Source organism: Pezoporus occidentalis, unplaced genomic scaffold, assembly GCF_034315485.1.
Source record: "Pezoporus occidentalis ecotype Australia unplaced genomic scaffold, CSIRO_AGI_Poc_V1 ctg76, whole genome shotgun sequence".
In the NCBI taxonomy this organism is placed as follows: Eukaryota; Metazoa; Chordata; class Aves; order Psittaciformes; family Psittacidae; genus Pezoporus; species Pezoporus occidentalis.
In genome coordinates, this window is record NW_026916115.1 from 2,045,779 (window position 1) to 2,167,160 (window position 121,382).

Consider the following 121,382-nt stretch of genomic DNA (forward strand, 5'->3'; position numbering starts at 1 on the left):
CCCCGGGGTCCTGCTCCTCAGGCCGTACTTGTCCCCGTCACAGCCACACTGCTCGTGCGACCGTGCCGGATCGACCGCGCGAGACTGCCGCTGCTGGGGAGGGGTGAGCGACCTCCCTCGGAGGACCGGAGGCGGCTGCAGGAGCCGCTCTGTCCCCGCTCTCCCGGCGCTCTGTGGTTTAAGATGGCGACGGGGGCTGAGGGGGCGAGTCCGTGAGTCCCAGGCCGGAGCGCCGCGGGGGCCGGCGGGGGCGGCAAGGCGGGCGGGAGCTGCCGGGCCGGGCCGCGGTGCCCTGCGCCGCGCCGGGGGGAGGAGCGGGAGGCCGCCTGCCGGGCCGGGGAGCAGCGGCGGCATGTGAGCGCGGGCCGCGGCCGGGAGCGCGGCGATGGGGCAGCAGGTGGGCCGCGTCGGGGAGCCGGGCGCCGGGCTCCAGCACCAGCCGCCGCCTCAGCAGCAGCAGCCGCGGGGACTGCGGGGTAGCAGCGCGGCCAAGCCGGCGGGCCGCCGGCGGGATGCGGCCGGGCGCACCGCCGAGGGAGGCTTCAATATCTTCACCCAGCACGGTGAGGGGCCGGGGCTGGGGCCGCGCCGCCGGGTGGGTGGAGGGCCGCGGCTCGGGGGGCGCCCGCTTGCCCTCGGCTTCGGCCAGAGGGTCGATCGCGGGGCTCGGGGGAAAGGGGCGAGATCGCCCTTCCTCCCCTGCCTCCTTTGTTGTTGTGGGTTTAACTGGGGGAGGGGAGAGGTGCGGGGCGAAGAGACGCGCCTCTCCCGGCAGGGGGGAGCGGGGTAGCCCCGCCACCGTGCCACGTCCCGGGGGACGCTTGCCTCGGCCCAGCACGGAGCCTGGCAGCGGGGCCGGAGGAACTTCCCCCGGAGCTGGGACTCCCCGGCATCTGCGGCAGCGAGGTGGCACCACCGGGAATCAAAGCTCGCAGTTCTTGGCGGCTGTCAGTGCGACGTTTCCTAGCTCTGGTTTTATTTACAAAGGTAAACGGTACATGTGCTTATTTACTGGGGCGCTTGTAACTTGCCCATCTACATCTGTAAGTCTCTGTTGTTGTATAGCTCCTGACAGAGCAAACGATTTTGTTTTGACTGGGGTGTTACAGCTGAAATCTCATTCTCTGTTTAAGTTTTTCCCTGTCCACATCTATTCTTATTCCTGTAAACTGATACCGGAAATGTTTAATGCAACACGATTAGTTTCAGTAATCTCTCTTAGGAGGACCCCACAACTTCAAATTCCCCTTTGTAATTATGTGGAATTTTGTTGTTGTTGTTTGTTTTATCTGTCTGGCAACACCTTTATATAATGCACAAGTTTTGGAAGGTATGATCAACTGAAACCTGTCTGCTCTGACAAGCATGTTGAGAATAGATGCGTGGATGCATCTCTAATCCTAAGGAGCTGAATCTGCTATGGAGAGTGTGACTGGTTTGGCTTTAGGTGGAGAGATATGTCAGTGTTTATAGAGCAAACTTTTTCTGACAATACATGTTTTCTTCTGCTCAATAGAATGAGCATAGGCAAAAAGATTAAGGAGCATGCAACCAGCAGTCTAAATGTAAATATCATCAGCTGTGACTGCTGACACATGAGTATGAATCAAAACAAGAGTGCAGCAATAAATTTGGTTTTTAAAATCTCAGTCTTACAGCTTTTGAGTTCAGGGAGTGGTATCAACTTTGAAATCAAAACAGAACTCTGAGCTTGCTGAAATGCCTGACCTTCTATAACTACAATTAAAACTAAGCATTTTATTGCATCCTTCAGCCATAGTATCATCAACTTCATGTTTTACTCTGTTGTTTTTGTACTTTAAAAGGCTCTTTGGCAAAACCATTACTATAATAGACTGAAATACTGAAATGCACAATGTTAGGAGCAGAATTCAGAAGTTATGCATGTACCCCACTTCTTTCAGGATGCTGAAGTCTACATCTTTAGACTTTAGAGCAAAACTGCTATTTAGACAAAATGCTAAGTATGACTGAGCAGGCAGGAGCACTCCTGCTAATGACAGATAGTCTCCTTTTGTGTTTTGGTACCAAGATGGCTATTTAGTTCTTGCTCTTATAAGGCAAGGACAGAAAGGGTGTTTGTGGGAAGTACAGTGCAGCATCTGGGGAACGTGCAGTTACTTCAGAATAACACAGTTGAGACCGACTCAAGCACATCTTTTCATTTATTGCTGCGTGTTTTAGTAGTAATTTAGTTTAGCATCCTAAATAAATTCTTCTAGCTCCTCCCTCTGCCCTACTAAATTTTAAAGGTAGATGGTAGAATTATTAACATGGAGTGGCAGGGAAATAGAGAGGAAAAGCTTTCTTAAGCATGCATGCACACCAAGACAAGAAATTATGTGCTTTACCAGCCCTCTGCTTTGTCTTCCATAGAACTCAAAACAAGAATGAGTCAGGGAAGTCAACACACTCTGAATAAAACTGTTCAGGGGCATATAAAAAGAACATTTCTCTGTGATAACAATGACTGTATCTTTAAAAATATTTTCTCTACTATTTATATTGCTTAGTTTATCTGCTTCAGTGGTAAGGTAATTGATATAATTTTCATTAGGTTTTTGTTGGCTCTGTTATTTTCTTTGCAGACTGTAAAGGAAGATACGTCTATTGAAAATACGATACAGCTTTTTATTCTGTTAGGTTGTGTAAAAGGGGTGTGTGTTTTTGGCAATCCAGTTTTTGAGTTTTAGAGCAGGCTTCAAACTGCTGTCTTGTCTTGGTGAGTACCTCAGCCGTGTTAAGTTGTTCCCTGATTCCATGCACATTTTACTAGAAATGAGTGAACAACTTGCTATTGATTATCTGTACCAAGTGCTAATCAAAGTTGAGCACCTATTTAAATACTTGTCTTGGGCAATAATAAATCATTTTTGTAATATTTCTGAATCTGGAGTTCACTTCCTTTCTCAGTTCTTTTCTTGTGATCCTCACTTCCCTTTCTGAGGGGATTTCTCAACTTCTATTCTTATTTTTCGTTTACTAACCTTGTTGTCCTGTTTTACTTAACCTAGCTTTTTGCTAGCCTTAAGTGCTACTCTTATTTTGCTGAGATGCTGTGCTTGCTGGTGATATTCCTTGATCTAGATTCCTGTTTTGTAGTAGTTTGTTTCTGAACCTGACCTTCCATTCTGTCTCTAGGATGTCTATTCACAGTATTTGAAAAGTGATGGTAGAAGCACAGGATTATGAGTTAGCCCTCTTGGACCAGCGACTAAACCAGCCAGTCAAAGGATGAGCCTGGGTTATCTACCTTCCTTGGCTTTTTTTGATAGTCATTTATTTAAGGAAGACAACCTATTGACCTACAGGTGTAAATCTCTGCCTCAGCTCACATTGGCAGATTTCGTACTATACTATGAACCTTACTAAGCACTCTTGCCAAAGTTAATTTTAAGTGGTTGCTTCTTCGGGATTGTTTATGAAAAGGGTGGAAATAAACAATATTTTCATCCTCAGACCCATATTACTACAGGATTTTGATTGTGTCAAATCAATAAAATGTAAAATCCCTTATGCTAGGCTGAGGCTCTTATGAAAACCTGAGATGAGCGTTTTCATGCAACTAACTTGAAATATAGTCATCCTTGAAAAATTGATAGATTGAGTTGAACCAGTTTGTCTCAAGCGTGTTTGCTGTGTTACAGCTGTGTAGGGAAAGCACTACAGCTATACAGGCACTACTTACTTCAGGATGTATTTTGGAAGAGGCAAGGAATTTGAAGATGTTTTCTGCTTTATGGAAAGAACAAGGAAATCTGTGTTGTGGAACCCCACTATTCTTTCATGAGAACAGACACCTAGACTGCTGGAGGCTTCCGTTTACCATAGTATTGAATTTTGTGAGCACTGCTGCAAAGTTCAGCAGAAAAGTCCTAAGCAAGCTGATGGGACTGGTCTTGTTCAACATCTTTGTCGGTGACATGGACAGTGTGTTTGAGTGCGCCCTCAGCAAGTTTGCCAATGACACCAAGCTGTGTGGTTCGGTTGATACGCTGGAGGGAAGGAATGCCATCCAGAGGGACCTGGACACGCTTGTGAGGTGGGCTGATGCCAACCTCATGAAGTTTAACCATGCCAACTGCAAGGTCCTACACCTGGCTTGGAGCAATCCCAGGCACAGCTACAGGTTGAGCAGAGAAGAGATTCAGAGCAGCCCTGAGGAGAAGGACTTGGGGGTGTTGGTTGATGAGAAACTGAACATGAGCTGGCGGCAGTGTGCGCTTGCAGCCCAGAAACCAACCATATCCTGGGCTGGATCAAAAGGAGCATGACCAGCAGGTCGAAGGAGGTGATCCTGCCCCTCTACTCTGCTCTCGTGAGACCTCACCTGGAGTATTGTGTGCAGTTCTGGTGTCCTCAACATAAAAAGGACATGGAACTGTTGGAACAAGTCCAGAGAAGGGCCACAAGGATGATCAGGGGACTGAAGCACCTCCCCTTTGAAGACAGGCTGAGAAAGTTGGGGCTGTTCAGCCTGGAGAAGAGAAGGCTGCATGGAGACCTCATAGGAGCCTTCCAGTATCTGAAGGGGGCCTATAGGGATGCTGGAGAGGGACTCTTCATTAGGGACTGTAGTGACAGGACAAGGGGTAACGGGTTCAGACTTTAACAGGGGAAGTTTAGATTGGATATAAGGAGGAAATTCTTTCCTGTTAGGGTGGTGAGGCACTGGAATGGGTTGCCCATGGAGGTTGTGAGTGCTTCATCCCTGGCAGTGTTCATGACCAGGTTGGACGAGGCCTTGGGTGATATGGTCTAGTGTAAGGTGTCCCTGCCCATTAGAGGGGGGTTGGAACTAGATCATCTTAAGGTACTTTCCAACCTTAACTATTCTATGATTCTGTGACTTTTAGGGAGGTACTCCTCCCCCTCTATTTGATCCTGGTGTGGCCACATCTGGAGTACTTTGTCCGGTTCTGGGCTCCTCAGTACATGAAAGACAAGAAGCTACTGGAAAGGGTGCAGTGAAGAGCCATGAGAATGATCAGGGTTTTGGAGCATCCTTCTGATGAGGAGAAACTGTGGGAGTTTTCCTATTTAGAGAAGACTGAGAGGGGATCTTGTGAATGCATGTAAGTATCTCAAAGGTGGGTACCAGAGGATGGTGCCAGACTTTTTTTCATTGGTGCCCAGTGACAGGACAAGGAGCAATGGCCATAAACTAAAGCACAAGAAGTTTCACCTCAGTGTGAGGAAGAACTTTATGTTGAGGGTGGCAGAGCACTGCAACAGGGTGCCTAAGAACATTGTGAAGTCTCCCACCTGAACATGATCCTGTGGCCCTGCCTTGGCAGGGGGGTTGGACTGGATGATCTCTAGACATCCCTTCCAACCCTACTTATTCTGTGATTTGTTAGCCATGGAGCAGATCTCTCCAAAATGCAAAAAGATAGGCATGGATTTTGCAGCCTTTTGTAGTTAGCCCTTTGAAGCGCTCTTTTGTGAGCATTCCTAGCATGTAATCTGTGACTTACAAAAGCAAGCAATGGATCATCAAGCATGTTTGTTGCTAGTAATGTAATAGAAAGGAAGAGTGTAAACAGAAGGATTATTCAAACACTAGTGTTCCCATGTGCACTGCATCAGAATTACTAGTACCACAGGGACAGTAACTCAGCATGGAGAAGCTGTAGAGAACACTAATTACGATCAAATATTTACATTTCAGTACAACCAGAAAATAAGTACTTGATGCCATTACAGGATGAGCTCGTTTTCCTCTTTCAGAGAAGGAATAGAGGAGAGAACAAGAACTAGGTTATCTCCTTATCCTTTCAGTAGTTTGTTTGAAGGAAGGGGTACAACTGATGACAACCAACAACTTCCAAGTTGTATGGAAGCTCCTTGTATGAACTCTGAACAGTGACATGCTCTAATTTTCTTTCTGAAGAGTAGATAACTGCCTGCTATACCAGGATATTCTTTGGAATGTTGTTAGCATGCTTTTCATCTCCAAAAAGACTTGCTGAGTGTTGTAGAAAAAATGCTGCAGGAAAATCAGATTATTTAAATCCTGGCTGGAAAGCCTTTGCAATACCCGTTTGCAGTACTGGTACAGTTGCCCTGGTGATATATTTTGGAGTAGTGGAAGACTCTGCCACACTTGAGCTTTTGATCCAGCAGGCGCAGGACATTTGTTCCCTGTTTTGTTTTCTAGAGGAGGAGTTTAGCAACCTTTTACTATGTGTATCAAGGTCAGGCAAGATAAGCCTATACTTTTAAAAATAAAATTATCATTAAAGCTCCCCTAAGGCAGTTGGAGTGCTAAGCCACATGATAAAAATATTCTAAAGTAGGAAGAAGCATAAATAACACTGTCCCTTTGAAATTCGGTGAAATTGAAGGGCTGGATGCAGGAAAATGGAGAGAAGATAGGGTCAGTTTAACAACTGCACTTTGTGGGTTGCCTAAAATGTTCTTTAGTTTTCATCTCACTGAAATGCAGCAAGCTCAGGCCAGAGCTACTTGCCTGCAGACTTTCCTGTCAGTAAATGCTCTGTGCAGATGGAATATAATCACTGTATTCAGTGTGTGACTCTTTGTACTGTAAATCAGAAATCTTGTGGGACCATAACGTATAAATAACTCTTAACTAATTATCTGGGGAATAAAGGATAGTTCAGATAAATGTCTAGGGGAACATCTCCTGCAGAACATAAAATTGCAGGCATGTTCTGTGTTGCGTAATTTTCCATGATATCTAAATTGTTCCTCTAGATTCAGTTGCATTCAATACTCATTTTTATATCTTAAGTTGGGATTTTTGCATACTGCATTTTGCAAATGAGAAGACTCTGCCAACTGGATGGAAGGGACAATACAATACAGACTATTGATTGGTTCTAATTCCCGGCCTATCTGTATTTCCTATGTAATTTTCACATACACAGAGGACTGTTGTCAGAAAAAGGTAAGACTGAAATGAAACTACTTCAAAAGATGTTAGTCAGAACTAACTTAAAAATCAAATTTCAAAGCCCAGACAGCTCTCTGATTTCTCAGTTCTCCACATGTAGCAGATGGTGTGGTACAAGTTGTTCTAGCAATATTTCACAAACTTGCTATTGCTTGCAAGTGCAATGTTTTGCAAAAAAAAAATTGTGGGATTTTTTTTTTTTGTGGAAATAGGGACATGGCCGAGTGAACAAATAGGTGGAAAGTGAACGTGTAAACTATAGGACACGCAAGCAAATTGTCACAAGCAGCCTAAACTTTTTCAATATAGCAGGACTGACAGCTCACATTATTGGGAGTTTGAAGATAGTTGGACTCTCTCCTAGAGAAGCTGTAGGAGGGTTGGCTTCAGGAATACTTTATGGCTGGTACTAATTACAGATTTTTGGGATAGTAGGCTTGAAGTCATGTTGTCATTGGTGTTCAGAAGTGACCTGTTCTGTAACCCACTTATTTCAGCATATGTCATGTTTGATTGTTCTTAAAGCAGACCAGTCTTTGCTGAGCTAAAAGCGTACTTTTTAGGTCTGTATTTTGTAGATAAAACTAGAGGATTGTTAGTGTGGTTTATTCTAGCCCATTTCTCTTAGTTGTCACAACTTAATGTTTCCAGCATACTTATTATCCCTAAACTGTTTTCTAAGTACTGCTGACAGCTGACTAGTTCACACTTGTAAGAAACTATGTTAAAATCCAACTAACATAAAACAAGAAACAACAGTTTATGCTTATTCCAGTAGGGATGTGTGTGAAAGATACTCGAAGTTAAGTTTTGGCTAGTGACTTGCAGTTCATTTTTACCTCTTTGCATTCAAAAAGCCAAGAAATAAAAGACCACAAACTAAAGCTTCATCTACGTTATAACTGTTTGAGAATCTGATATCCTAAATCACTGCTTGCCAAACGGTTAGTAGTTCTTTCAGCAGTATGTAATTATGAATGATGTAAAGCTTCGGAGCTGTAGTGCAAATGACCGGCTTTGCAGGTGAGTCTGCAAAGTAGGCATACAGGTTCCTTCTTAACAGCGTTCAGAAGCGTGTTTACTGGTAAGGAAATACTTTTCACAGTGTTTGGACCACCAGCAGTTTCTCTCTTCACACAGCAGGAAAGAAACAAAAGCTTGTGCTAAGTGCTGTAACACAGTTGAATCGCTGGGTCTGAAGTAATGGCTTTTGGTAACTGCATCATCCCTCACATTTCACTGGTTTTGTGGTTGTGAAATACTTTATTTTAAGGACTGATCTTGGTATTATCAATAGAGGCTATTCTCTCTAGAAGAAGTGACTGTTACAAAACCATTGAGGCTTCCTGTTGGTAACACTCTAAACCACAACAAGCCTTAGTTATATTACCCATATCTGCTTAGGAAGTTTCATGTGCTTTGTGGGCTTTCTATAAAGACATGTGCATCTCCTAATACAACTGCATATACTTCACTAAGAAGTGAACTGGTTTTATTTCAATCTTCTACTGATCTTTGATGGCCATTTAAACATCTTTTAAGACTGAACTTTTTCAAGAAATTCCTTCTCTCCTGTGTCTTCCTACCAAATGTTGTTCTTAGGATCCTAATCTTCCATTAAAAATAATTGCATGTGTTAATAAACTTGGAGCTTCACTTACGTTGATTTGAAAGTATTCTATGACATAGCGATAGAATTGGGACTACAGTTATGTAAGAAAAGTAGCTCTTCAGTGAAGGAAAACTCATTTTTCATAGGACATTCTCACTTTCTATAGGACCTTCATCCATTAATTTGATGTTACTGGTTTGGATTTTGGCTCTTTCCTGGTTTTTTTTTTGTGTGTGTGTGGTTGTTGTTTTTTTTTGGTTGTTTTTGTGTGTGTGTTATTTAAAGCTATCTTTACTAAAGTGAAACTGAAGTGACACTAAAGTAGCTGCTTCTTGTTGCAAGCTATGTAGGCAAAAGCATAGGAACCATCTCCCGCTGCTGTTGGGGTCCAATTAGAAATCAAATTAGAGGATAGGAGGATGAGACCATTAAGGATTTGTCACCCTGTGCACCTTGGTATCTTATTTCTCTTTCCTTTCACTTACGATAATCCCAACAGCAAAACATCAAGTGTGTGTCTGCTGTTCCTATTTGTCATCATCTCAACTAGGAAACATAGGATGAGCAGCTATGGAGAAAAGTATTCCAGAAAGACAAATAATGCTGGAGAGGAAAGAATGGGAATAAGGGAAGACTGGAAGAAGATAAAAGGGTAAAAGATGATCTTGCACCTTCTCCCTAATAGTGCATTTCAGTACACTGGAGACTGTATTTCAACTGTTCAACTTTGCAGATAATGTTTTAAAATACAATCTTGAGTATATTTAATAACTGTTAAATGAGACAGGTGGGCTTTCTAAACTGACCTGTCATAAGTTGAAACTGGGTTACTGACTGATGTCCCTGTAATGGGCAGCACACCTGTTGGGGGAAGTACCCCCATATAGAATAGAATATTTCAATTGCAGAGGACCTTCAACGATCATCTTACTCAACTGTGTGATTGAATCAGGGCTAAAGTAGCTTGATTACTGATACCAGGCACAAAAAGATAAGTTCCAAGCTCCTGGAGCACAACCAGACGTTAATTCGCAGGACTGTTTGTTTTGGGAAGAAAAAACTCACCTAGATCTCCTTCTCCTGTTCCCTTCTTACCAGAGGTAGAATCAAGTGCAGTTGGAGAAAGAATACACATATACCCTCTTTAGAGTTCACACGTGGGATTTATAGTGGTTTGGCATGAGATTCCAGTAATTGCTTTTGTTGCAGGTTAAGTGTGCTCCACACCTTGGCTAATTTTGAAACAGGTTTCAGGCTTGCTTCTGGTTGAAATAAATGGTATTAATCTTATCTATTATGGTGGTAGGATGTAGCGTAGGTCATGAGGTGTTCTGTTTTTCAGATTCCTTGTTCAATTAGACCCATAATTTTTGGAAAAGTTGACTGTACAGTAGTATTCCTGTACAGTAGACACCCCAAAACATATAGGAATTGTATTGTGATGAACCGTCCTTGTCACAAATCTGTGCACACTCCAACAGGGCCTAGCCTAGAAGCTTGTTTAAATATTACCATATTCAAGTAGATTAGTATTGCCTCCTACATTTACCCTAAACATTAGGGGTCTAAAGTTGTTTACAGAGCACAGATCTGTTTTCTAGGGAAAAACAAAATATTTGTACATTCATACTTTGTAGTCCAATTGTGAAGATAACCCTTGAAATCCAAGCTGGAGTGTAAATTAATATAATGAGGCCTTCCTTAGCTTACACGGTCAGCTCAGTTTCTCAACATTATTTCAAAGCCTTTGCTGCCAAGGGTTCATTTTGCTAACCAGCAGTGTCAGAGAGTTAACAAGACTGTTCAGTTTTGCTGCTGCTATTCAGGAACCTGTGGGAGGCTGTGCAACTGATGAGAATATCAATTCTGTGTTGCCACTTAGAAAAGCCAAGAGCAGAGGTAGAGACAAGATACAGCTATACTGCTATCTCTGAAAATTACTTAATAGAAGAAAACTGGAAAAAAATATTTAGAGCTCACCTATTTATGAAACTACAGTGACTACTTATTCAAACTTTTAAAAAGTTGATACAAATTATATTATCTGGGCAGGGTGAAATGGACCCTTCTCAAGACTGTGAATAACCTTGAAGATCTTTTGAAACAGTGGCATAGCTTCCTTCCTCCATTATGTCACTAAATGCAGCAGAGCTTGAGTTTATACTGCTCTGAGCTGTATTGCATAAACAGAGACTTATTGCTTGTATTTAACACATTTTTTTCTTAGAGCACAGGTTTGTAATTTTAAAGCTTTCTTCATGTCTACTGTTCACTTCCCTACAAGTGAAAAAGAAACTGTCCTTTCAGAGCTGATCTGTGGTTGCTTTTCTTCTACGAATTTTTTTCATCTGTAATCTACTCTTAAAATGGGCAGCTCTCTCACTCAGAATTAAGATACTGAAATTAAAATAGCAAATTCTTAAAACTTGAACTTTAAACTGCTGAATGTCCTACATGCGCTTTTTAAAATGTTGTTAATAGAGTCAAGCCTTGGTAAGGTTACTCTTTGACACTTTTATCAAAACATAAAGGCTGTGGTACAGGCATTGGGGATGCTCTGAAAGTTGTTTCTTTGATCGCTTCATGGTGATATCAGGCAATTCTGGTTTGTCTGCAAACCTGCTTTTTTACTGACTGGATTGGCATCAAGTAAGCCATGATGAGATTTGTCATTTGTGGTAGTAACATATATAAACAGTGAAAGCCCCAGAGAATTCTTGTGCTTTCTCCTGACTAGGAAGATGAGTGGGGTTTTGGTAGGTTTTGTCATCTTTTTTCAAGGCAGGGAGATGCATACATTTTACAGAGGAAGAAGGGATGAGCAGTGCTTTTGCAATTGGTATCGCTGTAAAACCTGTGCTCTGGCCCAGTTACCCAGGGAAGCACAGTGAAATACCTTTTTCACTAATCATAAGTTGTATGCTTGTTATTCAGGATAATCATTGGCCTTAATTTTGATTTATGGCTCTTTTTAAAAAAAATCCCAAGAGTAAACAGAGAAAGGAGAGCTGCTTTATCAGATTAAAAAGTCCTTGTCTGGAGATCCTTAGAAAATGGTATGTAGTGTCTTGCAGTGCTAGTATTTCAAGTTATATTTAGGGTTTTTTTCTTCAGGATCTTAAAAAAGCCTGTGGATGTTAAGGTTTGCGCATAGCTGTGAGGGAGGAGCTGATTGTTCATGTTACAAGAAACTGAGATCTTATTTTTGAGAGATAGAATACATGAGTCTGATATAAACTACAGAAAAACCAACTAGCCCACTTTTTGTAACTTTTTCTTCCAGAGGTTCATTGATGGCTTAGGACTGATGTACAAAATAAGTAGACACTCAGATGATTTGAGTAGCCTGTGGAACAGAAGTCTGGGGGGTTTAATTCTTGCTTTTGTCATAACAACACTAAATCTGTTTTTGTTAGAAAACATTCATTTTCTGGGTTTAGATCATCATAATTATATTTAATTGCTTTAGGGGTAAAATATTTGAAAGAGGGCACTACCCTCTAAATCAGGTCATTTAATTGTGTGGTAATTTCTGTACTTTAGCACTTAGTTGGGACTACAGATACGCTTTGAGAAGTTGAAATAGGACACACCTTAACTCTGTCAAAGCTAAATTTGTGTGTGGTCTTGTATCATAACTCTTTCTTTTGTTGATATGAATAAGTCTATAGCTTCCACCCCTATCTTGTCAAATGGTTAAGCTGAATTTGATTAAGACAGTTTGAGATGTGTCTCTTCATCAGGGCACAAATTTACACCATAAGGTGCAATGACTTTTTTTGCATGCTGTGTTAGAGTTTCTGCCACACATTTTTCTCATTTTAGGGGCTGGTGGCAAACCGTGTAACTGCTCCTAGGTGCAGCCTAGCTCTAGAATAGTGCTCAGCTGGCCTCTCAGTACCTGCTCACCACAGGTGGATGGGTTAGCCCTAGTATTATGCTTGTTGGCTTGTGGGCTGTGGAAGTTGGCATGCCTTAAGGCAACATAGACTGTGTAGACTCAGGTAAGCCAATTATTAGCATGAATTCTGTTGTGCATCAGCTGTTACAGAACTACACTGCAGCTGCTATGCATGAGGTATTGCTAGTAAGTATTTTGTTCCTGAGCAAGACCAGCACTTTACTACAAGGAACCTTTTAGACAGCCTTTCCACTTTCTCTAGCCTTCCTCTCTCCACACAAAGCTTATCACCTTCTTTTCGAGCCAGGAAGTAGGCTTTGAAACACGCACTGTATTGACAGCAGGGAGCAGGTGAGAATGAGAGAGAGCAGCCTCACGCTGGGCAGAACTACCACGTTAGCTGAGGAGCCTGGGCAGCACGCAGGAGGCTCTGTCAATTTAAAGTAGGAGGAGAAAGATCGATCGCTGCTTCTTACGGAGAACACGATTTTCCAGCCTACCACGAGAGGGTGATACAAACCTTTGGCTTAATTTAACCACTGCTAAAGGGTTTTTCTGTTAGGAAAAGTGGAGTGTGTTATTCAACATTCCTGGGTTACAGGGAAGAGTGTTTTAAGTAACTGTTGGTTTATGAAAGCAGTCGAGATCCACATATCAAAAGGCAGATGTAGCTATCTTAAAATACATATTTATTTTGCTTTTGACTTTAAGAACTGAACTGCTTCCTTTTTAGTTGTTTTGTGTGTGTTGGGCTTCGTCCTAACTTCATCTGCCAGCAAGAGAAATTTTCCAACTTGTTTATGTCCTAGTATGCAAGCAACTTTTCATGCATGCGAAGATGTTAAATCTGATACTTCTGCTAGGCAATCTGAGCCCTCAAATTAAGAGTCTTATTGCTTCTGTGCACTTCTCATCTGTAAAATGGCAGTAATGCTGTCTTTGTTTATGGAGATGTTTAGACTTTTGCATAAACAAACACAGAAAAGTTGTCTGCAGGCTAAATGTTCAGTCATGCACTCTTGTCTCATCCTTTAGGCTGTTAGGGAAATGTGTTTGTTGTGTTTCTAGCTTGTATTTCAAAACACTTGCTGCATGGTAATAGGTCTGAAAGAAGGTCAGTGCTTGTGTTAATTGTTTGTCTTGCCTTGAAATGGAAGCTGAAAACAGTGTACTTTGCTCAATGTTATATATCAAGCATCCATAAAGAGGCTGATGCTACAGAGAATTAGCAACACATAGCTTTAGTTTACTGTCTTTGGTTGTTTAGCAGTAGAGCAATACAAACGGAGTGAATTGCAGTAAGCATTCATGCACTTAGGTTGTTGGATGGGAGACAGGGTCTCTGCAAAGAGATCCCAGATCTGGTGTACAGAGTTTAGACATGTAATTACAAGAAAAATGAGATCACCTGACACTACCATGGTGTTCATCATTGACTGCTCAGCTGTGGGGTAGTTGTTAGACTGAACTGGGATGCATTTATGTTTCTCTAGAAGTCAGTTATTTCTTTTAAGATTAATCAGTGACAGGCTGCATTGAAAGAAACAGGTTAACCAGTCCTAAAACACAGACTGCTACAAAGGAGATAGGAATTTTTTTTTAAATACTACCAAGGTAGACTTTGTCTTGGATGCTATCATGTAAAAAGCAAAGGCATGAGGACTTCTGGTATGCTGTAGTTGTCCTTCTTCCCTCCTCTTCCTCCTCCCCTCCCCCCCCCCAAGTCTGCTCAGGCATAGTGGTGCTTCATATTCCTAAACCGAAGGTTACCCTTCCAGGGATCACTCTTGTGCTTTGAGATAATGATCCTGTGTGTTGCAAACAAGTGTGATTCCATGGTGAATACTGTATGAAAGAAGGTTGTCTGAGGCTTAAAGAGAAACAGAAATAACTGTCCAGGAATTGGTGCCAGGTGACAAATTAGGAAAAACTATTTCCTTTCTCATGATCATTTAGCGTTCTTACTCAGCTGCCTTTGTCTTGATTTGGAGCCATCTCTCTTATGAAAATGAAACAGGTGATGCACAGTATTTTTCTATCTGTCTCTCTGCTCTTGGGGAAATATTTTGTTCCCAAATTCCTTGCCTTTGCTGACAGACAAAGGATGTAGGCTCTAAAACGAGGAATACAGACATGCAGGAACTGGAGAAAATGATTTCTCCCCATGAGGGTAGCATTTTTGTTTAAATATAAGAAAATGAGATACTGATGTAAAAAAATCCCTGCAGTTAGAAAACTGTTTTCTGTAGTGGTTAGCTGTTTAATCTATTTTGGTCTAATTTCACACACACTGGTAAGTAGTAAGTTTATAAAAGCAAGACAGTGTTTTATCATACAGGTGAGTGGCATGAGTACACAAGATGGTTTATGCAGCAGGTCTCTAGTGGAACTGCTGATGCAGACCTCTATCCGCAGGACCATGCTTTCTTTTCCAAATTTGACTGCAGGGGCTTTCTGTTATACTTGAATTTATAACAGATTTTCTTCCCCTTTTTGATGCTTGAACTTAAAACTGTTTTAATCCTACTTAATTAGTGTGAGGAAATGTAGGAGTTTTTGTTTAGAGAACATTGGTAGCTGAGACGGTAGTGGTTTTAAAAGTGTTTTGGGTCTTCATATTGGAAGTTTTATTCATTACTTGGAGAGGTACTGTAAGGGGTTTGTAAGGAAAGCCTTAAGTATTGCGCTTTAAGGAGGATGGGTGATCCAACACCAGTTTGAGTCCTGTTCAGCCATAGCTTCCAGTCTGATACTTAGCAAATGACTTTGTTTCTTTACCTTAGACCTTCTTCTGCACAGTACACGTTTTACCCTGCTCTGTATTACTGTCAAAAGAATAAAATATCAAAACTGTGAGGCACTCGATATATCAAGTGCTACGAAAATATCCCATGTAGTATCAAGTCATAATATTAGCCCTGACTGAGAATGTTGTGCAGGCTGTGAATTTAATGCATGTGAGAATAAGCATTTACTGCTGGTGAAAAGTACAGCATGGTTAGTACTAGCGAAGGTAGTCACCCACAAAACAGGTATGGCCTCAGCAGAAGCCTAGGATCCAATACATCATCTTTCTCTTTTGTCCTTAAATTACTAACAAAGTGTTTCAGCAAAAATTGTGGATCTTACTGTTTAGTTGTAGACATCTGAGAAGGCTACATGGTTACCTACTAGAGGATTTGAAAATATATTTTATTAGAATTCATGTCCTCATTGGAAAAAATGTCATTTCATCTCATCACAAATCTGGAGAACAATTATCTACTTAGAAAAGCTTCACTGTTGGGGATGAGATACTCATGCTGCTGAACAGGCACATAACTGCATGACGCATGTGCTCACTCAACTTTGTTAGCACTCTTGTAATTTTAAATCTGAAAAAAACATGACAGCACATCTCAGGTCTGGTCTCTGAGGAGGATTGTGTCGTCCTTTCAGCAGCATGCTTCCAAGGACAGCTGCACAGTTAGCATTCATGCCTGCCAGGGTCTGTGCTCTCTGCAGTGATCCCCACCCCAAATCTCCAGACAAAACCAGGAGATGAATCTCAACAGCTGCAGAAGGCTCAGTTTATGAATCTTAATTAGAGTAAGGAGCTATTTGAAGTGTTTCTTTACATATGTCTCTAACGATGGTCATAAGGGCTACACATTCCCATTCAAGTTGTCAAGATAATGCTAACCTCTTTATAGAGGTGGACATCTAGTGGTCTGAGCCTGTGTGGATGCTGTGTCCCTCTAAACATAAATGATGCTCAATAGTGTTTTGTCCTTTGCTCTGCCAATGTGCTCTCAGTTCTCCTCATTTTCCCCTGCCCAGGTTGCACCTTTTTTGCAGTTGTGTTTTTTCTGTGAGAGTAGCTACCACCCTTATGTGATGTACTGCTTTCATAACATTGGCAAAGCACCCAAAAAAAATGGTTTGAGACCTCCACACCCAGACCTGAATATTTTTCCTCAGTTTAAAGCTGAACTAGGTGTGAATTTGAAGTTGGATAACCAATGACCTGCATTTTATGTATTTGTCTTAGATTACAGCAGCCACATTCATATATTAAGAACAAAGCCAAGGATGTTGGTTTCCCAGTAATTATATTGTACCTGTCATTATGTAGGAAGCCCTGCCCTTTCTTTAGAAGTGAAATCATTAGATTCCATGTATTTTAATTGGGTGAGTCATTTCATTTCAGTCCTGCTGCTAGAGCATGTGCCTGTTGTGTCTAATATAATTTCCCCTTAATGGGGCCAACAGTAGCAGTACCAGTATCATGAAGTCTGTTATAAATAATATGTCTGCAGTATTCACAGTACATTATTTCTGAAGCTTCACCATGAGTTTTCAAAGCCAGAATACTTCCATTATTTATTTTATTTTCCTATGATGGAGAGGGTTATAATTTGAACTAAACTTTTACAAGAGAGAGCCTGTTTGTATCCTGGTAATCTGAATTGCAATGAGTTGATAAAAACTTGTCAAAAGAGAAGCTTGTCACCATCACCACTATGCTGCTTCTTTACTGGTATTTGTTCTCATCTAGCTCTGTGGTGAGGCAGTCCAGGGAGCTAAACTGACAGAAAGCTCTGAAGTGTTCATTTGGTTTCCTGACGCAGAGTAGTAAACACCAGATGAACATGGGTGTGAGCACTGAGCATGTGGGAAGCAGCAAAGGAGGCAGCTGGGAGAAGGGGAAACAACCATGGGTCTGGCAGCAGCTGCCTGCTGGGTTCACTCAGCCACATGCTCAGTCTGCACCCTCAAAACCTCAAAGTAGTTCAGCAGTTTTGTCTCTTGTGCCTGGGGAAGGGCTTTGGTGAATCCAGTTTAGGATTACTTAAAAAAAAAAAAAAGAAGAAAACCACTGAAAACTTAATAGTCTGTACATATATACTTAGCACTGTAGCTCTTTAGCTAGGCTGCTCTCAGAAATGGGCCTCTGAAATTTGTCCTTTCAGAATCTTTGAAATTCAGAAATGAGTTGACTGAGATGCTTAAAGAATTAAAGGCAGTTATCTCTTCATAACAGGTTACTTCCACAAGCTTCTAAGAATAGGGTCACCTCTTACCTGTTTTAAGGGTGGGCTTTTTTAACATGTATTTTACTTCTGTGCTTATTGAGTTCTTGGCTGTCTACAATGCTACACTTGTATGCCTTGAATGAAAATCTGATTATAACCCAGTGCTTGTGAACAGCAGCTCTTCACTGCTGTTGCTGAGTTGGTGAGACTGACAGCTAAAGGAAAAGGCTGTCTGTCCTTCAAGCTGAACTAGGTGTGAACTTAAAGTTGGATAACCAAATGGATTATTTGACAGTATTTCTGCCAGAAGAGTCTTAGTTCTGTGAATAGATCTGTTATTCCAGTTTCTCTAGTAATTAGGAATTAAGTTCTTACACTGGTAATCTGCTGTTGCATTTTAATTAGATACCCAGTTCTCAATACAGAAGTTTTACTGAACAGTCACATTTGACGTTACTGATAAGAGAACATGCCAACCTACATTAGTCAGTCCTTTTGAGGGTTGATTCTGCTTGTTGTATTTGATCATGACAATTTGACTTTTGCTATTACTCAGCTTTTCTAGCTTCAGAACCTGAGGTGTGACCCTGCATGTTTAATCTATTGGTCTTTTTAGTGGGGGTAAGAGTAGGGGAAGAAGGTTCGTACTATGTACAGATCTCTGCTGGATATTCTCCAGGCTCTCATCTTTGTATTTCAGTCACTCACTTGTGTGCTGTTTGTCTTTGTGGGTGCTTCAGAGGTTTTCCTTTTTTTTGGGGGGGGGGGTGCTACAGCCAACCTGCTGTTCATGGTGAAAACATGACTTTAAGGGTGTTTGCCCAAGAATCTCTGCTGATGCTTCATGCTTGAGCTTCAGCATCCTTGGAGGAGCTTAAATGTGCTGGGTGCTTCCAGGTTTCTGTATTTCAGCTCTTGGTTCACTTTTTCAGGGACTGACCATGCAGGCTTTATGAAAATTTAACACTGTTATGCTTGTATGGTTTATTTTAGATTGTAAGAGACTTAAATCTCAAAGCAGTAGTATGTCCATATAAACATCTCCCCTTGCTTCACTTCCCTTACTGGTTTTGACAGTTTTGGTGTACGCTCAGTTCTATAAACTATACAGGAAGCTGTTACTTCTAAGCAGCCTATGCAGCACGTAGTTATATTGGCTTTAAGTGCTTAAAGTAGCTTGAAAGCAATGGGAAGACTGTTTCTGGTAATGATGTAGATGAGCAGGAAACATGTCATTAATTCTTGGGACCCTTCAGATAACTTTCAAATATTAATTAGCTTTTGATTCTATAAAGTCCTTCTAAGCTGAAGGACCTATTTTAAACCTACATGGTACAGCAGTTACTGAAGTTACTCATATCTGCTTGTGGATGCTCCACTGCTTGCCAAATAGCAGTTCTTGAGGTATGTCTTGTGGTTTACCTGAAGGTACTTTTTCAAAGAAATTTCAGAGTTAAGTAACCTGTAACAACAGTGTGGAATTCCAATAAGGAAGTGTCTTAAAAGGCAGAGGTTTAGTGGCATCTTGAGAAGCTGGCAGTGATTGACTGTCTTACAGTAGTGCTAAGTAAGAGGTCTCTGTAAGGAAGATAGAGAAGCCCTTGGCTGGAACAAGTTTCTGCACGGGATGGTAAATGTTCTGCTTTTTAACTACTGCTCTGAGAGCAGCTACAGTTACTTTGGAAACATGTAAATACAGGATTGCCAGAGATAACTGCTGTAAACAGTAGAAATGAAACTGAAAAATCTTATCCCAAGGTTCCAAAAGCTGCTTTAGTTTCGAGTACCTGAACAGAAGGCAGAAGACAGCATTCTGTCCCTTTGTTTCAAGAGGCTAAGTTAGAGCTGAGTACAAGTTCATCATGCTTTTGGTTGCTGAGGTATCCGATTTAGAGTAGATTTGTACTGCAAGAGGCTCAAGAGACAATGATTTTGAGGAGCATTTGCAGGACTGCCTGTTGTCTTGGCATTTGCAACTTTAAGACGGCTCCTAGTATGCTGCTACAGCCTAGTAGTGAGCTCTGGTCCCAGAGGAAGCCCTTAGTGTTGCTGATTCTTGAAGGGATACAATATAGCCTTGTGTAATCCAGCAGTCCGCTGTCCTGACAACCTACATAGGCCAGTAACAACTGGGAATGTTTTTCTGTGGAGAGGGAGGAAGAAGGAGTGAGGGGGAATGCTGTCAGATTAGGGGAGGAAAAAAATAAAATCTTAATTTGACAAGATAAGGAGAACTTTCTTGGCCTTTCAAACCAAAAGTTGTGGGCATGCTGCAAGCAAGTTCCCTTCTGGATGGCACAGTTAGACTTTGGTTCCAGTCTCAGTTCAAAATTTACTTCATAAAACAACACTCCTAAATTAAACAGCAGTTTTATGTATTATGGCACAACTGGCAAAACATCTTGCCATGAAACTGAGTTTAGCTTATTTAGTCATCTTGCACTTCATTAATTTCCCCAATCATTCTTAGAGTGATGGTGATAAGAGTACATGTACCATTCCTCCTATGGGCTGTAAGTACTTCTATAAGCAGTATGAATGGCTTGATTTCTCTGATTTTTGTAACTTAGACATTTTTGCCTTGTTTATGCATGTCATATGTCAGTGATATCTTGTATGAACTTGAATGTCAGTTTATGTGTGTTTCTACTTGTCACTGCTACCATTGCTGCAGGTGTAAAAACTCTATTGGTGCCACAAGAAGCAAGGTAGTATTGAAGCATCCTCCCAGTTCATGGTGTGCTGTACTACTTGCCTCTATGGAAAAGTATGTTACTATCCATGGTAAAAAATCTACAAAACCCGATGTTCTAGATGGATGCAGTTTAGGAACTAATCAGTATTCTACAGATAGAGCTGAGTGAGCTGCAGTGTTAGACTTCCCACTGGGAATTTCCAGACTTTTTCCTCTTCCTTCCTCCCTCAGAATATGTATAGCAAATAGAGCAAATTAAGCTCTGGGGGTGGTGGCACCCAGAGGCAGAAACAGTAAGAGGCCAGAGTAACCTTCAGTTAAAAACAGCTGACAACATACTGACCAATCTTCCGAGCATCCCTGTCGTACCACCACAAATACTGGCAGCAGGAGAGATGTCTCAGACAGCTATGTCAGTATTAAGTGGGAGGAAGGCTCTTTAAATAGCTAGAGTGAGTCTTATTCCCTGACTGTGTCAACACTGAGTTGTTATTTCGTGCTCTGAACAGGAAAAATTAGTCAAGTAATTGTGTGGCAAGCAAATGACAAAATGAAATAATTTTTTGCTTTTTCTAGTTGCTGAATCTGTTTTAGAAAGCAGCAGACACTTTGTCATTTTGCATTTCTAGTCAAAAACCTCCAAGCAATAGATGAATATCAGTACAAGACAAATAATTTTGTTAAAACTGGGGGAGTAGCACTCCATTGAGTCACTGGAGTAGTGCAAAACAACACTTGTCTATGTCTTGGTTTTGGAGTATCTGCATTTTGAGGGGGCTGAGGCAGCATTCATACCTTCCCATCTCATTGTTAATGTTAGCATCCTTTTTGTCTAGTGTGCGTAATCCAGTCCCCAAAAGACTGCCTTACTCTTACACTACATAGTTTACATCATCTGTCTCTTCTTATTCCAGGTCAATAGAAGGTTTTGTGGTACTAATTCAATGGAATAGAATTTCAGTTAGTTAGGATTGCCTCAAAGCCCTTTATGATCCTAGATAAATCCATACAACTATTTTCCACTTCCATATTTCCCCAGCACAAAGAGGGAACATTTGTAGTTTTATAGAAAACCAGACTGTTGCTGTTCAGGTTAGCATTGAAAATTGGCAACAGTTCTTGGCTCTTGTGAGGATTTGCCTTTTGACAAATTATTAGATTAATCTGGAATTGCAGCTATCTCCTTTGAGGTTTCCTTGTCTATAGATCAGATTCTGTCCTTGCTAGCATAATTTGTGGTTAATCTAAGCATTTTCCATGCAGTTTCTGGCTGCAATCTAGTCAAAAGAGCAGTGTGCGCTCGCAGCCCAGAAAGCCAACTGCATCAAAAGAAGCATGACCAGCAGGTCGAAGGAGGCGATCCTACCCCTCTACTCTGCTCTGCTCTCGTGAGACCTCGCTTGGAGTATTGTGTGCAGTTCTGGTGTCCTCAACATAAAAAGGACATGTAACTGTTGGAACAAGTCCAGAGGAGGGCCACAAGGATGATCAGGGGACTGGAGCACCTCCCGTATGAAGATAGGCTGAGAAAGTTGGGTCTGTTCGGCCTGGAGAAGAGAAGGCTGCATGGAGACCTCATAGCAGCCTTCCAGTATCTGAAGGGGGCCTATAAGGATGCTGGCAAGGGACTCTTCATTAGGGACTGTAGTGATAGGACAAGGGCTAATGGGTTCAAACTTAAACAAGGGAGGTTCAGATTGGATATAAGGAAGAAATTCTTTCCTGTTAGGGTGGTGAGGCACTGGAATGGGTTGCCCATGGAGGTTATGAATGCTTCATCCCTGGCAGTGTTCAAGACCAGGTTAGACTAGGCCTTGGGTGATATGGTTTAGTGTGAGGTGTCCCTGCCCATGGCAGGGGGGTTGGAACCACATCATCTTAAGATCCTTTCCAACCCTAACTATTATATGATCCTATGTGACCTTATGTTTCTGGGCAATTCAGTCCCTTTTTTTCCATACTGTTGTACTTTGTTTGCTTTACTGCTCTGAAAACTAATTAGTAGCAAAACTACAATCTACTGGATGCTTCTGCTCTGTCTGCATCCACACACATTCAGGTTTTCATTCTTCAGGAGTGTTTCTCCCCAGAGCCAATTACATGTGCTTTAACTAGTCTTCTAGTTCAGCGGTTTCTGTTGCAAAGTCATTTTTATCTTTTTTTTTTAAGTGTTCTCACCATAGGATAGCAGTATCTGATGACTTAACAAGACCATACACTGAACGAAACACTTAACACGTAGTATACTGCTTGCTGGGATGCATTAATGCTTTTGTTTAGTGAAAAGGTGCTAGAAATGAATCAGCTGTCAAATAAGAATAAAGAAAATGTCTTCTACCCAGCTTCTAAGGTTTTCTTCAATTCACCTGTTTTTTAATTAGAAGCTGCTATTGGTCTACGAAGCATGATGTGAAGAGGAAGAAAGCAAATACAAGATGATAAAGTTGCCAGTAATTCTAATTTAGAGACAGTAGAGATGAAAGTTGACTGAAGAATTGCATGAGGTTGCAGGTTTAAGTAGCAGAAGATTCAATGTAAACGTGTGGAAAGTGGTACACACAGGAATACGCTTCTAGGTTTTGCATGCGAGGCATTTATCTCTGAGCTGGCTACTGTAATAATAGAAATAAGTCTTTGAGCTGTAGTAAGACTATATCTTGTCAACATTGAGAATTAGAGTCTAAAAAGCAGGGTGTTAGGAATAGAAAAATATATATTTCTGCCCCTGTACAAAGCTATGATTTGAATACTGCATATAGTTCTGATCTGGTTATCTGGAAGGGTACAGAGTGGAGCTAGACAAAACAAACAAACAACGTAATCAAAGGAGGACTGTTTAAAGGTGACCAAAGGTGGCAACATCATCAGACTGCCTAAGACAAACTCTTCCAGCTTGGAAAAGAGATGGCTGAGGTAGAATACAGTAAAGGCCTATAAAAATCACAGGTGGCAGGGAAGACACCACCAGGTGGTGATCATTCAGGATTTGTGACCACAGACAGTGAGGATCATCACATGAAACCAGCAGATGTCATGTTCAAAACAAGTAAAAGCCTGTTTTTATTCTCTAATGTGCAATTGAGCCATTGATAACATTGCAGCAAGATACTGTTTGTGGTGAGTTTAGTTTACATTAATTTAGACAGCAACTGGACAAAATAATGGAAGAAGCCCGTTAGAAAGTTTAACTACAACACCACCAGCTCTGGCTCAGAAAAATCTCGAGCTGCAACATGCTGGAGGCTTGGAAAGTATTCTGGAATAATACCATTACCCTTTCCCCATGCAATGGTAACAGCAGGATGCTGGGCTGTAAGTACTGTACCCAGTGCAGTGGTTGTTACCTGCCCAAAGAATCCCAGTTGTCAGCTAGTTGACTTGCTTTTGGCTTTCTTAAGTGTTCTGCAAAATCCAAGAGGCAGAACTTGTTTTTCCTATCATACTTCCTTTAAATGTTCCATAGTTTTGATGTTATCAAAAAGTACTTAAAAAATAGTTGTAATGCCTAACTTTACAGTAGATGCTACTATTGTAGTAGTGGATGTACATAAAATGCATGTTTGTATTTTATCTGCATAAAATTCCTTCAAGTTGTACACATTGGCTAGTCCTTCCTCTCCAATTAATTATTTTTAAAATACTTTATTATTGTGTCCAAAAATATCTGATCTACTGAGTAATATCCATCACAAACCTGGTACATAAGCATTTTCAATCCAGGTCCACTTAACTTATTCATAGTCTTTGTATATTCGTTTACAGTTATCCTCCTTTGTAATAAAACTGATCTTTTTACTACACCAGCAAGTCCAACAGTGACTTTTTTGTAGCTTTGATTACTTTTAGGATAGGAGTATTGAACTTGCTCAGTCTTACTGTGGTTTCTTTTCCTCCAAAGCTGTATTAGTTCTGCTATGACCCAGAAAGAACCTTTCCAAAAAGGTTTCAGTGAGTACATTCTTGTCTTAATATTGGTCTCAGATACACAGGGACTAAGCACCACTGTTAGATTTGAAAAAGCAAATGTAGTGACACAGCCTGATACTGCAGAGCTGTCGATGCTGAGCTGGGAATTCTCCTCCTGCTGAGGCTGGGGTTCATGTTACCATGATTATTTAGCAGCTGTTGGGAATGGCACTGGTGAATGGAGCCCCTTGTCTGGCCAGTGGAGCCAATGACAAGTGTCTGGGTTTCACCGACGGGAAGTGGCACAGCAGCCAGTAGCTAAGTTTAGTGCAGTGGATGTCTCTCTGACTTCATAGTTGCACTATCACACTGCCCCCCCCCCCCCCCAAGTTAATTAGCCCATAGTGCCCAGAAGGAGCAAGACAACTAGAACTCCCTCAGCCAGGGCTCAGCTGAATGTCAGACTTGGATCTCCTGACAAGCATCCACAGAAAGATTTTACCCTGGTTCTGAAGTTAACAAGACAGTATGCAATTTTTGGGCAAGTACTCATGCTAAAGCTCATCTTTTCTTGGAGGAAAGGAAACACTGGTTTATTTTTTAAGATAAACATATTTCAAAGAAGGCAAGATCACAAGAGTATTTTGATCAAACAAAGTAAATATTTTAAAAAGGAAAACCCCTTCTTTGTTCAAGAGAAGAAAATGTCTGTGGACAATGGCTTGAACAGCATATTGGCTGCTGACAAATGAGACTGACAGTTTGTGATGTATTTTTAGCTAGAGAATTTTTTTAAAACCAGAAGTACTGTGTAGCTTTGGCAGTTGCTGCATGTTCAGTGTGGGTGGATGGAACTGAGAAGTTGCATCTGTACTAGCAAGCATTTTGGGATTCCATTAAAAAATTAAACTCATGTACTGGAAACTGAAGCTATATCAGCTCACCTGGGGAGCTCTGCCGTCCGAATATCCTCCAGAAGGTAAGCAGTGCTGCCTTGCCTGTCTAGGGCACTTGCAAAAATAATTACTTGTCCTCAAGATGTGACATCAACTCAAATTTGAGCTGTTAGATTGACATTTTCTTTCACTCCTGACGTTACAAGTTAGTGGGTTAGTCTCTATCCTCTCCTTCCAAGTTTTTCCTCTAACTAGAAAGGCTAAAAATAAATTTCAGAAGGCCAGCTGAAAAACAGTTTAATGTGGTCATTGTTCCAGGTGCTGAGTCTAAGGAGAGTAGATAATACTGTAAGACTTCTAGATGTAATTATGTCACTTGGAAAGCAGTTGGGACATTTATGCCATGCTAACTCAAAATCTGATCAGTTAGTGCTTTACATCTGCAAAATAAACCTCTCACCAGCTAGACTTCATTAGTTAGATATTTCTGGCTTGCTTAGGGGTCATTTGAGCCATGATTTTTCAAGTAGTCCTTTTGCAGAAGAGCTCCTACTTCAAATGTTTGTTTTAATGCTGTGAGTAAATAGCTATTCATTTGATTTGCTTAGAAGTAGATAATATCTTGACTTTGATGTGGCCAGTAGCAACAACTCCTCAGGAATTCTGTTGGAGTGAAGTGTAATCCACATTAGGCAACTTCTCTCCAAAGTGCTGGTTTAAAAAAGTGCTAAGTGACTTGCTGTAAGATGTCAGAATGTTTGGTCATCCCACCTTTCCTGGAGAGGGACTGGCTGACCTAACCCTCCTTACCCTTCAGACCGGAGAGTTTTTACTGGAACTTACAGTGACAAAGGGAGAATGTCAAACAGACTTTTGATCTACATATATGCAGTTTCCCTGAATCTTTGTAATTCAGGTGTCCCTTCATTGCACTCGTTTCCCTAAAACTGTCATTGTGGGGATAGTTACTGTCCGCTGTAGGCAGGATTCTGAGGAGCGAAGATCTGAACTTCATCACTGCAGTACTCAATGGAAAGAGGTATGTAATGCAGAGCATCTGAAGTTGTGGTCTATTTGCTTGTTTCTAGAGTGCACTTGCAAAGCTGACTAGCTTTATTGGAGCTGAACAAATCCTTAGAAATTAAGGTAACAAACACTTTGCTGCAGTATTCACGATTTTACAAAGATGTTACATTTGTAGCTTTTTGTTCTAAAATGTTTTGTGCATATGATTTTAATGGCATTAAGATACATCACTTCAGGAAGGTGTTTTTCTGTTGTGCTGTTGGGTTTTGATTCCTCACCCAGTGGCACATTCAGAGAAGTCAGATTGGTGCTTTGGGTGAATTCTGGTGCTTCTGGCCATCCCCAGTACCTGTGACAGGAAACATCCATTGCATCTTTTAGGTCCAGCGCTCCTGTGCTCACGAGTTCCTCGCCTTAAAGTGTTTTTTAATTGCGCCTAAAAACCTGCATAACTTTGCTGGCTGCATTTATCCCAGAGTAAGTTTCCTGCTGGAGTTCTGCAAGGACAGTAAATCTTAGAGGTCATGAGAGCCAGTCTATTGAGTTAGCAACATTTGTACTGAAGATGATCAATATTTCATCTACTTTGAAATTCTCGCTTAAAACAGCAGTGCTACCAAATGGTTCAGTAGGTTTTGTTCACTTACAGCCTGTACAGTTGTTGATCTATGAAGAGATTTATGCACCTTGCATTCAACAAGGAATGAAGATTTTCAGATGAATAATTTGGAGCTTATACTTGATTTATTTAATACTGATTCTGCACTAAAAAAAGATACTTCTTCACCAGAAATTAGTTGAGGAAAAAATGGGAAGTACTACATTAGGTTGATGTTGGAGGAAATGGTATATATATGTCACTGACATCTGAGCAAAGAATTGGGCTGAGAGATGCCTCTATTTGGTAGCATTAGCAACAAAGCAAGAGGATAACTGGAACCAGTGAAACAAAATAAGTCTGCTCCAAAGAAGGTGAGGTGTATGGAGAGCTTTTAGGTTTCTCCATATATTTCTCTTTGATACCAAAGATTATTTTAATTAATGTTTTCTATGTCAGATATATTTTGATTATTGAGGTAAGATGGTGCTGCCAGCTTGACTTGAAACGTTTCTTTTTATACGATGTGAGCTGTTCATGATGCAGTTTTGTCAGACTCTAAAGTCTCCTTCTATTCTGTCTCTCCCAGCCTGGTGCCATAAATAGAAACCTATTCCTTGCCCATCCCAAGTTCTTGGCTTGGAGCCATATTTCTTGGCTTTAGTCAGTGGGCTGTTTACAGTACTTAAACCTTGCACCACAATGTGGGAGGCCCAAAGACTCGATGGATCTGTGCTTAGTTCAAGCAAACCACCTTATTAAGAGTCTGCTTGCTTGCTGGAGAGGAACACCTAGGAATGGCATTTAGTTAGGCTGCCTGCATTTTACCAAAGCCATATGTGAGCTGTCTAACCCCTTTAAACTGGTGTTTTTCATGGCCACATGTACGTTAGCAGAAAGACTAGGTGGTCCACTTAGGTAAGGGATGGAGTCTGTTACAGGGTAAGGAAAGTTCATAGGTCTGCTTCTATGCTACCACATTATTAGACAGCAGGAACTTGGCCTGTTTAGCATCGGTTTGCTTTTTAGTATGTACTTTGCCATGAGTATTTTTGGTTAGTAGGAAGTGCTGAGACTTGGCTTCAGAAACAAACTACTGTAGAACTTGATACTATTCCGGTCATGTCAGCAAAACAGGGAACCCACTTGCTGCTGCTGTGTTACCAGTTTTGTTTCCTCTTATTCATTAAGGCAGGAATCCTCCCACTAACAAGATTAAAGATCTTGAAGTCTAGTGATGTAAAGTGATGTACATTTTGAAGATGCAGTGGAAAGTAGAAGTTATGCTAATGGTTGTTAGTTACTGGATGGCCTGTTTTCTATGCTCCAAGTTGATCAAAGTGTGTTCTTTGGTAGGTTTAAATGCAAGTATATAAAACGAGTCTGCATGTAAAATAGTGCATTGATATTTATATTGGCATTTAGTTTGAGAACTCAAAGTGAAAAAAGTGAAAGAAGTGGCATATGCAGAGATCTTGGTGGCCTTGTATGCATGTGTCCCTTTGTGAAGGGAGACATGAGAGAAGCCAGAAGATAGAACACCATATGTTGTCTATATAATGTACAAACACATATACATACAGCCTATGGGTTTTGCAGCAAAATGAAAGGTAACAGATTGAGATTGTATGCAATAACTAGTATTTACCCTATAACCCTTTCTTTGTCTCTTCCTTCCATTGACAAACCAGTCACTTTGGCCTGCTGCCAATACCAAGTACATTTCAGGGCAGTATTTTCATTTACATGTTTTAGGGACACTGGCAGTTGGTTCAGAAATTCAAAATATAGCAAGTCTTTTTAGGAGCTTCCTGAGCTATACATCTCAAAGTAGCTTAGTCAGTAAGATTTCCTTTTATTCAACTTTTTCCCATTGCTGGAAGAACTAGAGAAATGCTTCTAAATGGATGACTTAAGTTGTACAGGAAGGGTAGCCACTCTTGGGAAACAGTTTTGAAGAGCACCAAAGGGAATAGTCTAAAAAGCTGGGAAGAGCTGCTGTGCCTGAAAGGTGGATTCTTTCACCGAGAAAGTTGAATATACCAGAATTAAGATTTTATATTGTGCACTTCCTGTGAAGGGAATAGAATAGGATGCAGATGTGGTGGATGGAGATGTCGAACTGATGGACTATAGGGTAGAGTAACTATCTAGGAAAATCAGTTGTAAAAGAAATAATGCTCATCTAGAAGGTAGAAAGATGCCCAAGTTTATTCTGCTTGGGTTTATTTGACAGGACCTTATCAACTGCTTCACACTGTGCAGCAACATTCTGTGTCCTTACCACTGAGAAACACCTTCAGGAGGGTGGCTGGAAGGGTGCAGGCGTAGAATTGCCGTGTAACAGGAAGCTTACAGCCCAAGTGTTACTTATCCATAAGGCCAGTGCTGGCCACTGCTTGACTTCCCATCAGGGGCTCATTAACAGATCAGCCAGCCAATAAGCTTTGGCTAAGGATGCTCTTCTGCCAAAGGCTAAAACTGATAGTCAGTAGATACCTTTGCAAGTTATATTATTAATCCATCCTATCTTTCTACTAGTTCTTGTGTGTTCCAAATACCAATTACTCATCTGTTGTATTTTAACTAACAAGTAAATTTGTTATTTTAACTAAGGTAATTAACTGTAACAGCTAAGAGTAATTTAGCCACAAATCCATACATAGCTTGCCATTTTCTGGTACCATATCGGAAGCGTGTTACAAAACTCATGCACATGTTTCTGAGGCTGTGCTGTCGTTCTCTACAAATCGTGCTTATTCTTTGTGTATTAACGGATGCACTAAGGTTGGTACAAATAACAATGTAATGAAGAATATTTAGAGCAAATAAGAATGGAGAAAACAGTAAAACAAAGAGGCAGAAACACAGAGCAAAAGAAATAAAGCCTAGGAGCTCTTACGTAAAGGCATTGCAACCTCTGGCTGCTAGGTAGCATGCTGCAGGATTTACTGAGCTTGGTTTTGGATAAGGAAGAAAAAAGGTCACTCAGTTGTCAGAACTTCACAAAGACAGCACTACGGAGGTAGTCAGCCTAAGTTATTTTCTTTTTCTGGTTACTTTTTCCACATACATTAGGGGTTGGTGGTAGGGGACATAACTTACGTCACAGGCCATACAGGTGAAAGCAGTTCCCCTTCACCACAGGATACCCATGGTTTTATTATAGTGTTTTTCAACAGCCTTACAAAATACAAGTATTTGGAATAAGTCAGGTTGCTCATTTCTTACCTTCAGCCTGATGAGTCCTCATCACATGGTGCAGCTGCCTTTCTCACAGAGCAGTGGAGTTAATGGATTGTAGAAATGCTGTTTGGTTTTGGTCTTCCCCCTTGGTAAGCTTTGACAGCTCCTCTCTCCTCCCCACAACAACCCAACCATTGGGTTCCCTCTCCCTCCTCCCTTTATATACCACACTGCAGGCCTACCACCATCTCAGGTGTGAGAGTGCCATGGTGATTTCTTGTCTTTAACCCTTCCTTGTCCCACATGTTAGGAGGAGCCTGTCCTGGTATAAGCCATACAGTACAGCCTTTCAAAAGCGCTACAGCTTTTGAAGAATTCATCCAACACATCTTACGGTTTTTGAGAGGTAAATTTGATGGTGCCCTTTTAAAGAGTTCCTGACTCTTAGTAGTCAGCAAATATACAGCTCCCATTGGGTGTACTGTACTGCCCTTGCTTTCTCTTTCTTTCTGAAATCCTGAAATGCTCAAGAGTGTTTACTTGCTCAGTGCTTGTACATCTCTTAGACATATATATTTTCACTAACGCCATTTCCTGTTGATTCATCTAAGTAATGCTCCAGCAACGGTATGTGGGATGGAAAAATGAATCAATCTGGGCAGTCTCCTTAATGGGTGATTTGTTTTGTAATTTGTACAAAGGAATTTCTCCAAGGAAACTGTTTGCTTTCTTCCCAAACACTTTGTTGCCTAACTCTGATCGGAACAAAACTCTGTCTTTATAGCACATCTCAAAATTGTTTCAACTTGCAGTCCAGTCCCCACATCCTCTTGTTTGTTCAGCGTTCCCTGGGAAGCTCCACCCTCACTTCCAGCTGATAACTAGGTTAGCCCACAGCCTGATTTCCCAGTTTCTCCTTTGCCCGCTCGGCAGCGCTTGTTTTTTCATTGGCCACCAGCCTTACAAGCAGGGATTGACTGCACGTGGTGGCATTTGTGCTGGCAGTGGCAGTCCAGGACTTCTTGTGTCAAGCAGCCTCATCTGCTTGCTGTGAAGCACAGCATGATTGTGGGGACAGTCCTCTTCCAGTCTAGCAGCTATGGCAAAGAAGGCAAGCTGCTCTGCTGCCTTAGCAAGGAAGCCTCTGAGCCTGGCGTGAATTTCACAGGTATGATGTTCAGGAATGTAATGCTGTGCTGTCCCTTTCCTGTATTTCTCCAGGTGTTTCAAGGAGGATATGGGTCTTCTCAAATCTACCTTTGTCTTGTAGTATGAGACCAGCCACAGGCAGGACTGAGATTGCCTGGTTTTATATGGGTTTTGGGATTATTGAGATGCTTCATTTTTATGAGCAGTTACACAGTTGGTATTTCAGAAATAGAGACCACTTCAGCCATAATATGACTCTAGAATTAAAGGTTTAGCGTACACTACATCCTGCTCCTGGGCTGAACAGAATAGTAATTGCAGTGTTGGCAGCACAGAGTAGGGGACAAAACACCCCTTACATATTGGCTGAATAGGAAAAGCCTTCATATCCGGATGGAAGCAAATTGTATTGTGGGAACAAAGAAAAGGAAGGAGGTGGATGAAGCATAACCTCCTTGCATGGCCATGTATTACTCGTGCACTAAATGATGATGTAAGTTTTCCATTGTATAGGAAACGAAAGTGTTAGTATATGATTTATGGTTAGCCTTTAAAAGGAGCTGATATAAAACAACTTCCCAGCTCATTTCCGTACTCTTGGTGTGGATAGAGCTTGCAGACTATTCAACTGGAAGAGAATCACTTATGATAGGATTTTGTGATCTAGTTTCCTTAATGAGGTTTATGTGACCATCATGTTTCACTGACTTTCCATAACCTGACATACTGAATGGTATAGATCCACACTGTATTGAGCAGCATAGGTTATTGTGTACTAATAGCCTGCAATAGGTACAGTAAAGTCCTAAAGACTTGGTAAAGTCCCCTTTAGTAGCTGTTGGGTAACCTTTACAGTTACTTAAGCATCCAAGTCACTCTAAGGTGAAAGTGAAGGAAGTTGGTGAGACATGCATTGAACTCTTAAAAGCATTTGCTTTTTAGGTAATGTGATTTTTAGGTAAGTACTGTAGCTAAGTGATTGAAGCTCTTCATCAAACATTAACTTCTGCTGGCTTTTTCTGTGCGTAAAGTGGGTGTTAAGAACGTGTGCCAGCCTCCCAGGCATTCCCGAGGAAGTGGTAGTAGTCCCACACCTGCTTTGAATCTTTGCTAGCAATCCAGCACAGCCCCACAGTGGTTTCATGTGAGCAGAGCTGCTCAGTGCTGAGCAGCAGGTGGCATTCTGCTGGTTTTGCCTTGGCTGGAGTGCCCCCTGGGGGGCTCAGCATGGGCATGCGTAGGTGGTCATGGGATTCACTGCAGCAGCTCTGAAGCTAAGTTGATACTGGGCCTCTTCAGGCTTACCTATCGAGTACATCATTACATGCTCAACTCTGTGCTGTCTGTTGAGTAGGGGTTGGATGCTTAGTTCATGAACTTTTCTGGCTTGAGAAAGATACTTAACATATGTTTTGATTTAGAATAAATACATATATTTCTATTTAAAACCTTTCGCATTTCAGCAGATACATAATTGAAAGTAAGAAGTTATTTAAACATCATTAAGATATTTTGGAGCTGAAAGGTCGGATATTTTTTGGAAACATTGCCTACTTTTGTGTTTGCTCCTTGGCAGAGATGCAGAAGTCAGATTTCTTGTATAGCACATTTGCTATAAAATAAAAATTAAATTTGTATTTTTGTTCCATAAAGAGAGCTGTATTTAGGAACTAGTGTTCTTTCCTGGTGCTTAACAACTGGACATGTATATGCACATACTCAGTCCTAAAAAATTACAGGGGGATGTTGGCAGCTATACTGTAATGTAGGCATTGGATTTCCTCTTTCCTCCATGGTAAAGCGAGTATGAATGGTTTAGTATATTGTAAAATTAATTGCAGTTGATAGTTAGGAATAGGAAACGTATGTCAACATCGCATCTGCAAACAGCGAAATCAAAGAAGTGACATTTTGGTAGTCACTTCTGTGCTTGCTAGGAAAACCCTGATAAGCGGGCTACTTTCTCAGGTTTCAGAAGGTAGGTTATTAAGTAATTGCAAGTTGAGCAGGTTATACGAGCAGTTTAACCCTGAAGAATTACCAGAAATACTGTCAAAAGCCTTAGCTTTTGACACACACTTAGCTATGTGTTTAAAAACAAAACTGAACAAACCTCAACCATATACTTTCTCATGTACCTACAATATGAAAACCCCCTATGTCCTCATTTTCCAGGCTTGAGCTCTGTCCTGTGACACAGATTTGGCATATGTTTGCCTATTACTTGGCACAGGCCTCTTCCTGTTTTGTGTCTCGCTGACTTCCCAGTTTTCCCGTCCTGTATTACATTTGAGTTCTTTGTTCTCTTTTAAAGTGTATTATAGACTCACTCTTGCTCATGAATGTAAATCTCATGGGAGTGTGGGGAAGGGATAGTCATATGCACGCGTTCTTTGGCAGTGGTCTGCTTAAAAACATCCTAAGCCTTACTTCTCAGCCCCTCAGAAATGGGTCATAGCAATGCTTGTAAAGCAAAGAAGGCCTCAGGTTTTTTAAAGACGACTTTTCATGTCTGGTGCTTTTAATGAAATCTCTTTACCGTGTACATTTCCAGAATTAAGTTCAACAAGAGAATTTGGAAATATATATTGGGACAGGAATTTGGTGTCAGTTCTGCCATCAGAGAAAATATTTGTATCTTTATTTTACATCTTCTTATTTTTTGCCCCCTAGAGCAGCCCATATGCATTAAACCTCATCATTGCTCTTTTCTCATATCTTAGTATTGAGAGCAAACCCGCTCTCTGGGTTCGAAAGCCAGTGATGGTCTTGGCATAGTGCTTGCATGAAGAGTTCAGACAGTTTTGCTTTTTACTACTGTTCTTTCCAAAACCTGTGCATTTACATTGTTTTCATCATCACAGGAAATGTGGGGACTTTTGTCTATAAACAAGCCTGATTCCTCCCCCCACTCCCTTGAACTATCAAGTTTGTATCAGTTGTCCTTTGAGTCAGCAAAACAGAGCTGCCTGGAAATTCAGAAACACTACTGCTGCATATCTGGCATCACTTTTACTACTTTCTGTCCTTGTCAGTTTTCCACCTCTTATTTACACAGTCTTGAAATGTATTGCAAATCACCAACATTCTTGTCAATACTGCATCAGTTACTGTCCTAACCTGTAGATCTCATTTGTGTCATCATTCAGTCTGTCTTGGCTGTATTTATGATGTTGGCTTCAGATCGAGGCTATTTCAGCCACAGAAACAATAAAAACATAAACCACAATATTTCAGCATCAGAAGGTTTCTTTCACTGCTTCACATAATAAAAAAAGTACTTTTTATTTATCACCCATTTTTTATCTATAAATGTTTAAATCCTTTCAAATAGAAGTGTATATAAATGGAATATATATAATACAATAAATACTAAATAGAAATTTTATATACACAGCTTGGTACTTGGTATCTAGGCAATTAATCACCTTCTCCAGCCCGTATTAGAAGTAACCTATGGAATGAAGAGTCAGCAAAGTGGGGATTGAAAACCACTGATCAAAAACCATGCATGTGTTTTTCCCTTTCCATAAAGAGCATATTGTGCAGTAGGAGCTTCGCTCTGCTCTGCACTGGGGTTTGTTCTATTTACAGTTGTACACAAAGTAATTTCCTCTTCCGTTCCTTCTTCAGAGGCCCTGCACCGCCCTTATGGTTGCGATGTTGAACCCCAGGCACTGAATGAAGCCATCAGATGGAGCTCCAAGGAGAACCTGCTTGGAGCCACTGAGAGCGATCCCAATCTCTTTGTTGCACTTTACGATTTTGTAGCAAGTGGTGACAACACCCTCAGCATCACCAAAGGTAAGGCTGTGAATCACTGAGCAGCTACTATGTTGAAAACTTAGCAACAGAAAACAGAAAGCAGAATCCTGCTCCAGACAGGAATAGGAATGAGTATAGTTACAGATTTTTCTCTGAACTGGTGAGTGTAAGTCTCTCTCACTTGTGTTGGAGAGACACCTGCTGGGCAGTTCTCACAGTGCAGATACAGGTTTGTGTGACACTGCTCAACAGTCTAATCCAGCTGCAGTTATCCCTGTTCTAGTCTCCCCAGATCACTGGCCCTTCGAGACACTTGGCTTAGGGAGGGGCAGAGAAAAACCGTTACATTCTTGATGGTAACAGAACTCAGCACTTTGAACGGAGGCAAAATCAATAATTAAGAATTGCACAGAGATTTTCTGTTTCTGTTCAGTACATATATGAGACTATGACCTGCTGCAGAACCGTTTTAAATCCCATGCTATTTAAAGCTTCAAGAAGGAGACACTCCTCTTCCCTCCATGAAAAATAGTCTTTCTAGTCTAAAAAACTGGACTACAGGGAGCTCTTATTGTTCATCACTCACACTGCAGTAAATTAGGGAACAGTATCCTGGGTGTTCTGCTTGAAACTTTACTTCATAAATACTTTATATACAGCAGTTTATTTATAAGATAGCTGCTGTGGTTTTTTTATTGCTAACTACAAATCCAGGCTTAGTCAGGTGATGGTGAGTTTCTCCCTTAATGAGACCCAATAGATTACACTGTGCTTATTTTCCTTTTTTCTTTCTGGTCATAGGTGAGAAGTTGCGAGTCCTGGGTTACAACCAGAATGGTGAATGGAGTGAGGTACGTTCGAAGAATGGTCAGGGCTGGGTACCAAGCAACTACATCACACCAGTGAACAGCCTGGAAAAGCATTCATGGTACCATGGGCCGGTGTCACGCAGTGCAGCGGAGTATCTCTTGAGCAGTCTCATCAATGGCAGCTTCCTGGTTCGTGAAAGCGAGAGCAGCCCAGGGCAGCTGTCCATCTCGCTCAGGTACGAAGGACGTGTTTACCACTACAGGATCAATACCACCTCAGATGGAAAGGTAAGGATCTCTGGACAATGCTGTGGGGAGAGGAAATAAAAATATAATTAATAGGTGGTACAGAATCGCAAGTTGCAGACTGTTATGGGAGGGCTGTGTGTGGGATAAAACAGTTCCACTGCTTGGTATACATGTTCTTTTGGTATACATGTTCTTTAGTAACTCATCAAACACCACTTTGGAAGAAGTACAGACATCACTTCTCCTGACTGAAGGTAGCTAGAGAGCAGAACAGCTGTGGTTTGATGTTGTGGTATCTTTCCATTGGTTCACTTAGAACAAGAAAAGCTTTGGTAACTCAGTATTTTTAACCTTGATCAAATAGCAGTATGTTGTTTTGGAAGATGCAGAAACAAGCCTTATGCTTCGCTACAGGAATTCCACTTTCTAGTCCTATAGAGCACAAAGCAGGAGACATCACTGCTCTCAGGTGATAGCTTATATCTAGCTGCCTTCTGTAGGTAAAAATCTCACAGATTAATAATTCATTTGCCCAACAAGATGAGAACAAATATTTTAAAATCTGTTTCTCTGAGTTTTATTTTTATTTTAAACATGTTAGAATTTTTTTACTATACTGGTTTTCCAGTGTTACTGAGAACTTTCATTTAAATAGATTCCTGGTTCTTAACAGGTATATGTGACAGCAGAGAGCCGTTTCAGCACTCTAGCAGAGCTGGTGCACCATCACTCAACAGTAGCAGATGGACTGGTGACAACTTTGCATTACCCAGCACCCAAGTGCAATAAGCCCACTGTCTATGGAGTATCCCCCATCCATGACAAGTGGGAGATGGAGCGAACTGATATCACCATGAAGCACAAACTTGGGGGAGGGCAGTATGGTGAGGTGTATGTGGGTGTCTGGAAGAAATACAATCTCACAGTTGCTGTGAAAACATTAAAGGTGAGTTTTCAGATTGTTATGTTCTGTTCATTTATGATAAGGGTAAGGAAATTGTAATGTTCTCAGATTTTACCACTTAATTGTACGAATATCAGAAAATGTTATGTGCTGATCTGCAGAAGCCCCATGCTTGAGAGTAGCTTTGCAGAATAAGGTTAGCTCATCAAACTTGCACCAGTGCATGTGTCTTAGAAACAATTTTGAATTTTGGCCAAGCAAGCACCTGCAGGAACTGCATGTCTGTACAGCTGGTTTCCATGTCCACTTCCCTTGCCTCAGAACAGCTGTGGAAGCTTTAAGAAATCAGAAGTGTTGGAAATATGTTCTACAACTTTTCCTCTACTCCTGGAAAAATTCATCTTCTTCATTTATCTATCTTGTCAAACTCTTCTGTTTGTTTCAATATGAACAGCTACAGTTCTGTGTACTCCCTAAGTAAAGGAGCTTTCAAGCTTAATTTTTGTATCTAGGCAGGGGAACTAAGTGATCCTGAGAGTGTTTCTCTTACCAGCCATAACTGGTTTGGTAGCCACAATAGCTACCAAACAAGAAAGCCTAGCACTTTTTGGGTATTGCAGATCTATCACTTGGCCATGCTGCAGGACAGCCAGGCAGCTTTTCAGGGCTATTAGATTTTATTTTTTTTCTTTAGTTAAAAGCCAAAGCAGCAGAATGGAGACAGGGATGCCATCACTTATATTCAGCTAGGATACATGGTATTAAGCAGACCTTGTTCACGAAGATAATTTTTTCCTTCTTTTGCCTGTCTGTTCGTCTAGGAAGATACCATGGAAGTGGAAGAGTTCTTGAAAGAAGCTGCTGTGATGAAGGAGATCAAGCATCCAAATCTAGTGCAGTTGTTAGGTTAGTGAAAGGCCTTGCTCTTTCTGTTCTTACTTGAGTTTCCACCAGAATGAAATCTGTCTTGTTTAAAAGCAGGGGCAGATTTTCTGTAATTATATAACTTTAAATCAGGTCATGTTATGGGTGGTGGTTTGACAGCTTACTCCTTTAGATGGTATTGAAGCTGAGAGATGCCAATTTTAAATAAAACATCAAATATAGTCGCTTACATTAGTAGACATAAAGGTTTGCAAATTCAGCCTCCTGTTAGTTTGTATTCTTGGCCTTAGACATGTTCCAGGGGTTAAATCAGCTTTACAGAATTATTTTATGATTTATTTTTCTGATAGAACAGAACAAAATTATAAGAAAATTAAAAGTGAAAGAAACAATTTTACTGGAAGCACAACAAATACTGTTCTTCATGCTTTTCAAATTGGAGACATTTCTAGTAAAAGCTGCACTAAACAGAGCAAATTTGTCCACAGTTAAGCCAGAAACAACCAGACTGCTACTGCTGTAAGGGTCCCTGTGTATCACCAAATAAGTACATGAGATTGGGGCACTGGAGATGCAATGCAAGTGAGATCAAACAGTACATGACTAGAAGAAATCTGCAGGCTTTACAGCTTGGTTGAGCCCTGTTTGTTTCAGTGGCAGATGCGTGATATGATGATCACTATTAAATAGTCTGCATAGATGTTAATTCTACATGTACAAAAATTCTTAAGGAGACACCCTAAAATTTTTTATTTGGGTTTAATTGCCTCTGGACTTTCACTACTTTCAGGAGCAAAGTTGTCAAGCCTAGCCGAGGATGAAAGGAGAAATGTGAAGACTGTGAAGGCTTTTAATAATGGCAACTATTCTGTACCCATTTAAAAAATGGGCACAGATGAGGTTTTTGCCCAGCCCTGTCTGGTTCCAGGAGTGGAGACAGAAAACCTTCTCAGCAGAGATGCATTTTTCCTCTTTCAGATGCACAGCATAGTTGTCTTTCACTCCTGTATGTGTGTAATGGTAGGAAGAGGCACACAGCAGTGCTGCAGTGTGAGTTCACAGAGATTTGACATGAGTATCCTGTTGCCCTCCTCCTCCATTAATACATACTTCATACATAATTGCAATAACTGTAGCAAGTAGTCATCTGAAGAATGCTGCTTTAGAAGCAGGTCCCACCATGCTGATCCCAGCTAGCACACATAGGACTGCTTCCCATTACTCTGTAGTGACACTTCAGTCTCAAAATCTTGTCAGTTGATGGGTATTTACTTCCAGTTGGCCATGCTTTAGCTTCATGGAGGGAGAGAGGGGAAGGAAAGCAAATCACACATGTTTAAAATAATTCCTATTTCATTCAGGAGCCCTCCAGAAACAGAACTACTCCTTCATGTATATTGTATAGAAATAGCAGTGCTTTGATAGACATGTTTCTCTATGTCTGTAAGGTGGAGAGACATATAAATAGGCAGAAGCACTAAATTTTAAGTTGGACTGCATTGATTTGGGTCTTGTAGATGGAAGTCTTCACTTTTCAGAGAAACATCAGCACAAAATGTGACAAATGAATATTAAATCAGGAACAGTGGTAAGCTAGGGAAGAAAGGGAAGCTTTATTCACATGCTCTTTCCTCCTCACCGCTAGGTGTATGTACCCTGGAGCCACCTTTTTACATTGTGACAGAATACATGCCATATGGGAACCTGCTAGACTACTTACGGGAGTGCAACCGGGAGGAAGTGAGTGCTGTCGTGCTACTCTACATGGCCACTCAGATCTCTTCTGCTATGGAGTACCTGGAGAAGAAGAATTTCATTCACAGGTGGGTAAAGTCACATTGAGCTGGTACAGTTTCAGATTGCAGTGATGAACAGGCCACCAGCATGGTGGCCCAGAAATTTGTCTTTGGGGGAAAGATTCTTGCAAAGTTAGGTTTCACACTGGCTTACCTATTGGCTGTTTTGGTTTCAGTATAGTCTTTCAGTACTTTCTCCCCATGACTTTCATAGCAGACTGAAAATCTTATGCCTGACAGCTATGAAAGTTGGTGTTGTCCTATTCTGATGTACCCCCTATATGCAAGACATTGTCAACCCCAAGTCTTGTTTTAATCCAGACAGGTAAAGCCACACCATAAAGTTGTTACTGGTGTGGGATGAGCTGCTGATCTCATCCTGTTCTCAGGAAACATAAACTTCTCATTGTAACAGCTGTCATTACTGGAAAGTAATTATTAGAGTTTAAAGAATGAGCCCCAATCCTGACTTATGGCTTCTAAGAAAAAGTTCACTCAGTTTCTGACACTGTTGAGAGCAAGATTCACATTGCCTTTACCTGCTATATAAAGAGAGTGCTTCCTAATTCAGAAGAGAGGGACAGGCTATGCAGACACAAAACTGTATTCAAAAGCCCTGCTCTTGCTTCAGTAGAGGACTGTGCTTTTTCCCTTTGTACAGGGATCTGGCAGCACGGAACTGTTTAGTTGGAGAAAATCACGTTGTGAAGGTGGCTGACTTTGGCTTAAGTCGACTTATGACTGGAGATACCTACACAGCTCACGCTGGAGCCAAGTTCCCAATCAAATGGACGGCTCCTGAGAGTCTGGCCTATAACACCTTTTCAATCAAATCAGATGTGTGGGGTAAGAAAACTCCAGTCTTCTTTTCTCTTTCATTTTGTTTCTCTTTACCAGCGTAGACAGTAACTTGCTTTCTGGCCTAACAGAAGTGTGGGGAGGAGACAGTCACACACCAGGCCACAATAACATTTTTAGCATATAATGTCTTCACCTAGACTGGCCTGAAATAATGTGCAAGAATAATGTTGCCTCAAGCTGCAGTAAAGGCCACAATGTAATGAGCAGCACAAGAGAAGGACAGACTTATGACCAGGAATTCTGTTTTCCTCCTTTTGCAGCTTTTGGGGTGCTGTTATGGGAGATTGCTACCTATGGGATGTCACCATACCCAGGCATTGACCTCTCTCAGGTGTACGATCTGCTGGAAAAGGGCTATCGGATGGAACAACCAGAGGGGTGCCCTCCAAAGGTCTACGAACTGATGAGGGCATGTGAGTAGCTTCTTCCAGTTTGGAGGACAAAACTTGGGAGAGGTGGGAGAAATCTGTAGGTGACTCTGAAGTCCTTTCTTCTTTTGTGCCATTTTGTTGGCTAATGCGGAAAAGGGCCCATCACCTGAGACATACCTGGTTACTGACACAAAATGAGTGTGGTCTTTAGCGAACAAGAATTCATTCCCAGAAACTGTCATTTCTGAATACAGCCAAATACCATTTTGTGGCACATTGTACTGGTATTTTGTCAGTAGGACTTTTACTATGGAATCACTAAATTGGAAGGAAATTTAGTTCTCTGCAAACACAGCACCTGTGCAGGAGACACGTAGTTGACAGAGTTGCTCAAAATACATCCTGCAAGCATGCCATGAAGAGCTCCCTAATGCACCATAACAGATGGAAAAGGTACTAACTAATAGAAGACAAAAAAAATACAGTTTGGTACAGGAAGAGAGCAACAGAGTTTAACAGCATTGCCAATCTCCTTCAGTCCTGCAAGAGCGGGACTCCTTGAGTCCCACAAGAGACTATATTGGGCAAAAGGCTGAAGATCTTAGGGAGCATACCAGGCCATACTGTTGAATCAGGTAAGCAGCTCTGAACAGAGAGACCCTGTCAGTGTGACCTGGGAAAAGACTCCTTGGTGCTAACTCAGGCAATGTCTGTGACCCTCAGTGTTCAGGACAGGCAAAACAGGGTAGAAGAGGCCATTCTACAGCCTGTCTCCAGGGATGCCTGAAGACCTCCCCCCAGCATGTCAGAGAAAGTCAGGGTGAACTTTAGTTATAAAAGGAGGAAGTTGGGTAATGATGAAAGATATTGCTTTAAAAAACTTTCGGGAAGCTGACAAAACCCCCAAAGCAGGTAATTCTTACGATATCAATGCAACTGAAAATGAGCAGAATGACAGTAACTTCCCAGACCCTATAGTGGTATGAACAGATAGTCAGCTGCTTCCAGAATATATTCCCCTTGTGCAGATTTCTAACTACAGAAATTACACTTTTCATCATGATACACTTGTATAATTTTCCAAGATCCATCTCAGATCAATGCACTCTCTTCCTCTTCCACCCACAGGATATATATATTCTCCTTCTGGAAGGCTCTGCCTGAATTTCAGTATTAAGAGCATGTGAGCAGAATGTGCCTGGAGCTTTGCATACACAGTTATCTGTAACTGGGGTAGATGTGCATTCAGTCCAGACAGCCAGGGTAGCAGATGCAGAATTCACTTTTTCCCCAAAAATTTAGAAAAGAGGGATATGGAGACCCCCAAAATTAGTGGAGTTGGCAGAGAGCTGGGATTTTTAATACTGGTTCCTTCCTCTCGAGATTTGGTTAGTTAGGATATGGTAGGGTGACTGACTACTGCTGTGAATTAATTTCTGTGAATGACTCTAAAGCCTATTTAATTGTAGGAGATCAGTCTGACTACAGTTGACAAAGCTTGTGTCTTTTCTTTCTCCTTGCACAGAATAAAATATCTCCTACCTGTTTCAAACACTGAGACTTACTCTGCTTTCTCACAGGCTGGAAGTGGAACCCACCAGACAGACCTTCCTTTGCTGAGACCCACCAGGCTTTTGAAACCATGTTCCACGACTCGAGCATCTCAGAGGGTGAGAGCCCCTGTTGCTTTATTTCTGCAACAGTACTGGAAGTTTCCTTCCAGAGTGCTATGCTTATGGATAGGCCCTTAAGGCTCATCTGCTAGCAGTGGAGGTTGTGGTGAAGCTTCATCCTTTAGTTAATGTCTTAACCATAAGTAGGTAAATAAGTTCTCTTACTTGCCGGACAAATACTGAACAACCTTTAGATGTACAGCAGTGCAGGGGACAGCATAGTTTCATTTGAACACTAAAATGCTGAAGAGTTAATTCAAAAAATATCATATCCTTTATTAGAGAAAGCTTCTTGTTTCCCAAACTGAAGGGTTGGGAATAGTGAGTGATGTTGAGAGAGAGAGATATATGCCTATCACAGTCCTTTGCTGACTGTGGCAATTAGGTCGTGAAATACTCTTCTACCAGCCTTCATTTTTTAAGTTGGCCTTAATCCCTGGATTTTCTATGTAGCTACTTACAGGAGCGAATCTGTACAATTCAACTCTCAAATACAATCCATAGGAGTTAGTTAAGTACTGGTGAGACATGTGATACTGGGCAGCAAACAAGCAGAAGTGTCTGAGCATCTTCTAGATTTTTAAATTAAATACAAAGCTGATCTATCCACTTCCCTACCACAGAAAAAACACACCAGATTGAATTCTACCAGGGTGGATCTATATTAGGCCCATCAAGTGGCCCACAAATGCCAACTTTGGTATGGCCGGGAGGTTGTGGGGGATTTTTTTGGTGGTTTTTTCAATCACATACCTTGTGTTGATGCTGGGAAGCAAACGTGCAGTCTTCATTTCTAATGGGGAGGTGCAGGGCTTTGCTTCAAGCAGAGCAGCTTAGACCAAGATCCACAGAGGACACATCTTTTGGGGGATCCCAGGAGCATCAACAAGAAGCACCTTAATTGAAAACAGAGGCAGTGCTGACTTTACCTGTTGAGCAACCCTTAACCCAGCAAAAAAGTAGATTCATACTAGGCCTTTTGCACAGATCCTACCATTGTTTTGTTTTCCTGAATTCATAAAGATGTTACTGAGTGTGAAAATACTGTGAAAAACAAACATCTTACCCTGAATACCTCTAGACTTGAGCAAAAACTAAATCCATGAACTAGGTTTTTCTCAGTCATTTATTTCTTCTTGCCAGCCTGGGTTTGCAGTAAAGACACAGATTTTCTTTTGCTCTTCCTCTGCAGTCTCTGTTTCAACTATTCCCTTATTGTTTGGTTTGTTTTTTGTTTTCCCTTTCAGAGGTAGCAGAGGAGCTTGGAAGAACAGCCTCCTCCTCATCCATAGTTCCTTACTTGCCCCGGTTGCCCATGCTTCCCTCCAAGACTAGAACACTGAGGAAACAGGCAGAGAACAAGGAGAACATTGAGGGAACGCAGGATACTGTGGAGCACTCAGCTTCCAGTTCAGCACCAGGTATGGGCACTGGGACAGTGCCAGTGAGGCCATGCGTTCTGGGATAAACTTGCTGCTGGTATCAGTGCCAGAGAAACAGAAGAAAACAACAGAAAAAAGCCCAACACAATAGGGCAAGGTGCTTTGTACTGCTGTGTCATCAGGGCTGTCAGCCATTTTGTCAGTCCAGTTATTCACTAGCAAATAGTAAACACTACAGCTTGTTCAATGTTCTTTTAGTAAATGCCACTGTATTTCTTTAGAATTCAGTTTTGCTTTTTTTTAATACAGCTTCAAAACTAAGGTTGACAATGCAGCAACAGATCTTATTTTATACTTGCGGTATTTGGGGAAGGATAAAAAACAAACAGGAAGGGAATAAGAAACCAGGAGAAAAGAGCAACTCCGTCTTTTCCTGACCTTTTTCTTAAGTGGCCTCCTCGGTTTAGACAGGAGACAATGCATGCATGCAGAAGTGGGATAAAAGCAAAAAAATCACACCACCCTTGCACAAAAATAAAAGTGTTAATTTCCTCTCAACCTGTCTCTAAGCAGAACCTGCAGAATCTGGGCAGCTGAATATGCCAGGCCCATAAAGCGCACTGCAGGATAGGGAAGTGAAAATGGGAATTGATTTTGCAGATTCACACTTGTTTCTTCTGTCTAGGTTTTATCAGAAGCACACAGCCAACAAGTGGGTCTCCTGCACTGCCTCGCAAGCAGAGGGACAAGTCACCCAGCAGCCTATTGGAGGATGCCAAAGAAACCACTTTCACCAGGGACAGAAAAGGTGGCTTCTTCAGCTCCTTTATGAAGAAGAGGAATGCTCCCACACCTCCCAAACGCAGCAGTTCCTTCCGGGAGATGGAGAATCAGCCACATAAGAAATATGAGCTGACGGGTAACTTTTCATCTGTTGCTTCCTTGCAGCATGTGGATGGGTTCTCTTTTGCTCCCACACAGCAGGACGCAAGCCTAGCACCACCTAAGTGCTATGGTGGGGGCTTTGTGCAGAGGACCTTCTACAACGATGATGGCACTGGTACCAGCAGTGGTGGGGGTGTAAGCACTGGTGGTGGGTGGTCGGGCATCACTGGTTTCTTTACACCACGCTTGATTAAAAAGACACTGGGTTTACGAGCAGGAAAACCCACTGGCAATGAAGAACCTTCAAAACCTTTTCCAAGGTCAAACTCTACATCTTCCATGTCCTCAGGGCTTCCAGAGCAGGATAGGATGGCAATGACCCTTCCCAGAAATTCCCAGAGGTCAAAACTCCAGCTGGAACGGACAGTGTCCACCTCCTCTCAGCCTGATGAGAGCACGGGGAGGGGCAATGACCTGCTTCCCAAAAGGTTTGAAGAAGGCCCTGCTTTGACCAGAGAGAGACCAAAAGCAAAACTCTTGCCGAGGGGTGCCACAGCACTCCCTTTCCGAAACCCTTCTGCATCGGAAGACAAGGAGGGTCCAGGGCTAGCCGCAGCTCCCAAGGGCAAGGAAAAAAACAGTGGCCCACGGCAAGGGGCCCTTGAGGATGGCGAGAGACCAGGGTGGTCATCTCCAGTAAAGGCTGCAGCAATACTTCCAACCACTCATAACCACAAAGTGCCAGTCCTAATTTCACCCACTCTAAAACACACTCCAGCAGATGTGCAGCTCATTGGCACAGACTCTCAGGGTAATAAATTCAAGCTCTTATCTGAGCATCAGGTCACTTCTTCTGGCGACAGGGACCGTCCCAGACGGGTAAAACCAAAGTGTGCTCCACCTCCACCACCAGTGATGAGGCTCCTACAACAGCCAGCTGCCTGCTCAGATGCAGCAGAAGAGCTGAGCAACGTGGCGGGAGCGCAGCACGGACTGGAATCAAGTGAAGGGAGTAAGAAGGCAGCAGCAGCAGCAGCACCTGTTGGTGGAAAATCTGGGAGGCCTGTGGTGCCTCCGCCTCAAGTGCCTCTGTCATCGTCTTCCACCTCCCCAGTGAAACTGGCCAATGGCACGGCTGGCGCAAAAGTAGCGCTGAGAAAGACCAAACAGGCAGCTGAGAAAATCTCCGCAGACAAAATCAGCAAGGAAGCACTGCTGGAGTGCGCAGATCTTCTCTCGAGTGCCATCGCCGAGCCAACGCCAAACAGCCAGCTGGTGGACACAGGGCACCAGCTGCTGGATTACTGCTCAGGCTACGTGGACTGCATCCCGCATACGCGCAACAAATTTGCCTTCCGGGAAGCCGTGAGCAAACTGGAACTCAGCCTGCAGGAGCTGCAGGTTTCTTCAGCAGCTGCTAGCGTCCCTGGGGCAAACCCCGTCCTTAATAACTTATTGTCATGTGTCCAAGAAATCAGCGATGTGGTGCAAAGGTAGCTACTGTCAATCTGGGTAAGAGAAATACACATGGGGAGGGGGGGACTTTTTTTCTGTACTGATGCTTTCAAAAGGAAAGACTGATACTTGAGTATGTGAAGTACCTCAGATCACTGAGTTCTCCTCACGTTTACAGGTTCATCTCAAAGAATGGGGATGGAGAGGGTAGATTAAAGCTGTAAGGGGCAAAACATCCTGTATTTGTCCCTACCTAGTCAGGCTGATCTGCTTGATATGGCAAGGGAAGGAAGCTCCTTGCTTCTCCCTTGGAGAGGCAGGAGTATTGATGGCAGGTTCTAGCTCTGGAAAGGATGAATTGATGTGTGGTAGCTGGAGTACTGGAGTGGCTGCAGGCCACTTGGCTGTACAGATCCTCCCCTGTCTGTGCCAAAGTATGCTTTGGTCTCCTGACATGGCAAAGTAAAGGAACTGGGGCTCTGTTGGTACCAAGTGCCGAGCAGTCTGAGCTGGAGTAGCCATCAAGAGGGAGGTTACGTGCAGTTGGGAGAAAGGTCTAATGCACTGACAGTATTCAGAGCTGCTGGAGGTGGATGCACTAGCCCAGATGGCTTACTTCCACAGCACTGTTGCTGCTGTAATGAGAACTGCAAAATTAGTTAATATATTAAACTATCTCTTTTCCTTCCTGTCCACCTCATCCACCACATGTTCTCATCTGCGTTGTATCGGAAGCATCAGGGATACTGGGCAGACTTACCACTGGAATACCCCCTTCCCCACCACACAGCCTTGTCTCAGTTGATACTTCTTTCTAGTGGTCTCGCACCAGTGCTGCTTGATGGTCATTTGTGAGTAGTTTGGGGCTCTTGCACAACTTGCCAGTTATTGGGGTGGGTGGTTTTTGTTTGGTTTGCTTTTTTTAAGCTCTAGGTTGTTTCTATCTTGTTACCAGGTTTACTCCCCAATTTAGTTTCATCACCTTGAGGACCCATAGTAGGTAAGGCAGAGCTTCTGCCACCCCTAGCTGTTCTCCACATTCCTCTAGTGGTCACAGTGCTGCGGAGCCAGCTGGAGAGCCAGGAAGTACAGCCTGGCCTGCCCGTTACACACCCTCAGTGCTGTAGGGTTCTCTGGATCTGTCCCTTATCTTGGCCTAATGCTTCATACTGAGGGCTTCCTGAGATTTGTTGTAGTGCTTCCTGGTCTTGCAGGCTTCCAGCTTCCTGGAATGTGAAGGTGACTGTGTATGGCAGTGCAGAGGAGAATCACAGCCATCTTTTTTATTTCTTCCTGTATTTTAAAGGCTAGATCACAATCTTATGCTGTGGCAAAGGGAACACACACATAAACTGCACACTCCCCAGCTTGAGATGCGACAACAAATGTTATAGCTTTGCCTCGGAGCGCTCCCACTGGGTTATGGTTTCTGATGTCTGATGCCTACTAGCAATGAATGCAGTTGTGTGGTTGAAGTTGTCTTCCTTGGTCCTAGTGCTAGTTGTAGACTGTTGTGGCATCAAAAAGCTGGTCTTCTGCCTATACGCACAACTCCCTGAAATGTAAATGTACTGGCAGGTAGGAAGACCTCAACTAATTTGATTTGTGAGAAATGGAAAACAGGTCTGATAGCTGGCTCCAAATACACATTACCCTGCATGCTGCTGCTCACTTCACACTATTGGTGATGATAGAGGATCTCGCTTGCTTTGCACCTTAAATCTTTTCTTTTTTGCTAAAATGCTTTTTTAACTTGTTTTTAAAGTGTGACTGTGCTGCTTGTAGTTTGAGCATTTAGAGTTGAGCTGGGGCACAGGTGTGAATTTACAAGATGGGCACTTCCATTTCTGTCCAGATTCATTGCCCTGTTGGTGCTTGGAAGTAGGCTGGGTTGCCTTGCTGAGCATCCCTGTTTTTTCCATGGAGCATAGCGAGACAGGGGCCGAACAATCTTTAGAAACGATGTCTGAGAATCCTCATTTTATCACTGGTCTGTGGTAGATGAAGTTGTGTCACAATGCATGAATGCACCCCGGTGGAGCAGTATGTGAGGCAGAAAGGACTACATGAGCTTCACTGTTCAAGTAAGTGAAATGGTGAAGAGAGAAGGGAAAAGCAACTCCTCCACCCCGGCTGACGTTAAGGCATTAAGTGACTGAACATCTCAGTTTTACTCCAGTGAGCTGGTACCTAAGTGGAGACAAATCAACGTACAGCGTGGGTTACTCATCCTGACATATACAGTCAGTACCAAGCCTACCCAACAAAACCTGCTGTCTAGTTCTACAGTGGGACCTTTAGTAGGTTGGGGAGGGGTACACCAGGGCTTTCACAGCAATGCTCACCTGTAAGGCAGAGTACCAAACCGTTATCATGTAGACTTTACTGAGGGCTTTTGTGGTTTACCTTATCTCTTTCAGTCATCTTTACTGAAGGTGTGCACACCAAACTAATTGTCTTTGGAAAGCTGACCTGCAAAGGGAAGGCAGCTTGTGATACTGCTTCACATGGCCTTTCAAACAATCAAGAGGATTTAACAGGTATGGGAGCTTTCTTTGGGGCAGAAGGGCAAGTCTTGTTTGCCCTGGCAGACAATCGCATGGTTTCATCATTGTACTACTACTCAGCCTAGGACGAACAGACTGAAACTGAAGTGATTCTCAGGGGAAAGGTATTTTAACCAGAACATTTTAAGGCTGTTAGTCCAGTTCTGATTAGTATTTTGAACGGAGCTTTTTGGTTTTTTTTCCCTGAATGACAGTCTTCCCCCAGCACAAATGACAGAATAGGAAACAATTCCTGGAATGTCTAGCTTCTACAACAACCCTCTGTCAGCCCTTTCTGAAGAAACTAACCGTGCCCCAAGGAAGGACTGTTCCCCTCCACTGATCATCCCCACTTCCTTTCAGATGCCACCTGGTTTATTCTCCCCACAGCAGAGATGATGGGCAGTGGCACTGGGCAGTAGGCAGTAACACAGCTGAAGCAGCCTCTGCTTTTACAGTCACAGAGCAGCTGAGGTGGTAAGGGACCCCTGCCCAAGTGCCTGCTCCAGAAGGAGCCACCTGCCGAGGACCACATCCTGGGCAGGTGGCTCCTGAGTATCTCCAAGGATGGAAACTCCACAACCTCTGTGTGTGACAGAGCCCATTCAGTTCTGATCCCTCCTGTGGTGGAAAAAAACTCTCTGTTCTTACCCCTTGTCTTACATCAGGTGGGTAGATAGTGGCAGAGGTAGTGCTGACTTGACACTAGAGTTATTTCCCCTGAATAGGAGGCTGTAGAATTGCTGCTGATTCTGCTGCCTAACTGTTTTATTCCCAAACTGGAATTTACCCCCTGCCCTCTGGCAGGATAGCAGCAGGATGGTATCTGGAAAGGGTTCTGCTGTAAATTATCGTTCAGTTTTAGTTCCACAGCCACTCACCTAAAATTGTTAAAAGTTCCATCTCCTTTTTGCTAGGTTTGGCTTTTGGCCTTAAAGGTCTCTACAGTGGCAGCTTCTTTGCTGGTTTCAGCCTTGTACAGTACGTTCAAAGTAACGTAGGGATGGTGAAGCCCTGGTATTTGTGTCAGTGTAGAGCACTTCTTGCTCTACTTGTCAGGGTAGGGGACAAGGCATAAACTCCTGTTGTTTCCTTTCCTCACCACTGTCAGAAGGCCTTGTGGGGTAAGGATGTTATTGCAGCTGGGCTCTCTCACTTGCACTAGAACAGGCTAGAGTTTAAAGTAGTCTTCTCTGCAACAGGGGATGGCAGCACGTAGGGCCTGGTAAGCGCCAAGCACAAAGCATGCACTCACATGAGTGAGTTGACGTGGGGCACTTTCTCTTTGTAGCTACTGTGGGGAATTGGCCAGCTCACAGGTGCAATTCTCCTTTCTTCCTGCACTGTACACCCTTTTTAACCCCAGAAGCGGTGCACTTGGCTGTCTGACTGACAGCAACACTTCAGTATAATCATTGTCTTTAGTGTGGACAGAGGTGAAGCTGAATTAAGAGTCTGGGTCTTGGGACTGCATCAAATTTAGCCACTGGGAAAACAGAATAGAATGGAGCATTGCTGCTGATGCAGAACACAATGGGAGAGAGGAAGGCTTCCTGTTCCTGTCCTTCTCATACAGGACATCTCTCCTGAGCACCACTGGCCTTGTATCAGTGAGACAGTCGCACACGTGTGTTGACATCACATCAGGTGTGCTTATGCAAGAGTTTTATGGCACACTGCTCTTTGTGGGCAGTGGGAACTCAACCCCACAGCATGGGACAGCAGCTGCGCCAGAATTGCTGCAGTAACAAAGCAGCCCTCCTTTAAAGGCAGTGGGCACAAAAGCAGGCAGGATGGGCTCCGCTGTGCAGTCATAGCGTAGGAAAATCCAGACCTTGAAGCCTGTTCCATTTATCTAAGACTTTCCCAGCAGCTGAGGCACTCTGCATAGTGCTTGTGGGTGCTCTTGGGCACCAGCAGCTGTGATAAGCACTAATGAATCCAGAAGACTGTTTCTGCAAACAGAACAGGCTGCTTTGTTCTCTTGTAAAACACTGAGCCCTACTCCTAATCAGTGGCTGGCAGGAGAACCCAAGGGTCTTGACTACAGCATGCTTGGAAGCCTCCTGCTTCAGCACGAGTAGGCACCATCTGGCTCAGGTGGACACTGGGGTTGTGCTCTGCTTGCCTGTAGCGTAGAACAAACCTTCAGCCTTGTTCCCTGGTGGTGGAAAGTAAGAGGTTACGGGACACCTGACTTACTGACAATATCTACACATGATAAGAAGTGTCTGTACCAAAGGAGGTCATTCTTCAACTGTGTCTGTTGTGCATGGGAAGTAGAGCCCAGCGGGCTCCGCACGCTCTTTGCATCAGTAGTGAACTCATTGAGGGCAGGAATGGGTTAAAATGAAACACATTAATCACCGATCACTCTACCAGTGTTGTCAACTGTTTTTTGTTTTTATTGTTATTGTAATATGTTTTGGTTGTTTTTCTAATTTAATTCTCTCACTATCGTCTGACTGTGAACTGCGAACAGTGTTAAACTTGATGTAAATAAGGCCCTTTGAAGGGCCTCTTTGCCTGTCGTTCCACAAAGTTTTGCCAATTTGCATTTTGTTTTAAATAAAGGTTGCAATATTTTATTGGCAAAAAAATCGTGGTTTTCCTAAGGAATATTGGAAGCTGCTCAGTACTAACCTGAAGTTTGGTGGTTTGGATAGAAAAGAGAAGATAGTTTAATTCTACCAGATTGCAAAGAAAAGCAGTAGCTTTATTTATGCCTGTAAAATCAAGCTTAGTGTTGCCATGGAGTGATCAGAGGAGAGTGGGTCTCACTATTGGGTACATAATTGCTTACCTCTGAAACATCCCTGTGTGACCTGGCAGAGTGCAGGGCCTTGTGTGGTCAAGTGTGAGAGTTGCCCCCATTAGCAATACCACCAGTAATGGAGTAAGAACTGCTCAACATGCCAGCTTCATGCCACCCCTGCACTGGTGAAACAGCTGCCTGAGAGATTTCCTTCCCCTCCAAGCAGCACCAGCCTAACCTGGGCAGCTGAAGATTCTTTTCTATTAAATTAAAAAAAATATAATCCTAGGTGACCCTGGCTTATACAGCCTTCTAAGCAACTAACTACAGCTAACAACCTCCTCAACTTTCGGCCGACGTTATAAAACACAAACTGAGTTGTGTCCTTCTGTGGGGCTGTGACCTCCCTTCCCCACCTGCCTCTGCCTCTGATGTTTCCACGCTGGAGCTTTAGGCTTGAAACTTGTGATTAAGAAAGAGATTGACCATAAATCAGGTCTCAGAAATGCCTGATAACAGTGCATGCTGGCACAGGCCCTAAGGTCCAGTCCAGAGACAACAGGTAAGTTTAAACTAACTTTGCATCAGCTGAGCAGCTGGCTCATCTTCCTGCTTTGGACTATGAAGCCTCATTAGGTAACAGCCAGCGTGCCCAGAGAGACATACGAACTCAGAGTCTGCAGGACTAGTGTTAGTGTGTCTGGTCAGTCTTTTCCCAGAGGTCGTGCTGCTCATCACTGGCACTACAGGGAGGTTCAAAGCTTAAAATAGAGCAAAGGTCTGCATGCGGGGCGTCCAGGGCGCTAAGCCCTGTCCTTGGCGTGTGCCATTTCACCTCATCACCCAGCACAGCTCTGTTGGAAGGGAGTTTGGACCTAGAGGTCACAGTGATTCTCATAAGACTGTTGAAATTTTTTGGTCCTGCTGCAACATACTTATCACCTGGCAAGTACCCAGACAGCAAACAGGCCCTTAGTGCAGTAATGCTGATATCAGCCAAAAAAACACAGATGCAACATACTGAAAGGCCCTCAAGCTTACTGCATCCCTCAAAACCCAAATTCAGCTGCAGCCCATTCCTTCAGCCACCATCCTCACCAACGGCCCTTTGCCCTTGAAAAGGGAATTAGTCTCCCCTTTTTCATTTTGCAGGGAGGCAAAAAGGCTCTTCACCAAATTGCTTAGAAAAATGATTTCAGCAGAAGGTCACCTCATCCCCACAGCTGCTTCCATACAACAGAAGACTCCAGTGAGAGGGGGACGCTCCAAAGGGAGAGATTTGACATCTCCAGAGGAGATTATTGTCATTTTCTCAATGCAGGGGCCTCCCTGAACAAACCGTGATCCTGGCATGCACGTCCCTGAGCAGCAAAAACCTTCTGAGTGCAGGAGAGCAACAGAGAAAAATACTCAAGCAGAACAGTTCTGTTCAATCTTGTAAACTGACAGAGAAAACTGGAGACAGGGTGAGGACATGGCTTCTGCTGCACTGTCCCAACAGGACCAGTCTTTCCAAGATCTGCCTTCATCACGTAGTAACAAACCAAGGACTTGGACATCCCCACTCCCATAAAGCGTAGCATCTGTCAACATAACCACATCATCACTTCAGGCTACAACCTGCTAAAAGAAGGGACTTAAACACTGGACAGACTTGAGATGCAGCCAAGTGCAGGCTGTCTTGGTGCCCCAAGGCTGGGTGGAGGCGCCTCCTTCCCTGCAAACAGCCCTCCGAGTTACGGAGTTAAGCGTGTGTCCCCATGCGAGGGCATGGCTGGGTAACCTGCCTGCCTGACCTTGTGCAAGAGAGCAGCTCTAGAGTGCAGAACCACCTTCACCACTGGTGTAGTCCCACCTGGGGTTCAAGGAAGGAAGTAATTGATGCGCTGGGATACAGATTTGCAGCCCTGTGCAGAGAAAAGCTTCTCCTCTTTGGGCACAAACACCATCATCCTGGCCACCTCATCGAGTGCTGTCTCTGTGTATGGAAGTCCCCTGGCCAGGAAAGCATCCCGTGCGCAGAGCTTCACGTGGTGGTACTCCAGGGGCAGGAATGGCACGAAGAAATCAATGAGGTTCTCTCTGAGGAGGTGGCTGTGGGCATAACCATTCTCTGTAGCAAAACAAGACAAACAAACTTCAGAAGCTTCACCTGGGAGCTGTCATCTCTCTGCAGGGTCAGGCTTGTCTCTTGGCAGGGGTCTGTCCTGGAGAGACATCCACTTGTAAAGAGCTGTTCAGCACTTAGTCTGAACAGAGAAAGACATTACGGCTTGCCCATCTCAGGCCAAAAGAAGCCTGAATCCCTAGAGAAACCTTGATACTCCTGTACCGTGTTAGGCTGCCATTCACAACACAACCACTTTCAGGGCTGAAGTAGGTAAGAAGGACACACAGCTCCTTCCTCATGTGCCTCATAAGTGGGGCTGTGGTCATGTGGATGAGGGAAGGGGCTCATGCTGCAAATAATCCCAGGGTGGGGTGCTGGAAATAAAGCACGCACACTTCTGCAGCGCAAGGTGGATGGGACTGTGTAAGCAAGGCCCCAAGCCAGTGCAGAGGGGCAGGTTTGCAGGCAGCCTACCCACAGCATCCCACAAGTGAGCCCGGCTCTTACCTGTAGGCTCCTGCAGCTCCATCCGCAGCCGCTGCTCCAGGAGCTCCTTGGAGATCTCCTCCCGTGCCCGGCCAGCTTGCCAGAAGTCCAGGGCTACCTCATTGATGGTGTTGCCGCCGAGATTGCTGTGGACACAGGAGGGAAGTCATTCAACCATGTCCCCTCCAAGATGAACTGCTGAGAGCTGCCAACAGCCTCACCTGCAGAGAGGCCTCAGCAGTTCTCCTAGCAATGAAGGATTTGCTGTGTAGGATCAGCATCTGAAATACTAGCACATGGAGGAGCCAAGTTTCTTCCCAAATTGCCCCTTTCTATAGGCATCCGTACAGCTATCTTCCATCTTGCCAGCTCACAGCCTGGGGCAGCTGCTTTCTCTCCCAGGGTGGGACCAGGAGCCAGTAGAATCCTCCATCTGTCAGTCCCGTGTCCTGCCTGCAATGCCATCATCGACCTCGCAGGTAACACTTGGCTGCACACCAAACCCTCAACAAGCCACCATTGAAAGCCCAAGTTAGAAGGCAGAGCACGTGGTGGGAACCTCACTGGAAGGGAAAGTCCAGGGCAGGGATTCAAATGGCAACCCAGGAGTTGGCAAAGCACCCCCTGCGTGAGGGACAAAACAGTTCCTATGTGAGGACTACTTTGGACACGCAGTGGTGGCAGCTCCATGGTGGGGAGCGGAGGTCCTGACAGCCACTGAGGTTCCCAGAGCAGTCCCTCACCCTGGAAAGCAGATCAAGGGCAGGCAGCCCCCAGAGTGCTGGTGAGAGGTTTGCAACAGCTCAGGCACCAGCCCCAGCACCCCACCACCGGTAAGCTGGCAATACTGGAACCAGCTAACTGCGGAACTGGTATAGGTAGGAGGCAGATAGGCACTGGGACAGACCTTGCACCAGTCTTTTCTCTCATGTCGGAGGCTCTGGACCCACTCCCCAAATGGAGGGGAGGCAACACTAAAAATCCACTACTGTTTCCCACCCCCCTGCTGCCTTGTTAGGGGGGGAAGACAGCTTATACTGATCCTGCTCCCACATCCCATGAGAGAAGCACAGCCTCTTTTGACTGAGGACAGGCAGCCAATCCTCCCTTATCCCCCAAACCTGGCCAAAGCTGCAGGACCAGGCCAGTGTCCAAAGGAGCCCTGGGGCAGAGCCAGCTCTCCTACAAGAGGTCTGTGTCACACTGCCACCAGGTGTGATGAAACCTCCGCTGCTGTGCAAGGCACCCTGCTCTGCTCCGCTTGGTGGCACAAGGGGGCTGATGTCACCCCCAACCTGCATGGCTTGCCAGGTAGGACACAAGGTCAGCTGAGCACAGCCAACACCACATCCACCCTGCCCTGAGCAACAAGGAAGAATCTGCCCCCTCCACCATGGCTCCTGCCAGGAGGCCCACACAGGTAGGACTGAAATACGGTCAGTTCTGCAAACACTGGGCACATACACAGGTCCTCCCTGTGCAGAGAAACTTCCTGGGAACCACCAAACCTGGAGATAAGAACGTTTGCTTGGACAGTGGGGGATGGAAAGCAAACGCTCCGTCCACCTCTAGCCTGTGGGAATGCCTCTTGCCAAGGCCAAGCTAAAGGCTGTAACTCCTCAACTGAAGGGGGCCCAGGACACTTGTCTCTCCTGGCATTTCCCACTGCCTACTTCAGGCACATGCCTTCCTCACATCCCAGTTTTGAGATGTCCCACTTCTCCCTCGTGAAGCATCCCACGTAGGCTTGGGTCAGGGACAGCACTGGGCTGTGCACATGCCAAAGTCCTTTCTCCTCTGGATGGGTAAGGGACCAGCTAAACCACAGGATGAACTGATGCCAGATCAGTCCTCACAGCACAGCAGACCGATGGCACCTCAGCCTGCAGCCACAGCCACACAGTGGGAACTCCCCACCTCCTGCTCCCAACTAACAGGGCCACATTGCACAAGAACTTCCCATCAAGATCTGCTTTGCTCCCTGGAGAATGTGATCTCCCTGCTGAGCTGTGCAGGGTGACACCGTGCTAGCTCTGACTCTCACTGGTTCCTTGTCTCAAAGCCTAGACACAGGATTAGGTTTCCCAGCTAAGCGAGACCTTAGCTCCTCCTGCAAATGCCCCTGAAAATACTCAGGGAGGATGCCCAGCATCAGTAAGCAAAATTGACCATGGAGGCAACTGCCTTTTTCTAGACATTTTTTCCCCTCTCCTGCAGCCTAAGCCCCTCATATCACACACCTCAGGGGATAAACTCCATCTCTTTGATCCTTCCCATCCCTCTGGGGGCCCAGAAATCACCTGAGGAACAGGAAGATGGATCTCCTGTAATCCACCTTGCTCTTGTTGTCATAGTGAGCCATGAAGGGCTTGATGGCATCCAGGAGGCTGAAATGAAGTTTCTCTGCCTCATCGAAGATGAACAGGGGCTGCTTGCAGCTCTGCGCAGTCTCACTGATCTGATTCTTCAGCTGAGCCTGTGGAGCAGCAGGGAGGAGCATGAGAAGCCCAGCAGCAGTCAGTGCCACCGGAGCACTATGAAGGGGCTAAGCTGCAATGTCATGGGTTAACCCCGGCTGGAAGCCACTTGCTTATTCTCTCCCATCCAGCCAGACAGGGCAAAGAACAGGAAGAGCAAAAGTAAGAGAAAAAGTGAGTCACGATAGTTTAGTAAGTGAAGGAAAGAGGAAGAAGAAATAAAGAAATCAAAGCAAGTGATGCAAAGGCATCCACTCACACCTACCACTAACAGACTGATGCCCAGCCAGGCTCCGGGCACTGGCTTCCTACCCCAAAACCTCCTCTGTTCAGTTTTTATTGCTGAGCACCACAGTAAATAGCATGGAACATCCCTCTGGTCAGTTGGGGTCAGCTGTCTGGCATGACCCCTCCCAACTCCTTGTGCACTCCCAACCGACTGTGGGGGCCAGACTGGGAGGAGAAGGCTCTGAGGCTGCGCAAGCACTGCTCACTGGTGTGTTATCAACACTGTTTCACTCATAAATCCAAAACACAGCTCCATTATGGGCTGCTGTGAAGAAAATGAACTCCATCCCATCCAGACCCAGTACACTGGGCCATCCCACAGCAGCACAGTGTTGTTGGTTCTCACCTTGTACGAATCCACATACATGTGATGGGGGAAGTGGAAGAGCGAGATGAACAGCCTGACACACTCGCTCTTCAGCCCATCCCGGTACAGGTGACTGGCCACCATCCGAGCCACAAAGTTCTTGCCTGTGCCAGACCAACCATGGAAGGAGAGGACCAGAGCCTTCTCTGGCTGTGGGGTCTGCACGAACCCTTGCACTGCCTGGATGACCACTTCTTTGGCCAAGTGTTGCCCATGGAGCTGCCCGCTGAGGTCTGCTGCTAGCCCTGCAGGAGAGAGCAAAAGCTCAGCCTGAAATTGCAAGCCCAGCTGCTGCTGCAGGTGAGAATAAGAGGAGAAAATGTGGCAGGGCACGAGGCCCACCCAGCCCTGCTGGTGGGACTGTCTGAGAGGAGGCTGAAGTGGTGTTATACCCCCAGGGTCAATGAGACAGGCTGCCGGTACCCTGCCTGCATCAGCCACTGACCACAAAAAGATGCAGATATTCCACTGACTCCTTTTTTTCCTTCGGGAAGCAGAGGAGGTATTTGACAATTGCAGGGAACACTTTAATTCAAAGACCCTCGTGAGCTCCCAGCAGAGATTACGGATACCAGAAGTCTAAGGACCAGCAAAATGCAATGACACCAGTGCAGGCTTTACATGCAGGTCTCTGTGTACCTTCCTGACCTGGGGCTGGATGTTGGGCCAATTTGGATCCCACTGTGCATGCCTGAGGGCTACCTGATGAAGGCAGGGCTCATGGCAAACTGGAGCAGATAATGCTGTACAGTAAGGAACAAACTCTCTTGCAGTTTCAGAACTATAAATGAATAATGGGAACCAGGATTTAGCTCAACCCCTCGCCCTCCCACCAGCTCAGCCCCTGCTCAGAAATGCCCTTTACTCACCTCAAGCCCTTGACAAAATACACTTTTTTTTTCTTTTTAAAGAAACCCACAAACAATCAACAAGAGACGAGGGAGAGGCAGCAGAGACAAGCACTGCCTGGGCTCTCCCAGATCCAGCACAGCACCTACCTGTGATATTGTTGACTACCCTGCAGTCTCCCGTCTGGCAGCACTCGCTGAAGCTGCAGTACCAGGCAGAGAGGATCTCCAGGTAACCCTGTCCCACCAGAGGCAGGCCCCAGCCTGGAAAAGCAGCAGTCTGAGCAGAGGTGTTCCAGCAAGTTTGGGTTTTTCTGGGTTTGGTGTGGACGCTCAGCCCGGTTAATGGCAGCTCTCCTCCTGGGTGCGGGGACTCAGGCACTGCCCACCAGCAGCCCAGCTGGCTGGAGGGGAATAAGCAGGCAGCAGCTGGCTCGGGTGGGCGCAGTGAGACACAGCAGGGGAAAGCATGACAGTGACGTTTGTGGCAACCCAGGGTGTGCCGAGGGAGGTGCCAGGGTACTGAGCGACCCTGGGGAAAGGCGGCGTCCACAGGAGCTGGGGGAAGCAAGGTGATGGACCTTGCTGTTTCTGGGGTATGGGAGAGAAAGGAGGCAGGTGCTTACCTGGGCTGGGACCGGACTCTTCCTCCTCCTCCTCTTCACAGCCCTCCTGCCACACTTTGCATGTCAGGTACTGCCAGTACTGCTTGGAGAGAGCACCCACAGCTCCCAAATGCTTCTTGACGGCTTCGTACCTTGCCCCGCTCCACGGTTCCCCCTCTGCCATGGGGCCCTGCTCCTCTTCCCACGGCCACCGCGTCGTCCCTCGGCTGCCCAGGCCTCTCGAGCCCCGCAGCAGCAGCAGGGAGCAGGCCAGCCCCAGGAGAGCCGGGAGCCTGCCCCGGCCCATGGCGGTGGGTCGGGTGTCCCCAACAGGCTGCGGACAGCCCCGTCCCGGCTCTGCTGGGTGTCTGCAGGCTCCCTGCCTCCCTTAAACAGCCTGAGCCGTGATCTCACTTCCTGGCCGCCTGCGATTGGAGTCGCTGGAGAAAAGCGGTGCGGTGGTGTCAGCGCCGCGCACACATCGGCTCGCTCCTGTCCCGTGAGTGGGGCCTCCACCGGCTCGGCACGGATCCTGCCTGCGCTACCCTGCAAAACCCAGCCCTGCTCCTGGAAGAAGGCGCCAGGCACCGCTCGGGTCTGTATTCCCCACTGCTTCCCGGGTCCTGCCGGGAGGGGAGGCGAGAGGCTTCTCTTCCAGCCGGGCTGGAGAGGTGCCTAAGGAAGCTCCCGACACCACTGCCAGCCTTCCCGGAGCTGCACCACCGCAGCCCTCCCTCCGGCCTCCGCACCGCGGCACCAGCGACAAATGCCTGGGGAAGGCAAATAATCTGGGGTTTTTCAGGTCAGGGGCTCGGCTGAAATTTTGCTGCCGCAAATGCAGAAGGCATCAGCAGTTGTTCATCAGCGTCCTTTCCAAAGGACACGGAAATTACAGCCATAAACAAGGGAGCAGAAGGCAGTGGATGAGCCACACCAGCAACAGAGGGAGCTGCACCACCGTGTCTGGGGTTGGTTTGCTGCCTTCTGTGCTGTGAGTTCAGTGGTTAGATCAAAGCTCCAAGACAAATGGTTTTGTTGCTGGCTCTGGGGCAGGTTTGCTGTCTGACACTGGATGCACGTCCTTCCTCATCAACCCCAAGAAATGCTGCTGTTTACTTCTACATCGATGCATCTTCATCCACCAGTTTATCTAAATACTAAGACAAGGTATGGTGGCCTCCGCTCCTCACACCGCCAGGAAAAGGTATAATTCAGATCAGGACAGAACCACCATGAAATCGTGTATGAGAACTGAGGTACAACTCATTACCACTACTGAGCTCACCTTCACCAATCCCTTTTCTTCAGAAAGCTGTAAACCCTCTCCTGGAGAGTGAAGCAGCACGCACAGTCATTAGGGCTGGCTGCCTGTGCTTTGGCAGGAGATTCTAGGATCCCAGGCAAAGCCTGGCTTTTGGAAACAGGTATGCACACAAACTCAGCTGGGGGTAGGGGGTTTAAAGTGGGTAAGCTCCACACAACTTGGATCTTACTTTAAGCTGTAGCCACCACTGGCATACTGTAAGAGACTAACACCTGTACAAGTTACTGAGCATCAGGGCAAGTCCACCCACAACTTACGCTATCCGAGATGAGGCCGAGATGCTTTGGACATGAGAAAGAATTCCAAGGGTCAGAAAAATAAAAATAAGAAGGATACCAAGTGCACCTGATCCAGCCTGACGAGATTCTCTTGTTCAGGTGGATGGGGAGCGAGTGGGATCCAGCACCGCCAAGTCATGGAGTGGAGCATATCACCATCTACAGGTATCTATAAATATTACACATTTTCATTAAAGATACCGGTATTAACATTATTGTCCCCCTCCAGCTTCAAAAATAGTGAGGCTAAAACCTTAGCAGCAGTTGCAATAACTTAAACTAAAAACATACACATTAAAAAAATCAACTAAAATCGAACTCACTGTAGCCATAACAAATTAAACTATCAGCCTTTTGAAAACTAGCTAAAGCATCTGAATTGAAGCATTTCCTCAGGGAGGAAATCATCCCCGTAGACTGGAAAGCAGGCAGCAGGAGGCTGGAAGAGATCCTAGTGCACTACACTGAAGAGAACTTGCCCATACCTGACTTGGGAAGGATGGGGATAGGAGGCACAGACGGTACTGCCCTAGGAGAGCTTGTTGGGATTCTCTCTCTCCCCCCACGCCCTTCCCCCCCTTTATTTTTACTTCCTGTGCTGGAACATTCACTAGAGTATTTGCTAACCTTCAGCTAACAGTCTTGCAGGAGGAGGTACTGCAGGACTCTGCATGGCCCCAGAGATGATCACAGAATCATAGAATGGCTTGGGTTAGAAGGGACCATTAGAAGACCCCTTCTAATGCAGAGCTTTTCACCTCATGGCTGGTTATTCCAAAGGAGTCCTGGCGAGCAGAAATCACCTCATTAAAAATCCAGATCTTAGGTCAAGTCAGGCCTTACAGTGCAGGGATCCTCTCAAAACAGATTAAAAACAGCACCATAAAAATGTGATTATGCCTGCCTTATTTAGCACCCCTAATGCAACTCAGGACAAGCAAATACTCAGAAGGAACCCTGCAATCCAGGATTTTATACTACAGGCTTTATCCCCTGGATGGGGAAATGCCATGCTTCCATCCTTTTAGGGTTTTTCAACTTTCCATACAGCAATTCATTCTGCACATCCATAGATGAACTCTGAAAGAAGGCAGGAGGAAGAGAAAAGTCTCTGCAGAGTGCAGTATTACAGAGCAATGAATTAGATCACTAAAAAATAAGATCTGGAATAAAGGGTATAAGGGGAATCCTTTGCCCTCCTACCTTTAGTTCTCCCCTTGAAGCCCTGTCCCCAGTCTCTTAAAAATATTGAGACTCCACAAGATAAAAGCAGAGCACCAGTCCCACACCTGGGGTGTATTAACTAAGATCTTATTTTAATTTCTAATATTTAGAAACAAAAATTTGGAGGGAAAGAATTTGAAAGAAATTCAGGGAAAGTGCTGATTTTCAAGCCCCTTTGATTCTGCCATTGGCTCAAAGTTGTTTCTGTTCATTCTTCTGTAAAATTATTTTCACTACGTAATCAGAAACACATTAAAATCTTTCAGTTACATGAATTCTCACCGTTACTAGGGCCAACCACTCCAAAATTACATAGCAGTAGGACAACAAAGCGCTTGTAAGAACAGCTCTCCAAACTAGCGATTTCAGCCTTTCAAAACTCAAAAGCATCTGTAATTCTGCAAGTTGTTGAACTGCTAATACACAGGCAAGAGTCCTGTCCTGCTCCTGAGCAGACTGCACCTCAAAAATAGAGATGGAGGATACGAAAAATTAGTGTCACCACACAATGCTAGGAGACAAAAAAAGAAAAAACAACCCCAGAATATCCACCCCCCAAAATCCCCAAAACAAAACCTCCAAACAATTCTTAGAAAACTCAGCAATGCTGAAGTTGAAAGTTTCAGCTGAGAAAGCCTAGTTTAAAAAACAGCAGGTGCCTTTGGTTGTTTCACAACATGATGCTGGTGCTACAGGCCAGGTCAAAGGCTGTCCCTGCCCTTCCAGGAGTGGCACAGTGCTTTGGCTGTTTTGGGGTGTCCTGTTCCCAAGAGCTGTACGGGGACTGGCAGCAGCTCACGCAGCCCTCAGAAGTACAGAGCAGCTCTCGGTGGCTTCTTTGCCTTCCAGATGTCTGACATTCAGAACTGTGAGCATCACCTCTTACCTCTGAAGAACTCACTGCAAGGGGTTATTACAAAAACAATCTCCAATACAGCCAGATTAAACCCCTGCACTCTGTGGGAACAGATTTTGATGCCTGTTTACTTGCCCCATCTTACAAAAAGCTTAGAAAAGCTAGCCATGAACACCTGCCAACTCTACATGCATCTCTTGCTCCACAAAAGAAAGCCAGCCTACTAGGACACAACCAAGAGATCAGCCTAGGTGCCTGGCAGAGCCAGGCCACAGGATGCACTTTCAAAAGCTGTCTTTTGAAAGAAGACCATTTAAAGCTAGGTGTGTTCTGCTCACACAGAACAGAACACATCTGTTTAAACACATCTTTCCTTACCAGCAAGACTCTTGCAAACAACCTGGACATTTGACCCCATTCCTGGATATACATGACTGGAATAAATGCCACTCATAACTATTAGTGAAGGAATAACTGAAACAGCGGTAGCAAAACGCTCTGAACAGTCAGCCCAATAAATGTCGGACCGAAAGAAAGAGAGAGACTTAAACAATCCATCAATGTTGCTTTATTAAAATCTTTATTCACACAATGTCGCTTTATGTGGAATGTGACCCTGGGGGATACAAGTAGAAAGTCACGATTGCATTGTTTTCTTATTAGCAACCTCCATTTCTGCAGCTGCTCCCAGGGGCAATCCTCTGACAGCTCCAAGAGGGGTGTCTGTTTTGAGCATCTTGCTCCAGCCGCCACAGCAAATAAATTACCTTCTTAATAAATTAGTATTTTTTCAGTTGAAGTTTGTTTGGCATGACACACTCCAGTTCATTAGCTGCTGGAAGAGGAGCAGGCTTCCGCATCTCCTCCAGCCTGAATGCTGACTTCGTAAGGAGGAGATAAATAGCAGATGGCTGATGATGCTCTCTTTTTAATTAGTTCTTGATTTCTGTGCTTCAAGCGCTCCTATATTACTAATATCCACAACACAATCATTTTGTAACATCTGGAGCCAGCGGATGACAGTGTGCACAGTGAACAAGAATTAGAAGGTGTCATGAAAACCTCATCAACAGAGCATAGCACCTGCCTCACAAATGACACTTTTTCAGAGATTCAAGCAGACCCTTTTTTCCCATGTGGACGCTGCTTCTTATTTCTCAGGGTTCTGTATTTGAACAAATCACTGCCAAAATGCCAGAGATTATCACAAGGCTAAAATCAGATCTTCCTGATTCTGGGTAAGAGAGGAATTTATTCTTCTTTCCTGCTTCAGAACACCATTCTCCAGTGATGTTTACAGGGGCCAGAAGCATCAATATGACAAAAAAAAAGAAAAAAAAAGAAAAAAAGCAACCATTTCTTGCTTCCTCCTACTGATGATGCCGGACTTCACGCCCTTTGTTCAAGTAAACCAACACACTGCTTTAAATCTTTGACATTCATACTGGGGATAAACTTATCCCCAGGTTCCATCTAACAGCAATAGCTTCAGCTTAGAGCCCTGTGAAGAAACAATACGTAAGTCCTGAACACCAATTTAATTTCATAAAGACAGAAAGACTTTTTTTGGAATCCCTTATTAAATCAAATGTAAATGATCAAGAGTGATCACACAGAAATCAAAACATCAAATTTTGGTAGATCTTTTCCAAAATATTAAGTGCTCATGATTAAGCTCAAAGAGAAGAACATACTTTTAATAATGCTACAAGCCATTACCATGTGCTTCACCATCTACCCTTTATGTAAATCAACTTAAATTTCCTGGGAAAGACTTTATGCCAAAATGCCTCAGTATGAACCTGTCCTGCTTTAGAATAAAAGCATTCACTAACCACCTCACTGCTGCCCACAGTCCCTCCCACAAACGTCTCACTCAACCACTGAAATCTAATGGGCAGTGAAGTGACAGGCCAGCTAAGCCAGCGAGGGCCCAGGACAATCTCTGCATGGCTCCTGCCCACACTCACCATCAGCTAGGCATGCTCACTTCTGCCCTAAGGAAAACTGCAAGGCACAATCCACACTGGTAGGTCCTCACTGAAGGACCATGGCTTCCAAAGCACGTTATGTTATTAAGTACAACAATAAACAGGCACTAGCTTAACACCAGTGTCCTAAAAGCTGTCTGTGCATTACAGTCCTGACTGGTAACACCAATAAATAACTCCAGATCCCATCCCGGCTCTCAGGTGCGTGTGCGATATGGCCAAGTCCAGAACAGTTCTAGAAGAAAATAAAATTCAGTTTAACAATTGTATTCTACTTTCAAGATACTCTGCTCATGCAATGACAGGAAGACTCCAACAAAATAAAACTGCATTTAAAAAATAAACTCACTTATACCTCTTTGATCAGGTACAGCAGCAGGTGCAAGAACAGAAACAGCTCTTTATCTGCCCCAGAAACCACCACAGAGTTAGAAAGGTTTTGACAGGCAAGTCAAGGAAAAATTCTTAAACTGACATTTTGCTGCTCTTGCTCCCAAGTCCAATAATACATAATCACTTTGGGAAGTGAGCTCTTTCCTTACTTCTAAGGACCACACTGTCTAAACTGAAAACTGATGCAAAGCTGTTAAATTTGGAAGTGTAATGATAAAACTGATTCCCTTCTGGAGAGACAGATTCAGACCTACCACATGTGTGACAGGTTTTGCACCCACAAGCTTATCCACAGTGCAAGCTGACACAGTGCTGAAAGATGACAGCACTAGCACTAGATGAGAGCTACAAGTCTGCCCCAAAAGCCAAATTACACTAGCTCTCTCCCTATCTAGGGCAGAGTCATTAGGAGCGAGGACCCGAGGATGACTACCCCAGTCAGAACATTGCAGTAGTAGTTGCAGGAAGGCAGAAAACTTTCTGGAAGTGCTTACAGCTTCAGAGCTTAGCCACAAGCCAGACCAGCTAAACAGTGAGACTGAAAAACTGCTGGTGTTCCACACAACAGCAGCACTGAGCTGTGGTTATAACATCAAGCAGGAGGAAGCTCTCTCCATATGAAGACCATGGCTCATGGTTCTCTCCACTCTTCAGGGCCTTGCCCATGGCTGTTGGTTACTGGGGAAGTTTAGCAGTACACCTCTCTTTCTCCAGTACAACACACACAGACTCCCCACATTAAATAGGGCCTACAGTAAAAGCAGCATGACCTCACTAAATAGAACCTGCTTCCGAGGACAGAATCTGTCATCCTTCTTTGCTACAATATAATGAAAATTTGGTTAATATGGGCACAGGACTGCAATGATATTTTCTCTACCCAGACCTTGCCAGATTCCATAAAAATGGAGAACAGTGACAGGACACATGAAAACTTACTATAACCCCTTAATTACCAAGTGCTGTATAACCACCCTGTCCTCCCCTCTATCTCCATCCCTGTGGATAAATCTTTGATAGGACTTCAGCAAAAACACTGAAGCATTATCACATGAGGCAAACCTCTTTCTCAGCCTTTTATCAAGGAAAAGACAACTGAGCAGCAGAGATCCCCTCTCCCACCCCTGATGGCATTCAGAAGAACATCCCATCCCCAGTGGCGGGGTGGCACAACTCTTCAGTCTAATAATTTATTCACCACTTCCTCTTTCTCTAAAGAAGCAGTAAAATGCCTAACCAGCTCGCAGCTGATTACGTACAACCCTGAATCAGACAAAAACTCGCAAGAGTATATGTGGGGAAGAGAAGGGCAGAGGATCGTACTGTTCATTTCCATTTGTTCCCTCTAGATTCGGTCTACAAATTAGTGTCTGTATTCCACACACTTCCACCAACACCAAGCGCCACTTTTAGCCAGTGCAATGCCCACTGCCGGCAATGGACACACACCACAATGACCAACATGCCATTACAAGTACTGAGCTATCCAAGGCTCTAACTTCCCACCTCTCACTGCTGTCAGCCCAAGGTAAAAGCTAGTGTCACCTCTGTTTCTCTGTCTAGGAAGCTTTCCTGTTCATTTCAGTCCATCTTGGCCGCAGCCTTTCTGAACTGATTGTGCTGTTTTTCTATCACTTTTCCGTTTGTTTGTAAAAAAAGGAGTTTCATCTGTGTTCCACTACAATTACAAATGAGACAGAGTCATCCTGTCTTCCACCAGCACAACATCTGGCCCAAACTGGTCTGTGCACTGCTTCACTGTAGCCAGAATGCTGAGAAGCCGCTGGTCTAGGGCATCCAGATGAGGGTCAGAAAGCACTGGTGAGATGGGGTCATGCGACATAGCAGTTTTTAAGGCAGACTTCAATGCTCCATTTTTCAGGTAATTAAGTCTGTTCCAGGTAGAAACCCGGATGCTGCAAAAGACAGAAACGAACACGTCATTATACCACTGTCAGATGAAGCCTCATCAACAATACCAAAGCAAATCTCTTGAAGGAGCCTGTCACACCAAGAGCGGAGCCTCTCTAACAAAATGGTTTTGGATGGGAGGGTCCAGATATAACTGCATTAGAGGCACTATCTAACTGGAACTTGAAAACCGAAGGTGAAGAAGAAAAAAAACTAATTTGAATTAATTCTTACGTCATATAAACCCACTTGCAGCTGCTAGCAAGGAAGTTCTTCAGTCCTGAGGCCTCCCAGACACAGTTTGAAAAGGAAAGAAAATTAGTAGTCTGGCTGCTAATTCAAACACAAAACTCATGTCACCTCAGGAAGAGTATCACTGAGCAGCAATTAATCATGAAGAACAAAAGTCAGTTGACTGAACCTCCAAGAAAGTGAACACAGCAGTGATCTTTCCGCTCCATTTGCCACTGAAGTTGTTCATATTAGCCCACATAAACTGAGTTGTTCTGTGAAGTTTCTTAGAATTCTCTCTCAAATTTTTGTGGTTTAGCACCATTGTTCTAAATTCTTGGCTATTAATGGACTCTACAGAAACCAGCAATATAACCATGTGCTGTAATAAACCGATAGTTAAAACAATTGTGCATCTTAATTTTTATATGGCATTTTGCCTGGTATCAGAAAGAAAGGATATCTGAAAAGCAGGAACTGTGAATTTATGTATTACATAGACAAACTCCTTTTCTGGTTGCATTTGGGAGAACCTAGATGAGAAAGATTCCAAAAGATCCTCATAAAGTGGGAAATTACGTATGCATTTAGAATTACTGTAGGAAAACTAAATAATTTGAAAATCATTTAGTTTAACTGTTCTCCATATGGTTTCTAAAGGAATCTTGCAGAACATAGGCCAGATGTACTGTAGCATGCATAGAGCTTTGCTCAGAGCAAGCAAAGGGTGAGAGCTCAGGCTATCCGCAGAATTCCCAGGTTTCACAGGTCCTGAGGAATTCAGGAGACAGAACCTTCCAAGGATAGGCTCAAGGAACTCAACTAAATGCTTAATTTGGAAGGCTTAACAGAGTTAATGTTATCTTGAGGTAGCAGAAGCAGAAAACAGGTCAGTATTTTTCTTCCTGGAACTTTTAATAGAATGGTTTGGGTTGGAAGGGACCTCAGAGATCATCTAGTTCCAAACTTCCTGCCACAGGCAGGGACAACTTCCATTAGACCAGGTTGCTCAAAAGTTGCTCTAAGCCCTGTCCAACCTGGCTTTGAACACCTCCAGGGATGGGGCATTCACAGGTTCTCAGGCAACCTGTTCCAGTGCCTCACTACCCTCACAGTAAAGAATTTCTTCGTAACGTACCAACCTAAATCTACCTTCTTCCAGTTTAAAGCCATTGCCCCTTGTCCTATTTACTACATGCCCTTGTAAAAAGCACCTCTCCAGCTTTCCTGTAGGCCTCTTTTAGGTATTCAAAGGCTGCTATAAGGTCTCCCCCCCTGCCCCGAGCCTTCTCCTCTCCAGACTAAACAAGCCCAACTTTCTTAGCCTGTCTTCACAGGAGACGTGCTCCAGCCGCCTGATCATCTATTCATTAATGAGAAGTAGCAGTGGCCTGGTGAGAGAGCGGACACAGAAAACAGAAATCAACAAGTCACAGCTTCTAAAAATAAAACAAAACCACACCTCAGAGGGCCAAAGCAGAAACAAAATCCTAAAAGCCCTACAAATGTCACATTGAAAGGAGCACCCTGAGCAGTGCTGCCATCTTGTTTAGAAAGAACATTTGGCAATGAAGGTTGTTAAATTGCCAGACACGGTTAGTTGTTAGCTTCTGTCAGGGAGGACTCAAACTGTGATGTGAACTTTTATTCGGCAGGATCTGGATGGAGACAGCTGCAGATGCAAAGTACCTGTCATCCTGACTAAGGACAGATTTGAACCGGTGACCTGGAGGCAAGACTACTTCCTACAGTTTACCATCTGATTTACTACCCTAATGAAAATGTATTTCTCAGCTTCTTGAGCAGTGACAATACATCAAACAAATACAGTAAAGCAAACATTTTCAAGTTGCCAGAAGGCTTCAAACTTAATTACATTGCAAACCTAAGGACAGCAATTGCATAAATAAAGTGAGCAGCATCCCTGCATTTCACTTACATGCAGCACTGATAAAGAGGAGCCAAGATGCTTCTTTCATCCAGGGCAGGATTTCCAAAGCTGAAAAGCAAAATTAAAATCAAGTGAACCAGTTGAACTCCTAATGCTGTTCTCAACATCAAGAGATTGGTAAGGAATTAGAAAAAGAAAGCAATACTAGACAATTCCATGCTCCAACAGATCAAATCATTTAAATTAAAATATAAACAGGCTATGACCAGTTACAGGTATAACTCTCATCAGTGTCAGCTAATGTACCAGGTAAACAGAAGCAACACTAGTGTACCTCCTTCTTTATCAGACCAAGGCACCTTAGAAACAAACTTCAGAGGAGTTTTGAAATTGAGCTCATCTTGTGAAGCAAGGGAAAGAAATAATTGGTATTCTGGACATAGAGAGCAGAAGCATTGCGTGTTTGACGCAGCTAAACAGGGAATGAATGAAATAGCAGCCACGTGCTGTTTTAGATGGCCAAGCTCAGATCAACAGTTCAACTAACAAGGTAACCAACTTTAATCTTTCACAATCATACTTTCCAAGGGAGGCCTGCCAAGAGGATTTCATAATATTTTAGCTTCATGTAAGAAATGCTTTCTTCATTTTTTAATAGTTTCACTCTCCTGGTAATACCATTTTCAACAAAGAACTTTGCCCTCAATAAAGATAACTCGCTCTAGGAACCTGGCATTACTCAGCTCAAATAATTTTGTTATTAGGAGCTTTAAAACTGGAATAAGCTCCCTGCAGCACCAAGAACATATCTGGACAATGCTTAGTCATATGATTTAGTTTTAGGGAGCTGTGACTAGATGATTCTCATGGGTCCCTTCCAACTTGAAATCTTCCATGATTCCATGAAAAACCTGTGCCCCTATCGCTTATCTCAAAGGAGCTGAAAGAATTTTACTTAAGCTTTCAAGAAAACAATTTATTCCTGGGCCTGCAAAGCCCCACCGGAAAAGTTTTCATAATGTTACAAGCATGTACCATAATGAAAGGACATGACCTTCCACTACCATATTCACTTCCAGTGACTAATACATTAACTTCCTCCTAGCACACTGCCAGAGCATTACAGAAAGACCATTTTTCCAAATTCAACTAAAGCAGTCTGAAAGCAGCAATAATTCAACAGTCCCAAGGTAGAATACATCCTGCTGACACAGCCAGAGGAGTGTGACTGAACAGGCTGATGCATAAAGACAAAATATGCAAGTCAGCCACTGCAGACAAATTTAAAAAAAAAAAAAGAAGGAAGCAATCTACTACACGAAAGGCAAATGGAGAATGAAATGGTAACTAAGCCTTCTAAGGATCTGTCTAGACCAGAGGTCTCAATTGCTGTGTACATTTCATACAAGCAGTATGCAAAGCCACTATAGAGCACAGCACAGGTATTGCCAGAGCTAACCATCAGAATCTGGTCCATCCACAGAAGGGGAAACTCACTGCCACTGCAAATGGTAGTGCCCATCAGAAGAAAAAACAGGGAGTCTCTGGACTAAATTGTAAGAAAATGTAATATGTTACCTCTGTTTTTAAAGGTAAATTAAACAAATTATGATTTAAACAAGGTTGTATCTTCAATAGGATTTTTAAATTATACTATACCAGCCACACACAAAAACTATAGCAAAGACAGAACTCACATTTAAACACATACACATAGTAAAGTTAGGCCTCAAGAAGAACTTCTCATCAGTTCTATCTTCAATTTACACATTTAACCTTTTAAAGCCAGAGTCCAGAAAGCAGGGAATTCCAATTTATTCAGAAACACATTTTGAAAGATTCGCTTTTACTCTGGAACTTACTAACAGTCACTGTTGAATAATAAACCATAAGTCTTTAATCTTTCATTAATTAAAAGCATGAAAGAGAGGGGCTTTTCTGGGGATAGGAAGAGAGACACAAGCAAACTTTTGAAAGTGGCTTGGGGAAAAAAAGTCATACTGTGCTAACCTGGGAGTTTCTGTTGTTTGAGTAAGACTTTGCCAAAAGCAGTCATAGTATCTAGGGCACAGAGCAAGCAACGCAGCCTTGAAGGACTCTACTATAGGATGAGTAATTTCTGATAAGAAGGAAATCTTTGGATTTTTAGCACAAACGGTATTAATGAAAAAAGTTGTGGAAGAAAACAGAGAGATACAGAGCAGATAAATGTTCACCCTTGTGTTTACCACTGCCTGGCCACCAGCATTTCCTTTACCCTCACCTTTTGGCATTATCCAAGAGGATGAGCATACTGGCTCCTTCATCATCCTGAAAACTCTCATAGTGATGCCTGTCAGCATTCCCAATCAAATAGTCAAAGATAGCAGTGTCAATGATATCAAGGAGACGGGGGCCCGAGTCATATGGTGAAGTCTTCTTCACAGCATCACAATAGCTTTCATCATACTCCCACCTGCAGGCCATGAAGAGAAAACAAATCAAACCTTCTAAGAATACTCCATCCTTGCACAGCAATGGTATTTATAGCTGCCGCTTTATTCACATATGAATGCAGTTAAGGCTATATAAAGAAGAAAGAACTAGACAAAAGTGGTTTAATAGAAGAATAAATTCTTCATTAAAGCTCTAGCATATGGAGCAAGCTGTAATTTCAGTGCAAGGCTACACATATTCTTCCTACCGAAAACAAGGTTGGAGTTTGCTTCATCAGTTCAGCAGTGGTTGGACTGCCTCACAGCAAGATTACTGTCATGACTTGTCTCCGTTAACTTCTAAGGATTTCAAATCCTGCATCTGATTCTATTGCCTTGATCTGCTTCCATGACTCTTGCTTTCCAGCAGTCCTTTTCATTTTTATTTTCAAATACAAATAAGCTCATCTTGGTTACTAATAATCACCTCCTATGTGTTCATTCTAGCTCATCAGTTGCCACTCTCTCCCCTACTTTCTTTCAACAGTATCTCACCTTCTTCTCCACTGGCAAGATTTCAAGCTTCCCTCTTCTCTCCTCTCCTTCTACATGTAACCTAGAAATGTAGTTCCATTCTCATTACATGGATGTCATGTCTCAATTCTCCAGAGCTAGGATTTGAAATTTTCTCATGTTATTCTTTACAGTTTTCAAAGCTGAAAGGACTGAAACTATCCTTCACAAACTAGCAGTTAAGTTGGAAATGCCTTAAACCATCTGTGACTTAGAAAAGAGGAAACACAAGCTGGAGAGACTTGTTGACATGCTCAAAATTGCAGAGGCACATAAAAGCAGGGAGAAGGTAAGAATTTGCCTACTAGAATTGCCACATACCCCACCTCACCTTCTAGAGGTCTGGAGCCTAAGCTCCCAATATCCCATCTTTCCTCCAGTTATTCAAATCAGAGTGGGCAAAAATTTATCTTCTCAGTGTTTTTTTTTCAACATGTCACATATGCTCCGCAATTTCTGTCTCTAGTTCCCTCTTTCTTCTGCATCAAGGTCCAACCCACATTCAACTTACAGCACAAATCCACAAGGCAAAAGTCGGAGAACATAATCTTCTTTGTACTGATACGTTTCTTTTATGCTACATTTCTCTCTCCCTCAAGTGTTTCCATTTCCCTCATTTTACTTCAGATCAGTACTTAATCTCCCTGCAACAATTTTTCAGATACATTATGGTCTCTCTTCTCATTTTCTATTCAGTTGCTCAAGACAGACCTTTCTCCGACATTTATTTCTGATCATTTCTATTGTATTATCATAGGACTTCGAAGGTCAGGGATTTTATCTATTACACTCCATTAAAAATTATGTACACTAATGTGACTATATGAATTATGTTCAAAAGGTCAACTCAGGACAGAGTAGAAGCAGCTAGATCAGGAAAAAAAATTCCTACAGAGTTCTTTCTCCATAATCACCAGACACAGCAAAAGGAGTGCACGACATCTAGAACATTTAATTCTCCTGACGCTCTCAAAGTGAAAAGCGCAACATGACAAGGTGCAGAACAACAGAACCATGCAATCCCGGTTGAATGAAGTAAGAACAAGTAAGTTTAAAATACAATAAATCGAAAATCAGTGTAGGTATCAGGGTAAACTCCTGTGTAGGCAGGCAGTTTATGACAAAAAAGTCTTTCAGAAAAGAAACGCCTCCAAGAAATTAAATCCATTCATTACTGCAATTTACCGTTTTCCATATACAGCTGATTTAGACCTGTTGGAAAGGAGATAACATCTGCTGCTTAAAAATCAAACTGTATATTTAATACTCTAAAACAATTCAATTAAGCATTTGGATGAGATTCTTCCTCAGAACAATCACATCATTGGAAATCAATGAGTATTTTATATCAAGGACTAAAAATCTCTTTCTAGTGTCTTGTCAAGGACTTGGAAAAATTTATGAAGTTCAAAACCATTTGCTCTGGTCGTGGAAAAAACATCTCCAACACAACTACTCAGACATGTTACATCTATCGTACAAAATTGCTAGATCCCATGTTTGCCTTTCTCTAAAAGCATTTCTTTAGATGCTGAGCATAGTCATCAAATACACCAAAGTATTCAAAGCAAAGAACTTTCTGTTGCCTACCTACTTTAGATAAACTAGCTCCACAACTCTTAAAACAAACTACAAGGACCATGAAATCAGGTCTGGCAGAAAACAGCAAAATGCTACCATATTTTAATGGGCCAGAAAGAGGCACAGTATCAAAAGAAGGTCTAGTGGCAAAAGAGGAGTCTTGGTTTGCCCAAAATCAAGAGTTTCAGAGCTTGGAATGACTGCATAGTGGAGTTCTGTTCCAGTAAAGAAGTAGGAAAAGGATAGCACTTAGTAGCACAGAAAACAACTGAGATTTCTTTCTTACTCAGTTTGATTTAAATCCCCTCCTAGACTTCTAGACTTTGCTATCTTATCAAGAAAGCTGTTGGCAAAACTCTAGGTTTTGAGAACACTTGCTCCTTAATTAGCCACTGTATCGCATGGGTAGTTCTAATACAAATTATCATGCATAAAGAATAACCCTTTCACATTCTCATACCTGGCAAGTTTGCCTTCACGGTAAGTCCTGCCCCATGGGTGCCGATGTTTCTGAAGAGGCCAGACATCTGGAAGCCACAGGGTCACTGACCCCTCCATGATGTCACCATCTGCACAAGCTGGTTCTGTTTCCCGACAATAGTAGCACTTCCCATAGAAGCAAGTGTTATTACCTTAAGCAAACAAACAAAAAAAGAGATATTAAAAGAGCAGAGCTTAATCCAAAGGATGCCAACTGAAAATCAGGTGCATATTGTTGCAGCACAGCCTTCCCTGCAAAAGGATTTCACTGCACTTGACCTCATGTTTCCTACCTCTGAGAGGGAGAAGTGAAATAAAGTTATCTATTCATTCAAAGCAACATCAAAGACTAATATTCAAAGGAGAGAGTAACTACTTTCTAATGTTTCTATCACACTCAGAGTTAGTACAACACTGTACTATAAACAAGTTTTTGTGATCCCTCCCTAATCCTTAGAACCTTGACTTTGCAACCTTAGCACTTTTTTTTTTTTAAATTTCATACTTCATGTGTCAGATTTCCCACTTTTTGAAAAAGTTGGCAAAAAAGAAGTAAGTGAAAGAACACTAAGCAGAACTCAAATGGATTTGCAGCCCTGAGACCTGGTACCCATCTCAGTTACTTGAGCTGACTTGGATGGGGAAACACAAGCAAGCGGTCATTCTTACAGGAATGAAGTTCTGTGAAAGTTTCATGAGTGTCTTCTGACAAGGAGGGGCACAACGAAACCCTGCACTTTTTAATTTGTTATGGCCTGTGTTGCCTGTAGTGGAAAGAAATCTATGTAGCCTAGATTAACATTTTTAACTTAATCTTTTCTACTTCACCCTTCCTCTGCCAAGTTATTTCACGCTCACAGATGTTCTTCCAAGACATTCTTCATCTGTGTCTCACTTCCTTATGATTCTACCTATTCCCCATCCTTTTTTCCTTCAGTTTTACATTCAGTATCCCACCCCAAACCCTGAAAGACGTGTTTTTCACTTTCCATCCTTACACATCACATCCTTACACATCCCCTGGCCAGCCCGCACTCCTTTGCAGTCGTTCATCCAGACCCAGCTCTTGTGCTCCCACTACCCCAGTCAGACAACCTAAGGACATCAGAGAGGTGATCATTAACAGCACAGAGCTTGCAGCAGACCAGATCTCTCATTTGTATGGAAAGTCCTGCAAGTTTCTCTTCCTATCCATGGCCTGCAGCAGGTCTAGCAAGAGACAGAATTCTTTGAGATTCTAGTTGCAACTCTAGCAAATCTGCACTGGGTACGCATGAATTATGTTTTCTTCAAAACCTCGGAAACTTGGTCAAATTTGGGTTGACAAGAGACCAACCTTCTCCCCATACCCACCCATTTCTTTGGTTCATGCTCTGCAGAGCGGTTCCAAGGAATCTGAGGAAAGGCAATGAAAATTCCTGCAACCTACTTTTCAAGTCAGCGTTTCTGCTATAAAACTGCTTAGTTATCTTGGCTGAAATTAGAATAAGTAGTCTGCCTGAGGCAGACACCCAATGTGAATACAAAGAGTTTGACAAGGCGGACCTACTCTGATCTGAAAGTTACATCTTATAACTGAAAGTGTTAGGCAAACAGTAGGTGAGACTGCCAATAGTGCTCATAATAGAAATACACACAGGCACACATATTTACCAGCTCTAATGAACAAGCATCTCTAGAGTCTCCTTATTAGAAAAAAAGCCAAAGACAGTAATAATTGGATATTGTATGAAAGCCTGAAGGAGTTAAGACTGCAGCCTAAGTAATTTCTTGGTGTTTAATGACCACCTGGTAGGAGTTCACATTAATAATTCCCATTAAGTGCCCTTCACAGCATTATTACTGTAAACAACATACAGAAGTTCTGACACATTTAGTTATGAATGCTCAGCACACTCTGATGTAGCACAAACAACATCTAATACCAACCAACACATCAGCTCTATAAATTATCCCAAATCACCACTGTGCTCACGTTAAATTCATTTTTCTTCTTTCCAGGTCCAATCGCAAACTTTTCTAACCACCCCTGATGGCAGAAAGAAAATTCTTACTTGAAACAAATCACATCTGTAACACCAGCATGAGGGAACATAGAAAAGTTACAGAGGAAAAGTTACTTGGAGAAAATCAAGTCCTCCTCCCCGCCAAATGGGGTTATACAAGCGTTACGATCTCTCTCGGCACAGAAAGAGACTTACCAGCTTTCTGTACCATAGTTAAGTGTTCTATAACTGTGTCAGATTCCCATGGCTCACTTTCTCCACTAAACACGTTGGGGTTTTTTTACTGGCTTGCACATTTCATGGAATCCACTTACCCACAGTCATGAAGGTACCCAAAAGCTGCTCTGTGGCTACTGGTTTGATCTCTGTACGTAAGTTCACAAACCTGCCAACCACCAGCGGAGCTCGTCGGAAACCCAGAATTCTGATTTGTGATGAAAAAACATGACATGAGAATTTGCAACATAGGCAGCAGTCCTAAATTAAAACAAACCCACAGCCTCTGTGCCATCATCTGAAAACTGAGATAACTGAGAACAAAGAATAAAGTTGGAGCCCTGCAGCAACCTCTTCTTCAAGGCAAATTAAGGAAACTCATTTTTCTTAAGTGCCTAAATGTTAAACTTGCTTTACAGGCCATCAGTGACACTCCTTTATTATAACATCTGCAGCAGAGCAACACAGGATGTGCCATGCTCCAACTCTCAGAAGTCAGACCTCATAGCAGAAATATCCATCATCTGTTTTGTGTACAGGCTAAAGCAGTAACCATATGGCCTTTAGGCCACCTGGAAAAATCATTTCTAATTTGTGGGGATTACTCTCTATTAAAATGTTATGTTTAAGCCCAATTCAATTATACTTGAAAGTAAACAATCAAGGAGTTATTTTGTTTGGCACAAGAGGGAGACCGGAAGAGAGAATGGTAAAACAAAACTGAATGCCTGAGAAGTGTCTGGAAAAAAAAAATAAAAATGAGGTGGTAAGAATAATCAGAAAGCCTGGATCACAAGATCCAGGTTCCACTCCCGTGTCTGCCATGGCCTTTGCTCTGTGACCACAAATGACTTGGGGATTTGTAATGGAATTTTAAAAGTGCTTAAAGGAAGAGTACAAGCAATAGTACAATGTCAGTCCCAACTTTCTTACTGTACTTTTGGTAGCGTATTTGGTAGTCTTTGCTGTTCAGAAAAAGAGACTGAAAAAAGGACTGTCTCTTCTGAAAAAGGGACAATCTACATTCCACAGAGATACTTAAACAGCTGCACAGTATTTCCGGTTTTAGATATTCAGTGAATAAGTCCCCTTCCATAAGTATAAAAATACCTCTAAGAAAGGGAAACACGTCTGCCTGAACAAATCATGTTTGCGTAAAGACAGAATTCATAGCCAATACAGAGAATAACGTACAGCTTAAGAAAATGCAAGTGTTCCAAGTAAATAAACACAGAGCTTAAATCTGGAAAACCTGTCCCTGTTTTTCATACCACAGCTGAAAGGCCACTATCTGGGGTAATACAGACTCCCCATTTAGGGCAAACAAGCAATATGATTCAGATCCTTCTTGAAACAATGGAACTGTCACCATGAAAAACGAAGGTACCTGCTGAAGTTACATGGGCAGGTAGCTTCTGCTAGGTATTCTTTAAGAATATAGAGGTGCACATCCACAAAGAGGAGAAAGGCCAGAGGAACAAGCACAAAACCACAACCAAACAGGGAGAAAGAGCGAAGAAAGAGGGGTCTGGATACTGGAAAGAGGCTTTGAATTTTTGCTTTACAATGTTGTATCACTGCTTTTGCAGGGAAACTAAATTCTGTATGTTTCTTGAAAGCACAAATGAACACACATCTGACCACATCATCTCTTCTTGGTCCTGAAATACCCTGATTTTGGTCCACCACCTCAAGACTGCAACAGCAGCAATGGGTATTACACAACTAGTTATCACCAAACCTTCCTAGAATTACCAATTTCCATTGTCTATGGAATAAGTTCCACAGATGAATAAGGACTAACAAACTTATCATTTACCACCTATGAATTCAGTCAGTCATAAGTCTCTAATTTATGAACTGAGAAATTTCAGTTTAAGTTCAACCATTCTATTTTTCATTATATTTGTCCCTCCTTATTCTTTTTTTCCCAAGATTTTAAGTCTCTTCACCTAAGAATTTCTCACATGTGTGAAGATAATTAAATCCTCTCCCAAGTGCCAACATAGTCCTTTTATAATGAGGAGATGAAGACTGTGCTTATTTATTCTAGGTGAAACTGCACCTTTAACAGAATATCATAACTATTGATATTCAGTGTTTGGTATTTTCTGTCCCACTCTTTGTGCATCCTGTAACTGTTTTTCTTCTTGTAATTGCACATCTAGTTCAGGTCCACAAAGCCATCTGGGAACCCCTGAATACAATATATGAATAGCTGGTTTTCCTCTAAAATGCACTAACTCATGTTTAGTCTAGACTAAATTGTTAGTCTAGATATTAGACTTAACTTTTTAGTGTACCAAATGTTAACTTATCACATACATTCAGCATTTCAGACTCCTCCACAGGATTTGGCTAAGCTCTTTCTTCCATATAATATATATGTATCAGTGGTTTCAGTGCTCATTCTCCTTTCTAAGATTTTGTGGAAAATTTGGACTTTAAAATCTTGCAGAGATGTTTGAAATGAATTTTTATTTTTGCCTTCACTGTGGCGTATTGACAGGTTAGAAGTAGCTCACACCTGAGCTGTATTCTCTAAGGAACCCCTCTTCCCCCCAACTCTGACAAAGCATTTACCAGAGACCATAAAACCAGGTAACCCAATAATTACATACCTGTCCAAGTGAAAAGCTGCCACTTCTGCATTGTGTCTGTCATAGCCAGCATATGGTTCTCCTTCCACTACATAATCCCTGGCATATCTGTAATCAAAATAAGTCAAAGTGATTCATGCAAGATTTCCATCAATTTTGCTGTTCAGAGTAACGAGACAGTGCTATGTTAAACAGACTCTGAGTTGCTTTCAAAATTATTGCAAATGGGTGATGGAAAAGTATTAATGAGATTAAATAGCATACAGACTGTTGAAGTAGTAAATAAGGGGGAAAAGGTCAGCAACGTACAGTGGTTTCAAGACCTTAGGAAGCAGTGCCCATTCAAACGAATGGGTTTTAATTCAACCATATGCCAAATCACATCTAAGAAGAAAGAACAGACCCAGCTACAGAACAGGGGACTATTAATAATGGAAAGCAGCAATTCCACAAATGATTTGGGGTTAGAATGGATTGCAGATTAACATGAAAACACAATATGATCTTGTGGAAGAAATGCCAAATGCAGTCTTCAATAGCTAGAAGATCAGCAAGCGTGAACCTGAGAACAATACTGGATATTAAAAAGACCCTCTATTCTAGTGGAGAAAAGACATAATGAACAGCAAGAAACAGAAATTAGACACTCATTACAACAACAACAGTATTATTTTGGTGAAGTGGCGGGCTTCCGTCCCTTCCCCCCCCTTTTTTTTTCTTTTAATAAATGTTACTTAAATGGTCAAGGCAAACACAAATTCTAAGATACATTACATGAATCAGGTGTAGATACTACTTAACCAGCATGCTTCCAGGTGAGCCTAAAATACCACAATCAATACCAAGCAAATGGGGGAAATTCAATACATTTTCAAATAAGGTAAACCCAGATTAGATTACTTATTTTCTCATTTCCATTAACATATCAAATTGTGTAAACTGGATTATTTCCAACAGACTCGAGGTTCAAGCAGTAGCAGCAAGTGTAAGAGAAGCCACAGTGATGTTTTAACCCTTCCAAGAGAATATCTGGGGCAAGACAACATTCCATTTCATCAGTTTGAACAAATGCTTTACCTTCTCTGCAAGGCAACTCAAAAGACAATTAACCAGTTCAGGATGGTATGGAGATTTTTGGGAGGAAGATCTGACAGAATCCTGCCAAACTGAAACTTACACCAAACAAGCATATTATTTCACAGACACCACTGACATGTGATGGTAGAAACTATTAAATCATTAGTAACTTTGTCTGGATTTCAAGGAATTTTGAAATGAGACAGCTAACCCTCAGAACATGTCCTCGAACTCTGGTCTTTTGTATGTACTTACAGCAGGCTTTTGAAAACATGGTCACATTTTGAATGCTGCCAAGCTAAAAGTTATTGGTAAAACACAACCAAATTCTTGCTCCCATGCATAGTAGGCATCTAGTCCTTTCTAGAGAAAAGGTAACAAGAGAATTCATTCTTCCACAACCAGTAAGTTTTCTCAAAATGGTTTTTAGTACTAACTTTGCATACCTTTCAGGTCAAAAGCTAGTTAAATAGACTATCTTGCAATGACAGAACAAGACTCTACCTACAAACCTATTCAGCAGTCACAAACAGAACACGGGTCTACCAGTACGGCAAGGGCCATACTGCCTAGCACTCCTATAAACTGTCTAGCGCTCCTATAAACATTCCCAGCTGCACATGTCCCTGATGGAGCATAGTCACTGAGTTTGCCTGCACAGACATTCTGTTATGGGAATGTAATTTAATGCCTGGTGAAACACTTTACAGCACCCACTTATATAGAAATGCCATGTCCTGTTACTGCATTTATTGGATGAGCTGCCTGTCATACCACCAAGACTTCTGAGTGAAAGGTTCATACTGTTGAAATGCTGCCTAGCCCCACAGTGAAGCTCCAGCCAGACCAGTAGCTGACCAACAGGACTTGAATTCAAGAAGTGGAGGACAGATTTCTTTTTTTCCCATTCTCTATTTATTAACATGAAAGAAAAACTTTGTGGTTGCTCAACCCAATATGCTTTGGAGGGAAATGTACTCATTCCATGATGACACCACTTTACATTTGCAGTGTGATCCCATAAAACGCACCTGCCTTTTTCACATCATTTTCTTCTCCTTTTCCCTGAAGGCAAACAGTTCAAAAAGCCCAACAGATGTGCACAAGACTCTATAAATGTTCAATCATGTAAAATTTCTCTGCAGATCAATGTAAACAGAAGCCATACCAAGGGAGTATCACTACCCACCCATTCTTACATTGCACCTCCAGTATTCACTATCAGCAGACAGGAAATTCAGGAGCTTTCACTCTGACCTACAACACCGTTTTTACAGTCTTCATGCAGCCACAGATCTACTTTTAGGACCAGTATCAACTTTCAGTCCTTCCCTGTTCTTGAACTGCATTCTCTCATGGTAGTTTGACATGATCCCTAATGCAGAAAGAATAGGCAAGACTTGTCTCAACGCTGCCAGAACCTCCACTTCCAGAATCAGAAAGATACTGCTTAGAAACATCAGGTTTAACCAACATTGCCCCAGGACTGAACACAGGGATTATTCTTTTAACCCAACGACAGGCTGTTTCAAGCATCAAAGCTATACAGCCTGAGAGACAGCTGGCACAGCAACCTAATGTTACTAGAGCACCAGCAAGGCTCTATACCATCTGTCTCACAAACAACAGGATAGCCTTTCCATTTACATGTAAGTTTGTAACTTAAACATTAATGCAATATCATGGAGATAAAACATATACATGAATCAGTTATTAACTGAAGGAAATATTTACCTCTTGGGTTTGAAGACAACCTTCTGTCCTCCTTCAAGGATTAGCAAAGCTTTCAGTTGGGTCCCTTTGTATCCCACATCAGCTTTTATTATTTTCTTGGTTGTCATGGCATGCATAACAGCCCCAAGCTCAGGTGTGTCTTCAGGATACACCTCCCGGGGCACCACCCACTGGGCTGCAATCTCCCAAGGGGACTGCAACGTATGGTCAAGTCGGGGGTCCAGTTCTACATGGAGGCTTGCCATCATACGGTGAAAGGCGCGCTGGTCTTCCCGGTTGGCAGCTGAGGTGTCCAAGTTGTCAATGAGGAAAACTTTTGTGAAAATGAAGATGACAAGGAGGATGGCCAGCAGCACAACTCGCTGCTTTAGCTTCATGGTGACCCTTCTCCCCTGACCCTTTCTTCCAAGTGTTACAGGAAGTCTATTGGAGATCAGGGTGAGGAAGGGATGTTAGTTAATGAATTTCATTCATAACTTGCATTGTGAAAGAGGTATCACCACTGAAGCATCTTCTGGTACTCCTAAAAATAAACAAACCCCACAAAATAACAGAACTGTATTACTGCAGATCCCAGCAAACTCAAAATCAAGTTTGTGCTTGGAACATAATTCCACATTTATGTATGTTTGTATCCTAAAGCTCAAACATTTCTGTTAAAACAGATGGGGTTTCTGTCCTCCTGTAGCTCTTCAGCAACCTGCACAAAGGGAGAAATTGCCTTACAGCATTATCTACACAGCTGAAATCATAACAGCTGCAACTACCATGGGCAAGACTTTTGCAGAGAATTGCTACACAAACAATTTTCCATTAGTAAGAGACCTGTGACCAGTTCCATGACCTGTGGCCTCCTAAAGATTTGTCCCTCAAGAGAAAGCTCCCAGGTAGATTTTCTGACATCTGACAACCAGTGAGAACAGATGCACAGCCTAATTTCCTAAAGGTACAAGACATAAGGACAGAATAAACTAAATTTGTTTACTGCCTTTCATTTGCTGCCACTATAAATTACTCAGCTTTTGGCCTTGGCCAGTAGAGTGTTACCACGTTAAGGACCATATAACACACAATCAATTTTGTTTCAATTATGAAGACGAAGACAGAAATTATCTTCATAGTATTAGCTGAATGTAGTCAAAACCCAAATGGAAACAGATACTAAAACACATCCCTGAGGAACACTCTGAGACATTGGAGATTTCTCTTTGCACAAGCTATGCTAATCACAAAACCCATAAATGGCACCCTGAGCTGTGTCAGGACTAGTATAGAAAAGCCTTCTCATAAGATTTAGTAATGAGCGTATAAACCAGTCATTGTTAATCATGCCACTGGAAAAACAAGCTGCACAGACTAAGTTAATTTACCAGCAGCAACCAGAGGACACCAGGCTATGACTGGCCAGCCAAACACAGGTCACAGCCATCTTCGGTGTCTGTGCGAACACTGAGTGCTGCTTGCAGAGGTCACAGGGGTACAACAGTTGAGAGGCCTGAGCATACTGTTGAGGTACATATTCACTGAAGATTAAGGTTGTGGCACACAACAGGTAACAGTAAGGCACATCCTTTGAGCAAGTCTGAGTGCAGAATCAGTTTTAGTACAGTGTAAGAGTTCAAGTATAAAAGCAAGTGCAAGACCACGAATAACTCTGCGGCACCTTAAGTAAATTTACATTAGGTCTACAGCAGACCCACCCTACCTCCCAGCTAGGTGACTCTCCCACCCTCCTGTGTGACCGTGTTAGCATTCAAACAGCCCAGCTTCAAGGTAGGTCATGATCCAGGTTGGCAACCCACCTGAACATTAACCACCTTCTTTGGGTTGTGTGTGAATTACCCTGTTAGTTTTTGAGCCCGTGCAAGTTTGTCATCTGACTACAAAACACTGCTAATGGTGCAAATCAGAGACAAGGGAGGGCAGCACAGCACTTCTCACAGAAGTGATGACCATCAAGGGTCTACAAAGCCTAGCTAGCTATAGAGCAGTGTCATTCAAAGAATGACCCTGCCCTCCACGTACTTCCCACCTTCATGCAATGAACTCCATGAAAGACCCGATCAGTGTTAAAGCTCAAACATTTTTAATTATTAATTTCTGGCTTCAGCCTTCCTTCTCTCAAATCTGGTTTCCAACATAGTTTCACAAGCATCTGAGGAGGGTACACCAAGAGGCCAAGAACAAGTGTTTCTCCTGGCAGCAGCACTAGTGATTATACATGCAGGTAGAACTATGTCCCAGGCCAGCCTGACAAAGAATAAGCAGCTGAACCACTTAGAAACAGTCACAATGAGCCCCACCAAAAGGGACAAGGAAATCTGGTAACAAACGGTCAGATCTTCCTATTTTCAAAATCACTCTTTTCAACACAGCAACCAAGCTGAGCATCACTCAACTCAGATGCAGAAGCATGGCTTTTAGCTCACTTTACACCCAAAATTTCTCTGCCGTGATTGTCCTGCCTCAGGTGAAAGCTCTGTTCAGTTTGGCCTTTCCCAAATTACACATTTTGCCTCTTAAATACTTCCTGTAAAACCTATCCACTAAAACAGAAAAGAAAGTGAAAGTTTCCTAATGAAAATGAGTCAAAACTGAATTGTGAACAAGTGGCTTAATGTTAATAGAAACCACTTGCAGCAACATAAAAACCTCATGAAGGGTAGAGTGTAGAGCAAAGAGCAAAAGAAAGCTGCCAAGTTTCAGGAATGCTTCAAACTAGTACTGTATTCCCCTGTTAACTGTGTAATACTGATTTTAATCTACTGGAAAATGCATGCTTGTGCTAATAATGAAAGATAACGAATCACAAGTTTATATGGAAATTAAAACATATTATTGTTCCCAGTTCTGTTTTGCTCATCTCAGTTCAGCCTGTATACCTCAAGCAGCATGTCAGTCTGCATTTTACACACTACAAGGATGAGATTGAAAAGCACAGATAAGGAAAATGCACTTGACCTGAAAGCCCTTACTCTTGGGAGCACAAACACACCCAGAAGGAGAGCCCTATATACTACTATTACTATTCTTAAATTTAAAAAAGCAAGCAAAAGAGATCAGGCTGTAATTGTACCCTCTCATTACAACATAATTTCACCTCTTTAAAACTTGTAATTCTAAATCATTTTGAACATTGCTGTTATCTGGATCTGCTTTCATTCATTTTTAAAATCCATTAGAGCTGATAACAAGTTACACAGAACACAGATCATTTCAGAACAGCTACTCCTCATTATGAGATACGTATGCACATGCACATACATATTAAGAAAGCCTCACAGCCCAGCATTGGCCAACTGAAGCACAGGACAGAAATGTTTCATACCTTTGGAGCTCAAGCTGGGCACTCACTTTCCTAGACTTATTTTCAGGAATGCTGAGTTTCTTTAGGGGTATTCTTCTTGGGGGGTGGGCAGGAGAATATAACTACAGCCACCACTTAAATTAAAGGCCATTTACTTAGCTTATCATTTGTGACAGCTTTGAAACTAATGGTGGCTGAAATACTCCAATGACATAGATAAAATTACAGGAAAAAAATAAATATTTAAACATTTGCTGGTGAGTGGGCTCTGACTTTTTACTGACATCTGACAAAATGAGTCATCAGCTGCTTTCCTCCAACAAACAACAAAACACCCCTGAGGTTGCTATGCAATTGATTTCACAGGCTACCTGCAAAGCCTGCATATTATTCCACGGGTGCTGACACTACACTCACTGCTGTACAAGATAACACAAATTAATCCCTTCATGAAGAAGTTTACCCCAGAGAGCAAGAGCTTAGGCTTTCTTGTTTTAAATTCAAGATGGCAAGAGTGACAGTGTTGAGGTGATGTAAGAAAATTGTAAAGAGTTTGGGAAGAAAGTAATTTGAAGAAAAGGACAAGACTTCAGAAAATACCTGGATAGGAAAAGAGGATTATGAAAGCTCAGGAAGCCTGAAGCTGGTCCTGGAATGAGGACAGACACAGGAAAGGTGGCCACAGAAACAAATTAAATAATAACAAAATCCCAAAATCTTAAAAAGGACAAATAGCATGAGCAGAACTCTGGAACAAAGGAGAAAAGGGTCTAGGACAACAACAAAAGTAAGCCCAAGGATAATCTTTAAAGAAGACCCAAAAAGGAAATAGTTCTAGAAACTGGCACGCTGACAGGGTAAGGCAAGGGTCTTCATGCTTGACGAAGAGGCAGAGGAACAGAGTAGCTGCTTACTCCTACATAAGAGTCATGGGAATACAGGATGCACAAAATTATTGTAGATGCTCTTTGAACCAGGAAGCATTAGAGAAGGAGGAGCCGAGATGAAGTTTTCCAAAGTCAAGTGTCTGACTAGAGCTGATGTGATACAATGACAGAGCAATCCCTGTGTACCTACAGTCCCAGAACTACACACATTCCCTCCTGCTGTTGGGCAGCAGCTGCTGATCTCTTACCAAGGTCATGTAATTCTGAAAGTGTTGGTTTCGTTTTTTTGTTTGGTTGTGGTTTTTCCCCTCCTCTTTTCCATTTTTTAACTTTTATTTTTCCTGAGCTTCTGTTTAGCATTATTCTCTAGCTGAATGGAAGACATCACTAAATGGAAGACATAATCCAAAGAGTTTTATTGCTTTACAACCCAAACTCAACATTCATGTTACAGAAGAAAAAACTCACTTCCCTCTCTACCATTTTACCACACTCCTGATCAACCTGGAAAAGAAAACAGTGAGAAATAAACAACCATCGCAGCTTTTTAATAGTGCAGTCATCTGGCAGGTTTGCATAATAAATGCTTCTTGTTTTTCACTATCTCTTTGGGGTATTTCCTGATCAATTTTGTTCTTGTTACAACCAGGTTTGTATTCTCAGCAAGTCATAAAGTCAATATCCAAATAGTAGCATCTTCTAAATATCATGGTGGGGTCACTGTGCACACAAATGTCTGAACTAAAGCATGTCTACTGGCATTAAATACCAATATCATACCACTTTACCATCAGTTAAAAAGCAGCATGAAATGTGCCTGTTACAAAGAACAGCAAATCAGAGATACCGTAAGCAGCCTATCAAGTTAGCAGAGAACCACACCCCAGAAAGCAATTTTCATTGGAGTCACAAGATCAATGCCATGTCACATATCATGATCTTACTTTTTACACCACAAAGCTAGAAAGCTACTATCTCAAAAACACTTGTGTTCAATTTGCAAGGATTTTGTTATGCTACAAATGACAAACAAGGTCTGAGGGCAGACAAAGGCTTCGTTTGTCAGCACAAGTACACAAATAAAATAATCTCAAACAGATGTCAATCTGAAATAAATATGGTCAAGTATGCTCTAATTCCTGTTGAAATGTATGTTTTCTCTTCCTAAATATGCTGTGCCTTTAGGGTCTTTAAAAGTTCTCCAGTAAATCCTGAAAAATGCCTTGAAGAAACAGTACGTACAGTAGCGTCATTTTCCTCTTTCCAAAATGTACCCAAAACGATCAGTCTCACTAGATCAATCTTTCCTCCTATCCCCCCCTCTCTGGCCAACTCCTTGGCAGCTCATGCTTTTCCTCTTTGCATCAGCCTTGCTATTTCAGCTTTCACAGGCAGGCTTTCACAGACCTTTGCTTAGATTTTTCAGACTCGTTCTGTCACTTCTACTTTTTGTATGCTGCCTGGTTTGTGTATGAGTTTAGTAATCCAGTGCACAAGGCTTCAAACGTATTTGCTTGCCTGCCATTTCTCCATCTCTCTTTCTGTTAAGGCGCCTGCCGTCTATCTATAGGCAAAATCTTTGTGACAGTCTATACTCAAACTTTCCATATGCACAACTGTACCCCAGTTGAGAGCTACAATATAAATACGAAAGATCACAAGCATTTTAACCACTGTATTATCTATGCCTGAAACTCTAAAAATTAGTAGCTGCCCAGTATATTCTCACGTCTTCTGAGAGAAATTAAATCTATTTTGTCCATCTGTCTGTCCACCATGTCTCATTATATTCCTTAATAACTTTAGAATCCATTACCAACATTTCTGCCAAATTTGTCAGAAGAGTAATTCCATGAGTTTTACAAAGCCAACTGGCCAGACAGAAGACAGAACCCTCAAGAAGCCAAGGACAATATGGTTTATACCCTCAATCTTCACTAGCAGCCAGCTGGGCACAGACAGCACCTGGATGCAGTCTGGGGAGAGGGAAGCTACTGGGGGACTGAGGGTGATGGGAGTTACTGGTGGGCAGGAGTCACTATGGTAGGATGTGGCAAGCAAGTCTTCAGGAAACCAGATTTCATTAATGCTCCTCACAGAACAACTTTCCTTCAAGCACAGTTTCCTACGGAAATAAAGTTTATATAATTACACTTTTCTCCGGTAACCTTTTGGATCCATTGGCTAACTTCAAATACATTTGAGAGGACAGTAGATGTTTTGAAGACAAAGTTTATGTGTTTATTGGAAATTGGCAGCTGGGAACCACTGCAGGAAAGGCTTCAGTGTTAGCTCAACAGTTGTCTGTTTGCCTTGGCCATGTGGGCAACCAGTGTGCTCACAGCTGGTACATGAAGAGAGCTGGAAACCCTGTATGGGGAAGGAAGGAACGGTATGGGACACTGACACACAGTAGCAATGGGCCTGTCTCTGCTATAAGATAGTGCAAATCAACTTCCCCCATTTGTGAGAGGAAAGACAGTGGATGATGAACCAGAGGACAAGAGATTGTGGTACAGATTGAGCTGGCAACTCTGTTAATGTGTGAGGAAACAAAATCCACCTCACCCTCATGCAAATCTGTAAGGCAGAGACAAACCTTGTTGCAACTACGTAGGTCAGACTAAAGGACACAAGGGGTGCACAGAGTAATTTTCAAATCAAAATAAAACCAGTGTTAATACCCTGTTCTGTAATAAGTACCAGGTGGGGTGGGGGGGGACCGATTCACATGGAATTCATTGCAGGACTAAAATCTGTATTTTACAGTTCTCTATTCCCTCAGACCCTAAAGCACGTACATATTTTGTAGGACCAGGGCCTATGCTAGCATAAACCAAATCAGCTGCACTGCTTACACACATCTGTAACCAGAAAGGATCTAAAACCAGATGTCCTTTGAAAATTATTAACCCCAGGGTGTTGACAACTATGGTCAATGCTTGTGATGAACAATACACATTTAATTTTTCACAGCCAGACAACGACCTTAGCTAAGCTGCAAGTGGTACGCAGCGAGCTAGCAGCCAGCTGTGCAGACGGCTGTGCACAAGCGTAAGTACATCCTTAGAAAGGCAGCAGGCTTCTCAGCTGTGCGGGGCTCTTTCCCCACCTGAAAGCAAGAGCCCAGGAGAGGAAGGAAACCGAAGAGCACAGATTAACAGTCACATCTGCTACAAAGATGCCCGTGAAGTCCTGAACTGACTACGGATGACATCAGGATGCATTCGGGGAACCCAACCTTCCACGTATGGAAGCCGCAGAGACACTTCCAGTGAGCCAGATGCGGTCGGACCGAGCACGTCCTACGTGGAGGACCCGGTCGTGCACATTTCAGCGCGCTGCTAACGCCGACCACACGGACCTGCGGCGCGGCGGGAGCTCCCGCGGGGATCGGCCCACACCGGCCGCATTCCCCCCCCCCCGGCCCAGGCCCTGCCCGGCCCTGCCGGAGCAGTCGCGCACCTGCGCGGGCGCGGAGAGCCCCTGGCCGACGGCCGTAACGGTTCTAACGGCTCCTCCCTCCCTCCCTCCTCGCGAGGTTCCTCAGCCAGCAGCCAGACCCGGCGGCGGCAGAAGCCCGACCCCGCGGGGCACACCGGCGAGCAGGCCCGGCCCCGCATCCGCTGTGCCGCGGAGGGTAGCGGCGGGCTGTCTGCCTACACCCCCGGCCGCTGCCCCGGGCAGGGCGAGGCGGCAGGGGCGTGCCCGCCCCTCAGGTGCCGCCGCCCCGCCGAGCCACGCAGGCAGGAGCAGTGGCAAAGGCAGGGGCGAGAGCGGTCTCCCCCTGCCCCTGCCCCGGCCCCAGCCGCGGCTCCGCGGAGCGCCCCGGTCCGCGCGCACGCCGCACTCACCCCGCCCGGTGCCCGAGCTCCATGTCCCCGGCCCCGGCCGCCGCCAGCCCCCGCCAGCTCCCCAACATGGTGCCGCCCGGCACCCTGCCCCCGCCCCGCAACCAATGGGCGGCCGCCCCTCCTCCCCTGCCCGCCCGCCTGCAGACCAATCAGCCGGCAGCCTTTCCCTCTCCGACGGGACGCGGCGCGCCCTCCCATAGGCCTGCTCCTAGCGCCCTCGGACTACAGCCTCCAATCGGAGCGGCGGCGGAGCAACCCCTCCTGCCGGCCAATGGGGCGGGAGCGGGGTTAACCCTGCTCTTCCCGGGGGGGGGGGGGGTACGGTGCTGGGAGGAGAGGAGAGGAGAGGAGAGGAGGGGAGGGGAGGGAGAGAGAGGAGAGGAGAGGAGAGGAGAGGAGAGGAGAGGAGAGGAGAGGAGAGGAGGGAGAGGAGAGGAGAGGAGAGAGAGGAGGAGAGGAGAGGAGAGGAGAGGAGAGGAGAGGAGAGGAGAGGAGAGAGAGAGGAGAGGAGAGGAGAGGAGAGGAGAGGAGAGGAGAGGAGAGGAGAGGAGAGGAGAGGAGAGGAGAGGAGAGGAGAGGAGAGGAGAGGAGAGGAGAGGAGAGGAGAGGAGAGGAGAGGAGAGGAGAGGAGAGGAGAGGAGAGTTTGGGGCGAAGGAAAGGGGGGAGTCACGTTTGCTGCTCAGTACAAAAGTCAGGTCTGAGCGCACGCAGAGCTCCGTGCGAACAGGAGCCTGTGGCAAAGGTTCCTGTAACAGCACACAAGATGCAGAGGTATTTGACTTGTTAATTCAGAAGTAGGACTCCAATTTACAGTGCATTATACCGCATTGTTATACTGTACAGTCCCTTTTACTACACAGGGGCACTATATTACGGCCGTAAACAATTTACCTCCTTCTAAAGTTTAGCCATAGAATAGAACAGAATTTGTATATCTATGCCCATACTACTGCAAACAATTTTTTTTTCCCTATATTTACCAATTCCTGATGAAAAATGACGCTCCAGTGTCGACTTAATGTAGCAGCATTACTCGACGCTTGCCCGCGACCGTGCAGCTGGTGCAACGCCAGTCTGCCTCAGCAGGAGTCACCACTGAACAGCACAGGAACGTTCTCAAACATTACAGCAAGGAAGGGCGCAGCGCAGGAGGGAAACAAGGCACGGCTGTTCCTGTCATATGCACAGCACCCAGGGCACAAAGGCAACACAAGTGCTCCCTAATTACAGCCTATACATTCCGTTCCTCCATGGCTCCTCACTATCCACACTTTCTCCATCATTTCTGTGCCACTTGCCATTCCTGATCATTTTCAGTCCCTTTTGCACACTCTACTTCCACCTATTTCTGGAATCAGCCCATTGAACCATAGAAAAGCACCCTCTCCTTTTTTTTCAGACTCCTGACTGCTCCTCCTTATCACCCCAGCACCAGCCATCCAGGTGTCCCTCAACTGCATCTTGCTTTTTATTGCACCAGTTGCTGCTGAGGGCTAGACACTACATTTGTTTCTTCAATCTGAGTGCGGGAAAGGGAGGAGAAGTCCTTTGCATATCAACTTGGAAGATGGTCTCCTACACAAACCACTTCATACCGCTAGGAGAGAGAGATGAATTAAGCAGGTGTGAAAGGCTAAGTCAGAAAAGGGGTGCACCAGACCTCCATTACCAGGGCACTGAAAAGTACAGTTAGTGAAGGAAGCGGGCTGCTATGCGGCAGCTCCACCCCTCAGGTATCCTCCTCTATGCTGCAAGGGAAGGGGTTAACTGCTGGGCACGGTGAGAACACAGAAGTAGGATAAGCTGTTGGGAAAGAGGGGAGCTTGCTGAGAAATGCCCTGTGGCTATGTCCCAACACATCTGGCTTCCCACTGGCTTCTTCCTAAGCCAAAGAAGATTTCTTCCTGTGGCACTGGAAAGCAATCCCTCAGAGAGACTGACAGAGTAGAGGGGGGGGGGGGGGGGATTTTTTGTCTTGCATATGGATGTATCATTTCCCATGCAGAGCATCCTGGATTTGTTTGGAACCACGGACCCTAACAGCACTATTTTTAATAACACTGGCTTACTGTGACTTTATAAACACAGTGGAACATAGTATCTTTGGCTACTTTAAGACTGCAACAAATACTGTGTTTGCAGACTGGCCTGTCTGAGCTAGAAAATAAATATGTTTCCTTCCAGGAATTTTCCCATCCCCTCCTCCATTCTGAAGCCTCAGAATGAAAACCTTTTTTAACAGGACATTTTCACACCCCTTTGAAAAAATAAAAAAATCGTACCTAGTACTTTATGACTTCCTGCTCCAAGCTTCCAAGCATCACAAGGAAATGTCTTCACAGACATCCATACACAGGATACTTTTCTCGTGCAATGCTATTGCTAGGGGGAAAGATACTTATATATATTTATATTAATAGTGCAGTTTCATTGTTATGCACCACGTCTCTGCTAACTCCTCACCAGATTAAAATTTTAAACCCAAGTACAATTATGGTTTTCATTATTAATTAGATCATTAATATTTAAGTGCCACGTACTTGACTATAGCTATAGAAACACTAAGAGCTAGAGTGGCAGAGTGGATTAGGTTATGGACAAGCCATAGAGCTGGGGAATGTGGATGGCAGAGGGACTAGGAGGAGACAGGGTAGTTATGAGGAGCCATCATCTTCCCAAGCTGACAGGCAGAAGAACTGCAATACCCCTTGCCAAGGAGACTGGACCCAGGGAAGACCAAGAAAAAGACCTGATGGAGTTGGAGCTGCTTACAGAAACCTGTAGGTCATGGGAACAAGTACTGTGTCAGGCTGGAGAACAAGGTCTGACTGGGGAAGAGCAATCAAAGTGCTGTCTCAAAATCTGGGGCTGTTGTGGGAAGGAAGCCAGAGAGGCTGTTAAATGATTCTATCTGCTCCAGGAAAATCTCTGTGTGCTCAGAAGGAGAAAGCTTTAAATCAACATACACACTGTCACCAGATGCGGCACAGATCTTCCTATTCAAAGAGGTGTGTGATCCTGGCAACAGGCTGAAATCAGATTTATACAATACAAAAATTCCTGAGTCAAGGACACCACTTAGACCCAGCGAAGCATGTTAAGTGTCTCTTTACAGGAGATATCTATATAAAATAAAACCATGTGCTGATGGAAACAATAAGCTAAAGTTAGAGAAATAATTTCAGTCAGGGTGACACTGAGGTCAGGTATCAAGCACAGGCTCTTGGATGGAAATTCTTGACCTGAATAGGTGCTACCCCCAACTCTTTATTTCTCCCTGCTATGCAGTGCTGAGTTCAAGGTACAATGCCTTGACTTACCTCTAAACAGGAGTTCCTGGATATTGTGAAATGGGAACGGTGGAAGAACCTGAACTAGCAGAACCAGCAGAGATGAGACAGAGCCTGGGGAAGGACAGGGTGGTGAGCTGAGGAGCATTTATGTGCCCGGGATCTTCTCCATCTTGCCAGGCTTTGCTGCATTCCATCAGGTTAGTGTGGCGGTCAATGCAACCTACTGGCTGCCCTCTCCATGCCTTTCTTGTGGTGCTATCTTTAAGCAAAAAGAAGTGCCATGCCATCATTGTTCAGTGGAAAAATGCCGCAAGAAATCTTTCACCATGTCTAGAAAGTGGCAAAGGGGACCTTCAGTATGTGGTCAAAAGGGCCAGATCCTTAGTACTGGTATCAGATGGATGGGATCTGGGCTTTGGACAATGTGTAAACCATGCAAGAGTGTCCCAGGCAAGCATGACAAGCAAGCACGACACATGATAACTCAGTCAAAGTGACCTTATCAGTTGACAGCAAGTTTGCTGGCATCTTAGGAGCAGACAGGCCAGGCAGGGCTTGCTCCTCTCTCCTGGACCTGTCCAAAGGGAAGGATAGCAACAGACCCCTCTGTCCGGATCCAGCTGAGATATTACACCTTCCAGCTGCTGCTCAGTACCAGCCCATGAAGTCACTAGCATCAAATTTCTGCCCACTGAGAAGTTCTGCATCATCACTCCCTCATCTGCTTCAGGGGAGAATCAACAGGATTAGCTTGTATAGGTGATTTGAGCTATCTTGGGTGATTTTGCCTGAAGCAGATTAGGAAACACGCACTCTAACTGCTCCCCAGCTAATGCTGAGTAGGAGAGTTACAATAAGAAACTACATGTATTAGTATTTTAATAGAGCACTGCACCCTGAAGCATGAAGTTGAAGCAGTTACACAGGAGATTAAAAATCTTTTAATAGTAGTGCTGAGCTTACTTTTATAATTAATTGTAATTTTTATAATTAAATATTTGAGATTCTTTTCTCCAAACCGTGTTTGTCAAGACAAAAGCATACATTTAACATTTAAACTTCCTTAATTGCTTTTAAATGTCACTACAAATTAGGCAGTGTTTATTTGCAGTACAACTGACAAGCAGCACTAAGACGTCACCTCTCCACCTGAGCAGGAAGAGTGGCAAGGGAACGGTGCAGCAATACAAATTTGCATTGCAGGAGCTGATTTTATACTCCCCATCTCCCCACCTGCACCTCTGCGCGCCTCTGGACCTTTGGCGGCCCCGAGCCTGCTCCTGCCTGTTTTCCTGTGTGGGAGTTGGCAAACCCCAGGCTCATCGCCCAGAGGAGCAGCAGCCAGCTCACTGTAGATCAAACCTCCTCATGGGGAGGGGGAGAGTCCTGGTCCCTTGGAAGAACAAAACAAAAAGTAGTTAAATGAAGCCCAGATGCTGGTTCGGGTGGGTTTCCCATGGAGCACAGCTATGACCCTCTGCATCCTTCCTGCCAGAGGTCGTGCTGGGAGAAGACAGAGAACGGGGAGATCATTAAAATCTCATTAGAGCTGCACACACCCCGAAAACCTGAAAGCAGCATTGGAGTGGCCATTTCAAATGGGTTGGTCCATTTGCTGCAAAAATAAAATCTGGGGAGCTAAAGGTGGTTTTCTGTGCTTGCATGGTTTGTATAAAAGGGGTGAAAAATTAAAAAAATCTGTTGTTTTGGGTTGGTTTGGCCTTTTTGTTTTGATTTGGTTTGATTTAGTATGGGTTTTTCCCCCCCCTCTACTCAGTGTTTTTAAATTAAACGGCAAGTCTGGTTTGTTTGTTTCATGGAGCAGGAGTGGCCAGAACTGATTTTCTGGAAGGTAGAATCTGGTGAATAGAAGCCAAGTGCATTATTCTGAGCCTTGTTTAAAAGATTAGGGTTCAGCACAGCCTGGGAAAAAGAAAGGGGGAAAAGGGGCTCCCTTACTTGGGAAAAAACCTCCACAGAGCAAGATGGGGTCAAAGAAAAGGAGCAATACCTACAATACAGAGACTTTTTCCTCTTTCTCACAAGAAATCATAGGAGTGTTCAAGATACTAAATCAAAACAATATTCTTCTGAAACTTCTTGTTACAAGTCAAGCCATGTTCAACTGAGAGGCTGAAAAAATCACTGTGCCACAATAACATGCCAGACAGGCTTTTGTATACCTTTCTTCTTCTCTTGTATTTGTGTGCATTAGCCTGAAATAATTCAAGCTATTTAAACCATAACTAGCTGACTTTTAGAGCAAACCAAGCAAGATGTGCAGAGGCTCTTACGCTTCTTCCTATCACTTTTTCAGGCTGTTACCAGAGTCATGCAGACTGTTTTATCTGATTCCCGGTATGAAAGTCTTTCATTTTTCACATAAGCCTTTTGAAAGTGTGCTCAGCTGTTTGAGAGAGGTCAGGGCAAAGACCCTAAACACAGGCTTGAGAACTGATTTGGGGAAATTGTTAAGTTATTTCATCTTGACCCCAACCTGGCTGCTTACACAACAGCTGCCGTTCTGGGGCTGAAAGAGAGTTGCTTTCAGGAAAAAGGTTTCCAGTTCCTCTCCTGGTGAGACAGGACATCACCCAAACCTACCTAACCTTGATTTAAACAGCCATGAATGCTGTTTTTGTCCTCCATGGCTACACGTTGACACCCTTCCTTACAGATAACTCCTTGATGGTTTCCCTTCAGGGCTGCAGGCAACTGCTGTAGAATATGGGGTGAATCTATCTCTCCCTTTCATTCAGAAGAAGGCTGTAGCACCTTTTGGTGACAGTGAGTTTGGGAGACAACCAAAAGGAAATACACCCCTGTGAATGCCTGTGTTACCCCAGCTGCAACTGGCAGAGCTGTGGAAGTTGTACCTGGAACACAACCAGGAAAGGGTTTTCGGGGGACAGGGATGGGAAGGAGAGAGCAAGCACGGACATTTTGGGGCTAAACTGCTCCCTTGTCAAGTCTAATCCTATTTCCAGTCTTAGAAGGTGGGTCCACCTGTAAGAATTATTTAAATATCTACAAATGCTTTTAATCTCAAAGATTTTTACAAACAGACATGCTGGGTGTGTGCAGAAATCCCTTCTCTGATCACCGAGATAGAATCCCCGCTTGAAAATGAAGCAACTGCTTAGCCAGCTTACTGCTCTTCCAGCTTTGCATAGCATATTGAATGTTGATCTCAGCAGAGATGAAAGTATGGAGCTTGAGGGAGGGTTGACAAGGCTAGTTAGTTAAGTAAAACCATAGTGCAATTTGGCTTCAGCCATGTAATATCCATTATTCTGAGAAGTGAGATGGTACCTATATAGCCCTCTGTGCAGTAGAACTCAAACTTCCTCTAGGATGGTGTCCTGATTTTGGCTGGGATGGAGTTAATTTTCTTCCTAGTAGCTGGTGCGGTGCAGTGCAGTGCTTTGGCTTCAGTCTGAGAACAATGCTGATAGCACACCGATGTTTCAGTTGTTGCAAAGTAGTGCTCACCGTGATCAAAAGCTTCATCCTCTCATGCTGTGCCAATGAGGAGGGGCACAGGAAGCCGGGAGGGAGCAGAGACAGGACACCTGACCCAAACTAGCCAAGGGGGTATTCCATACCGCAGCATGTCATGCTCAGTATAGGGGGACGGACACAATCACTATTTGGGGACAGGTTGGGCGTCAGCCAGTAGGGGGTGCGATTGCTCTCTCTTTTCCCTTTTCATTACAATAACGATATTTTATTTTACTCATAAACCTGCTTTTATCTCAACCCTGGCTGCGGTTAAACCACGCCAGATGGCAGGCATCTCGAAAGACAGAGCAAGGGTCTAGCACTAAGACTGATCAACCAGCAACATTCCTTCCCTGGGAAAATTATTCCTGAACACAGTGTAACACTAACTGTACCCATCCTTGCTCAGCCACAAAACCAGAGATTAGATTCCACTTGCAAAAGGGCTCTAGCAGCCACTGCGTTTATATGACAACTCGTTTCTACTGCGTATTCTGTCCCTGCTCAGCCCAGTCTTGCTCAGTTTTCCCTTCTGCAGGCAACAAGTACATGAAAGAATCAAACATGTTATCATCCTTGGAGGAAATTAATTAGACCAAGCAATTCTCGAGGTGAACACTGCACTTCCAGTGCTCAGGTTCACTGTGTTTCATACAGCATGTGAGAAACAGGAGTGCATTCAGACTGACATCGTCTCCCGTGCAATACCTGACTGCACTCACATCACCAGCACCTCCTCAATAACCATCCTCAGATTTCTTGTCTTTAACCCTGCATGTAAATGGGGATCCAGTGCTCAACTGGAGCAAAAAGGGAAAACTGTCCCTTTTTAATTGGGATACTCTCTGCCCAGAAAGGAGTAAATAGAGAACACAAGCACAGTAAAGCACCTCAAGACATGCTCCTAAAAGCCAGAGAGTCAACTAAGCGACTTGCAGCAAGAACAAGCAAACTATATTAAAAAGGCACATTTACAACCAGACAAACCTGTTTGCTCTTGCATTTTTGAACAGTAGTCGAAACTGGAAGGGAAATGATTGCCATCCTGTCTTCACCTTGGCATGGAGCAGCTCCCTTCCAAGGTTCTAGCTGCACAGAAGAAAAAGAAAGTCCTTTCGGAAACAATCCAGTACAATATGAATTATTTCTAATAGAAAAGATACAAAGGATTTTTATTTTTTTAATTAGACAGAAAAAGATGAAACTTTTTTACTGGAAGAAAAAAAAAAGTTTTCTCTAAAAGAGAACATGAAAGCCATAATTACTGGCTTATAATATCAGGAACAAGGATCAGCAAGACCTGCAGAAGGTCCCTCCACACGTCTCCACAGGGTGTCAGTGTTATTTCAAATTTGGGACATTTTACATTGGATTCAGACTAATTTTCTCACCACATTATTTTTATGAGCCTACTCCTCAGAGAGCTGCTACCACCACAGCCTGCTTGTTACAGAGCTCCCCCTTTCCTCCCATAGGCAACAGTAAAATGGGGAGACAGAAACACATGGTCGTGGTGGTCTTGGGACAACAGGAAGATTTCAGAGAGATCTGAAACAGGGCTGACATTCACCACTCCAAACCTGCTACCAGTTTGCTGGTGGGATTCCCAGTTCCTGCTGGGTGATGGTCTTTCAGCAGATGCTTCAGACCTCTTTCATATGCACCTACCCAGGGCTGTACATCATTTCCCTGACAGATACTTAGCCTCAATGAGCAACTCTGGCACTTCAAGGTACTGCTGCAACCCATTCTATGTTCTAAAGTCATTTGAGAGCTGACTCTGAGCAGAATAAAGCTGTTTAAGTTGACCCTTGCCAAAAAATTATTTTCCAGACACGTTACTAATATGGCTGTGCTGAAACAAGGTCCCACTGTACTCTGGCAGCTGTGGCAGATGTGTGGTGTGACACACAATACCCCCACCGATGCATGCACTCCAAGTGACTGCACAAGTCAGCTTCAGTTCTTCCTCAGGGACGCTGCTTGGGATGCCCTCTGAACCAATGCTCCCACTCTCAGCAGCTTTATTCAGTTTCCATTGGTTCAGCCTATCTTCTGCAATACTCTTACTCATATACAATATCTCCCCTTCTAACCTATGATTTTGAGAGAGTTATTGGAGGCACACCTTAGCTGTGTGTCCAACAGGGATGAAATCTCAGGCAAGAAGTTTCTACAGCATTTCTCAGCATTTCAGTTCACCATCACATTACTCTAAAAAGGGCCATTTCTTATCAATATTAAGGACATCATCCCAAAGAACTTTTCCTGAAAACGATACTCAAGAGCATGTTTGTATAGGGACAGGCAACAAACAGGCAGCATATTGAGTGCTTAGCCCTGCAGAGGACACACTGTGCCTCAGATATTAGGCAGTAGTTTGACAAACAGCATCTTTCAGCAGAACCACCAATCTAACTTGCCCCTGCCATGCCTCTCACTATTTACCCCTCCCATCCCTATGCCAGCCCTTCAGCTGTCCCAATACAGCCTGTGAGACTGTGCAGTAAACTGAATTGCAGAGTTGAGCTCACTTAAAAACAATCTGGCAGCAAAGTAAGTATATATGTAACCCAGACCGATTATCCCATCTAATTCACCAACTGACCACCAGGAGCAAGCACAGGAGGAGTAGCGGGTGGGAAGGAAGTGCTGGACATTAAAATGACCATTCCTGTTGTCAACAGAGCTGAATCTATACTCTTGGAGTTTGACATGTATTAGAGTAACAAAGAGATGAAAACCCAGATCTCCAAAAATACCTAGGGGCCCAATTTCCCATGGATTCCAGGACTTTTGTGTTCCTCCAGCACAACCAACCAGCTTACTTTCTCTGATGCATCTGTCCTGAGCTCTCAGAGGTTGGGAAGAGGCAGCTGGACTGCTGATCTCAAAGCTGATACTCACTTCACAAGCTCAGCAGCTCACAGATGGTCACTCACAAGATTTCAGTTAGTCAGAAGCTGGTTGGCGAGTCCTTCACTCATGGCCAACCTTCCTTGATACAGCCTTTTTCAAAGACTTTCCTGTAAGGATGACCACTACCTCTTGGCAACTCCAGGCACAAATACAGGCTGGGCAGAGACTGGATTGAGAGCAGCCCTGAGGAGAAGGACTTGGGGGTGTTGGTTGATGAGAAGCTCCACAAGAGCTGGCAGTGTGCGCTCGCAGCCTGCAGCCAGCAAGCCAACCGTGTGCTGGGCTGCATTAAAAGGAGCGTGACCAGCAGGTCGAAGGAGGTGATCCTGCCCCTCTACTCTGCTCTCTACTACCCCACCTGTAGTCCTGCATTCAGCTGTGGGACCCCAACACAGGACATGGACCTGCTTGAGCAAGTCCAGATGAGGCCAAGAAGATGATCCTGGAACAACTCTCCAGATGAGGCCAAGAAGATGATGCTGGAACAACACTCCTATGCAGACAGGCGAGAGTTGGGCTTGTTCAGCTTGCAGAAGAGAAGGCTCAGAGGAGACCTTAGAGCAAGCCTTCCAGGGGACCTACAGAAAAGCTGGAGAGGGGCTTTTTAAGAGGGCATGTAGTGATAGGACAAGAGGGAATGGCTTTAAACTGAGAAAGTGTAGATTTAGATTAGATAGTAGGAAGAAATTCTTCATTATAAGGTGGTGAGACACTGGAACAGGTTGCCCAGAGAAGCTGTGGCTGCCCCGTCCCTGGAAGTGTTCAAGGCCAGGTTGGATGGAGCTTTGAGCAACCTGGTCTAGTGGATGATATCCCTGCGTGTGGCACATGCACCAAAGAAACTCCAGAAGAGAGAGCATCTTGCAGACCTTCACCAAGACTCCAGAGCAGTCATTGAACTACAGGCTTTTTCTCCCTGGACAAAGACAGCTGATTCTTTCTGCTTTCTGTTTTCCCCTACCACAGCTGAGCAGGGCACCAGGCAGGCAACCAGCCTCACAGCAAGCCCTGCTCCTGCTTGAAGCTACCTGGTGGTCTGCAGATCATAAAAAGGTTTTGGAATAGCTGCACTAGATGATGGTAGAGAAGGAATATTGACTGGGACTGCTGGGGCTATTTCTTAGGTCTTTTAAAAAGAAACATCATGGCAGCTATTTAGTATGTTTTTTGAAAATTCAATATTGACAGAAGGAAGTTTTCCAAAGGATGCCAGCAACTTTTGCAGCAACCCAGTACTAGAAACACACTGCGGTGTCAGATGTGGGCTGTAGCACAGACCAAGCCCACAAGCTCCACACAGGCAGGAGAACTATCAGCTGAGCAACAGCAGCACTTCACCCTTCTGTAAGATGTTTGACTGACTATGCACTGGAGCAGGGGGTGGTGAGGTTTGGAGGGTAGAAGGGAAAGGATAAAATGCCCTGAGGAACTACAACTGCACTTGCCAAATACTACGTTTTACTGGGAAAGGGAGAGAGTGACTTCACTTTTTACCTCCCCTTCCCCACTTCCCCTGCCCCAAACAGACAGATGTGGCTTTGCGAGAAATTAATTACAGATGGAGACTAAAAAAGGGGGAGGAAAACCCAACAAAAAAAAAGCCCAGAACCACAACGCTTTTTCCTCTGCAGACTTGAGGATGGATGGGGCGACCTGGGAAAACTGGCAGATGGAAAACCCATTACAGATGTGAGGTTTGCAGAATAAGGCTGAGGGACAATTTGAGAGTTGTAAATTTTCAGTTTGTGGGTATAAACGCATTGCTTAGCAACAGACAACAAATAGGAAACAAGAAGCCTCAAGAGGCAGATGCTTAAATATTTTAGAATCCCTATTTGAGGTAAAGACTACTTTAGCAGAGACCTGAGGGGCTGCTATTCTCAACAGCTAGTCAAGATAGAATGAAAATGAGGACTTTAATCTCATTTCCACACACAAATATATTTAACTTACTTTGGCCAAGAAAAATAGTTACTTGTTTGTTCCCATACATGTTTTGCACGGTGCATACCTGAAAAAATCAGAATACACAGTGTATCTTCAAGCGCTTCGCTAACCAGGAGAGATTTCTCATGACGTGTTCAAACATATGCAGGGACACTGCTTTACTCGCGTGTACAATCATTGCTACCATATGTCTGACCCTCACTGCATGGTCCAATGCTTTTTTATGCTGCTGCATAAATCTTCTCCTAAAATTCCTGACATCTCAAAGGATGGTAGGGGCCTCCATCTCAAGGGAGAGAAGGAGAAGGGTGAAAAAACTCAGAACACCTGGAAACAAATACTGAATGTTTGACACTGTTTCTTCACCATGAAAAGATGGATAAAGGGTAAAAAAAAAAAACAAAAGAAAAAAATGCATTGACTGCTTTGGAGGGTCAAATGTTCCTGCTTTTGCTTTTTTTGATCCATTGAAACAGTAGAAATACAAAGTAAAGCAAAGCACAAAGATTTCAAATGAGCCTGCAACCAGTCTTACCTTCTGCAGCAAAGTACTAAGGGAACTCATTGATGATTGAAAGAGAAATTCACAAGAAACCAAAACACCCTTTAAAATTCTTTTCTTCTAAAAGCCTGTGAAAGCAGTTTTCAAATACATACACACACATATATGTGCATGCACACATTTATATACAAAAAAGGTCACACCAGGTAGGTTTTTTGTCTTCTTACAGGGTAGTTCGTGATATTACCTCTGGGGTATGCTGAACTGGCAGGAACATGCTCCACTCTGCTCCTCTCCTGCACTGCTGCACATGACATCACTCTGTTTCTTTCATGAAGGAGGTCCCTATTAGTGGAGTTTGGAAATAACCCAGACATTCCCATTTGGTTTTGCTGCTTGAGCTAAAAGGGATGCTCCAGGCCCATTTTTTTTTCTTTTCCTTTCCTCTCTGAAGATCCGCAAGCACAGAAGCCCAACCAGACAAGAACTCCTGAGATAACTAAAGTTTCCAAGATTTAAAATTAGTAGGAATGTTACTTGGCAGCTTAGAACTTCATGCCAGTAAACCCAGTTGTTTGTATGCATACTTTACCTTCAAAATTAATGAAAACAATAGAAGCATAATGGACACATCTAATTGGATGGAACTAGAGAAAGCAAAAAGTACTTACAGTAAAAGGCATTCTGACGTAAGGCAAAATAGTTTGTCACTCACACACTTCTAATTTGGAGAACTAGAAGAGTTTTATAATTCCCTAGAAACAAAAGATAAAAGTGCAGTATGGGTTGCCCAGGGAGGTTGTGAATGCTCCATCCCTAGTGGTGTTCAAGGCCAGGCTGGACAGAGCCTTGGGTGGCATGGTTTAGTGTGAGGTGTCCCTGTCCATAGCAGGGGGGTTGGAACTAGATGATCTTAAGGTCCTTTTCAACCCTAAGTATTCTATGATTCTATAAGTTGAATGCAGCCTTTGGTATAATAATGAAATCCGAGGTTTAGAGGTGGTGGACTTTTGTTGTGTTTTGAGATTTCTTTTTGTTTGTGTGTGTTTGTTGGTTTTATTTTTGTTTTTTTTTTTTGTGTGTGTGTGTGTTTGGTTGTTTTGGGGTGGGGGAGGAAATTTAGATAATGATTATTCTTTACTACAAGATAGAAGGAGGCCTGGAAGAGCTGCCCTGGATCACTGCCTCCTGTCCTCTTGCCTGCCATGGGATCACATAATTCTTTTGAGGAATGTACTTGGCTATCTTTGCTGTTCAAAAAAGGTGAAGTAACAACAGGTAGGCCACCTGAAACTGAAAATGTGATGAGCTAACATGGCAATTATCAATAAATTTTGAAGATCTATCAGAACATTACAGGCTATGGCTACCTTTAAAGATGAGGGAAGATCTCTAAATAGATCCTCATCAGCTTTGTAAGTAGTAGCTCTTCATCTGCTGAAACTACCAGATGGAAATACCAAGGACAAGACTCAACTCCAAGTGTGGTTAGCCTCCTAGCATTAAGAGATGTTCAAAATCCAACTGAATACCATTGTGCAGACAGGCTACAAAGGCGATGTAAATCAGAAAACAGTCTGCTGCTATACATCTGTACACCTGCCTGAAAGCCAACACTAAGCTGTGCCTGGAAGACAGGCTTTTGGGAAGTGGCTTGATCTTTGGCCAAAAGAGTCTTGTAAGAAAAGCTCATATAGGAAAGATTTCAAATAGATAGTTTTAGCTTGGCCTGGTACAGGAGTGGAGACCATAAGCAGGCTGATGGTGCGCTGAAGATACATGAGCTTATGTTCCTCTCTCCTATCTCCTTATCTAAACCCCTGCCAGCAGGACTATCAAGACTTCAGTCCTCCACTGTCCTTGCAAAACTTTGCTTAGCAGACCAAAGAAGGGTATCTTTTCAGTCCCTGAATTAAAGACTAGGTTTCTAAATCACCCACATTTCTCATTTATCAGGCTCAATGAGAAAATGCCTACTACAAAAATCACTTGGCAGATGAGCATCAGCAGATACCTTAATAAATAAGGCCCTAGCAGCTCCTAGTAGTTTTTTCTAAATCTGTTAAAACTACTTGATAAGATGGTAAATACATGCCAGATACTGTCTCCTCCAAGCACAGAGTCCCTGCTGCTGCTAATGCTAATAATGCCACTAGCCTGGGGTAACTTAAATTGGGAAGTTTCAGAGTGCTCTCAGATAGCCAGGGATCTAGATTTCTAGCATTAAAAATGCAGGAAAGCCTGGGATCTGACAATATCATTTCCTGTATTTTCCTCTCTCCAAAATTCACGTGGGTCTTTACTGCAAGAAAACAAAATAAAACACAAATTCATTATTTTATCTTTGCCAGCTGCTTTTCCTTGCAATGAAGTTCCTTTTTCCATAATGTTCCCATCACAGACACATTGTGAGACCGGCCTGCTGCAATACTGCTGCCCAGCCTGGCTCACACAGTTTTTGGAATAGAGTGGCATAGAGAAGACTCAGTGAGAAATGAGCCTTGCTTTGTTGGATTCTTTCCTGGACAAAGGTAAGAACTCCTACCAAACCCCACGCAGTTGCAGCCAACAGCATTCCCCTGGCCAATGATGTGACATCAGGTCGCTTGATGCAGGGAGCTTAACAAAAGGAAAAATCTCTTGTACTCTTGAGTGAAAACAGGCTGCTAAGAACTGTGCTTGAACTAAAAAGCATTATAGTGTGGAAACTGAAAGCGCATCAGATATTCCACTGGAAAACAGAAGGAGCAGCTTCTCCAAGTGTGAGACAGTGCTGCTGCTTTTGGAGAGCAAGAGGCAGTGAGCAGCCAAGCGCTGGACAAGCTTGCCCAGCTGAACAAGCGTTGCTTTTTGGATGCTGCTGAAACTTGCCACTGTTGCTGGAACCCTGGCTTTGATATGCATTTCACACATAGGAGATCAATGTAGGGCAGGAGAAATGATGGGAAAAAGCAGTGCACAGAGAGATAGGAAAGGAAAGGGGCTGCTCTGTTCCTGGAACCTTTGCCTACCCCATCCCTCGTGAAAAGGCTCCTTCAAGCCAGGCCTATCTGTCAGTCTCCAATATGCCTTTCAAGATTATGATGCTCTTTGATTTTACTCATTCCTGCTGGAGGTTCTTGCTTAAATATAAACAGCAAACCATTTCAGCAGGAATTAGAAAAATACAAATAAAAGAAATGAGAAATTCCCCAAACCTCCAGGCACATTTTAAAACACATTAAAAGAGACACAACACTAACAGCTTCATACATACCAGAGCTGCAGTGATTCGGAGCAAAAGTAAGGAATACTGAATGTGCTAGTGTTTTGTTTTAAAATACGGCCTAATGACTTCACATCTACACCACTGAAATCTTCCCTTCTTCTCCCTGAAGGACAGAGTGAGAAATTCAGCAATGCCCACTCTTCCCACCTTAATTTCTGCTCCTCCATGTGCCAGGCAAGCTGGACTCTGGGAGAGCAGAGGCTTTTGTGAGGTCCCCTGGACTCTGGGAAACACAGGCAGCTTTACACTAGGATTTACAACCAGTAGGTAAAGAACAACTCAAGAGGTGTTTTATTACTTGTGATGAGGGACTATCAAAGAGGCCACAGCGTACTTTGCCAACTGTTCAGTGTTGTTTCTTTAGTTCTTATTGGCAGCACTCTTGGTTATTGCTCTATTTTTCTTTCTGCTCCCACTTGCTTATCTTTCATCTTACAGCCTCCAACACTGACTTAATTGCAGCACACTGTACGTTGGAAATCGATCCACACAAATGCTGAAGAAATTTCGGCTGCTAAGAAAAAAAAAAAAAGAAAAATTCAGCAGCTCAAGCTCCTGACACACAGAGGCCAAGATGCTAAAGCAGCACTTTATCACAACACTGTTAGTGCAAACAGAAACTGAAATCCTGGCCTTGAACTTCAGGGCTCCTAGCCATCCCGAGCCAAGAACACTCAGCTCAGTAGCACCTCTTTTTGATTCTGCCCAGCCAGCAGAAAGGCGAGATGAAACAGGAACCAAAGACAGGACCCTTTGGCTGACCAACCCAACTGAACCCCCCCGCCTTTTCCCCCCAGAAGATGAGAATGATCACAAACCTATAAGCTGTATTCCTTTTTAACCTTAACCCAAATTCTTTTCTATTTCCTCTGCTCAGAAACTGAAAGTGTACTGCAGGCCTTTGCCTGACATCTGCTTTGAAACTTTCTCAACTTACCAGTAAAACCAGAAGGCAGCTCTGTTGCACAGATTTTGACATTTTCATTTTCTGTTTTGACACACAGCCAAAGGATGAACAGCTTTTCTGTCAGTAAGCACAGGGCTTTAACAATGGGTCCCACCTTGCGATTAACAGTAATATCTTCGTTTCTTGGCTGTTTTGACATGAAGAATGGAAACACACGACCAGTCACACAGCACACTGAAACTGCATGTATTTACTATACTTTTGTGCTTTTAGCATTTCTCAAATGCTGCCCAGATAAAAGCTCAGACTTGCATTGAGAATGGCATTTGTACAATCTCTGTGAAACACAAAGCAGTTTCTCAGTTTAAGAAATGTAGGTGAATATCTACTGACACTCATTTGCACTGGGTGCAAACAAAGGGGCCCAAACCAGAGCGCAGATGTAGTGTCACGAATGGCAATAGAGATGGACAAGCTGCCTGTGTAACTTAAATAAAAATGAAGTGAGGTGGTGTATATTGTTACTCTATGCTCTTAATAAACCTCTACTAATCTTTTCTGGCTTGTATGTACAGATGTTTTATTTTTTGTAACACTATTTCAAGTTAGACCCAGATGTTATAAATCGAGCTGTAATGCTTGTTAAATACGTTTTTAAAAAGTGCCACTAATTCCACCCCTTCAGCATTCCAAGCAGTTCAGCAGGGCAGAGCACCCACCCTCTGCAGAGAATGCAGATGGCATAACTTGACCCTGGCAATGAAAGGCAGTTCAAGCACTCGATCTCTTTGTAAATTGCTCACCCTTGAGACAAAGCAAGGACTTCCAGACTCAACCTGTCTCAAACAGGAGGCACTGGTGTATATAAAGTGCACCCACTTTCTGAGCTGACAATGACCATGAGTACTGGAGCATTTATAAGAACCATAGAATAGTTAGGGTTGGAAAGGACCTTAAGATCATCTAGTTCCAACCCCCCTGCCATGGGCAGGAACACCTCACACTAAACCATGTCACCCAAGGCTCTGTCCAACCTGGCCTTGAACAATGCCAGGGATGGAGCATTTACCACTTCTTTGGGCAGCCCATTCCAGTGCCTCACCACCCTCACAGGAAAGAACTTCTTTCGTATATCCAACCTGAACTTCTGCCGTTTCATTTTAAACCCATTCCCCCCTGTCCTATTGCTACAGTCCCTGATGAAGAGTCCCTCCCTGGCATGCTTGTAGCCCCCTTCAGATACTGGAAGGCTGCTATGAGGTCTCCACGCAGCCTTCTCTTCTCCAGGCTGAACAGACCCAACTTTCTCAGCCTATCTTCATATGGGAGGTGCTCCAGTCCCCTGATCATCCTCGTGGCCCTTCTCTGGACTTGTTCCAACTGTTCCATGTCCTTTTTATGTTGAGGACGCCAGAACTGCACACAATACTCCAGGTGAGGTCTCACGAGAGCAGAGCAGAGGGGCAGGATCACCTCCTTCGACCTGCTGGTCACACTCCTTTTGATGCAGCCCAGGATACGGTTGGCTTTCTGGGCTGCAAGCACACACTGCAGCCAGCTCATGTTCATTTTCTCATCGACCAACACCCCCAAGTCCTTCTCTGCAGGGCTGCTCTGAATCTCTTCTCTGACGAACCTGTAGCTGTGCCTGGGATTGCTCCGACCCAGGTGTAGGACCTTGCACTTGGCATGGTTAAACTTCATAAGGATGGCATGGTTAAACCTCATGAGGTTGACATCAGCCCACCTCACAAGCGTGTCAAGGTCCATCTGGATGGCATTCCTTCCCTCCAGCGTATCAACCGAACCACACAGCTTGGTGTCATCGGCAAACTTGCTGAGGGCGCACTCAATCCCACTGTCCATGTCAGCCATGAAGATGTTAAACAAGACCGGTCCCAACACTGATCCCTGAGGGACACCACTTGTTACTGGTCTCCAGCTGGACATTGAGCCACTGACCACAACTCTTTGTGTGCGGCCATCCAGCCAGTTCTTAATCCACCGAGTGGTCCATCCATCAAATTGATGTCTCTCCAATTTAGAGACAAGGATGTCGTGTGGGACAGTGCCGAATGCTTTGCACAAGTCCAGGTAGATGATGTCAGCTGCTCCACCCCTGTCCATCAGTTCCGTAGCCCCATTATAGAAGGCATTCTTGCCTTCTAAAGAATGTTATTCTTTTTAAAACCTGATTATTATTTTTTTTTCCCAGCCATTGAGAGCTACAAGGCAGTTTAGATACCAAAACAGAAATTTAAAATACTAACCATTTTTCTTTATCTTTTTTTGATAAATTCTACCTTCACCAAGAATCCTTCATGTTTATGAAATTCCCTATTCATCTTTTCCATAGATTACAGTTTATAATGACTGCTATACAGACTATAAATGACCAGTTACACCCAAGAAAATGTTCACCTTGGTTTTCCAATCTTGCCATTACTTTTATATTTACTCCTGTTTATTTTCTGTTTTGCAATGCCTTTTCTTGGCCTTACAACAATATTAGCTTGCTATTACTATCCTCTCTATTACCAAACTCTTCAAAAGATATACTTTGGCTTTTATGTAATAAAAGCATGAAAAAAAACCTCCAAAAGATAAAAATCTGCAGTCTAATGTAAATCATGATTGGACACTGATAATAAACATACCTTATTCATGCCAGGTAAAGCAACAAATCCTCAGTAAACACACCAAATAATTTATCCTTAGCCAGAAAGACACTGAGTCCGACATTCAAACAGCCGTCTTTATACACGCAGGGAGGCTGCCAAGTCTCCATACTTGAATGATCTCATATATTCCGGAAAAAAAAAAAAAGTAAACCAAAACATTCGACCATATGAGCTGAATACACAGGGGCAGAAAAGGATCGACTTGAAAGCATTTTACTGCTTTGGGTGCTAGTACAGATCTGCAGACAAACTTTGAGAAAAATTATGACCATAGAGTCACAGAAAAATGTAATACCTAAGCAAAACTTCCTCTAAGTTTTCTCACCTACAACAGTGCTATCAGTGAGGAATGACCACTCCTAAAAATCTATTGCTGTTCTCTCACCCTCTCATACAAAGCATAACTTGTACTTGTTTCATAAACAAGGAAAAGTATGCAACAAACAAGAACCACTTTGGGAAAAGTTAAAGTAAAGCCAGTAAAGTTTTTCTCTGAATCATCAGAAAAAGGTGATCAGTTTTCATCTATGATGCCTTTCCGCTTTGGTGTCAGTAAGGCATTGCTTTGAAGGACGATGAGAACTGGGGACAACATGGATACAAGTAAAGAAGAGGACATTGATCCGTGTGCTGCTACCTAGGAGAAATATCTGTGTGAAACCCAGTTGGCTTGGGCTTACTACTGAGCGCAGATAGTTACTGAGCTCAGCTTGGTTCCCAGCTGTGTATACTGGACCTGATCCTCTACTTGGGTAAATTTCTGTAGTTCAATTAGGCTGTGAACGATGACAATTTTACCAGCTGGAGACTGGCTACATTTGGGGTTTCTAAAAACAGTGCGGTGCCTTTCATCATGCGACTGCACATGGGAAACCAGCTTTGAAAGAGCACATGAGGTATGTTTTATCCTGCTCAGATGAGACAATGGCAAGCGGGAACCTCAGGTTGAAATAGCATCTGATAGGTTTGGATTTCTCCTTTGCCAGTTGCGAGGCCAGGATGGACTGAATTTCCAAGTGTGCTGCATACTCAAACTCCCAGTTGACAGGAGAGACTCAAACAGTCCATTATACCACTGAAAATTATTTCCCTTGAAGTGTTAAGCCAGGCACCAAACATGCATAACCTATCTTAAAAAAAAACAGGCATAAGTCATTTGCATCACCTCACATACTGCATAAACTGCACAACATCGAAAAATAACAGAGAACATTAAGGAGAGATGTGAATTTTCTTGAAGCCTTATGTACTGTTATCTGCAGTTTAACCTAGTATTTCATCACACCGTTTCACTGCTGCCTTTCATAAGTGAGGAAAGCAACATCAGATGCAAGAATCAACTCAGTCTTAGCATCCCTCACTCCACCTCAGCCTCTCTGTATGGCTCCCACAGAACCAAGTCTCCAGCATTTCACAAGATTCACCCACACGACTGAGACAACATCCTTTGTGTGCTTGAACATGCAGGGTATAATCTCAGCTCTGTTCATCTACAAGTGGGGACTAACCAGTGTATGTATGGACCAAGCCATGCCGGGCTATCATGCCGTGCTGCACACCTGCAGGTAGTTCACACTCAGTGTACAGCTCTGGAATATCTCTCTCTAGTCCTCTCTGCATAAATCAAGCAGCAGGGAGGCTCAGAAACATGACGAATACGTTGGCTAGAATATCTCCTGCTGTAAAGACACAGGGAGGAAGGGGGATACTAAACTAACCTTGCCTTGGATGGAAAAGCGGCTGGAATTTAATGTTCTTGGAAGCCAGCCCTGGCTGTTCAGACATGGATCTGCCAGGGAAGTCCCCAGCGGAGGCATTGCTCATTCTCCAAAACTAAAATGTCAAGAGGAAGCACTGGAAATCATTAAGCACTCCGTTCAACATTTCTTGAACAATCTCAGGTGGGGGTGAAGCAGGGGGAAGCCTCTCAACCACAAACAAAACAAAAAAATTCAGTGTTAATACAAACCAGAGCTGGGATCATCAGGAATCTGAAGTGGGATCTTGCCTAATTGTGTCAATCTGAAGGGATGCAACATCAAGCCAGCCTTAAAAAAACATGGCAAGAAGGAATAGAGTAGAAAAATAAGAAAATATAAATGAACAGAACTGTGTTTAGCCTGTGTTTTCAGGGACTTCCCTACTACAGCCCACCTTGTGCAACTGTCCTGCACCAACTGCACCACTCACACATGGCAAAAGTTGTGCTTGGTCACCATAATCTGAAAATGGAATAGAAATGGTCATCAGAAGAAAGGCAGCAAAGAAAACCTGCCCCTGAAGAAGAGCTAGCAACTCCCACTAAAGCTGCATCTCACTGGCACGAACCTTACTTGGAAATATATTGCTACTTTTCCTAGATGACTTCTCCTTTCCCGCATGATCTGTAAAGCATTCAGCAATTCTTTTTGGAAGAAAGCTGCATCAAGGAAAAAAAAAGGAATTCAGTTGACTACAATAGTGATTTTGAAGTATTATATTCTCAGAAATCAACTGAGAAAATGCTTCACATTAGCTAAACTTCAACTTTTTTGATCATCCCCCTCCTTTCCGCCCCTCCCCATATAAAGGTTAATAACATTATAGGGTTGTAAAGGTTAATAACATTTCTGACCACAGGTCATAGAAATCACAGGTAACAGCATTTTCCTGAATGGTCTTACTGAGGATCACTGCACACTGATGAAGCACTTAGTCTCATGGAAGTAGAAAAATGGACTTTACCCTATTCCCTGAATGCCTGAAGAGGTTGGGCCTAAAGAGTCGCTACAGGGCAGCTGGAAGGGGCAGATTCTGAAGCAAAGTAGAAGAGTGCCTCTGCCCTACAGTTTGCTGAAAAGCTCATGAAGACAGAGCACAAGGTGTACGTGAATTCAGAAGCTGCTGCTATGGAGCGTGAGAGGAATGGAAGGGATCCCCAGAAGCAGTCCTGAGGGTGGCCTGGCACAGCAATGAAACTCCTGTGAGGACTGGGGAAGGAAACAAGCAGAAGTGTCAGGTACAAGAGACGATTTCCTAAATTTATTTATTCACATGTATTAGCAGACACATTCCAGCAAAATAGACAGATATTGCTTAAAAAACCCAAAACAACAAAATGAGAAACAGCCTTTGTGCATTGGGATGAGACACCTCTTTTCCAAGCAGAAATAAACCACATTTATTCCAATGTATCTAGCAGCATACACTGGACTTAAATTGACCGATTTAGGAAAAAAAAGAAAAAGTTATCCTCCCACAAGCTGACTGGTATAGCAATTTTCATCTAAAGCAGCAGCAGATCACCAAGACAAACATATTCACAGAGATTTCCTGTTAAAAGTAAATCTAATACAAACGTATTTTTACTGGGAAAAAATTAAGCTCAGTAGTGACACTAGCAGAACGCTCTTTCCATTTAAAATGAAGAGCGTGGCAAATTCAGTTTTAATGGAAATTAAAGCGTGCTGGCACTGTGGGATAGCTGTAAAGCCACTCAAGAGTTTTGTTTGATTCTTAATTTAAAAAAAATAATACTTCACAACATGCCATACTGTCAATACCTTTGCAGATCCAATCCCACTTTCCGTATGTGCTAATGGAATCCTTACAGCTCTCGACTCACATGACTTAACTTTGGGTTACCACAAGAAATGTGTTATGACTTCAAATCTTTAGCCTGATTTCAAGGGAAAATTAAAAAAACATTTTTCCATAGCTTGTAATTACTTACGTACAAAACATGTTTATTCGTTTTTCCACATCATTTTCTAATACTAACAAAGGAACTGAAGTCCATCTTTGGAGAAGTTGAATCAGTTAAACTTGCATTTTCTGAGTAGCTGAGACATCCAAGAGAAGCTATTTAAATTACAATAAACAGGCCCACAGGTACCTGAACCTCACATTCTTTGATGTTCACACATCATAATTTGAAAATTTTCACCTTACAAACTTGAATTTCAACGGAAAGTGTAACCTAAGGAAATTCAAGGCTACCCTGTTTGCTTTCAGGAAGTGGCACATCTCAGTAAGCATTGTACTATTCTAGCCAGGCATAGTTGTCCTTGCAGTACAATTGGACTCAGTATTTTGTACCGCTTACACTTGAGAATATGATATTTTAAAATAAGTACTTTTAGAAGGTGACATTTCCTTCAATATTTAACAGTCTTGAGACTGTTCATAAGAGACTGCAGCTCAGAAGAGACTTTCTATATCACAAAATGCTGTTTCATACTTTTTCAGACATCTAAGTAGTAGCACAACTTTTTCATGATCTCATTAAGCCCCACAAAACAAACCCCACAGTCAGGAGCTTGCTCCCCAGTGTTCCATTGAGGAGCTGCAACAGAAACTTTCCCACCTTGATGGTGTGAAACCTATCTTTTGTTTATAGCCAGTTTATGCACAGTTGTTCATGTGACAATCTTCTCTTACTTTAGATGTTTCTTTTCCATTTCTTGTGTTACAGGATACGGGTAAAGAGCCCCTTTGAGTTTCAAAGTGTGGGAATAATACATTTTCTAAAGTGAATTAGGAAATAGATTTAAAACAGTAATATAACCTTAAAATATGGAGTGTCAGGTGTCTAAACAGGTCTTTGAAATGAACCACGAGAAATTAAAATTCATCTAGTTACCAACAGCATTGACTTAATCCAATTTGTTATTTCCTTGCCAGCAGCATATGTTAACTTTAACTGCCTATGACATTTTCATAGCATATCCTTGACATTGAAGGAACAAATACTGGGTTGGTATCATCAGAGTCTTCAATGTCATTATCTAACTACATGAAATGACATGCAGAACCATATATTGAAAAACTCATGCTTAACTGAAGGACTTGATGAGCTCAAGGTGAACAAGCCTGATGCATCACAAAAGCCTCCTTTGGAAGCTCCTCATATATGCACAGCAGGACAACCCACCCCCTCCACTGTATATGCTGAAAAAGCAACACTTCAAGGCAACATAAAGCACTGAGTTACAGAAAGTAATAAATGCATAAGCCTTGCAGGATTTGTTACCACCTTTTATGCTTGAAAAGGACCGTAATATGAGGGTGAAATAAGAGGTTTGTGCAATTTCCTTTTCATACTTGGAAGTAAACAATCATTTTGGACTCCAGCTCAGGTGTTTTTCAAGAACAGAAATAGATACTTTGAAGTAAACAGGGTGAATTCTTCTAGATTGAGAATTAAATTATTCATCTTGTTAGTGTAGCTAACATGGGTCACGCTGTGCTCGATTACAGGACAAAGCTGTAAGTCCACATGATAAAATAAGATTTTATTTTCTTGAACTCATTTAAAAATGAACCTGAAAAGACGGCTTTCTGTTTTTTTTTTCCCAAGTGAGGCAGAGCTTCATTGTGCTATTTTTGGAATGTCTTCTTGTATTTCTTAGGAAATACAGAAAACAGACTGCTTGTCCCATCAAGAGATGCTTTCCTGTTGGCTTCTTGAATTCCTGACTTTGCTGCAATATAGCTGGAGAGCAGAAGTAGCTGCATCTTCAGACTTTGCTTATTTTGTGAGACCAATATTCTAGTTGTCAGTTACTAATTTAAAGTCATTACTTAATTGAGGAATATTATTTTTTTGTTCCATATTATTTTTATTTAATACTAGTTTCATTTGAGTAGAAAAAAATTAAACTTATACATGCAGAAAATAGAAGATTTTGAAAAGCTGAAGAGCAATTTTCTATATACATTTTTAAATATAGATGTAGTCAATGCATAATTCCTTAATAATAAAACGCCTTGTGAGGCACTGGAACAGGCTGCCCAAGGAAGTGGTAAATGCTCCGTCTCTGGCAGTGTTCAGGGCCAGGTTGGACAGGGCTTGGAGCAATCTGGTATAGTGGAAGATGTCCCTGACCATGACAGGGGCCTGGAACTAGATGATCTTAAGGTCCTTTCCAACTTTAACCATTCTATCATTTTTTCCTTACCTTTTTAACTTGAAGAAACTATTTTACTTATATTTCCCCATGCCACTTTTGTGTGAACAAATAGCAAAAGGCCCGATGGCTCACCCCGAGACTGGCAGAAGACTTAGCCTACTGCTCCTGTTATCTCAGAGTCACCTAAATGCACTATTAACCTTAAATAAACCAGTTCTTGGGAGCATTACCTAATATGCTATTGGAAATTCTTCAGCTCAGTAAGATTTGTCTAGAGACTATTTTCTTATAGTGATTTGGATATTATAAACTTCTTTGAGTGGAAGAGATTGTTCTGTCTGCATGGAGCCCCACTGTAATCCCTGGGGTTCCATTTCCATATACACCCATCTCCAGCCCTGGCAGTACGGCGATTTAAATGATTTAGCTTGCCCAACATTCTTCTCTGCCTGAGAGACACAGCAAGGCCACTGATAGGCTTTACCTCCACACATCGTCAGTGTCAAAACCTGTGATTTAAATCAGGATAATAGATACACTTTTGCCAGAAACACTGGAGCAGACGTGCTGTGACAAGTTATTGCTTATTTTATGCATTTATGACCCATTGGAAAAGTGCACTGGATATAACCTCAGCAGAGCTGGCTTAAATCTCCAGCCTTGCGCTGTCACTGTTGCACACCGCACACAACACTCACTACCTCTCTGATGTGCCTCAGTTTCTCCATCTGTTGCACTAGGGCATCATGATACCAGTTTCCTCTGAGGCACTCTGACACCAGTTGATGAAACCCATGTTAAAAGGAGACACATTAACTGCTTGACAGTATTATGAATTGGGCAGTAAGGCATTGCCACACTTGAGGAACAGCTTCCCCTGAAGTCTTACAATCAAGTTACTTGACAGCTCTCATTCAGCCAAATGTGACTGGAAAAACAAAAGCACAAGTATATGATTTAAGCAAGATGTTGTTTAGTAAACATTTATTAGATACTATAGTAGCAAGCATGATATGTCTCTATAATGACTAGCAGATATTCTTGGATAACCAAATGGCTAATATATACATCCTGAAATAGTTTCCTTATTCCAGCACCTCACAAATTACATGCAAAGCTGTGTGCAATAACCTTATGTGTACACATTCAACAAAGAATTTTGACTCCTAAAAATAAGTAATAATGTACAGATGTCTCGATGATGTAAACCAAGATTTAACACAAAGCCCGGGACATATTTCACAGTGGCTCCAAGTTGGTGCATTGATGACACACTGGTTCTGCTCTTTACAATCTTATATGCACATCTTTGACCCTCTTTGAAAAACATTCTTTCTAGAACAGGGACTGAAAGCCTCGCATCTTTCCTCCCTCTGTCCACTCCCCAAAAACACTTTGGGATTTATAAAAAAGTTAGCTTCATACAAAGGGCTTTATGTACAACCTTGCTTCCAGATGACAGTCACAAAACTATCCTAAAGCTTAGGCTGTATATAGTACTGCAGGCAAGAGACAGCGGGAATGAATTCTCATTTCTCTGTCGCTGTGGTATTCAGAGACTAGAAGCAAGACTCTAGGTTAAGTTAAAACAGAACAAGTATATGGAGAACTACCCTTATTTTCCATCTGGTGATTTTTTAGTGAGTGTCAAAGAGGTTCAGTGCAAAAGACCACCAAATGTGCTGTTGAATACGATCTCTCCAAACCATTACACCTGATACATTTCAGGACATGCTACACGATGACTATGAAGTATTTTGATGTATATGACTCCTTACAAATTCTTGGTAGAAAGAGCAAGATGATTCTTGAGTCATTCAGTTGCTATCCAGTCTTTAAGAGGTTCATTCTGCAATGGAAAGCGGGGCTGTTGGGAACTCCCATGTAGTCTCTTGTGCTGTCAAGCAAAGGCTTCTGGATCAAAACAAGATTAGAAATGGTGTTGCTATGTGTTACTATGCTATGTGTTGTTTTTTAAATTATTATTTAATCTTACCTAAGAAGTCCCTACAGCTCTCAGCTGTGCTGTGGACCTGTTTTGTAATCTGTATTACTGAAACAGTCAAAATTAAGTAAGTTTCTGGAGGAAGGTTACTTTAAACATAATTTTCAATACAGCTCTCAGAAGTGTTTTAATTTCCATTAACATGCATTTCAATGGATTACATCAAGGAAACTAAGAGACAAACAAACGTTTTCATTATTACAACCATCATCATATTGGATGAAATTAATGAAATGAAACTGTAAAGCTTTCAATACAGAAGCCTGTCATTAAGTGCCAGAAGTTACCTTGCTACAAGTTCAGTGCTCATCTGCATGCTGTAGCTTTAACTCTTTCCTCTAAAGCCTCTAATACATGTATCCGAGACAGGGTATTAGAACAAAAGCAGCAGTGGTGTATTACAGATTCCATGCTGATGGGGAATACTGAGGTGACAGCGACATGGGTTTAGCAATTGCCTATACAATAGTTTGGATATGTAGCACAAGGCAAGTTCATAAAATGCTAACACCAAATATCCCCAAATCAATAAACAGATCACAACTATCTCATTTAGACTGTCTTGTTTTGGATAAATCTTAGATACACTTTTATACTCCTTGAAGTCCATACTGCTGTTTCAGCATTGGGAACTTGGAATTTGCATATGTTTTTTCCCAGTTTTATGACATAATGCTGCTGAGCTATTTGCAATACCAGAAGCCACTGCTTTGGGATTGCTCCTGTAAGAGGCAATGGCTCCCCATTCTCATGCTTGCTTACTGTATTTCCATACACCTTTACCCGCAGAATGAGATGCTTTCTATATTCCAGTCATTCTAAAACACTGAAGAAATTTTGCAGTCAGGTAGTGAGCAACGCAAGCCACAGTTTACCTGTGGCTGTAACATGCATCTTCCAACAAATAATTCATTTTTTAAACATTTAGCTATATTATTATTTGACCATAAAACCATTCAGCTCCTTATCCCTTTTTCCATACTGAAAGGGAAACATTTTTCTACCTGAAAAGGAAAGATACAGCACTTCATTGCTGGCTGTATGCTTGTACAGTCTCTTTTTAGCTAAAAAAAAAAAAAAAAAGGAAAAAAAAAGGGGGGGCTTGGACCAATTTTGTGTTCTGCTCCACACAAACCACTCCCCACCCTTGCTTTTTCACTCTGAAAAAAAGACCACGCTTTCGTTTTTCCCTTTGCAGATCTCCTTTGAGCAGGAAATGCTCTTTAATGTTTCAGAATAAAAACTGCAACATCTTAAATGCTGAAACTTTTCATCAGGTCCCTGTCATGCTCTATTACGTTATACACATTACATACAAACCGCTTCTTTTAAAGAGCAAGATAAAAGACATTTAGCAAAGGAGTTTTGCACAGCAGCAACAGTCTCTTGTACCAGTTCAGGGTGACAAACATAAGGTTTTACTCTGGATCTGCATTTTTTCCTTTAAGTACCAAATTGAACTAGAAACAGGGAACTGAATGAGGCAAATACCAGTGCAAAGACAAAAATTACCTAGGTAAGCATGCGTGTTTCAGTAATAATGCTCAGTTTCAGTGAAAACTAATAAAAAACATTACTTACAAGTTAGAAGCATGGATTCAGTCTTCTGTATTCAATTTATTTGCTGTTATGAAAAACCTATCTCCCACTGTTCAATCAAGGCATACAGTTCATGCCAAAACAACATCATCTGCTTACATCTGGATATCATCCACTTGCATTTTTGTTACCTAACTTTCTCGCTTACAAAAACTAAGCTTAATACAAAAAAAGAAAGGGAAAAGGTCATCTCATCTTTACAGCTTGCTTATTTCATGCATCTGTGGTTTGGTTTCTCTGTTTCCCCACAGATGTGAAGCTCCCTCCTCCCACTGTGGTTCCTTACATACAAAAAAAGAAAAAAAAACAAATCAAACCAAACCAAAACCCACCAAAGATGAAGTTACAAAACCAAGGCAGTGGTTCAGACTTCTTACAATTTCAAAAGGAAGATTCAGTTGATGGGCTCACTAGTATATGCACATGGTGAAAGAGCACGAATTATACCCACAGTGCAAATCAGTCCAGCTGGGAGGCAAGGGAGAAATGAGGTGCCTTCCCCTCATCAATCTTCTCACTGCAGATTGGAAGCTCTCTCCTATAAGCAGCAGTCCAAGAGACAAGCACACAAGGAGACATGTCAAAGGAGACCTTGACATGTTCCTTGATTTGAAAAAAAAAACCAAACCACCACAAACAAAACAACAAAAAACCACCAAATCAAAAAGCCAACGGTGCTTCAAAGAACCCTCACTCCAACCCCATCTAGCAGGCACTGCAGAAAGATGCTATAAGGCCTCAATTATTTAAAGGCAAGAAAGTACATGAAATACAGAAATCACAGTTAAATGATGGAGCTAACACAGGATAGCACCAGAGTTGGAATTCTTGGCATTGTTGTAAACAGAGATGCAGTTGAAACATGGGAGAAAAAAAAAAAACCAACCTTTTCTGGGAAGAACAGAGCCTTGGGTGACACGGTTTAGTGTGAGGTGTCCCTGCCCATGGCAGGGGGGTTGGAACCACGTGATCTTAAGATCCTTTCCAACCCTAACTATTATATGATTCTAGGAAGCATCTGAACCAAGACTCACTTTACTCTGTCTGTGCCTCTCAACTTTGGGTCTCAGGCTCCTGCATGAGAAGATGGAGTAGGCATTTGAGTTAATAAAGCAGTTCAGCAGAAAATGTTCATTAGAAACTGACAGGTAACAAAAAGAGCTTTGAAAAGGAACAAACAAAGGAAAATAGAAATCACCGGCTAATTAGTTGTGTGTTTCTTTTTACACTATTGAGCACAAAGCATTTTCTCAAACTCAGTAATCTGGAAACAAGGAAAAAGGGAGGGTATAAAAATCTACTTTATTCCTTCTCCCTTCATAAATACACTTAAAAAGGAATTGTTCCATTGTTGGCAAGAGGAAAAACTAAACAAAACAACAAAACCAAAACCAAAAGAAGGAGCCAAAGGCTCACAAACTGACAAGCATTCCCCAACCTGAACCCACAGTATTTCCCACTGAGGGCTGTATGATCCTCTTCAGTAAGGTGTAAAGAATTCCAAAGGCACAGAAAGTAGAGATGCAACACCAAACAAGAGCTAATATAAGTGCAAGGTTTTGCCTGCTATTCATTTGTTCTTCATTTTTAGTTTATCTTTCATGCAGTCACTCCTTAAGTTAGGAACCACTCTGCTTGATGACTGCTTTCAGTGAGTTTAAATTTGTCAGATCATCTGTAAGTATAGAGACAACAGAAAAAAAAAAATCTGAAACTGCCCTAGAGAGAAAAACCACAGCGTTTAACAGCAAGATCTCTGAAACCAAACATAAATCTCTTCAAAGAGCTGTATTTTCCTGCTAGCTTTTGGATTTATTTTGTACCAACAGACAATGGTATGTTTACATGCTACATTTCAGAGGTTCACTGAAAAAAGCTACCAAAATTCCAGCTGATTATCAGCATCATTCTGAAAGACAGTCAAATTCCATTTTGCAAAACCTGGAATATCAATGCAGTTTTTTAATGAGAAATGAAAACTTCACACACAGGACATCTTTTAAATCATTTATTTCAGTAGGAAAGATTTCTGAAACCTGTAATTCATTTCGACTAGCTTATGCAAACACACAATTTTCACACGCACACACAGAATAAAGTATTAAAAAAGTAGAAGAAAAAGGCTAGAGGACAGCCAAACTGCACATCACTCAATGAGATCATAGTGCAATCCCTCTATCCCTGTAACACACCTCATGCCAGCATGGAATATTAAAAATGGCTTGTGTTTACTGCATGACAAACTTGATCCCCCTTCCAGTGATGGTTGGTCCTTACAGCATTATTATAAACTACGTCTATTACTTCCTGGTGTTTTTCACACTTCAGTATGGTAGTATTTGAATGGGTATGCTCCTGTACACAAGGAGCTAGAAGTGCCTGTAAACAAGGCACCCCAGAAGCCTTTATTTCAACATTTAATCGATTTATACTGTTTTTCAGCTTCATCTGTGAACAGTTTGGGAAGGGTAAGAAATACCTTCAGGAAACACATGTGAAGGCCAGAACATATCCAAATAAAGAGAAATAAGATGCTAATCAAACACACAAGAAATGGAATATTTATGATGCTTTTAGTCATTCAAGAGCAAGATCAGGGTGAGAGCCATAACTGTGCCACTATCTGCACGAACTTGCACTTCATTACATTTCATACAACTTTTTTCTTAGCAATGTAACTTCAAGAAAACTTGGCAGCTCTGTTCTATAACAGGTATGGCTAAACTGAGTAATTAAGTCTTTTCTCCTTTGACCTAACCCTTCTATAGCCTTTGAAGAGTCTAGAAAGCATAAGATTAATTTTCTAATTACCCTTCCAACATCTGAATTTATAAACACTAAAACTGCTATGTTTTTATAAGGATGTGTTCCAGGAACACAAAATTTAATTGCTAGAGAACAACATATTCTTTCATTTTTTCCTTCAAATACTTACAAATTCTTACTAGTAAAACAATCTCTAGCAGTCAACTTTCCGCATAGTGTTGACACTAGAAATACAATATACAGAACTGAGCTTATGGGAACTTAAGAAAGAGTAAGATTTATTCAAGCCTCTCCTTTCCCCATTTTGTTTTTTTTTTTTATAGTCATAAGAATGCTCTTCAATGTTTATATCAAAATGGGAAGGAGAAAAGCAAGCACCTTTCTAATAATGTAAGCTCTTCATTCATGTGGTCTAGACCATGACTTGGATTACCTCTTTCAAACCCTAACCCCTATCTATCCAGAGACATACCAAAATAAAATTAAATCCATTTTGAAGCTTTTTCTGATAAAAGCTGAAGAACAAAAGCTACGAAATATCTCTGCGTTTTTCCTAAAAAGAAGCTATTCAAATACAAACACCTCACCCTCCTACCTCACCCCCTAGCTAAAGCAACTCAAGCCACAACTATTTTACACTGACCAAAAGAACTAAGTTCTGCTGAAATGCAATGACTGTAAGGAATGTTACCCCCTTGGAACATCAAGGACACAGTATGTGAGTCTGCCATTGTGGTACACTCAGCACTGAAATAAAGGAATTGGTCTTCAAGTTAATAATAAGGCACTGACAAAAGTCCTCCTTAAAAATCAAGCACTCGCCCTCTTGTCAC

At 43.0% G+C, this 121,382-nt stretch overlaps 3 protein-coding genes across 7 annotated transcripts; 1 reads left to right on the forward strand and 2 right to left on the reverse strand.

The window, feature by feature from the left end:
* The first annotated feature begins 327 nt into the window (after positions 1-327).
* On the forward strand, positions 328-51,093 carry ABL2 (ABL proto-oncogene 2, non-receptor tyrosine kinase). 2 transcript variants are annotated; one of them, XM_062602296.1, is made up of 11 exons: positions 328-563; positions 34,558-34,728; positions 35,491-35,786; positions 36,421-36,693; positions 37,473-37,557; positions 39,182-39,359; positions 39,994-40,178; positions 40,454-40,606; positions 42,145-42,234; positions 43,485-43,658; positions 44,305-51,093. In XM_062602296.1, exons 1-11 carry the CDS (start codon positions 386-388, stop codon positions 45,999-46,001), a joined length of 3,480 nt encoding a protein of 1,159 aa, XP_062458280.1. In that variant the 5' UTR covers positions 328-385; the 3' UTR covers positions 46,002-51,093. The 2 variants fall into 2 exon arrangements, with proteins under 2 accessions (XP_062458280.1, XP_062458281.1); XM_062602297.1 differs by lacking the exon at positions 328-563 and adding an exon at positions 30,028-30,943.
* On the reverse strand, positions 35,695-58,818 carry TOR3A (torsin family 3 member A). Of its 3 annotated transcripts, XR_009961484.1 has the most exons (8): positions 58,463-58,818; positions 57,987-58,100; positions 56,968-57,233; positions 56,157-56,332; positions 53,878-54,002; positions 53,116-53,373; positions 42,991-43,133; positions 35,695-35,806 (listed from the first exon to the last, which is right to left on the reverse strand). XR_009961484.1 is itself a non-coding variant. In XM_062602317.1 (7 exons), exons 1-6 carry the CDS (start codon positions 58,746-58,748, stop codon positions 53,123-53,125), a joined length of 1,218 nt encoding a protein of 405 aa, XP_062458301.1. In that variant the 5' UTR covers positions 58,749-58,818; the 3' UTR covers positions 47,664-48,149; positions 53,116-53,122. The 3 variants fall into 3 exon arrangements, 2 of the variants coding, with proteins under 2 accessions (XP_062458301.1, XP_062458300.1); XM_062602317.1 differs by lacking the exons at positions 35,695-35,806; positions 42,991-43,133 and adding an exon at positions 47,664-48,149; XM_062602316.1 differs by lacking the exons at positions 35,695-35,806; positions 42,991-43,133 and having other exon boundaries at positions 51,201-53,373.
* A 3,866-nt stretch (positions 58,819-62,684) lies between these two features.
* FAM20B (FAM20B glycosaminoglycan xylosylkinase) lies at positions 62,685-83,156 on the reverse strand. 2 transcript variants are annotated; one of them, XM_062602315.1, is made up of 8 exons: positions 82,592-83,156; positions 81,222-81,744; positions 78,432-78,518; positions 75,909-76,018; positions 73,569-73,740; positions 70,804-70,995; positions 68,589-68,648; positions 62,685-66,423 (listed from the first exon to the last, which is right to left on the reverse strand). In XM_062602315.1, the coding sequence occupies exons 2-8, from the start codon at positions 81,596-81,598 to the stop codon at positions 66,192-66,194; spliced, it is 1,230 nt and encodes a 409-aa protein (XP_062458299.1). In that variant the 5' UTR covers positions 81,599-81,744; positions 82,592-83,156; the 3' UTR covers positions 62,685-66,191. The 2 variants fall into 2 exon arrangements, with proteins under 2 accessions (XP_062458299.1, XP_062458298.1); XM_062602314.1 differs by having other exon boundaries at positions 81,222-83,156.
* Positions 83,157-121,382: the final 38,226 nt, after the last annotated feature.

Coding starts and splice junctions, on each gene's coding strand:
- ABL2 (XM_062602296.1), top strand. CDS start 386: ATGGGGCAGCAGGTGGGCCGCGTCGGGGAGCCGGGCGCCGGGCTCCAG. Junction 36,694..37,472: donor TTGCTGTGAAAACATTAAAG/GTGAGTTTTCAG, acceptor CTGTTCGTCTAG/GAAGATACCATGGAAGTGGA. Junction 37,558..39,181: donor AAATCTAGTGCAGTTGTTAG/GTTAGTGAAAGG, acceptor CCTCACCGCTAG/GTGTATGTACCCTGGAGCCA.
- TOR3A (XM_062602317.1), bottom strand. CDS start 58,748: ATGGGCCGGGGCAGGCTCCCGGCTCTCCTGGGGCTGGCCTGCTCCCTG. Junction 54,003..56,156: donor TCCATCTTCCTGTTCCTCAG/GTGATTTCTGGG, acceptor CTGTGTCCACAG/CAATCTCGGCGGCAACACCA. Junction 53,374..53,877: donor GGAGCTGCAGGAGCCTACAG/GTAAGAGCCGGG, acceptor GTTTTGCTACAG/AGAATGGTTATGCCCACAGC.
- FAM20B (XM_062602315.1), bottom strand. CDS start 81,598: ATGAAGCTAAAGCAGCGAGTTGTGCTGCTGGCCATCCTCCTTGTCATC. Junction 76,019..78,431: donor GCAGCTTTTCACTTGGACAG/GTATGTAATTAT, acceptor ATCACAAATCAG/AATTCTGGGTTTCCGACGAG. Junction 68,649..70,803: donor CTCTTGGATAATGCCAAAAG/GTGAGGGTAAAG, acceptor TTTGCTTTTCAG/CTTTGGAAATCCTGCCCTGG.